The 121,896-nt window shown below is 35.3% G+C and overlaps 1 protein-coding gene and 1 long non-coding RNA gene across 8 annotated transcripts; one reads left to right on the top strand and one right to left on the bottom strand.

The window, feature by feature from the left end:
* Nucleotides 1-5,722: 5,722 nt before the first annotated feature.
* LOC105262141 (uncharacterized) lies at nt 5,723-11,369 on the bottom strand. Of its 2 annotated transcripts, XR_009344187.1 has the most exons (4): nt 11,109-11,369; nt 10,952-11,005; nt 6,150-6,236; nt 5,723-6,060 (listed from the first exon to the last, which is right to left on the bottom strand). It is a non-coding gene; the product is annotated as an uncharacterized LOC105262141 (long non-coding RNA). The 2 variants fall into 2 exon arrangements; XR_891684.3 differs by lacking the exons at nt 10,952-11,005; nt 11,109-11,369 and adding an exon at nt 8,143-8,410.
* On the top strand, nt 8,515-97,990 carry LOC101893894 (probable G-protein coupled receptor Mth-like 14). Of its 6 annotated transcripts, XM_059131548.1 has the most exons (7): nt 8,518-8,560; nt 8,693-8,813; nt 72,655-72,947; nt 95,047-95,508; nt 97,144-97,307; nt 97,457-97,646; nt 97,697-97,990. In XM_059131548.1, exons 2-7 carry the CDS (start codon nt 8,697-8,699, stop codon nt 97,938-97,940), a joined length of 1,470 nt encoding a protein of 489 aa, XP_058987531.1. In that variant the 5' UTR covers nt 8,518-8,560; nt 8,693-8,696; the 3' UTR covers nt 97,941-97,990. The 6 variants fall into 6 exon arrangements, with proteins under 6 accessions (XP_058987534.1, XP_058987532.1, XP_058987536.1 ...); XM_059131549.1 differs by having other exon boundaries at nt 8,517-8,813; nt 97,712-97,990; XM_059131547.1 differs by having other exon boundaries at nt 8,519-8,813.
* The last annotated feature ends 23,906 nt before the right edge of the window (nt 97,991-121,896 follow it).

Raw genomic sequence — 121,896 nt, 5'->3', positions numbered from 1 at the left:
TAGCCCCCCATATAACTGTACCCCCAATATTCGGTATTTTGATGATTTTAGCCACATTTTCCAACCAAATTGTCTGAAAATCCACACAAGGAGTTGTTTCTGAGCACTTTACCACCTGGAAGATTATTGTCTATATTGGAAGATTATTGTCTATATGTATGTCCCCATATAACGATACCTCTGTATATTAAGTATTTTGAGGAATTTAGCTACATTTTCAAACGAAATCCATAATTCTTTCCAAACACTTTACTCCCTGGAAGAGAAATGTCTATATAGGTACACGATATTTTATAAACCACATACATATACGATATTTTGGCGATTTTAGGGGCATTATTCACAGGAGTTGTTTCAAATTTCGTATTTAGAATTCGTAATGGGTACTGCAGCCTATGACAAAAAATTGCGCATGCAGACCCACGCCTTCGTTTAGCTCCCATATACCGGTACCTCCCAATATTCGGCATTTGGATGATTTTGGCAACATTATTCACCGGAGTTTTTTCAAATTTCGTATTTAGAGTTCGTAATAAAAACTTCAGTGTATGACTAAAAATTGTCCATGCAGGTCCAGGTCTTTGTATAGGTCCCATATAACGGTACCTCTCAATATTCAGTATTTTGCTGTTCTTAGCGACATTATTCACCGGAGTTGTTTCAAATTTCGTATTTAGAATTCGTAATGGAAACTTCAGTGTATGACAAAAAATTACGCATGCAATCCCACGTCTTCGTTTAGCCTCCATATAACGGTACCTCCCAATATTCGGTATCTTGATGATTTTATCTACAGTATTCACCGGATTGTTTTTTTTTTTTTTCAATTTTCGTATTTGAATTTTCGTTGCGTGTAGACATTTAAAATATATATATATATATATATATATATATATATATATTTAATTTATTAAAACAAGGATACGCCAAGTGGCCGGCTCATGTGCTGAATTCCAGCGTTGCCAACTATAATTTTCTGTAGATAGGGAAATACAAGTCTGCGGTAGTGTAAGAATATGTAGGTGAGCGTGAGGTGATAAACAGGAAAAATTCGGGAAAAAGAAAATAGGGAAAATCAGCCTGCTTTTGTCTCTATAAAAAGGCAGAGCAGGGAAAATGTATGTTTTATTAGCCTGTTGTTTGTTGTTTGCAAGTCATTTTTCCCATTGAGAAAAAAAGATACAGAGCAAGAGTTTTGTTTTAGAATTAATACCAAAAGCATTGTTTTTTTGCATTGTTTATTGAGTTTGGTGTGACTGGTTTATTTGATGTTAGTGTGGGACAATAACAGAAGTAAGTACGGTGTTTCACGTTAAAGGGCCTTTAATGCAATGTGTGTTTTGGATTAAGGTCTCGCCAAGGAATGCCACCAAATAAAAAAAAACTCTGGCCCCTCCACATATATACTTGTAGGCGGTCAGCAACAATTTTTCGGGAAGAACCAGAAGAGTCCGTCCGAGTGCCAAATCCAATCGGCAGGCAAGAAGCAAACGAATCTTGTGTGTATGAACCCCTGTGAAGCGTCTTGTTCCGTACTGTATGTAATGTGTCCTGTGTAAACGTTCTCAGCGCTGATCTTATTTATTCGTTGGGCGTAAAGAAAAGAAAGAAAGAGTGTGATAAGTACCGGCATAAAAGGTAAAAAAATTTAAATTATTTGCTTACTTCGCTGTGATATTTATGATTGGTTGCCTGCATTGGCCGTGAGAAATTAGCGCCAAAAAGACTTCATGACGAGCGAAAATACATTTCCTGGAATTAAAAGAAAATAAAATTTAAATAAATTCGTCGATGTTTGAAACATAGAGAGAACACACAACAAATACTAAAGAAAACCACAAACAACAAAAAAGAAAAATTTAAAGTAGTTTTTTTTTTTATGTTAAAACATTTGTGAACGTCCGTAGATAGTAGTCTAGTACGTAAGTTCTATTAATTGTTAGGATTTTTAACGCCAGGGAACCGTACGTGAGTGTAGGGTTACCCCATTGAATTAGGACTTAGTTAATTTTTTTTTTCTGGACCAAGTAGTAAAGTAATGTCCAGCAACGACCTTTAAGAGAGCTCTTTAAGGATAAATAAAAATTTGATTTAGCGGCCAGTTTTGGCGAAGTTAGTAGTCGTTGCCTGATTAATGACTTACAACATTCGGAGGTGTTAGGAATTCCAAAAAAATATATAATTTTTGTCTTGTTTAAATGTTGATGTTTAGGATTAAGCAAATAATGATAATAAAAAATATTATTGTGTCTAATGTTACGTTGGAAATAATGAAATATTAAGTGTCTAATTGTAAAAGGGGACCTTTAATGTTTATTAGGATCAAAGGGACCAAGTTCCCTTGTCATGGTTGTATGTCGTGTTTGTCGTTTTATTTCGTGTTTTATTTGTTAGTGTGTTCACTTCCTTTTTTCACTGTTAGACCCCTTGGGATGATGTTGAAAGGGTTGAAACCCCCTGACAAAATAATGTGCCCCAACTGAGCTTGCCGGAACCCCACCACAGTGTCGCAGTAAGCGGCACGCAGGAAGATGGCGTCCCATTTGGCGGTACATAACATATTGTAAACGCTTACGACAAAAGTTGCCTATGCAGGTCCACTTTTTCGTATAGACCCCAAGAAAACAAGGGAACTGAAGAGGATTGGAGAAACCTAGGTATTCCCTGCCTTACCCTCGGTAAACATTTCCATCGTTCTCCACTGATAAACAAACGTTGTTTTTATAAAAACAACAGTAAAGGGATTAAGCATGACCATTTTGCAACAACAAAATACTATGGTATCCCGAACAAATAAGCCAACACTGTTCTATTTTTGTTCAGCGTAAAGTTCAAAGACGGTTTAGCCCCGTCCGTCCGTCCGTCTGTTGCAATCACACTAGAGTCAAAACAAATAAAGATATGAAGCTACAATTTTGCACCGATCTGTATTTTGTCTGCAGGCAGGTCAGGTTCGAAGATGGGCTATATCGGTCCACGATATCGTATAGCCCCATATAACGGTACCCCCTTGTGAGTACTTTAAACCCTGAAAGAGAATTGTCTATATAGATCCACGATATCGTATAGCCCCCATACAATGGTGCCCCGCGATATTTTGATGATTTTAGCCACATTTTTCTATGTAATTGGCTTAAAATCCTCATATGGAGTTCTTTGTGAGTGCCTAACCCCCCGAAAGAGAATTGTCTATATAGGCTCACGATATCGTATAGCGCCCATGCAATGGTGGCCCCGATATTCGGTATTTTCATGATTTTTGCCACTATTTCAATAAAATAGTCTAAAAATCCACACAAAGAGTTCTTTCCGAGTACTTTAACCCCCCTCCGGAAAAGAATTGTCTATGTAAGTCTACGTTTTAGTATAGCATCCGCTACCCCGAAATATACGGGATTTCCAGGATTTTCGCGACATTTTTTACCGGAATTGCACCAAATTTCGTATTTGAATTTCGGAATCGTTACTACAGCCTACCACAAAAAATTACTTATCCAGCACCACGTCTTCGTATATCCCCCATATAAAGTTTTTCGTTTGAGCGGTTTTTTTGAGGTTTTTTTTTAATTTTTCGAGTTCCTTCCAAATGGTGGAGGATATAAAAAGTTCGGGCTGGTCGAACTTAATTGCTTCTTTACTCGTTTGATTCTACCAACGTTACCTGCGCAGACATAACAACAAGGGGATGTTTTTTTATTTTACAAGGCCCATTAAACAGGCATTGTAGAAACCAAAGGACACAAAATCTCGCATGAAGTTAGAGTTTCGGACAGCTGGTAGAATGGACTTACTTACTTACTTACTTACAGACAATATCCAAAATACACAAAAGGCTAACTGCAGGCTTATTTGAAGAAAAAGAAAGGCAACTCCTATAGATGAGTCTAAATTTGGATATACAGAGGGTCTCTTGCTTTTGGAGATGATGGCAAAATATTTCACACAATTGAATAATATTTCACACAATTGAAGCCAATCGACACGCCTGAAATGAGAGTTGAGGACAGAGAAGAATTCTACCATTTTGGATGACCATTGGATTATATTTAGCTGTAAAATGGACCACAACAACTAACGACGGAGTGGATAAATATTGGGCAAATGTCCCTGGTCAAAATGCTAAGGCAAATATCTGGACAGAGCTCCGTGACATAATTTCAAAAGTGTAATCTTCCAAAATGGATTTGGACATAAGGGGACTTCTAACATATTGTAGTGTTGTAGGGTATCACATGGTCGGCCCCGCACGGCTATAGCCTTTGCTTGCTTGTTTTCTCTATTTATATCCTCCACCATAAATAGTATGGAGTGTATATTAAGTTCATCGAAATAATACTTTTAGACGTAAAATCTTAAAACGATTTAGCCCTGTCCGTCTGTTGTAATCACGCTAGAGTCAAAACGAATAATGATAGGAAGCTAAAATTTTGATCAGATCAGTCTTTTGTCGGCAGGCAGGTTAAGTTGGAAGATCGGCTATATCGGTCCACGATATCGTATAGCCCCCCATATAACTGTACCCCCAATATTCGGTATTTTGATGATTTTAGCCACATTTTCCAACCAAATTGTCTGAAAATCCACACAAGGAGTTGTTTCTGAGCACTTTACCACCTGGAAGCTTATTGTCTATATTGGAAGATTATTGTCTATATGTATGTCCCCATATAACGATACCTCTGTATATTAAGTATTTTGAGGAATTTAGCTACATTTTCAAACGAAATCCATAATTCTTTCCAAACACTTTACTCCCTGGAAGAGAAATGTCTATATAGGTACACGATATCTTATAAACCACATACATATACGATATTTTGGCGATTTTAGGGACATTATTCACAGGAGTTGTTTCAAATTTCGTATTTAGAATTCGTAATGGGTACTGCAGCCTATGACAAAAAATTGCGCATGCAGACCCACGCCTTCGTTTAGCCCCCATATACCGGTACCTCCCAATATTCGGTATTTGGATGATTTTGGCAACATTATTCACCGGAGTTTTTTCAAATTTCGTATTTAGAGTTCGTAATAAAAACTTCAGTGTATGACTAAAAATTGTCCATGCAGGTCCAGGTCTTTGTATAGGTCCCATATAACGGTACCTCTCAATATTCAGTATTTTGCTGTTCTTAGCGACATTATTCACCGGAGTTGTTTCAAATTTCGTATTTAGAATTCGTAATGGAAACTTCAGTGTATGACAAAAAATTACGCATGCAATCCCACGTCTTCGTTTAGCCTCCATATAACGGTACCTCCCAATATTCGGTATCTTGATGATTTTATCTACAGTATTCACCGGATTGTTTTTTTTTTTTTTCAATTTTCGTATTTGAATTTTCGTTGCGTGTAGACATTTAAAATATATATATATATATATATATTTAATTTATTAAAACAAGGATACGCCAAGTGGCCGGCTCATGTGCTGAATTCCAGCGTTGCCAACTATAATTTTCTGTAGATAGGGAAATACAAGTCTGCGGTAGTGTAAGAATATGTAGGTGAGCGTGAGGTGATAAACAGGAAAAATTCGGGAAAAAGAAAATAGGGAAAATCAGCCTGCTTTTGTCTCTATAAAAAGGCAGAGCAGGGAAAATGTATGTTTTATTAGCCTGTTGTTTGTTGTTTGCAAGTCATTTTTCCCATTGAGAAAAAAAGATACAGAGCAAGAGTTTTGTTTTAGAATTAATACCAAAAGCATTGTTTTTTTGCATTGTTTATTGAGTTTGGTGTGACTGGTTTATTTGATGTTAGTGTGGGACAATAACAGAAGTAAGTACGGTGTTTCACGTTAAAGGGCCTTTAATGCAATGTATGTTTTGGATTAAGGTCTCGCCAAGGAATGCCACCAAATAAAAAAAACTCTGGCCCCTCCACATATATACTTGTAGGCGGTCAGCAACAATTTTTCGGGAAGAACCAGAAGAGTCCGTCCGAGTGCCAAATCCAATCGGCAGGCAAGAAGCAAACGAATCTTGTGTGTATGAACCCCTGTGAAGCGTCTTGTTCCGTACTGTATGTAATGTGTCCTGTGTAAACGTTCTCAGCGCTGATCTTATTTATTCGTTGGGCGTAAAGAAAAGAAAGAAAGAGTGTGATAAGTACCGGCATAAAAGGTAAAAAAAATTAAATTATTTGCTTACTTCGCTGTGATATTTATGATTGGTTGCCTGCAATGGCCGTGAGAAATTAGCGCCAAAAAGACTTCATGACGAGCGAAAATACATTTCCTGGAATTAAAAGAAAATAAAATTTAAATAAATTCGTCGATGTTTGAAACATAGAGAGAACACACAACAAATACTAAAGAAAACCACAAACAACAAAAAAGACAAATTTAAAGTAGTTTTTTTTTATGTTAAAACATTTGTGAACGTCCGTAGATAGTAGTCTAGTACGTAAGTTCTATTAATTGTTAGGATTTTTAACGCCAGGGAACCGTACGTGAGTGTAGGGTTACCCCATTGAATTAGGACTTAGTTAATTTTTTTTTTCTGGACCAAGTAGTAAAGTAATGTCCAGCAACGACCTTTAAGAGAGCTCTTTAAGGATAAATAAAAATTTGATTTAGCGGCCAGTTTTGGCGAAGTTAGTAGTCGTTGCCTGATTAATGACTTACAACATTCGGAGGTGTTAGGAATTCCAAAAAAATATATAATTTTTGTCTTGTTTAAATGTTGATGTTTAGGATTAAGCAAATAATGATAATAAAAAATATTATTGTGTCTAATGTTACGTTGGAAATAATGAAATATTAAGTGTCTAATTGTAAAAGGGGACCTTTAATGTTTATTAGGATCAAAGGGACCAAGTTCCCTTGTCATGGTTGTATGTCGTGTTTGTCGTTTTATTTCGTGTTTTATTTGTTAGTGTGTTCACTTCCTTTTTTCACTGTTAGACCCCTTGGGATGATGTTGAAAGGGTTGAAACCCTCTGACAAAATAATGTGCCCCAACTGAGCTTGCCGGAACCCCACCACAGTGTCGCAGTAAGCGGCACGCAGGAAGATGGCGTCCCATTTGGCGGTACATAACATATTGTAAACGCTTACGACAAAAGTTGCCTATGCAGGTCCACTTTTTCGTATAGACCCCAAGAAAACAAGGGAACTGAAGAGGATTGGAGAAACCTAGGTATTCCCTGCCTTACCCTCGGTAAACATTTCCATCGTTCTCCACTGATAAACAAACGTTGTTTTTATAAAAACAACAGTAAAGGGATTAAGCATGACCATTTTGCAACAACAAAATACTATGGTATCCCGAACAAATAAGCCAACACTGTTCTATTTTTGTTCAGCGTAAAGTTCAAAGACGGTTTAGCCCCGTCCGTCCGTCCGTCTGTTGCAATCACACTAGAGTCAAAACAAATAAAGATATGAAGCTACAATTTTGCACCGATCTGTATTTTGTCTGCAGGCAGGTCAGGTTCGAAGATGGGCTATATCGGTCCACGATATCGTATAGCCCCATATAACGGTACCCCCTTGTGAGTACTTTAAACCCTGAAACAGAATTGTCTATATAGATCCACGATATCGTATAGCCCCCATACAATGGTGCCCCGCGATATTTTGATGATTTTAGCCACATTTTTCTATGTAATTGGCTTAAAATCCTCATAAGGAGTTCTTTGTGAGTGCCTAACCCCCCGAAAGAGAATTGTCTATATAGGCTCACGATATCGTATAGCGCCCATGCAATGGTGGCCCCGATATTCGGTATTTTCATGATTTTTGCCACTATTTCAATAAAATAGTCTAAAAATCCACACAAAGAGTTCTTTCCGAGTACTTTAACCCCCCTCCGGAAAAGAATTGTCTATGTAAGTCTACGTTTTAGTATAGCATCCGCTACCCCGAAATATACGGGATTTCCAGGATTTTCGCGACATTTTTACCGGAATTGCACCAAATTTCGTATTTGAATTTCGGAATCGTTACTACAGCCTACCACAAAAAATTACTTATCCAGCACCACGTCTTCGTATATCCCCCATATAAAGTTTTTCGTTTGAGCGGTTTTTTTGAGGTTTTTTTTTAATTTTTCGAGTTCCTTCCAAATGGTGGAGGATATAAAAAGTTCGGGCTGGTCGAACTTAATTGCTTCTTTACTCGTTTGATTCTACCAACGTTACCTGCGCAGACATAACAACAAGGGGATGTTTTTTTATTTTACAAGGCCCATTAAACAGGCATTGTAAGAACATTGTGACTGAAAACCCCGAATACTTTTGAAATTCTATCTACGTTTTCATATGTTCATTGCGTGCATTTTTAAAACACGGATGAAATCAGCTGGTCTTATCGGATGATCTAAGAGATAGGCCATAATATTTCACTAACTTTGAACAAAATTTGAAATTGTACAAGCTACAATTGTGAATGTACGAGTACCTATATTCTTATCTAATCTTTTGCATTTTTGGCCTGATAAAGAAATTCCAGTTTTTGTTGAACATATGCTTTTTCGATAAAGAAACTGTTTAGTATTATAAAAACTGTACACAACAACAGAAATTCATTTACTAAACTTTTTAATAAAGTTTGGATAAGGTGGTGGATTTATATATTAAGTAGCGTGTAAAATATAAAAAGCTAAAAAATAAAAAAGGCAATCGATTGTATTTTTAGCTAACATAAATATTGTATATTCGTTTTCTTAATCGCATACATAACTCTACGTAGAGAAATGGCTATGAAATTTCTGCATGTTTCAACAATTTTCGCTTTGATATATCTATGTTACGGATATGTAATAGACGAAAAATCGTTGTTCTCTGAGAATATAGAATCTGAAAATGAGTACGTAAGTATGAGTGGTTTTTTTATTTATAATTATGCATAACACATTACATGCAATTTTCTGTTTTTCAATTCAGTTAAATCTTAGAAAGCTTTTAGTGAGCTAACTATAAGTATTAGAATGAAATAGTAAATTTTACTCGGAAAGGACTAAGTAAATACAGTAAATATATCTCACTTTCAACATTAATAAATAATATATGAATGTTAATCATTGCTTAACAAAACTGTCAACAATATCGTAATGTCATACTTCCCAATTAAAATAGTTCTCTTATTTATCAAAAATAATAAATTGTACGAAATTTGACGAAAAAATACATTGTTTCTTAGTATACAATTCATATTATTTTTATACTCTCCACCATACTATGGAGGGTATATTAACTTTGTCATACCGTTTGTAACTCCTCGAAATAATCATGCCAGACCCAACAAAGTATATATATTCTTGATCAGCGTAAAATTCTAATTCGATTTAGCGATGTCCGTCTGTCTGTCCGTCTGTGTGTTGTAATCACGCTATCTTTCGAATGAATTGAGATGGACGGCTAAAATTTTGCACACATGTTTAGTCTTCTAGTAGGGAGGTTAAGTCCGTAAATGGGCCATGTAGGTCCACGTTTTCATATAGCCCCCATATAACGGTACCTCCCGATATTCGGTAGTTTTTTGATTTTAGCGATACTATTCAACGAAACTGTTTCACATTTGGTATTTGAAGTTCGAAACGGATACTACAGTCTAAGACAGAAAATTTTCTGTGCAGGTCCACGTCTTCGTATAGCCCCCATATAACGATACCTCCCAATATTCGGCATTTTAATGATTTTAGCGTCATATTCACCAGAATTGTTTCAAATTACGTATTTAGAGTTCATAATGGGAACTTCAGTCTGAGACAGAAAATTGTCTATACAGGTCCAGGTCTTCGTATAGGCCCCATATATCAGTAGCTCCCTATATTCGGTATTTTGACGATTTTAGATACAATACTCACCGGATGCTACAGCCTGTGACAGAAAATTGTCTATGTTGGTTCAGGTCTTCTCACAGCTCCGATATAACGGTACCTCCCTATATACGATATTTTGATGATTTTAGCTACATTATTGACAGTTTAATTCAAGTTTCGAATTTGAATATTGTAATGGCTTATGACAAACAATGCATATGTAGGTCCACGTAGTATACGCTCCAATATAACTACTATCTTTGGTATTTTTAAAATTGTAACAGAATTTTTTAAGGATTTTATTTTTTGAAAAGTTCTAAATTCGTTCCAAATGGTGGAGGGTATTCAAAGTTCGGCCCGGCCGAACTTACTGTTGTTTAACTTGTTATCGTTCAGTCGTTTGCTCTTAAAAGTACGAATATGAATCACACGGCATTTTTTGTCATTCATCGTAGCATGACTCATTTAGCATTTCTTCTGTCTTCAAGGTAGAAATTGGATTTTGAAACATATAATATAACCTTTTATTCCCTAGTAGTACAGTACATATCATTATGAGATACATAATATAAATTTTGATTTGCATATAGACTTAGATTTGAATGCTGATTGCCTAAAATGGTACAGCTTTTCGTAAAGTAGAAATTCCGGGTCAAGATACTTGCAATAAATGAGACTTTTGGACTTTTTGGCATGGATTCATTCGAATTTGCAGAATATAAAGTGAGTTTATTGCTTTAAAAGAGAATGAAATAAGCAACAAACAAGCTAAAAATCAGTAAGTTCGACTGGGCCGAACTTTGAATATCCTGCACCAGTTCGAACGAATTTGGAAATTTAAAAAAAAAAAAATCCGTTAAAAATTCTGTTAAAATCTTAATCTTAATACCGAATATAGCCGTTATATCGGGGTCTATACGACGAATACCTGCATAGGCATTGTTTGTCATAAGCCATTACCGGTGAATAATGTCGCTAAAATCATCAAAATACCGAATATAGGGAGGTACCGTTATATGGGCTGCTGTACGAAGGTGTGGACCTGCATACAAAAATTTTCTGTTTTAGGCTGTAAGAAAAATACCAAATTTGAAACAATTCCGGTGAAAATGCTGTGAACATAGGATTCGAATATGATAGTAAAATTATTTAATGTAGAAAGCAATACTGCAACAAATATTGTTAACCTGAGATGGTGAATCCGGCTCGACAGGATCAAATGCTACTGCGCCGAAATTGCGCTTCGATAAATGGGGGAGAAAAATAGTAATAAACCACGATCGTTTTAGTTTCTTATTCAAAAAAATATATGAATTCTTTATTGATATTCAAATCAATAGGTACCTTAGTAATTACACCGAACGTGTAATGTTTTTAGTGTTGAGCACGAACACTCTCCCAATAGCAAGAAGGAATCACCAAGACAGACTGAAGTAAGGTGGTAGATTTAGCGCCAATTCGTTGAAATCTGATATATCAATGTTGCAATAAAAAGTAGTGAACAGATTTCAACGAATGCACAATGCGATATGTGGTGCAACAAACTGCACCACGATTCCATTTCAAATAAATGGATACAATTCTTACTTAAACAAATAAAATTCAGCAAAGAACTCATAGAAAATTATTATTGAATGTAATACAAGTGTCAGAGTTATATGTCCAAAAATGTAAACCAAACTATATTTTTTCAAGAAATCATTTTAATTTTTATACTCTACACCATTCTATACCCTCCTCATTTCGTTTGTAACACCTCGAAATATTTACAAGAGACCCTACAAAGTATGTGTATTCTGGATCAGCGTAAAATTCTAAGACGATCTAGCGGTGTCCGCCTGTCTGTTGTAATCACGCCATCTTCCGAACGAATTTAGATAGAAGGCTAAAATTTACATACATGCATAGTTTACCAGTAGGCATATTAAGTTCGTAAATGGGCTATGTCGGTCCACGTTTTCCTATATTCGCCATTTTCATGATTTCAACGACATTATTCACCGGAATTATTTCAAATTTCATATTTGAAGTTCGTAATGAGTGCTACAGCCTATGACAAAAATGTTTGTATGCAGGTCCACATCTTCGTATAGCCCCCATATGACGGTAACTCCCGACACTCGGAATTTTTATGATTTGTTTGTCATTATTCACCGGAATTGTAACCAATTTCGTATATAAAGTTCGTAATGGGTACTACAGCCTATGACAAAGGTTCACGTTTTCATGTATCCTCCATATAACGATACATACCGATATTCGGTATTTTGATGACTTTAGCGACATTATTCACCGGAATTGTTTCAAATTTGGTATTTGAAGTTCGTAATGGGTACTACAAATGATGGCAAAAAATTTCGTATATAGGTCCACGTCTTTTTTCCTTAATTTCCTTCTAAATAGTGGAGGGTGTTAAAAATTCGGCCTGGCTGAACTTAGCTGCTTTTTTACCTGTTCGTTTTATTATAGATGAAGGTTTAATCGGTTGATTGCTTAGTCTGGAGTATTCCCCCATTGACTTAATTTATATTACTCTCCATTACAGAGAGCAATGTTATTCAAAACGAAACTGGCAGCTTTGTATAATTTGCTGGTCGCTACCAATGTCAAGATTTCACTTGACTTTTTCAGCTTTTTCACATGATGACTTTGGTGAAAAGCAAGCTCTATAAGTGTCGATCATTCACGTGTGAATGAGAATCACACTCACTTATTTTAATTTGGAATTTGCAGAACAAATAAGTCTAAAATGCTTTTAATGTTTTCATATCCTTCCTCTTAAATTTTAGTTGTCATCCCAACACATCGAGAAATCGTTAGGAAATTATGGATGTTGCTTTGCCCTTTTCAATTGAAATGCAAATTTGGAAAATATGAAAAATACGACTAGATTATCAAGGAAAAAAACGACTAGAGGGAAGAGAAAAGGATTGAATAGTGTGTTCACTTCCGTCTTTGCTAGAGAACCATCTGCTAAATATTGTGGCTTAAACCACCAAACTATTAAATAATCGGAGGTACCGCCTTGTGAGTGATAAAAGAAATAATGAGCATATTTCAGTAGCCTGCTGTTATATGTATATAGACAATGTTTAGCCACAAGAGGTAGAACATATTATAAAATCTATGAACCGAAATACAATACAATTTCCAAATCGTTTCAGCCGTTCACAACTGGTTCAATTACTAACGACCCAAATAAGCGTTCAAATAAATACTTAGGGCTGGATGGAAAGTCAATTGTATCTCGTGTAATCCGATATCTTCATTATTTGGCAATTACGAGGATTTTACCAAAATCGAAATATGGGATGGTTGGTATTGAAAATGATCTATCGGTCCACGTTTTGGTACAGTCCCCATATAACAGTATCTCTCGAAATTCGATATTTTGATGATTTTTGCCACATTTCTCCTCGGATTTGTCTAACACATATAACGATACCTACCGATATTGGGTATGTTGATAATCCTAGTCATATTTACGCACATAATTGTTTCAAATTTGCTATCTTAGAAGGTTTGATGGATGACAATCGTTGAAGTATAAAACTGTCAACAGAGGTTCCCCTTTTGGTATGGCCCCATATAACGGCCTCATTCACTTTATTGTTTTTTGATAAGTTAACTTTGACTAAGTTAACCAAACCGTCTTTCTGGTATATGAAGTTTAAAGTGAAACACGAATTGAATTGAGATAAGATACTTTTGAATTAAGATACTTTTACATATTACGATACTTTTACATAAAAATGTTTCCTTTATCCTAAGGTGGATGATAATAATTGTTCTGCCCGGTTTTTACTTGTTTTTAAAGTAATAAGTAGTATTTGTCATTGAAATTGCGTGTTGGAGACCCCCATAGTATAATTCAAAAACGATTAAACAAATGTCCGGTTCCTTAAATCATATGATGGTTATACAAAACGTGATCATTTTTTGCAAGGATGGATTCTTCCCAAATTACCAACATTTGCCGAAATTAGTATGAAAATATGGTTAAAATGTATGATATACTTGAAATCGGATTGTATCCTTATCGGGGGGGTTATGACCAATATCATGAACTGCAAAAGCGATTTAAGGTATCGTGAAATTTTAGTAAGAATTTCTGAAAGAATAGACATTCTTTTCCCTTTTCTTTTTGCGCCCTTTATATTCGGTATTTCACTGATTTCAGTCCCAATGAATTTTGCATATTGAGTTCTCATTGGACGGATTATTGTCATGAGAAAGAAGTAGGTAGGTCCCCGTTTTGAAATGAGCCCCATAACGTTATGCCGTTTTTTTTTGTTTAAATGTGTTCGCATCTTTGAGCTGAAGCACGATGTAGATCCTGCAGTTGAAAGCTAAATTCCAATTTCAGACATGAAAGATCGATATTTAACATCGTATTGGGTACTATTTCATATTTGATATTAATTGGCATGTTTTCCCAAGATTTCATTCCTAAGTTGTATGAATTGAAAAAAACGTTCTTGAGTTATAAGCATAGCAACTAAAAAAAAATCTTCAACTTGTTCGCAGGTTTTTTACAGCGAATGTTTAAAAGTCCTTGCGAAGTTTGGTCCTTACTATTATTTCGAAATTTGATTCCATTGAAAAAAATGATCTCTATTTTTTTCCGATTTTAGAGTTTTTGCAATGCAATAGGCTCTTTTTTTAATTTTTTAGCAATTTTGAAAAAAGTAATTATCCTTTAACTTTGGTTTGACCACGTTAAATTATTTTGACATCATCTATTTAGGACGCCACTCCATATTTGTCGTCGCTTTATACTACCCAAAAAGACTACACATCATATTAGAATTCAATTAAAAAAAAAAAAAAAAAAAAAAAAAAAAACACTACAAATGTACATTCCAAAATAGTAAGTCAAAATGGAAAAAATCACGCAAAATAAAACATTAGTATTGTACACCACAAAAGTCAACATAAAAATTTTCAAATTTCACATTTTTACGTGATTTTTTTGGATTTTATCTATTTCTTCCAAGAGACAATTACGATTTTGTGTGAATCGTTAAAATTAGATCAGCGGTTCTTGAGTTAACCGCAATTAACACAACTTTATTTCATATATATAGATAGATTAGAAATTTGCGTGGTCAGTTCCTCAGTCCCCAAATAAATCCCTAGGGTTGGAGGGAAAGTCAACAGTATCTCGTGTAATAATTTTCAAACCGATATCTTCATTATCTGGCAAATATAAAGATTTTGGATAAATCAAGATTGTGGGCGTAAAAGTAGGCGCGGTCAATTCTTTAAAAACCTAACTTGGGGTATGATGAACGTTTGTACAAAATATTATGCAAATCGGTCAAGCCGTTTTCAACTGATTCCATTACCAACGAACAACAATTGATTTTTATATATATAGATATCATATATCATTTTGATCCCTTCAAAATACCTCAAATTGGGGTCACTTTTTCTTTGCATAAAAACCAAAGTCGGGGTAGATCGAACATTTAGAAAAATTATCCAATATTTTAGATAAATTGTGGACGTAAAAGTAGGCGTGGTCAATACTTTTTTTTTAAAGACCTAACTCGAACCTGACGAACCTTTGTACAAAAAACATGTAAATCGGGTACCCGTTTTCAACTGATTCCATTACCAACGAACAACAATTCATTTATATATATCTACTAGCTGGCCCGGTCCACGTTGCCGGCCCGTAATTTTAGTCTTTAATGCTTATTATATTGTCCACCTTGGAAAGGAGGGTATATAAACTTTTTCATTCCATTTGTAACATCCATAAATAAATGTTCGTCATAGACCCCATAGAACATACATATGTATATTCATAATCAGCACAAACTTCTAAGTCAATTTGCCTGTCTGTATGTCTGTTTGTTTAAATTACGATACAGCCTACATTATTTGACGCAGAGCATCAAAATTTAGCAGAACGATTTGTATTGTGTATAGGATGGTTGGTATTGAAAATGATCTATCGGTCCACGTTTTGGTATACTCCCCATATAACGGTCTCTCGAAATTCGGTATTTTGATGATTTTTGCCACATTTCTCCTCGGATTTGTCTAACACATATAACGATACCTACCGATATTGAGTATGTTGATAATCCTAGTCACATTTACGCACATAATTATTTCAAATTTGTTATCTTAGAAGGTTTGATAGATGACAATCCTTGAAGTATAAAACTGTCAACAGAGGTTCCCCTTTTGGTATGGCCCCATATAACGGCCTCATTCACTTTATGGTTTTTTGATAAGTTAACTTTGACTAAGTTAACCAAACCATCTTTCTGGTATATGAAATTTAAAGTGAAACACGCTTGAATTCAGATACTTTCATATAAAAATTTTTCCTTTATCCTAAGGTGGATGATAATAATAGTTCTGCCCGGTCGAACTTAATTTTTTTTACTTGTTTTTAAAGTAATAAGTAGTATTTGTCATTGAAATTGCTCGTTGGAGACCCCATAATGTCCATATCTTTTATCATAGTATAATTCAAAGACGATTAAACAAATGTCCGGTTCCTTAAATCATATGATGGTTATACAAAACGTGATCATTTTTTGCAAGGATAGTTTCTTTCCAAATTACCAACATTTGCCGAAATTAGTATGAAAATATGGTTAAAATGTTATATATGATATACTAGAAATCGGATTGTATCCTTATCCGGGGGTTATGACCAATATCATGAACTGCAAAAGCGATTTAAGGTATCGTGAAAGTTTAGGAAGAATTTCTAAAAGAATAGAAATCCTTTTCCCTCTTCTTTTTGCACCCTTTATATTCGGTATTTCACTGATTTCAGTCCCAATGAATTTTGCATATTGAGTTCTCATTGGACGGATTATTGTCATGTGAAAGAAGTAGGTAGGTCCCCGTTTTGAAATGAGCCCCATAACGTTCTGCCTTTTTTTTAAAGTGTTCGCATCTTCGAGCTGAAGCACGATGTAGATCCTGGAGTTGAAAGCTAAATTCCAATTTCAGACATGAAAGATCGCTATTTAACATCGTATTTTTGATATTATTCATTCAGAATTCAAAACAATAAAAAATGTACACTTCTATATAGTTTTTAAATTGAAAAAAATTCACGCCAAAAGGATTTTTTCTTTTATATTTTTATTGGCATGTTTTCCCAAGATTTCATTCCGAAGTTGTATGAATTGTGAAAATCCGTCGTCAAAACGTTCTTGAGTTATAAGCATAGTAACTAATAAACAAATTGAAAAAAATCTCCAACTTGTTCGCAGGTTTTTTTACAGCGAATGTTTAAAGGTCCTTACGAAGTTGGTCCTTACTATTAATTTAAAATTTGATTCCATTGAAAAAATGTTCTCTATTTTTTTCCTGATTTTAGAGTTTTTGCAATGCTATAGGCTCTTTTTTTGATTTTTTAGCAATTTTGTGTAAAGTAATTATCCTCTAACTTTGGTTTGACCACGTTAAATTATTTTGACATCATCTATTTAGGTCTACCATTCCATATTTGTCGTCGCTTTATACTACCCAAAAGACTACACATCATATTAGTATTCAATCCAAAAAAAAAAAAAAAAAAAAAAAAAGCACTACAAATGTACATTCCAAAATAGTAAGTTAAAATGGGAAAAATCATGCAAAATAAAACATTACTATTGTACACCACAAAAGTCGAAATGAAAATTTTCAAATTTCAAATTTTTACGCGATTTTTGTGTGAATCGTTAATTAACACAACTTTATTTGAAATATATAGATAGATCAGAAGTTTGCGTGATCAGTTCCTTAGCCCCCAAATAAATCCCTAGGGTTGGAGGGAAAGTCAACAGTATCTCGTGTAATAATTTTCAAACCGATATCTTCATTATCTGGCGATATAAAGATTTTAGATAAATCAAGATTGTGGGCGTAAAAGTAGGCGCGGTCAATATTTTTTTCTTTAATGAACGTTTGTATGATGAACGGGGTATGATGAACGTTTGTACCAAAAATTATGCAAATCGGTCCAGCCGTTTTCAACTGATTCCATTACCAACGAACAACAATTGATTTTTATATATATAGATATCTATAAAAGAGGAAAATGTTTGTACGTTTGTTTGTAATTTATGGACTCGAAAACCGCTGAACAGATTTTCTTGAAAAATTCCAAGTATACTACAACATCGCCTGAAAGTAACATAGGCTATATACATTTTTGAAATTCCACTTGGAACTGGAGATATAGTATCAGAAACGAAGGTACCTCCCAAAAATTTAGATTTTATATGCTCATATCTATTGATCGATTGCTGAAAGAGTCTCCAAATTTCGAATGCGTGACGTAATTTGGAACAAAAATAAATTTGTCAAATTATATTGGAATCGGTGAAAAAATATATATTTTATTTATTTTATGCATCCAACGCTATATGTGCGTCCTATTCCAATGAAATTCGAACCGAGAGACGAAAAAGAAAAATTGCCAAAATTATATTGAGGTTTGGGTATAGCTCCCATATATATTTCGGCCGATTTCATATACGTTATGCACCAAATGCGATTCCAATGAAATTCAGAATGTGTGGCGGAATTTGGTTACAATAAAAATTTGATAAATTAATTTGAAAGCGGTTAAGATTTGGATATAGCTCCCATATACACATTCACGGCCGATTTCACTAATTTGACGCATCAATTTCAATGAAATATAGAAGGTGTGACGGAAATTGGGTTAAGAGTAAATTTTGTCAAATTATATTGAAATCGTATCAGATTGGGATATGATTTTATTAAGTACCATTAGCCCACAACGCCTTTAAAATGGTATTAGGATAACCGTAAAAAACTACACAACAATTTAATTGAGATACGCTAATTACGGGGAAGTATGTTGTTACATCCCATTTACTAATTGCATGTCATGTTCCTGATTTTCTCATGGTTTTGTTTACTTTCCTATTAAGGTAGTGCAATAATTTTATTTTAAATTTGTTGTTTTTTATAACCAACATAAAATCGTATATAAAATTTCTGGTGAATACCAAAAATAGGAGATGCCATTATACGAGGGATATACCAAAACGTGGACCTACATGGCCCATTTACGAACTTAACCTGCCTACTGGCAAAATAAACATGTGTGCAAAATTTTAGCTTTCTATCTCAATTCGTTCGCAGAAACTGTGATCAAAATAATCAAAATATCAAATACCGGGAGATACTGTCATATGGGGGATATACAAAAAAGTGGACCGGCATGGTCCATTTATGAACTTAAAAAGTCTACTTACAAAAATAACATGTGTGTAAAATTTAGGTCTTCTATCTCAATTTATTCCAATGAAAGTCTTTGAAATGCTGTAACATCGATGGAACCGGTTTCCTGCTAAAAAAAATTCGATAAATTATCAAAATACAAACTAGCCTTATGAGCAATAAAAGGGAATAATGAGCCTATTCCAGCAGTCATTACAAACTCTACATTACCAATTTTAAACGATATCTCTTCAAAAATGTGGTAAAAATCATTAGAAAGCCAAATATATGAAAGCAAAATATGAATCTATACAGGCTATGATCTGCCACAGGAGGTACAATCTGTCACCCATTAAGTACCGAATTTCGGGTGGAGGTACAGTTATATGGGGCTATAAGAAAGACTTGAACCTCTATAGATTGTGGCAGAGGATTGCCCATGTAGATCAACGTTTTCGTGTAGGCCCCACGGTATCTCCCGATATTCGGTAGTTGGAAGAATAAAGACACTTTATCAAACGGAATTTTTTAACATTCGGTATTTGGAGTTTGCAACAGATTCCAACCCCTGCGGCTGAACATTGTCCATATAGGTTCTTATAGTCCCCATGTGACTGTATTTCGGTGTTTTGACGATGTATATATATACTAGCTGGCCCGGTCCGCGTTGCCGGCCCGTAGTTTTTGTCTATTATGCATATTTGTCAAAGCATTATTATTCAAAGATATGAATGATATAAGTGTTCGCGTACTGGTCGATTAAAAGGCTTTTTAAATACCTGTACCCATATTTAAGCCGTGGGCTTCAATATTTAAACCGTGGACTTCAAAGGTGTGGATGTGCTATACAAATCTATTAAAATGTATATATCAATCTTATCCCCATGTAAGGGATCAAATTAATTTTTAGTATGGTAAAAATCGTAGCATAATTTTCCATTCAAATGAGCAGTAATTTGGAATTTACTGTATTTTGTACACCTCATAATTGAGGGTTGAATGAATTAAGAATAGCCAAAGTAAATTACTTTTTTAAACCCATTAGCACCTCAGATTGTCCATTAGAGTTCTTATAAGTCCCTCTAACCATGTCGGTCTGTTTGTCCGCCAAAAAGTGGACTTGAGGGGGTACTATTATATGGAAAAAAAATCCTAAAATTTGTAGATATGTTCAAATTTTTGTGTAAGATTTTCACCCCCAAATACACATTTTTAGCCAAATCTTTTGAAATATGGTAAAATCAGGAGGTACTTTTATATGGGCACTACTCCGAGACATCGACCTATATTGAAAACATTCTTCTAGCCCTTATAATCCAATATGAAAAATAGAGACCAAATCAAAAATATAGCAGAACAACAACAACTGAAAAAATTTCGCGTGATTTAAATGAGTAAAAATAGTTTTATCCTCCATATTTTTCATCATAGTATAATTCAATGACGATTCAACAAATATTCGGTCCCGTGCTAATTTCATATATTTGTAATTTGTTCATGTTTCCACAATTTATTTCATATAGATGTATATCCCAAATATACGTTTCCAACCAATATTGTCTTGGGGGTTACAAATCCAATAGAATACAAAATTTTATTTTCTGACCACACATTATATGTGAAAGTGGACTTGGGTATACTCCAATGTGGGGACTTTACTTAAATAAATTCCTATGTGGCAATTATCTGTATGATGGTTCCCTAACCCCTTAGAGACAATGATGCCAAATATGGGCCAAGCAATGAAAAAAGTGGCCAAGACCCCAAAAATAGCTTAAATCATATGATGGTTATATAAATATGAAATCGGGATGTACCCTTATCGTGAGTTATGATCGATATCATGACCTGCAAAAGTGGTTTAAGGTATCTTGAATGTTTGTGAAGAATTTCTGGAAGGATAGAAATCCTTTTCTTACTAAGAGTCTCATTCGCTCTACTATTTTCCACCCTTTATATTTGGTATTTTACTGATTGTACTCCCAAAGAATTTTGCATTGGACGGATTATTGTCACATGAAAGAAGTAGGTCCACGCTTTGAAATGAGCCTCATAAGGCCTTTTCGGTCACTTTTGTTTGTTTAAATGTGTTCGCATCTTCCATCTGAACCACGATGTCGGCCCTGTAATCGAAAATTAGATGTCAGTTAACATCGTATTTCGCACTTATTTCATTTTTTTTTTTTTTTTTTGGTGAAAAATTGTATATAGTGAAAAATTATTTTTTATTTTGTTCATAAAAAATCCATTGAATTCAATATGATAATACAAATTGAAAAAAAATGACAAAAGAAGAATAACAAATTGAAAAAATCTTCAACCTGTTCGCTGATTTATTACAGCAAATGTTTAAAGACCCTTACTATCATTTTAAAATTCGATTCCACTGAAAATTTTTTCGATTTTTTCCCGATTTGAGAATTTTTGCAATGAGATCTCTTTTCCGTGATTTTTTTTAGCGATTTTGACAAAGTAATTATTTTTTAATTAATAATTATCTTTCTTTTGGTGTGACCGCGTTAAATTATTTCGATATCATCTATTCCGTTTCGCCACCATATAATTCGGTACTACGCTTCCATGTAACCCGCCATCAAATAAAATATAAAAAACACTACAAATGTACATTAGAAAAAAGTAAGTCAAAATGGAAAAAAATCATACAAAATAAAACATTACTATTGTACATTTGAAAGTCAAAATGAAAATGTTAATATATCACATTTTTACGCGATTTTTCTGGATATTATCCTTTTCGGAGAGGAGACAACTCCGAATTTGTGTGAATCGTTAAAATCAGTCCAGCTGTTCTTAAGTTATAAGCGTAGTAACTAACACAACTTACATTTATATATATATATATATATATATATATATATATATATATATATATATATATATATATATATATATATATATATATATATATATATATATATATATATATATATATGTATATATATATATATATATATATATATATGTATATATATATATATATATATATATATATATATATATATATATATACTAGCTGGCCCGGTCCGCGTTGCCGGCCCGTAGTTTTTGTCTATTATGCATATTTTCCCAAGCATAATTATTCACTGATATCACTGATATAAGTGTTCACGTACTGGTCGATTAAAAGTGTTTTGAAATACCTGTGCCTATATTTAAGCCGTGGGCTTTCATATTTAAACCGAGGGCTTCAAATGTGTGGATGTACAAATCTATTAAAAAGTATATATTAATCGTATCCCCATGTAAGGGATTAAATTAATTTTTAGTATGGTAAAATCGTAGCAAAATTTTCCAGTCAAATGAGCAATAATTTGGAATTTACTATATTTTCTACACCTCATAACTGAGGGCCGAATGATTTAAGAATAGCCAAAGTTAATTACTTTTTTAAACCCAGTAACACCTTACATTGTGCATTAGAGTCCTCATAAGTCCCACTAACCATGTCTGTCTGTTTGTCCACCAAAAGGTGAACTTGAGGGGGTACTATTACATGGAGAAAATTCTAAAATTTTGTAGATATCTTGAAATGTTTGTGTAAGATTTTCACCCCGCAAATACACATTTTTAGCCAAATCCTTAGAAATATGGTAAAATCAGGAGGTACCTTTATATGGGCACTACTCCGACCTACATTGAAAACTTTCTTCTACCTCTTATAATCCAAGATGACAAATAGAGGCCAAATTAAAAATATAGCGGAACAGCATAGCATGTCAAACTGAAAAATTCGAGTGATTTAAATAAGTAAAAATAGTTTTATCCACCTCATAAATGAGGACAGAATGATTTCAGAATAGTCACATATAATTACTATTTTACACCCATTACCGTAAGATGGGAATTAATTTTATTTGCCATTTAAATTGTAAGTTGGAGACCCCATAAAGACCATATTTTTCATCATAGTATAATTCAGTGACGACTCAACAAATATTTGGTCCCGTGCTACTTTCTTATATTTGTAATTTGTTCATGTTTTCACAAATTATTTCATATAGATCTACATCCCAAATATACGTTCCTAACCAATATTCTCCTGGGGGTCACAAATTCAATAGAATACAATATTTTCTTTTCTGACCACACATTAGATGTGAAAGTGGACTTGGGGATACTCCAATATGGGGACTTTACTTAAATAAATTCCTATGTGGCACTCTGTATGATGGTTCCCCACCCCAGGGTAGCATAAATACAATTTTTTAGCCAAATCAATTGATGAATGTGGTCAAGACAAATATTGACCTTATTCTGAAAATTTCAAATTTTATGCGAAGAGGTTCTCTACCCCTTAGAAACAAAGATGTCAAATAAGGGCCAAACAAAGAAAAAAGTGGCCAAGACCGCAAAAATATCTTAAATCATACGGAGGTTATATAAATATGGGTTAAATAGGGTTGTACCCTTATCCGAGAATTATGATCGATATCATGACCTGCAAAAGCGATTTAAGGTATCTTGAATGTTTGGAAAGGATAGAAATCCTTTTCTTACTAAAAGTCCCATTCGCTCTACTATTTTGCACCCTTTATATTTGGTATTTTACTGATTGCACTCCCAAAGAATTTTGCATTTTGAGCTCTCATTGGACGGATTATTGTCACATGAAAGAAATAGGCCCAGGCTTTGAAATGAGCCCCATTAGGTTTTTTTCGGTCATTTTTGTTTGTTTAAATGTGTTCGCATCTTCCAGCTGAAAAACGGTGTAGGCCCTGGAGTTGAAAGGTAGATGTCAGTTTACATAGTATTTCGCACTTATTTAATTTTTTGGTAAAAATTATATAGATTGAAAAATTATTCTTTATTTTGTTCACAAAAAATTCCATTGAATTCAATAAGATAATACAAATTGAAAAAATCTTCAACTTGTTCGCTGATTTTTTACAGCAAATGTTTAAAGATCCTTGTAAAGATTGTCAATAGAATGTACTATTATTTTTAAATTCGATTCCAATGATTTTTTTTAGAATTTTTTCCGATTTGAGAATTTTTGCAATGAGATCTCTTTTTTGTGATTTTTTAGCGATTTTGAAAAAGTAATTATCTTTAACTTTGGTGTGACCGCGTTCAATTATTTCGATATTCCATTTCGCCACCACATAATTCGGCACTATACTTCCATGTAACTCGCCATCAATATCAGTTCTCAAGAAATCAAGTCAATTAATTCAAAATAAAAATTCAAAAATAAAATATAAAAAACACTACAAATGTAGATTAGAAAAAAGTAAGTCAAAATGGAAAAAAATCATGCAAAATAAAACATTACTATTGTACATTTCAAAAGTCAAAATGAAAATGTTAATATATCACATTTTTACGTGATTTTTTTGGATATTATCCTTTTCGGAGAGGAGACAATTCCGAATTTGTGTGAATCGTTAAAATCAGTCCAGCGATTCTTAAGTTATAAGCGTAGTAACTAACACAACTTTCTTTTATATATATATATATATATGTATATATATATATATATATATTCGCCGGTCCACTTTTTTCACACATTTTTCAAAGAAATCGGTATTTTGATTATTTTAGCAACATTTTTCTATGGATGTCTAAAAATCCATACAAGAGGTTCTTTCCAAGCACTTTACTCCCTGCAAGAGAAATTTCTATATAGGTCCACGATATCGTATATCCCACATACAACGGTACCCCCCGATATTCAATATTTCGCGATTTGGGGGACGTTATCCACGGGAGTTGTTTCAAATATCGTACCTTGAATTCGTAATAGGTACTATAGTCTATGACAAAAAATTGCTTATGCAGGTCCACGTCTTCGTATAGCCCCATATAACGGTACCTCCCAATATTCGGTATTTTGATGATTTTAGCCACACTTTTCACCGGAATTGTTTCAAATTTGGTATTTGAAGTTCGTAATGGGAACTACAGTCTATTACAGAAAATTGTCTATGCAGGTCCAGGCCTTCGTACAGGCCCCATATATCAGTACCTCTCTATATTCGGTATTTTGATGATTTTAGCTATATTATTCACCGGATTTTTTCATGTTTCGTATTTCAATATTGTAATGGCTTGTGGCAAAAGTTGCCTGTGCAAGTCCACGTCTTCGTAAAGACACCAATATAAAGTCATTACCGGCGAAAACCAAGATAATCCTTTACAAAACTAGCATTAGGCCTGTACTGGTGTACGCACTACCTATATGGTTCCCAATCTCTCCAACGGTAATGAAAGAGTTTAAGATATTCGAAAGAAAAATACTTCGTCTCTGCGTTGGAAAAAATTTTAAGTACCATAACAAGCGTTTCTCAAATCGGTATATGCTATGCGTTTAATTAAAAACTACGCTAATAGGGCTTTTATGCATTCAAACTTGCTTATTCAGGAATGTGTTAATAAGGAATCTAATTTCACTTGGGAAAATACTAATTACGTCTCACCGTTAGGTATTAACTTGTACATGTCTCTGGAAGATATTCAGAGTCCAGAATTTTACGTTAGCACCTCTCGTGGAATTCACAGGGGCTAGTTAACAACTTAGGTGAACAATCTTTCGTTTGATCATCTCTGTTGTTTAAGTGTAGTTTAGGTTTAGGTTAAGTTAGTTTTAAGGTAAATAAAATGAGACATGCTCTCAAACATTGTAGTACCGGGAGCAAGCACGTTTAGTAAACACTAATTAACAAATTTTAGTAAATCCAGACGCTGAAAATATGCTTTAGTCATTAAAACAAAACATTATAGTTTTAAGTATTTCTTTCTTTACATTAAAATTGTAAACTTTCGCGTTAAAAAAAGAATCAATAAATTTGAATTGAATTGAATGGAATTGACACCAATATAACGAATATATTCGGTATTTTTAAGAATTTAACAGAATTTTTAACGGATTTTATTTTTTTGAAAATTTCCAAATTCGTTCCAAATGGTGGAGGATATTCAAAGTTCGGGCCGGCCGAACTTACTGCTTTTTTACTTGTTTTAGATCTTTTGATACCCTTCACTATGGAAAGAAGGGAACATTAAATTTGTCATTCCGTTTGTAACACATCTAAATATTTCTTGTAGACCCCATGATGTATATATATTTAAGATTAACATAAAGTACATACAGCTCACATTATTTTACGTAGAGCTTTGAAAATTGGCGCAATATATTGTATTGTGTCTAAGATGGTTGGTATTGAAAATTAGTTATATCGATTCACGTTTTCATATAGCCGCCATATAAACGTACCTTCTGATATTAGGTATTTAGATGGTTTCAGTCACATTTTTCAACGGTTTTGGTTGGTGTTTGTAATTCGTAATGAGTTCTAGCTGCGGTGGCGGAGTATTGTATACATTGGTATACGTATTCGTATAGCCCCCATATAACGGTATCTTCCGATTTTCGGTATTTTTATGGTTTTAGTCACATTTTCCACGGGAGGGTTCCAAATTTGTTATTTAGAGTTTATAACGGGAATATTAGCTGGTCCACGCTGGTAGGTCCACGTTTACTATAGAGTCCATATAACAGTACCTTCCGATGTTCGTTATTTTGGACATATTTTTCCTCTAAAAATTAGTATTTGTATTTTGTAATAGCTTGCAGGGCATTGTATATGTAGGTCTACGTTTTCCTATAATACACAATATAACTTTCTTAAATAGTAAATCTTTTCTAAACACGAGCTTTCATTCCAATTATAAAATTACATTGTCATCTTATATTTCGTAACATTTAATTTAATAAACAATTTCCAAGAATTCGATCACCAGACCTAAAGTTCTTTGGAATAATTGATAAAAGCTTAGCATTAATTTTAATACTAGAATCATATAAAAGACAAGATCGTAAATTTATAAGCTCAGTTATAGTTCCTGTTTTTTTCTTTTTTTAATAAAAGTACATTATTCAACAACATTAAAATTGTGTGTTTCCATTTGTAACATCCCTAAATATTCGTCCTAGACAGAATATAATTCTAAGTCGATTTAACGATGTCCGTCTGTCTGTCCCTCCGTCTATCTGTTGATATCACGATACAGCCCACATTATTTAACGTAGAGCATCAAAATTTAGCAGAACAATTTGTATACTGTGTAGGATGAAAATGAGATATATCGGTCTACATTCTGGTATAGCCTCCATATAACTGTACCTCCGGATATTCGGTATGTTGATGATTTTTACAAATTTTTCACGGATTTGTCTAAAAATTGGCATTTGTAGGGTATAGTGGGTTTTAGCTCGTATGACGAAACATTGTATATGTAGGTTCACGTTTTGGTATAGCCCCTTATAACGGTACCTCCCAATATTCGATATTTTGATGATTTGACGAATTTGTCTAAAAACTGGTATTTGTGTCTCATAATGGGTTCTAGCTCGTGTGACGAAATATTGTATGTATAGGTCCACGTTTTGGTATAGCCCCCATATAACGGTACCTACCGATATGTGATATTTTGATGATTTTTGCCACATTTTCCCACGAATTTGTCTAGAAATTGGTATTTGTAGTTGAATAAAAGTTCGGCCCGATGTTTTATACCCTCCACCATACATAGTATGGAGGGTATATTAAGTTCGTCATTCCGTTTGTAACTCATCGAAATAATCATTTAAGACCCAACAAAGTATATACATTCTTGATCAGCGTAAAATTCTAAGACGATGGTCCACGATATCGTATAGCCCCCATATAACGGTACCCCCGATATTCGGTATTTTGATGATTTTACCCACATTTTTCAATGGAATTGTCTAAAATTCCACACGAGGAGTTCATTGTAAGTACCTTATCCCTTGGAAGAGAATTATCTATATAGGTCTACGATATCGTTAGCCTCCCATATAACGGTACCCCTGATATTCGGTATTTTGATGATTTTTGTTACATTTTTCAATGGAATTGTCTGAAATTCTACCCAAGGAGTTAATTTTGAGCACTTTACCCCCTGAAAGAGAATAGTCCATATAGGTTCACGATATCGTATATCCCCCATATCACGGTACCCCCCGATATTCGGTATTTTGATGATTTTAGCCACATTTTTCAACGGAATTGTCTGAATTCCACACAAGGAGTTTGTTTTGGGTACTTTACCCCCCTGAAAGAGAATTGTCTATATATAGGTCCACGATAATGTATGGCCCCAATATAACGGTAACTCTTCGATATTAGGTATTTTGACGATTTTAGCCACTTTTTTCAGCGGAATTGTCTGAAAATCTACAAAAGAGTTCTTTGTGAGTACTTTACCCCCAGACATAGATTTGATCGTAGGGTAAGTGTACCAGTACTCGGCACTTTTAGGATTTTCGCGTTTTTAATCGCTCACCATTCAGAGTGGAACTTTTCAATTATTACAAAGTTAATTTATTCAGATTCGAAATTTTGTATAGTGTTTGCAATAATAAATAAAGTTTTAATAACTTTTTATTAAATTTCATAAATTTGTAGTTTTATTAAAACAATGCTTTTTTGCCAGTAGTCGGCACCACTTGCCAATTGTCGGTATGGCATGTTCCAACAGTCGGCATATTATTTTTTTTGTAACAATAATTAATAATAATAATAAATTAATTCATTAAAATATAATATTTTTGTTTAGTTAAACTGATTCGACGTCTTTATTGTACTTTTCTTAAGAATATATATTGTTGAGGACCTTCACAGACAAAAATTTATTTTTTTTTATTAGAATAAACCATCTTTTCTTTGCGAAATTGTACACAAAGATAGCTGACAATATATTTGAAGTAAATAAAATACATTTAGTTATAAAAGTTTCATTTATTTGGGCTTAAAAATAAAAAGTGTCGACTACTGGGACATGCCGAACTTAGGCACACTTACCCTATTTATTTTTATTTTTTTGAAAATTTTCTAATTCGTTTCAAATGGTGGAGGGTATTCAAAGTTCGGCACGGCCGAACTTACTGCTTTTTCACTTGTTTTTACTTGTTTTATAATAAAAAAACTCAAACCTAAAAGTTTCGCAGTCGGTAGGATAGGGGAATACATATAAAAGGGCACGTATAAAGTCTTAACATCTTATCACGGAACCGTTTATTAAAAAAAGGATAAAATCCTTTCGCGAGTAAATTCCTCGACTAAAACAACAAGGATCTGGGAAAATCTTTTCCATCTATATATATAAAAAAAATCAATTGTTGTTCGTTGGTAATGGAATCAGTTGAAAACGGCTGGACCGATTTGCATAATTTTTTGTACAAACGTTCATCATACCCCGAGTTAGGTTTTTAAAGAAAAAAATATTGACCGCGCCTACTTTTACGCCCACAATCTTGATTTATCTAAAATCTTTATATCGCCAGATAATGAAGATATCGGTTTGAAAATTATTACACGAGATACTGTTGACTTTCTCTCCAACCCTAGGGATTTATTTGGGGGCTAAGGAACTGACCACGCAAACTTCTAATCTATCTATATATATGAAATAAAGTTGTGTTAATTGCTACGCTTATAACTCAAGAACCGATGATCTGATTTTAATGATTCACACAAAATCGGAATTGTCTCTTGGAAGAAATAGATAAAATCCAAAAAAATCGGGTAAAAATGTGAAGTTTTGAAAATTTTCATTTTGACTTTTGTGGTGTACAATAAGAATGTTTTATTTTGCATGATTTTTATTATTTTGACTTACTATTTTGGAATGTACATGTGTGGTTTTTTTTTTTTGAATTGAATTCTAATATGATGTGTAGTCTTTTTGGGTAGTATAAAGCGACGAAAAATATGGAGTGGTGGACCTAAATAGATGATGTCAAAATAATTTAACGTGGTCAAACCAAAGTTAGAGGATAATAACTTTTTTCAAAATTGCTAAAAAATCAAAAAAAAGAGCCTATAGCATTGCAGAAACTCTAAAATCGGGAAAAAATAGAGAACATTTTTTTAATGGAATCAAATTTTAAAATAATAGTAAGGACCAAACTTCGTAAGGACCTTTAAACATTCGCTGTAAAAGAACTGCGAACAAGTTGAAGATTTTTTTCAATTTGTTTATTAGTTACTATGCTTATAACTCAAGAACGTTTTGACGGATTTGCACAATTCATACAACTTCGGTTTATGACTTAAGGAACCGGACATTTGTTTAATCGTCTTTGAATTATACTATGATAAAAGATATGGACATTATGGGGTCTCCAACGAGCAATTTCAATGACAAATACTACTTATTACTTTAAAAACAAGTAAAAAAATTAAGTTCGACCGGGCAGAACTATTATTATCATCCACCTTAGGATAAATTAAACATTTTTATATAAAAGTATCTGAATTCAAGCGTGTTTCTCTTTAAACTTCATATACCAGAAAGATGGTTTGGTTAACTTAGTCTAAGTTAACTTATCAAAAAATCATAAATTGAATGTGGCCGTTATATGTTGACAGTTTTATACTTCAAGGATTGTCATTGTGCGTAAATGTGACTAGGATTATCAACATACTCAATATCGGTAGGTATCGTTATATGTGTTAGACAAATCCGAGGAGAAATGTGGCAAAAATCGTCAAAATACCGAATTTCGAGAGATACCGTTATATGGGGACTATACCAAAACGTGGACCGATAGATCATTTTCAATACTAACCATCCTATACACAATACAAATCGTTCTGCTAAATTTTGATGCTCTACGTCAAATAATGTAGGCTGTATCATAATTTAAACAAACAGACATACAGACGGACAAATCGACTTAGAATTTTGTGCTGATTATGAATATACATATGTATATTCTATGGGGTCTATGACGAACATTTATGGATGTTACAAATGGAATGAAAAAGTTTATAAGCATTAAAGACTAAAATTACGGGCCGGCAACGTGGACCGGGCCAGCTAGTCTGTATATATAAAAGAAAGTTGAGTTAGTTACTACGCTTATAAGTCAAGAACCGCTGAACTGATTTTAACGAATCAGACAAATTCGGAATTGTCTCTTGGTAGAAAAGGATAAAATCAAAAAAAAAAAATCGCGTAAAAATGTGAAATTTTAAAATTTTCATTTTGACTTTTGAAATTTACAATCGTAATGTTTTATTTCGAATGTACATTTGTAGTGTCTTTTTATACCCTCCACCAAAAAAGTATGGAGGGTATATTAAGTTCGTCATTCCGTGTGTAACTCATCGAAATAATCATTTTGGACCCAACAAAGTATATATATTCTTGATCAGCGTAAAATTCTAAGACGATTGAGCACAGTCCGTCCGTCTGTCCGTCTGTTGTAATCACGCTACAGTCTAAACGTATTAAGATAGGAAGCTAAAATTTTGCACAGGTCTGTCTTTTGTCTGCAGGCAGGTCAAGTTCGAAGATGGGCTATATCGGTATTCGGTACTTTTAATGATTTTAGCCACATTTTTCAATGGAATTGTCTGAAAATCCACACAAGTAGTTCCTTCTGGGTACTTTATACCTCGGCAGAGAATTATCTATATAGGTCCACAATATCGTATAGCCCCCATATAACGGTACCCCCACGGTATTCGGTATTTTGATGATTTTAGCCACATTTTTCAATGGAATTGTCTGAAATTCCACAAAAGGAGTCCCTTGTGCACATTTTACCCCCCCAAAAAGAATTATCTATATAGGTCCACGATATCGTATATCCCCCATATAACGGTACCCCCCGATATTCGGTATTTTGACGATTTTACCCACATTTTCCATCGGAATTGTCCACACAAGGAATTCCTTGTGGGTACTTTATACCTCGGCAGAGAATTATCTATATAGGTCCCCGATATCGTATAGCTCCCATATAACGATACCCCGCGATATTCAGTATTTTGAAAATCCACACAAGGAGTTCCTTGTGAGTACTTTACACGCAGACATAGATATGTCTTTATAGGTCCACAATATCATATATCCCCCCATATTGGCACCTTCCTATATTAGATATTTTAAAGATTTTAAAAGAATTTTAAATGAATTTTATTTTTTTTTTTTTTGAAAATTTTCTAATTCGTCCCAAATGGTGGAGGGTATTCAAAGTTCGGCCCGGCCGAACTTACTGCTTTTTTACTTGTTAATTCTAATATGAGTAATGATTGGGGAGTATAAAACGACAACGGGAATATAAAAAATCGTAAAAAAGAGACCTCTTTCCTTTTGCAATTTGTTTTTCTATTTTTGTCAATTTTATATAATATACGACTTTTTATACCCTCCACCATACATAGTATGGAGGGCATATTAAGTTCCTCATTCCGTTTGTAACTCATCGACATAATCATTTTAGACCCAACAAAGTATATACATTCTTGATCAGCGTAAAATTCTAAGACGATTTAGCCATGTCCGTCCGTCTGTTGTAATCACGCTACAGTCTAAACGAATTAAGATAGGAAGCTAAAATTTTGCACAGATCCCTCTTTTGTCTGCAGGCAGGTTAAGTTCGAAGATGGGCTATATCGGTCCACGATATCGTATAGCCCGCATATAACGGTAACCCGATATTCGGTATTTTGATGATTTTATCCAACTTTTTCAACGGAATTGTCTGAAAATCCACACAAGGAGTTCCTTGTAGGTACTTTATCCCTTGGAAGAGAATAGTCCATATAGGTTCACGATATCGTATAGCCCCCATATAACGGTAGCCCCGATATTCGGTATTTTGATTATTTTACCCACATTTTTCAACGGAATTGTCTGAACATCCACACAAGGAGCACCTTGTGGGTACTTTGTACCTCGGAAGAGAATTATTTATATAGGCCCTAGATATCGTATAGCTCCCATATAACGGTACCCCCGATATTCGGTATACTGATGATTTAAGCCACATTTTTCAATGAAATTGTCTAATTTTATTGTGAGTACTTTATCCCTTGGAAGAGAATTATCTATATAGGTCTACGATATCGTTAGCCCCCCACATAACGGTACCACCGATATTCGGTATTCTGATGATCTTAGTTACATTTATCAATGGAGTTGTCTGAAATTGTACACAAGAGGTTCTTTGTGAGCAGTTTACCCCCTGACAGAGAATTCTCTATATAGATTAACGATATCGTTTATCCCCCATATATCGGGGGTATTCGGTATTTTGATGATTTTAGCCACATTTTCCAATGGTATTGTCTGAAATTCTACCCAAGGAGTTAATTTTGAGCACTTTACCCCTGAAAAAGAATAGCCCATATAGGTACACGATATCGTATATCCCCCATATTTTTCAACGGAATTGTCTGAATTCCACACAAGGAGTTTGTTTTGGGTACCTCACCCTCCGGAAGAGAATTGTCTATATATAGGTCCACGATAATGTATAGCCCCAATATAACGGTAACTCTTCGATATTAGGTATTTTGACGATTTTAGCCGCATTTTTCAGCGGAATTTTCTAAAAAACTACAAAAGAGTTCTTTGTGAGCACTTTACCCCCAGACATAGATTTGATCGTATATCCCCCATATATCGGCACCTTCCGATATTAAGTATTTTAAAGATTTTAATTGAATTTTTAATGGATTTTATTTTTTTGAAAATTTTCTAATTCGTGGAGGGTATTCAAAGTTCGGCCCGGCCGAACTTACTGCTTTTTTACTTTTTTTTAATTTGCCTTATCATACTGAATTCAATTGGTTTTTGTGAACAAATAAATAATTATTTTCACCATATAAAAGAAAGTTATGTTAGTTACTACGCTTATAACCCAAGAACGATTTTGGAATGGTATCTTGGTAAAAAAACGCGTGAAAGTATGTCAATAAAAATGTGAATTTGACATACTTTATTGATGTGTACATTTTTATTGTTTTGAATTCTTAATGAATAATATTAAAAATGAAATGAGTGCACAGTACGATGTTAAATGGCGATATTTCATGTATAAAATTGGCATTTAGATTTCAACTCCAGGACCAACATCGCGTTTCAGCTGGAAGATGCGAACACATATAAACAAACGAAAATGACCCCCAAAGCGTTACGGGGCTCATTTCAAAACGTGGACGTACACCTTTCATATGACAATCAGTCCAACGAGAACTCAAAATTGCTATCAGTGAAATACTGAATATAAATGGCGCAAAAATGTAGAGCGAATTGGACATTCGTAAGAAAATGATTTCTATCCTTTTAGAAATTCTTCCTATACTTTCAAGATACCCCCGGATAAGGATACAACCTGATTTTAAGTATATTTTACATTTTGACCATATTTTTCATACTAATTTTGACTAATGTTGGTAATTTGAGAAGCAACTGTCCTTGCAAAAAATGATCACGTTTTGGTACAATCATCATATGATTAAATCTATTTTCGGGGTCTTGAACACTTTTTTAATTGTTTGGCCCTTATTTGGTATCATGGTTTCTAAGGGGTTAAAAACCTCTTCGCATAAAATGTTCAATTTTCGGAATAGGACATTCATCAATTGATTTGACTAAAAAAATTTATTTTGGCTACCCTGGGGTAGGGATTCATCTTACAGATAATTGTCCACATAGGCATTTATTTAATTATAATCCCCACATTAGTGTACCCGCGAGTCCGCTTTCCCAACTAATGTGTGGTCAGAAAAGACAAATTTGACTTCTATTGAATTTGTAGCCCCAAAGAGAATATTGGTTGGGAACGTAGATTTGGGATACGTCTATATGAAATAAACTCCAAAATTTCAAAATGGGACTCATTCAGTTCAGGAAATTGTTTCAGAAACATGAAAAAGTATAATTGAATTATACTCTCACCAAAAATATGACCTTCATGGGGTCTCCAACGCTCAATTTAAATATATAGGTGAACATCTATTATAGTTTTTGTCATGAATATTTATTTGTATTTAGAAATTACTATGGAGTCATTACTTACAATAAAAATAGGCGTTAAAGACTTAAAGTACGGGTCGAAAACGCGGACCGGGTCAGCTAGTAATTGAATAAAGGAGATAGTCTTCCACTAAAATAACAAGAATCTTGGGAACGTAGATTTGGGATGAAATAAACTCCGAAATTTCAAAATGGGACTCATTCAGTTCAGGAAATTGTTTCAGAAACATGAAAAAGTATAATTGAATTATACTCTCACCAAAAATATGACCTTCATGGGGTCTCCAACGCTCAATTTAAATGACGAAAAAATTAATTCCCATCTTATGCTAATGATTTAAAAGAGTTATTATCTTTGACTATTCTGAAATAATTTTGCTCTCAATTATAAAGTGGACAAAACTAAATACCACGCACTACGGTATTCTAAATTTCCAAATTACAGCTCATTTGAATGGAAAATGTTGCTAATGAGCTGAGTTTTCACATGGGGCTATTATAGATGTTGTATATCACATAACCTATTTTACACTATTCAAAATATATAGGTGAACATCTATTATATTTTTTGTCATGAATATTTATTTGTATTTAGAAATTACTATGGAGTCATTACTTACAATAAAAATAGGCATTAAAGACTTAAAGTACGGGTCGAAAACGCGGACCGGGTCAGCTAGTAATTGAATAAAGGAGATAATCTTCCACTAAAATAACAAGAATCTGGGAAAATAAGTTCCATAAATAGGTTAATTTCTCGAACTGACTTTACAACCTCCAAGGATTTGCAAAAGAAGGTTAAAAATCACTATTATATGAAGGATAAACAGGAAAAAAGGAAGACATAAACGAAAGCAACACGCAACAATCAAAACATGTCATCAAGGGAGCAACAATCAACGATTAAAAACAAAACATAAAGATCACATCAACGATAACAAAAATCTACAATCAAAAACAAGAAGAAATCTGCAGAAATAGTAAGCGTATTATTTTTACTTTATTTATAATATAATTTTATAATATTATAAAACCTAGTTTTCTATTTTTCGCAAAAACCTTGTACACTATTGACATATTAAAAATGATATAATAATTTCTTGCAAAAACATTTTTTTGTTATGAATGACTCCGAAGATTCAAAATACCCTTCCGACCTGGAGTACCAACCGGAATTTCAGGTAGGTTATTATACAGATTCTGTTACAATTTTAAAAATACCGAAGATAGTAGTTATATTGGAGTGTATACTACGTGGACCTACATATGCATTGTTTGTCATAAGCCATTACAATATTCAAATTTGAAACTTGAATTAAACGGTCAATAATGTAGCTAAAATCATCAAAATATCGTATATAGGGAGGTACCGTTATATCGGAGCTGTGAGAAGACCTGAACCAACATAGACAATTTTCTGTCACAGGCTGTAGCATCCATTACGAACTTCAAATACGACATCTCAAACAATTTGTACCTAAAATCGTCAAAATACCGAATATAGGGAGCTACTGATATATGGGGCCTATACGAAGACCTGGACCTGTATAGACAATTTTCTGTCACAGACTGAAATTCCCATTATGAACTCTAAATACGTGATTTGAAACAATTCTGGATAACAATGACGCTAAAATCATGAAAATACCGAATATTGGGAGGTACCGTTATCTGGGGGCTATATGGAGACGTGGACCTGCACAGACAATTTTCTGTCATAGGCTGTAGTATCCATTACGAACTTCAAATACCAAATTTGAAACAGTTTCGTTGAATAGTATCGCTAAAATCATCAAAATACCGAATATCGGGAGGTACCGTTATATGGGGGCTATATGTAAACGTGGACCTACATGGCCCATTTACGAACTTAACCTGCCTACTGGAAAACTAAACAAGTGTGCCTTCTATCTTAATTCGTTCGAATCTTAATTCGTTGATTACAACAGGCAAACAGACAGACGGACAGACGGACATAGAATATAAGAATATATATACTTTGTTGGGTCTGACATGATTATTTCGAGGAGTTACAAACGGAATGACAAAGTTAATATACCCTCCATAGTATGGTGGAGGGTATAAAAACGAAAATGGCTACTACTTCAAACAATCCTCAACTATCAATAAATATAGACCCACTTAAATACTTAGGAAACCTCCCAGAATTCCACGGTAACTATAGGGATATGCAAACATTCCTAAATGTAATTGATAGTGTCTACCCACTTTTATGAGTCTATGACGAACCGTGACAATATGTATTCTCTGATATTATTAAAAGAAAACTAAAAGGTAAAGCCAGAGAGATTATTGAAATTAATTACCAAGCCCAAAGATGAGATTCCATTAAACAAGTACTAACTAACAGTTTCGGAGGAAGATCCAGCCTTTAAGAACTTACGACAATTTAAGAAGTACGACATTCAAGACTAATAGTGTCAAATTCTATAATGACATAAAAATACGATTAATGAATCTCAAGAAATAAACGAGTGAATTATTAGGTACAGGTTTTGCCTACACTGCCCTAAAAAATGGGCTATTTTCTACTAACATAGATATATTGAAACGAAGACTAGGAACAAACGGGTATAGAAACAAAACGAAAAAATACCAAAACAACAATAAACAACGTAATTTGCAGAACAACGAACAAACAATCATTATTCTTACAAAAATAAAAATTATCCAAAATACAATCATTTCCAAACAAATCACTCAACCAAATAGTCATTACTACCCTCAACATAAATATCAAAACAATATCCAGTACCAAAGTAACAGACAATGAACATCACCCAATAATAATTTAAATCCACAAAAAAACCTATGCAAATAATAACAATTATCAGGGAAATAATAATCCAGAACCAAGGGATTTTAACATAATGCATAAAACACCAATCTATGACAATAATTTGTAAGCCCAAGAACTTCCAAATCACCAAACACCATCCACAAGCTCTCAACAAAATAAAACAAAATTTGCATACACAAGTCTCGCAGGACAATTACCTCATATAATAGTAAAGAATTATCTAAAGTTTATTATAGACCAGTGTTGGCTTGTTAGTTCGGGATACCATAGTATTTTGTTGTTTGCAAAATGTTCAGGCTTAAGCCCTTTGCTGTTGTTTTTATAAAAACAACGTTTGTTTATTAGTGGAGAACGATGGTAGTGTTTACCAGGGGGCAAGGCAGGAAATACCTAGGTTTCGGAAACAGCCATCAAACCCCATCAGTTCCTTTGTTTTTTGTCTCGGATATTCTCCCCAGATGTTATTTAAAATGACTTCTATGACAAAAAAAACTTTTTTTTACCCAAGTGACGAGATCATAAGCTCAATAGAAGAAGTTTTAAATAAAACTAAAATTCTTTTGGAAAATCTTCTAAGTCTTACAACTGCACTTATAAACATTTTCATCTTTCTCCACTTGTTATGCTTTCGTTTTACACGAATGAAATAGCATAACCATGTAAGTTGGTTTTGTCTGTTACAATAAAAACCCCTTGTCTATTAATAGAACAGTGTTGGCTTGTTTGTTCGGGATACCATAGTATTTTGTTGTTGCTAAATGGTCAGGCTTAATAGTAATTAGTAATTAATGATAAAGAATTCGCCATGTTATACGCAAAAACAAATACAGTACAATATATTGTACCCGAAGATAAAGGATTAATTTATTTTAAGGAACAAAGGAAAGAAGAAAGATTTCAAATTGGAAACACATACCCCTTTGGAAAGTTTCCTGAACTCCAATGAAATAACTTCATAATTCCAAAAATTCCAACAGAAAGAGAGAAAATGGAGACTAACTGTTTATTATAAGAAAAAGAAGCCACCATGAACGGCCGATACCCAATTCCCAATATTGACGAAATATTAGACAAACGAAAAAGTATATAATTTACAACACTACATTTAGCAAAAGAATTTTACCAAACTGAAGTTGATGAAAGCGATGTTCATAAAACTGCCTACAGCGTAGAAGTGGGACATTACGAATTTTTAAGAATGCCATTTGGACTAAAAACAAGTTCTAATGAATACAGTACTTAAAGACTATATGAATAGAATATGCCTCGTTTTTTGACTATATATTAATAATATTTTATACTTCCCTACAAGAATACATAAATTCATTAAAACTAATCCTTATATCTCTAAATATTTGCAAAACGCAAATCTAAGAGTTCAACTCGATAAATCAGAATTTTGAATAAACGCGAAATTATGTATAGTAATATAGAAAAAGAATTATTTGCAATAGTATGGGCAACAAAATATTTTTGTCCCTACCTTTTGGAAGAAAATTTATCATCGAATCTGACCACAAACCCTTAACATGGCTATTTTTTATAAAACAACCCAATTCATAACTTATACTTTGAAAACTAAAACTATTAGAATTTAAAAAGGAAATGTATATGCACTATCAAGAATAATCCCTGAGATAAAATAAATCTATAAATCCCATAAATTTCTATAAAAATCAGTCATAATCAAAAAGGTTTCATCAGACTCAACAAAAATTAAAGCAAGAAAAAATATTCGAAAGAACAAGGAAAATATTTTATTTTAAGGACTTAGTGAGATCCTCTACGATAACATTACTCAAAACTGATTTTCATCCTACTCAAACCAACGTAATCATAATTGACGACTCTTTCTTTAATATTTTTGTTACAACAGCCTTCTTATGACAGCCATAGACAAAATCTCTAAATTTGCAATGGCTTACGCAATTAACGGCAGCACCTGGACAGAATTTATATCAAAACTATTACGAATGATTAATACGCTAGGAAAAATAGATAAAATTATGTTTGACAATGAAATAGGATTCCAAACTTTACCAATGCAACAATTTTTAAAAGACGAAACAATCGATATACTTGGAAAAGAAATAACAAATAAAACTTGTAACTGGTCGAAGATGATATAGGCCAAATAATATTTTCAAGAAAGTTAGGAATTATCCCTGCTTATATCTAGACGAAAAATAAAATTCCTTTATATATGACTTACACTAATATAAAAATCGGAGTAACTCATACTAATGAAAACTCAATAATAACAAGTAAAAAAAAACATTAAGTTCGGCCGGCGAACTTTTAACAACCTCCACCTTAGGGTAAAAGAAACATTTTTAATTAAAGGATTCCGAATGCAAGCGTGTTTCACTTTAAACTTCATATACTAGTAAGACCTTTTGAATATTGCAGTTAAACTTATCAAAAAACCGTAAAGTGAGTGAGGTAGTTAAATGGGGCCATACCAAAACGGAACCATATATCAAATCTTCTAAAATATCAAAATACTGAATATCGGTGGGTATCGTTATATGGGCGCTATAGGAAAATGTATAACTAAATAGTTAATGTTCTGCCACCGGGCTAGAACCCATTATGAACTAAAATACCAACTTTTATTAAAATATCGAATGTCGGCAGGTACCGTTATATGGAGCTATACAAAAAAGTGGATCTACACATACAATGTTTCGCAACACAAGCTACAACCCATAACGAGCTACAAAAACTAATTTCTGGACAAATTCGTGGGAAAATGTGGCAAAAATCATTCAAATACCGAATATCGAGAGGTACTGATATAGGGGGCTATACCAAAACATGGGCCTATACATGCAATGTTTCGGCACCGGAGCTAAAACCCATTATGACCAACAAATACCAATTTTTAGAGCATTCCGTGGAAAAATGTGGCAAAAATCAACAAAATATTGAGTATCAAAAGGTACCCTTATATGGGGGCTATTTCAAAACGTGGACCGATATATCTCATTTTCTATACCAACTATCCTAGACACAATACAAATTGTTCGTAAGTGGCTTTGCGATGTTTGTATATATTTTTATGAATCTTCGGTAGTATCCTGAAAGACCAAGAAAGGATCGAAGTTCCTTTACATTATTAAATGGCTTTCAAAAATGGCTCCTAGATCCTGTAACTGTAAAATAACTGTGAAACATTTATTTCCTGTAAAATAAACTGTAAAATATTTATTTCCTCCCAAATGGGAAAGAACGTCATTTATCTCGGGAATTGGATACCTATCTGCTTAGATATTTATTCGCCAAGAATACACCTTAGAGTCATTGGATAGGGGTAATTTTTTGAATAAACGGGGGTTTTAGTTGTTGTTCTTATCTCGCCTACGACCCTAGTCGTGTACGTAAGGCTTTCGTTAGGGTCTGCAAATAGACTCCTATGTCGATTGACGATGTTGTAACTTCTTCTTATATTCCGAACGATGGTTTGTCCTAATTTCGATATTGTTTGCGTTCTGTGAGAATTAAGGGTTTAATTGGGTCTTTTCTACCTCCCTTAACGGTAAAATAATCCATGAATCATAGCTGAGAATTCTTTTAAACTATCGTTTCCTAAGAAAAAAATTTATGGGAGTATTATTTTATAAATTTATGCAATTTTATAAATGTAGGCTGTGTAATGAGGAACGGTTTAATCTAAAAAATTGACAGCAAGCTGGACATCATCAGTTTCTTCTTCTTCTTTTTCGAGCGTTGCTACTTCCTCAGGAACTTGTTGAAAGTAATCATCATCGTATTCAAAATCCACGTTATTGTTATGGTGGCTCAAATAACCATCTTCCGGCCGATAGTAATCATAAAAGGTTTCCTTCGGCATACAATCAGTATTTATATGGCAATTCCGCTGAACTTACTCGTTGGAGATTGAAAAGATTTTGCTTGTCTTTTTACTGATAAATTGTTGGGTGATCTGTTCATGTAATCGATCTGGCGGGTTTGGATTGAATTATCTATATCCATGGCTTCTGGTCGACGATTTTGAAGACTATTCGGGAAAACTGAATACTTTCTAAAGTTTTGAGGAAATTTACGGTTGTGATTGAAACTAATGTTACTATTGATATTTGGCTTAAAGTTAGAGTGAAAGTTTGGGTTGTGGTTTAAATTTTGATTGTATATACTATAAGTCACATCAAAATTTGAATAATTTTTTGGGTTACGGTTAAAGTTTGGGATGATATTGCGTCTAGGTGGAGGTGGTCTCAAGGACGGTGTTCCACTAACGAAGGCAAATTCGGGATAAAATACTTTTTCATTTGTTATACTTCTACAGGTATTAGTATGCTAAATTGGAAGCTGCTTCTATGAAGAAATCGAAAAGACTATTACTGTAGTCCGCGGGAAGATTAGTGAAGAAATCGATAAGACTATTACTGTAGTCCGCGGGATGATTAGATATAACTGTAGATATAACTGTAGATAGATATAACTGTATCTAAACTAATCTTAACTACCTACTCAATTAATTCACGGATATAACTGTATCCTCAAGCCCACAAAATAACACACATCTATATCATAAAAAAATATCAATAATTAAAGCATGAAAAAATATGGGGTGATTGTATTGACAACCTCCTTATAAAAAAATATTAGTATATAAGATAGAAACCTTATTGTTATTTTCATTAAATATTCAATCAATTAAACAATAAAAAAATTGTAAAAGTCGCCGTACCGTACCTATCCTACATGTATGTACATTATTTCTGATGGATTGTCCATGGGCATAATTTCTCCTAAATGTCATATTGTCCAACTTTAGACAAATATGTAATGCTTATGGCAAGGATGTTGGTTCGCGCATGCTTAATAATTTCGGCAAATCTCCATTCAAACCCCTTACAAACGTTTCTAATGCTTTTTTCCTGTAGGTATTAATCATGGCGTGAGGGCTACTTTCTTCCAGATCTAGGGTAGAGACTTTGTCAAGTAATAGAGAAAGGTGCTGGTAAATAGCTTGATAAAATTCTGTTATACTCCTATTACCTTAACATCATCTGGTATTCTAGCGTTCCAATGTCCTGTTTGTTCGAATAATACATTGATAGTGTCCGATACGACTCTAATTGTGAAGAATTGCGTAGTATCTTCGAGTTCCCTTTACCGAGTCATAGAGCTTCAAGACTCTTTCTACTGACTTTCGCCAAGAATTAAACTCTCGCGGCTTACCAGAAAACAATCTCAAAGAACTAACTAATGTCTAATTCTTCTTTTGCTGTGACTGTCCCTATGGGGTGATCAGCTCCCTCGTCAGCCAGAAGATTAAACGATATCTACAAAGCCTCTCTTATCATATAAATGGATATCAGTTCCATTCGTAATGTGGTAAAACCCGTTGATGATCCTGTTGTTTGTACCGTTGTTGGGTCATTGTTAGTGTTCTATTTAGTCTGTCCGTAAGTTGATCCATCGTTTCGTCAGGCATTGTAATAAAAGGACAAATCAGTTTTAAGGAATAAGTTGTATGAAGCAAAACAATGAATATTTAAGTGTAGCAAACAACTTTGTGTGATAAAAAATATATAATCTTAATTCTTTCTATTTCTTTAAATTTAAGCAAAATAATTAATAATATATTATTATGATCTGATGTTCTTATGATTCCGATGTTGTTCTCCCTTTCTTTTTGTTGATTGTTTACCTATTTTTGCTTCTCAGTGATTCCGATATTGTTCTCCTCTTCTCTTATTTTTTTGTTAGTTGTTTGTTTATTATTTTCTTCTTTAAGTTCTTTATATTTTGTTTTATCATTAACAGCTATTAAACTTTTTCGTGTTTTGTGTTTTTTTATTTATTTTTCTTTAGCTATTTTGTTAATATAAATGTTCGTTGTGTTTTTCTCTTTTCTTTATATTTTTTCACCTAAGTTTTTTTGTTTGAATTTTCCTTATCTGTTTTTTATATTATTAATCGTTCACTATTCACTGCGATCCGCGATCTATTTATTGTTTACCGGAAAACCCTTTTTCGAGGTTTTTTTTTTAGAAATAAGGACCTTTTTAAGGGTCCCTACTCGGGCGCCAATAAAGATTTTAAAAATTTTAAAATATAAAAAAAATATTTTTTATTAACTTATGGTTAACAACACAACCTTTATTTATTATTATTTATTTGGTTTAAGCCTAGCACAATTAGAATGAAATTCTTATGAATTAGTGCCAGTGGTATATAGCAGTATAACAGCAGTAGATGGGAATGAGGAAACATTGCATTTTAACAAAGATTCAGTATTATTAATCATTTGTAGTAAGAAACATTTTTAGATCATTTTTTAAAATGCAGGTGGTTGCTTAAAGTCTGAATATTTGGTGGAAGACAATTCCAAAGACGTATTGTTGGTATTAAGTATTGCTTTTCTGATTTTGAGCTCTTAAATTTTAGCTGTATGATTCTTCTGCCTCGATTTGACTGAGCGAATTTTATTCGTTTTATTAGATAAGATGATTCGTTGTTTGTAATAACTATATGTAACAATATAAGACTTCTGTACTTGAGGTAATTTTCAAAGGTCATGTTAAAAATCTTATATGCCAAATCTGAAATTCGATCATTGCGTTTTTTGTTCAATATATATCTTGCAATGTTGTTGAGTGCAACTTTCAATTCAAATTTACATACTCAAGACTGATCCTTGGGGAACGCCACAGTTCACTGATAATTGCGTCGAAAATTTATTGTTATAAAAACGGTTTGTGTTCAGTTTGTCAAGTAGGATTTGATAAGGCGGCAGGCAGGCGCAGAAAAGCTAAAAAGTTTTTCAAGTTGTAGAAAAAGAATCGAATGATTTACTGTGTCAAATGCTTTGCTGTGGTCCAAAAGAATAAGAAATTAATGTAATTTGTTATCCATATTACTTATATTTTCTGTTTACAGCAGTGGAGAATTGATTTTTGTAGTGTGTAGCTTTAGCCTTTTGTATTTTGCTAGTAGTTTTTCATCTTAATGATTTGAAATGTTCGTAGAGATCAGGCGTTTTGAATTTTTTCCATCGTTTATAGCTGACATCTCGGTCGTTTATTAACTGTTTAATTTGATTATTAAACCAGGGTTTCGTGTTATTTTTCTGTGTGATTATTTTCAGTGGTACATAGTCGTTCAAATGACATTACATTTGTCTTGAAAATATAAAACTTGGTCGTTTTTATGCTGAGTAAGTGGTAATCTAACATATTGTAGATAATCCTTTAAAGTCGCGATATGTAATGCATTCTTCTATACAGCTAACGTTGACATCATAAATCATGTAAAGTAGATCGTGCTTCGAAAACATTGGGGCTTAAAGTTGATCGTAAAGTAGGAGTTTTGATAACTGATTCAAAAAAAATAATGTTGATTACATGAGTAGGGCAAGTGGAGTTTATGGGGTATAAAGCAATTTTTCGAATTCATCAGTTAACGATTTTTCCACTAAAATATTGCTGTTGAAATCCTCACAAATTATTGCATCTTCATATGACATTGAAATATTGCAATTGAGAAATCAATTCAGTAACGTCAGTTTGTTTATTTGGTCTATAAACACAACCAACTAGACATTTTTGACTCCTTCTTAAAATTAACTCCAAGAAAATGTATTCAGTAGGATTGCAGTTGTCGGACTTCAGCTTAACTTTACATTTAATACCACTTCTCACATATATACATAAGCCGCCCGCAAATGTTTTACGATCAGCACGAATCAATGTGTAGCGTGGAATATTAAAAATGCCATCTTGCACATTAAAATGAAACCATGTTTCAGACACACAGATCAAATCAACATTCGAAGAATCGAATAGTTGTTCAAACTCATCTAACTTATTATTTAGACTTTGGACATTAATGTGCACCAACTTAAGACCATTCCAATGTTTGGCAAGAATTCTTATCATGTTATAAAGTCCGTCTTTGGAATTATATTCAGGATCAGGGAACACATAAAACAGTAGTGTAAGCAACATTAACCTGCATCATAAGAATTACAATTGAGTTTGAAAGCAGCTGATATTTGTTTTTATAATTGACGTTTAAATTGAATTTTATAATTGCCGTTTGTGAGATCCTCATTTATGAAAAAGGGGACATCAGTGTCAAAGCCAATAAGACATAGGGGCAATGGTGTTTTGTTTTCCCTTTTAAAATCTTTTGATTATGTGATGAGATGGGAGTATCTTCCATGTTCAGCAGCGTTGGAACGAGGTAAGATTTTGCTAGTAACATGCGTATTTCAATGGGGGTAGCCGATTGGACGGTCCACAAATTACGTAACATTCCATGTACTTTTCTAGCTGCCTTATTTACGTGACTTGACCAAGAAAGCTTTTCATTAAAAATAATACCAAGATTAGAAGCGCAGCTTACATATTCGATTGTGGTTCCATTTATTTTTAAGGAGTCGACATCAATTTGTTGGTTGCCTCGCAGAATCGCAATGCATTTTGACTTTGAAGGGTTTATTGTTAATTTGTTACTTCCAGCCTGTAAACTGGGATCAATTAAAAGACCAAACGTCTTTTCCGTTTGAGCGTTTGTAAGACACTGAATTTATTTATTAAAAACATTTCTTAAGAACTAGTTATGATAATATGACTTAACCTAAATTATCATTAAGTGTAAATAAGATATATATATATATATATATATATATATATATATATATATATATATATATATATATATATATATATATATATATATATATATATATATATATATATGCCACCATAAACCTTAGGAGGAGGTCATGAACACGCATAGCTATCTCACATGTGGCAAGCAAACATGCTGCACTTGCTTATAAGTCTGAGTAAAGATTACATCCCATAATCTAACTCCACCATAACACATGCAGCAATTGTCCATTTTATATAGCTATATATATAGCCATACACAAAGGGCCGCAAATAATTGCCCTATTTTCCACAAAAGTTACGATAAATTTGAAGTAGTACTAGGGGTTACATGAGGAATCACTTGTACAAAATATGTATCAGGTTGGTCTACATTGTGATATAGCCCCCCTCAAATGATATAGCCCCTTTCAAATTCCTCAAATGTTGGAAATTTGGGCTTTTAAAAAGAAAAACCAATTCTTTCATATAATTATATGTATAGGACCCAGAGCACGAAGCCGATCGGCTCGCAGTCGGCGCACAGCCGCCGACTTTTTTAAGTCATCTGAGCCGCCGCCGATGGATGCGCTCAACGGCGAAAGCTCAACAAGCAACTGTCGAGCAAATATGCAAAGTCGCAGGATGTTCCTTAGAGGCTGGGAAGAGAATCGGGTCCCCTGAGGTACAGTACACTGCGGAGCCATCGAAAAAGAGCTTCCCACATATAGATGCTCCGGGCAAACTCAAGGACCTCGCAAAGGAGACTTTCACAAGAATGCTTTGACCGAGGAGGACAACGTTAGCCCCAACACTGGAAAGGTTTGCCCGGCCGTGAAAACGACTGCTAAGCAGGGTTTTCCTAGAAGAAAACCCTCGCCTAACAGAAGAGGGAACGGACCGAGGAAACGGGTGAGAAGCCATCTTATGCTGAAACTGCCAAGAAACATTATAGGGACGAAATGCACTACCCATTGATCGATACCAATAAAGGTTCAGGCAACCTACCAAAAGACCACCAGGAAACAATAGAGGAAATGGTCAATAACAAAATTTTGGATCACATCATGGAAGGCGGTGATCCAATACCCATCATGAGCAGCGGCATTAAGAACAATAAAATGTTGTTTGAGCTTGCTGCACATGCAAACGCTGCCGCTCTAAAGGGGATTATCGATAAGATAAAAGCCCCTTGGGAAAACGGCAGCCTCAAGTTAGTGAGGAGGAGCGAAATTCCTCGCCTAACAAAAATGACGGTATACGTCAGAGGATTCGGCAGCGAGTTCGAGACGAAACGCATGCTCGAAGTCTTTGGAAGACAAAACAAGACTTTGGACGTGAAGAGATGGGAAGTCTTCCACACGGAGGAGAAGGAGAATGGCACTCTCCTTGTGATTGGAAGAGCACCCAAGCAACACAAAACAGGGAGTCGATGCAGAAATCACCGACTCTCAAGAAGACCGTCTACTGGAGGACCAATGATCGTGGTCATCCAGATCAACCTTCATCGGAGGGAGACGGAGAAATACAAGAAAGATTCACATTGGATTAATCCAGGAACCTTGGACTGTTCAGAACACGGTCTCTGGACTAAACCATATTAACTACCAACTGTTCTATGCCAATACAGGGTCTTGACCGAGAACTTGTATAATATGTCACAAAAATGTATGTTTTCGTTTATCCCCAGAGTTGGATCTGGGAGTTGTCCCAGAGTTGAACTGCAGCGGCTGGTGAGCAAAGCAAAACAAACAGGTAATGAAGTACTAATAGGTAGCGATGCTAACTCTCACCAAATTGCGTGGGGTAGTACTAAAACTAATAAGAGGGGCCCAGGCCCTACTAGATTATACAAACACTAAAACCTAATAATTCTAAACATTGGGAATAAAACGATCTTTGCACACAAAATTAGGCATACGTTTTTAGATATTAGTTTTTGTTTAGGAAATCTCATAAACGAGATTCAGAATCGGAGGGTATAGGAATAATACTCTTTATCGAATCACCGGTATATAAGATTTGAATTTACACGGCCGGCGCCAAAACCAATACGTTTCCGGAACAAATCTAAGACTGACTTAATGAAGTATGAGAGACTAGTAAAAGGAAGACTAGGGCAGGTAAACATTGAATGCCTAAGCATAGATGACATAGACAGAGATGTGGGTTAACGGAGACCTTAGTAAAATCATTCGGCAAAACGCAACTCCTGGAAACTTTTCTGCGAACAGGGAGGGATATTATCACCCCTCCTGTGTGTTACTACCATAAACAGTATTTTAAGGACTTTAAACAACGAAGTATTTGTATGCAGACGACGTTATAATACTTCTGAGGGGAAAGAACCCTAACTTGCATACAACTGGACCAGACCGAGAGGTCTTAACGTTAACCCGAAAAAAAACTGAGATATGTCTTTGGACTAGAAAAAAAACTGGGGCACTTCGATGAGTCGGTCCTCCTGAACAAGACAATCAACATTTCCAATGAGGTTAAATACCTGGTGTGATTCTAGATAGGAAACTTAATTGGAGAGATCACATCCAAGAAGGAGCAAACAAAGTGCGTAGATGTTGGGCATTATGGGGCATCATCAAATCTGAACTGGCTTAACGCTAACACGAGGCCGGCTACCATAAACGTCCTAACGGACAGTAAGATCGCTATAAAAGCTAAAACATACGAAACAGTAACTTCAAAAACTGCATTGGAATGTATGAATTCAACCAACAAATGCTCTCAACACGGCTCAATACGCATTACATGGGTACTAGGTCATGCGGGAGTTAGAGGTAACGAGATAGCGAACTCTCTCGCAAAAACAGACAGGGAATTAGCAACAATAAACTTTGATTATCCAGTGCAGTTGAATGCGTCTCGTCTTGTGTTAAAGACATGGGCAAAAAACGCCCACATATTCCTAGGGAACAATGTGGGCGTAGTCTAGAGCGCAAAATAGGCCTATACTGGCTTAAGTGTATACCCATTAGACCATGCGGCGATTTGTGTCGCCCCTATTTTAAATTTAACCTAACATTTTTAATTATTAAAAAAAACTATAATTCTGGCCTCTACAAAAAAGTTTTTACGAAATCAAAACAAAAATTCTGAAAGATCATTCTGGAAAACCTTAAAAATAATTAGAATCTCTAAAAGTAAAGTAAATTAAATTAAATGAATAAATCACCTTAGTATAAATTATACAAATTGTCGCCCTAAAGCATCTGTCTTTTGGAATTATACGAATGGAAATGTTTCCTTGAATTTTAGTACTGAAGATAAACGATCACAATTTCTCAGGCGGATGTGCCACAGCATACTATTTCACCCTGCCACCAGCGCCACAATGGCCGGGGGTATCTAATTTAAACTTCCATAATTTACATTGCTGGAATATAAAACGATGTAAGATCTTGCAGGCAATTCCACGTTTACGACTGGTTTTCTTTTTGTAACATTTTGTGGAATTTGAGGTAGTGATTTTGCAATACGAACCTGTGCTATATAAATAAGTATTATTTCTGCATGTTCCTCATACGTTTGAGAATCACAGACATTCTGACTAATTATTGCACGACATGTACTATCTTGTAATAATTGTAACATGAGTATAACTCTTACACGGTAACGGCAAGTGTTGACATTTTTTTGAAAGTAATAGAAGTGTCAAATTCTATGTTTGGGACATTCCATTGCAGTTTCGATCACTTCTTCGCCACTTTTAGAGAATGTTAATGTTTCCCTTTCAACTTGATTTGAGCTTTATTGGATAATCGGCCTCTACTATGGAATAACTACTAAATTCCTCATACAAAATTTCCAGTGCGAACGATGATAAAGTATGTCTCATCAATAACAAATGAGTGAAATCATTGAAAAATATGACATTTCAAAATAAATAATTTAAAAAAAAATATTAAAAAACTTAATAAAAATATGATGATTCACTATTATTCATTGAACCGAAAGAAATATTTTCTTTCTCTTAAATGCAAACGCCAGTGATTTGTTGTGATTAGTCTTCGAAATACGTTTACTTGGGGTCTACCGTTATATGGGAATTTGGTCTACAAATAAATTTGTCAAATCATATTGAAATCGGTTCAGATCTGAATATAGCTCTTATATAAATTTAAGGTCGATTTCGTACATTTTCATGCAGCACTAAGAAAAAATCGTCAATTAGTATATTACTCCAAAAATGCAAAATCATTATTTGGGATAAGTGACAGTACGCCATAAAAAGTCTTTGGAAGCTTTAGGTCGTACCTTGCAAGATTTGAGAAACAACTCGACACTCTTTGAAGAAGCAAGTCGATAAATGCTGCCTGTTATTTCTAGATCAACACCAGCAGATATATTAGAAGAATGCATTAAATAATCTTTTTTGTATAACTTCAATCTAGGGAATCATCCAAACATTTTTTAAAACAAGTTGGCCCAGCCACGAAATATTTTAACATTTTCATCATGCACATCCATTCTGCAGATTAACAAAATATATCGAATAACTAGTAGATTGCGTGTTTCTCAGTATTAAAAACAGTATCAATAATAGTCAGTGGTTATGTGAATACACATTAATTGCTCCAAAAACATTGATGTTGACTCGATTAACAGTAGCATTCTAAATAGAATTACAGGAAATGCAAGAATATATAAATCTATTGATACTGTGGCAATTGAATTATTATATTCTTTCCATCCATCACATTATTTAGTACTCAAAATTGGTGTTTCTATTGTTCTGTTAAGAAACATTTACAATGGTAGTAGTACAGTAAAAAAATACACAACAATTTAATTGAGGCTACAATTATTACGGGGAAATATGTAGGATCAGATGTATTGCTAATACGAATTCTAGCCTTTTTCCTGGTCAGCTGTACGTGTCATGTTCATGTGTTAGAAAACCGAGCGACCGCGCAAGTGATCGAGTTCTTTGGAATTGTTTTCAAAATTAAACCAAGTTTATTACGAAAAATATGCCGAAAATGATTTATTAAATCTTACGAAATATTGATGACAATGTTATTTTAAAATTGGAATGGAAGCTCGTGTTCAGTAATTCTTTATTATTTAAGGAAGTTATATTGAAGAAGAGTAAGAAAAAATAAATAATAGGGTGGCACGCTAATATATATGTTTAGCTATATAAGGATTACAGCGTATATTTATATATTTTGGAAAAAAAAACTTTGTAAGTGAAAGAGAGTGGTCGTGTGTTCAATTGTCTCCGTATTTATTTAAAATATCGTATTTCAAATAGTCATTTTGGACAGAACAATTTTCACAATCATCTGTTATCAATATCGTGAACTCACATTATAAGTATATTTAAAAAAAAAACATTAATAGAATCATCAATCGAATAAAATTAATAACATTGGACGAATTTTCTCAACACCTAAACCAAAAACAACAAACATGAAAGATACTCCCATCTCATCACATAACAAATCTTCCAAAATACTGCAACTCATAGAAGCTAAGTTCTCTAAACAAAACGAAATAATGAGAGCCACTATAATTGAATGTGACAAAACAAGCGTAGATGAGGCAGTAAAACTAAAATCTCAATATTATCTGAAAATATTATCAAAAACAACAAATTGTTCAAAATATGCAAAGTGAACTTAAAATTAAAAAAAAAACAATTGTCTCTGCAAGGAAATCTAAAAGTTTCATACAATTTTAGGCTTTGTGGAGTGCCGTTCCTTAAAAATGCACATTTGCCCACAATTTTACAAAAGTTATGTACTTCGCTAAATGTCATGGCTCTTAATTTTTAATCAATTCAGCGCCTAAAACAAAATAAAAGAATCCTGCGACAACAAATGATGGTGTTATTCTCGTGAAGCTATTCTCTACTCAGGAGAGAAATAACATACTAAAAGCTGCAAATGTGTTTAAAAGGGAAAACAAAACACCATTGCCCCTACGTCTTATTGGCTTTGACACTGATGTCCCCTTCTTCATAAATGAGGATCTCACAAACTGCAATTATAAAATTCAATTTAAACGTCAATTATAAAAACAAATATCAGCTGCTTTCAAACTCAATTGTAATTCTTATGATGCAGGTTAATGTTGCTTACACTACTGTTTTATATGTTCCCTGATCCTGAATATAAATCTAAAGACGGGCTTTATAACATTATAAGAATTCTTGCCAAACATTGGAATGGTCTTAAGTTAGTGCACATTATGAGATTGAACAACTATTCGATTCTTCGAATGTTGATTTGATCTGTGTGTCTGGAACATGGTTTCATTTTAATGTGCAAGATGGCATTTTTAATATTCCACGCTACACATTGATTCGTGCTGATCTTAAAACATTTGCGGGCGGGTTATGTATATATGTGAGAAGTGGTATTAAATGTAAAGTTAAGCTGAAGTCCGACAACTGCAAACCTAATGAATACATTTTCTTGGAGTTAATTTTAAGAAGGAGTCAAAAAATGTCTAGTTGGTTGTGTTTATAGACCAAATAAACAAACTGACGTTACTGAATTGATTTCTCAATTGCAATATTTCAATGTCATATGAAGATGCAATAATTTGTGAGGATTTCAACAGCAATATTTTAGTGGAAAAATCGTTAACTGATGAATTCGAAAAATTTCTTTATACCCCATAAACTCCACGTGCCTTACTCATTTCCATTTAACCTCAAGCAGTCTAATCGACATTATTTTTTTGAATCAGTTATCAAAACTCCTACTTTACGATCAACTTTAAGCCCCAATGTTTTCGAAGCACGATCTACTTTACATGATTTATGATGTCAACGTTAGCTGTATAGAAGAATGCATTACATATCGCGACTTTAAAGGATTAACTACAATATGTTAGATTACCACTTACTCAGCATAAATTGGAATGAAGTATGCACCTTGGCTGACGTAAACGACCAAGTTTTATTTCTTCAAGACAAATGTAATGTCATTTGAACGACAGTGTACCACTGAAAACAATCACACCGAAAAATAACACGAAACCCTGGTTTAATAATCAAATTAAACAGTTAATAAACGACAGAGATGCCAACTATAAACGGTGGAAAAAATTCAAAACGCCTGATCTCTACGAACATTTCAAATCATTAAGATGAAAAACTACTAGCAAAATACAAAAGGCTAAAGCTACACACTACAAAAATCAATTCTCCACTGCTGTAAACAGCAAATGCAAGTGGAAGATAATACGCGAGATTGGCATAGGGCAGGCATCTAGATCCTCCTCGCATGAAGACATCGATATTGACGCCTTGAACATGAAATTTACCGGAAATAACTCTGTCAACATATCTGCAAATGTCTACTCCAATCTGAATGTAGTACGAAATGACAATGAATTTTCTTTCAGATGTGTTGAGCAAGATGATGTCTTCTCCGCGTTTAGGGAAATATCGTCGAATACTAAAGGTATGGATGGTATCAACCCCAAGCTTCTCAGACTAATTTTGCCAAAAATTCTTCCCTACGTGACATATATATTGAACACCATTCTCGTTAAGTCTGTGTTCCCGGTGACATGGAAACTAGCAAAAATTGTGCCGTTTCCAAAGTCTAACAATGATTTTCATCCTATAGCACTACTACCATTAATATCTAAAGTCATGGAAAGTTTGATGTACAAGCAAATAAATAATTATCTCTTTTTAAACAATTTGCTCAGCATCAATCGGTGTTTAGGAAATACAGAAGCTGCATAACCGCTCTTATAAATGTTGTTGAAGACCTCAGATGTAATATAGATAACAAATTACATTCATTTCTTATTCTTTTGCACCACAGCAAAGCATTTGACTGTCGCCTTATCAAATCCTACTTGACAAACCGAACACAAACCGTTTTTTATAACAATAAATTTTCGACGCAATTATCAGTGAACAGTCGCGTTCCCCAAGAATCAGTAATGGACCCTCTCCTATTTTGCATATACATAAATGATCTGCCTGATATATTACGACATTGTAAGTTACATAAAATTATATTTGGGATCGAATATAAGTGAACTACCTACAACCTTGGACAAAATTAATGACGATTTAGATAGAATAGCTATATGGGCTGTGTTCACGGATAAGTGAACATGTTTTTATAATAGAAGAGAATAGCGGGGCTACCTAGGGTAGATGAGAGGGATTTGTTAAACTGGGATCTTCTTAATACAGCCCACATTAAATAAGATAAGAAAATGTGGTGAGCAGACCTTCGAGTTAGAAATAAATAATGCAGAATTTTCAATTGCTGCATGTGTTATGGTGGAGTTAGATTATGGGATGTAATCTTTACTCAGACTTATAAGCAAGTGCAGCATGTTTGCTTGCCACATGTGAGATAGCTATACGTGTTTATGACCTCCTCCTAAGGTTTATATCTTATTTACACTTAATGATAATTTAGGTTGAGTCATATTATCATAACTAGTTCTTAAGAAATGTTTTTAATAAATAAATTCAGTGTCTTACAAACGCTCAAAGGGAAAAGACGTTTGGTCTTTTAATTGATCCCAGTTTACATTGGTCCAACGAGCCGGATCCGTAGAGGATAAATGTTGAAGAATTTGCCTTAACATCGAGGAAATTCTGTCAGGCTAAAATTGGTCTTCAAGAGTGGAAAATTACCGAGCTAAAACTACAGCTGGAATTGTTCCCATACAGAAGAAATTTGTAAGCCAAATAAAAGGATGCTGAGTCAGAAGGAGACTTCAGCACAGAAGACGGTGGCGGCGGTGCACACCGAGGGGGCTTCATATTTGAAGTCTTCAGACAGAAGGGGTGAGGCATATCCCCAAGAGGACGAATCGGTGAAATGGCCGCCAATGATGAATATAAAAGAAGAGGCTGCCACTCTTCTCGAAATGATGGGTACGATCATGGAAATAATGAGTACATTAAAGACGGAAGAAGCCATAGAAGGCGTATTTGATTTCGCCGAAGAAAAACTTATGGACGCGGCAAGAGACGTAATATTGTATCCAGGCGTTCATAGGCGGTTTTTAGAGATGCTTCTAAAGAAGTCCAAACTAGCCGCTGCTATCAGAGCAAGTCAGACGAATGCGACAGCGAGGCTGTATTCGGAAGATGTTAAGGTCATCCTTAAAGTCACGCAGGCTCTCAATGTGGAGACCAAAGAGAAAGTCCTTGGCTTGAAGAAACAAGTGGCCTACATAACATCCGAATTGGCCAACGAGCAAAGGGGCGCGAAGCAGCGGTAGCCGTAATGAGAAAAATGGAAGGTGATATTAAGGAAATGGAGGTTGCCTTGATTTCACAGAAAAATGAAAAGGAAGATGCCCTCAAATTTGTCTCGATTTTGAAGGAGGAATGAAAATGCTGTGTGTGTAGCCGAGGATACTAAGGACAAATTACGAGCGGCTAACCTGGAGGCAGAACGCGAGGGCAAGGCGTTGAAGGCGATAATAAGACAACTTAGTGATGAGTTGTCTTGTGCAAAAAGAGAACGACTTGCAGCTGCAACCGAACGTGACGGGTTGGCTGCAAATCTAGAAGCTGGTGAAGAAAAAGATAGAAGGATATTTCTGCTGGAGGGTGATATATTGCAACTTAAAGAAGATTGGCTCATATCGCAGAAAGCATCCAAAATCGAGGTTGATGAATTGGCTGCAAAATTAGTGATCAATATCAACAAAGATCTGATGGTTGAAGAGGTTTATATGGAAGACCCAATTGCCGAAAAAGAATCAACTTTGGAAGTGGTAGATGAACAGCTCCCTGGAAAACTGGACACAGGGAGATTAGAAGAAGTCGAAGATAAGCTGTTTGCCAGCGAGATGAAGACGAAGAAGAAAGTCTATCTTCGTCATTGGAATAATAAGATTCTGGAAGACGGTCCAGTTGTGATGAAGATGTCTAGTGGAAGTGGTGCAGCGAATAAAATACAAGCCGGAATGACAGAAAATTTTGAACACAGGAACGATAAACTGGGCAAAGTCGGTAAGATGGCGCTGCCAGAGAAGGATGAGAACTTTGGTCACAGAAAGAAAACAACACATAAAATGGATTCAGCCTGGAAATTGAAGCCGGCAGATAAAGGAGGTGGGATGTTCAAGAGAGACAGGCTGGAAAGATGGAGGAGATACTTGGGTGCTATAACTTAAATTCTTTTCTCTTAAAATGTCAATTCTATTAGATCTATTTTATTGTTTATATTTGTAATTTTTATATTTTATATGTATTTTTGCCCCTGTTCACGGATAAGTGAACATGTTTTTATAATAAAAGAGAATAGCAGGGCTACCTAGTGTAGATGAGAGGGATTTGTTAAACTGGGATCTTCTTAATACAGTCCACATTAAATAAGATAAGAAAATGTGGTGAGCAAACCTTCGAGTTAGAAATAAATAATACAGAATTTTCAATTGCTGCATGTGTGATGGTGGAGTTAGATTATGGGATGTAATCATTACTCAGATTTATAAGCAAGTGCAGCATGTTTGCTTGCCACATGTGAGATAGCAATGCGTGTTTATGACCTCCTCCTAAGGTTTATGGTGGCATGGTGCATATGCATGTGTACAGTTGGTATATATATATATATGAATGAACTGATTTTTGAACCGTTTTGGTAAGAGTCTAATAGATAGATGGCGCCATGTGTTTTTAACAAATTTGATTGATTGCAATAAATTGCAGCTGTGTTAATGTGGCTACATGTATTAATCTTCTCATTACTCTTATTTATTTACTGCTTCTACTTCGTTGTTATGAAAATTGAACTTTTCCTACTTTTGAAAACCTCACAATACCCCCTGACCCCTTCTGAATTTCATTTATATTTGTAAGAATTTTTAGCCATTACAAATTAACTATATTTTTGAAGCCTAATTTCCGTTCTGCGAAAATTGGTTTGCTCTGCAAAAACTAATTTAGAAAACATGGTTGTGACGACGAAAGTCATTTCATTTGTTTTCGTCCCCACTTTGTTGTTGAATTTTAAAATTTATTTGTGTAAAGAAAGAGTTGTTATATAAATATGAATTTCCAAAAAAATCACCGTCCTTTTATTTCCAAAACGTAACCAACCCCCCTCATAGTTATTTACATCAACTTCTTGTTTGGCATTGATTTTAACACTGGACAGTTAGGTTCAATGACCATCATAGTCAAGGCCACGCAGTAGCAGCAAGAAATATTGTTAGATCACACAACTGCAATGCCAATGCATTAAACCAATGCATAGGCAGCCAACAACAAGCAAGCATCACAACGATCGATTCAACCAAAGCATTGCGCCAATGCATAAACACACAACAACAAGCAAGCATGGCACAATGCATAAACGCACAACAACAAACAAGACACACTGGGTATTGATGTTAATGCATGGTAGTGGAGACCGGGCAACGCAGGCATAGCATAACAACAAAGACCATGCATGACAGTGAACCATCGTTCGATGATGGCAAAGCGAAGGCATCAAAGACAAAATTTATAACTGTTTCGTGTGACAACAAAAAGGCTTTGGCATAGAAGGTCTAAGATCACGTGACATGCTGCGAGGCTATAAAAAGGAAAAATCCTATTAGAAGTTCTTTCAGTTTGTGAAGTGAACTACAGCGAAGAAGACAGGTGAGTCAGAGTGGTGAAAAGATAGGAAAACTGTAAGAGGTGTTCATAAGCCCTTCGGTAACTCGCGTTCTCGAGCTAGAGTTTAACCCTTGAGGTGTCATAAAGCCCTTGGGTTCTTCGGGTATTAACCCCTTGAGGTGTCGTAAAGCCCTTGGGTTCTTCGGGTTTCTTCGTATTTCATCCCCTTGAGGTGTCATAAAGCCCTTGGGTTCTTCGGGTATTAACCCCTTGAGGTGTCGTAAAGCCCTTGGGTTCTTCGGGTTTCTTCGTATTTCATCCCCTTGAGGTGTCATAAAGCCCTTGGGTTCTTCGGGTATTGACCTCTTGAGGTGTCGTAAAGCCCTTGGGTCTTCGGGTCTATTCGCTTCTAAACCCTTGAGGTGTCGTAAAAGCCCTTGGGTCCTTCGTATTTCATTCTCTTCGGGTATTAATCCCTTGAGGTGTCGTCAAGCCCTTGGGTTCGTCGTTATTAACCACTTGAGGTGTTTAAGCCCTTGGGTTCTTCGTATTTCATTCCCTTGAGGTGTCGTAAAGCCCTTGGGTTCTTCGGGTATTAACCCCTTGAGGTGTCGTCAAGCCCTTGGGTTCGTCGTTATTAACCACTTGAGGTGTTTAAGCCCTTGGGTTCTTCGTATTTCATCCCCTTGAGGTGTCGTAAAGCCCTTCGGTTCTTCGGGTATTAGCCCCTTGAGGTGTCGTCAAGCCCTTGGGTTCTTTGGTATTAACCCCTTGAGGTGTTAAAGCCCTTGGGTTCTTCGGGTTTCTTCGTTATTAACCCCTTGAGGTGATAAAGCCCTTGGGTTTTCTTCGTTTTTTCATCCCCTTGAGGTGTTTGAAGCCCTTGGGCTCATCCATATCAACCCCTTGAGGTGTTCCAGCCCTTCGGATTTTATCGTTCATTTTAACCCCTTGAGGTGTTAGAGCCCTCGGGTTCTTCGTTATTAACCCCTTGAGGTGATAAAGCCCTTGGGTTTCTTCGTTTTTCATTCCCTTGATGTGTTTTGGAGCCCTTGGGTTCATCCATGTCAACCCCTTGAGGTGTTTCCAGCCCATCGGGTTTTTATCCTTTTAACCACCAGCACCAAGAGAGCACGAACGTCCTAGGTACCGCTGAACTTGCCGCTTTATATATATATTCTTACCCCAACTGTTAAATATAAGTAAACCCCAATCAATTCTGAATAAAATAAACGTATTTGCTTAAAAAACAAACCACTTGCGTTTTTTACTCTCTCGGTCACTTTATAAATTTCTGTGGCAGACCCTCGACCCCGCGAGCATACCTCAGCAAGAAGAAGGGAATTTGGGTCGTTACAGTGGCGCCCGAGCAGGGACCTGAGAGAGTTTAAACGTTAAAAAAGAATTGATGGGAAGGATACGAGAATGCCGGCATCTTTGCGTGTCTCCTACGCCTACGCCCTGAGAAGGGAAGACTTGTTGGCCTATTTAGAGGAGTTCGGTTGTCCAACATCTGGTACCGTCGAAGAGCTTCGTAGACGGTTCGCCCTCTTATTATCTGAGGACCACTCCCCGGAACGATTCTCTCGAGTCATAGAATTGCAGGAGAAATATGAGAAGTCAGCTACCAGCCAGGAATTAAAGTTTCTTACCCCGCAGAAAACACCCAGTATAACGGTCACCGCGTCAACTACTCCATCAGGTGAAATCAGTCAACCCACAGACGAAAAGCAAAGGAAACAGGGACTGGCCGTGGCTGCTTCTTCAAATATACCCCCCGTACGGCCTAGTACCGATATTAACACAGACAAGGCGGCTTGGGATCCCCGGGCCCTAGCAGACCAGGTCCGAAAATGGAACATCAGTTATGATGGTAGCCGAGGTCCCCTAGAATTTATCGAAAGATTGGAAGAACTGGCCGTCATGTATGAGGTTAACCTGGAATATTTGCCCCGGATGATGCCTGAAGTATTGAAGGAAAATGCCTTGGTATGGTATCGGAACAACAATCAGCAATGGACAACCTGGAGGCAACTTCGAGAAGACTTCCTCCGTTTCTTTCTGCCGTCTAGGTATTTCGAACAATTGGAGGACGAAATACGGAAAAGAAAACAACGGCCACGGGAACCATTTAAATCATATACATTGAGCATGCAAAATTTGATGCGCCACAGCACATACACGGAAGGCCAGAAGCTTGAGAGAATTTTTCGAAATGCCCTCCCGGAATACCTCTGGTACATAAGACGTCGGGATTTTCATACGCTCAGCGACCTGCTCGAAATGGCAGACGATTTGGAGAGTTTACCTCCCGGCTCCGGTCCCATACGCGAGCAACATCGACAAATAGATCCGACCGACGGGGGGAGCAAACAGGACCGGGTCGATCCAATTACTGCCTGTAGACGCTGTGCTCGACCTGGACATTTTGCATCTGGGTGTAGGAATTCTCAGGTGTTGTTTTGCTGGGATTGTGGTCGTACAGGTGTTCGCACTATTGATTGCTGCCGTGTTATGTCGGGAAACGGCGATCGGATCCGAAAGAACAGAGGGGCAACGGATCCGCGGAAAATGGCCAGTCCTCTCAACTAAGAACTTCGCTTCGCGTAGAAGCAACTAAACTGGTGGCTACTATAATAGTGGCGAGTCAGCCTCTAGCTGCAACGGTGGATACTGGGGCAACCAGTAATTTCATCAGTGAAAAACTACGTGAAACCATTGACTCGGTACTTTTAAGCACCCCACACACTGCCCATGTTACCTTAGCCGACGGTTCCCAACGGCAAATACGAGAAGCGGTTCATACCCAGGTCATATTTGGAAACCGGCGATTGTCAGTCAGATTTCTAGTTATGCCTGATGCCACAGAAGACCTACTACTAGGACTCGACTTTTTGGTTAAAAGCGAGGCCCGTATCAGCTGCGCCGGTCTCACCTGCGACTTCGGTGTACAGCCGGAAGCACATCGACTCGGAACAATCATAACCACGTCAGCAGTGGAAGAAGAAGGAGCCAAAGCGGTCGGCCATAAAACGGTAAGTGAGCTTGAAAGAAAGGACCAAGCAAGGATACAATCCTTCTTAGAGGTCGAACTCGGACAATTTGACGAAATTAAAGGCCCGTCTACTGCGGCGATCCATCGAATTAAAATGAAGGACGTCCGGCCCTTTAAGGCCAGATATGCACCCCGAAATCCGGCTATGCAGGCCATCATTGATGAAAAAATAAACGAACTTTTAACATTAGGATACATAGAGCCCTCACATAGCCCGTACAGTTCCCCAATTACGTTGGCCCAAAAAAGAAACGGGACGTGGAGACTATGTATAGACTTCAGGCAACTCAACAGTCGATCTGAACCAGACGCTTATCCACTTCCCAGAATTGATACCATCTTGAATCGACTACGAGAAGCCAGATACGTGAGCAGTCTCGATTTAAAGGACGGCTACTGGCAAATCCCTCTGGAGGAGGACAGTAGAAAATATACTGCATTCACTGTAGCTGGACGAGGGCTATATCAATGGAAAGTCATGCCGTTTGGTCTTCACTCGGCACCCGCAACATTTCAACGCGCATTGGATAGCGTAATCGGACCAGAAATGGAGCCACATGCGTTTGCCTATTTAGACGATATTGTTGTCATCGGAAGAACGTTGGACGAACATTTAGCAAATCTGCGAAAGGTGTTCCAGCGGTTGCGTGAAGCCCGATTACGAATCAACCCCGACAAATGCGAGTTCTTCAAACGGGAGACTAAATATTTGGGCCACGTAATCAGCGGACAAGGCATTCACACTGACCCCGACAAGGTTGCAGCAATTCAGGGGATAGAGCCACCCAAAACACTTAAGGAGTTACGGCGTTTTTTGGGGGTAGTTTCTTGGTACCGGAGATTTGCACCCGACTTTGCCACTATTGCTCAACCCCTAACGTCACTTCTTAAGAAAGGCAAACATTGGAAATGGACGGAAAACCAACAGACAGTGTTTGAAGTGCTCAAAGCCAGACTCACCCAGGCCCCAGTACTCGCCTGCCCTGACTTTTCACGGAGATTTGTCCTTCAGACAGACGCTAGCGATCATGGACTTGGAGCGGTTCTAACCCAGGCTTTCGACGAAGGTGAACGAGTTATAGCATATGCCAGCAGAACGTTGAACGGGGCAGAAAACAACTACTCGGCCACAGAAAAGGAGTCTCTAGCGATAGTATGGGGCATTCGGAAAATGCGCCAATACCTCGAAGGCTACAATTTCCTGGTCATAACGGATCACATGGCGCTAAAATGGCTCAACTCCATTGAGAAACCCACTGGAAGACTAGCTCGCTGGGCGTTGGAGTTGCAACAATACACGTTTACCATAGAATACCGGAGCGGAAGCTTAAACGTAGTAGCGGATGCCTTGTCCAGACAGCCGGTGGAACCACTGATGAGAGCTGTGGAGGAATCCGTTACTCAGTGTCCCTGGATTAAAGAAAAATTGCAAGCGATCGAGAAGAACCCGGAGAAGTTTCCAGATTACGCCATAGTAGGCTCAAACTTGTACAGGCATATTCAAAGGACCAAGGATGACGAGGACGACACGCCATGGAAGTTATGCGTTCCTTCCAAACTGCGTGAGCGAGTTCTCCGGGAAAATCATAGCCAACCGGCAGCCGGACATCTAGGTATCCGGAAGACCATCAACAGAACGTGTGGACGCTATTATTGGCCTGGTATGACTCGTGATGTGACGCGCTTTGTGAAGAAATGTGAGTCGTGTCAAAGATACAAGCCAAGTCAGACAGCCCCGGCGGGAGAAATGTTAACTTCGGTACCGGAGGAACCCTGGGCAGTAGTGTGCGCTGACTTCGTGGGCCCAATGCCACGCACCAAGCACGGAAATAGCATGCTCTTAGTATTTCTGGACCGGTTCACGAAGTGGGTTGAGTTAGTCGCGATGCGGAAAGCCACGGCAGAGGGGGTGATAAAAGCAAGGAAAGGATACTATCTCGATTTGGCGCACCGAAGTTATTCGTTACCGATAACGGAAGCCAGTTCACCAGTAAGGTACTGAACGTTTTCCTGGAAGAAACTGGAGTACGCCGACAATTTACTGCGCCATATTGTCCACAGGAAAACCCCACGGAGCGAGCCAACCGAACGATAAAGACAGTAATCGCTCAGCTAGCAGGCAATCAGCACAACAAATGGGACGACTTTCTGCCGGAAATTACATTGGCAGTTAATTCAAGTGTTTCTGAGTCAACGGGGTACAGCCCGGCTTTTCTTGTGCAGGGTCGAGAACCAAGGCTTCCAGGTGCTCTATTCGATGAGATAACCATCGGTTCGGGTGCTCCAGTTGTAGAGCCTTCGAAGAGGGCGGTCGAACTACGTGAGATTTTCCAAATAGTAAAGAAGAATTTGGCTCAAGCTGGAGAAAATCAGAAAAGACGGTATAATCTCAGACGTCGTAAGTGGACTCCAGTTGTCGGAGACCTGGTTTGGGTAAAACAGCACCCACTGTCAAAAGCTACAGACAATTTCGCGGCGAAATTGGCACCTAAATACGATGGGCCCTTCGAAATTATTAGTTTCCCTTCTCCGGTGATCGCGAGGGTTCGGAAAGTTAACGGGAAACACGAAAGGAACGCTCACCTCGGGGATATGAAACCTTACGTTTTACCGTCTGAACATCTAAATTGTGTAGGTACTAACATAGATACTGTTTCTTCTACCTCAACAGATTCCCAAAAATTAATAATGGACCAACCTACCCAACCATTACGTACAAAGGCTTTTTACAAGCATCAATACCAGCTTGTGGAATCCCTTAAACCCTGCTCCGTTGTGCTCACGAGGTTGGAAGAGAAGGAAACGCATGCACTGCGGAACAAGAACGCAGGGTCCAGTCCTACCCCTAAGCCATCTAAAAGGGCCAACACCACCAAGCCCAAAAAGAGTAGGCTCCCCAGCCAAAAGAAGATGCGGCGTGATGTACCATCCTCATCACCGGTAGTAGTCGAGACTATCGTCATCTCATCTGACGATGAGTTACCATCCACCCCTCCTCGAAGGCCACCTGTGGTACACGACTACCCGGTCACCCCCCTCCTACAGTGTCACCCATGGCAGCCGGAGACACCATACCCGACTTACCACCGACGCCAGGTCGCACACTTTTTATGACCATGGGATTTCCACCGGCGACCGTACGCAACGTAGGTTTGGATCTGTCCCCTCGGTATGCACCGGACTCGGATTCGGAGACCGAATGCTACCAACCACATATTAATCGCCGGTTGGAGCAGGTGAGAAGCCCGAAACCCCCGACAGTATCCAGTGTGGTGGTCGTACCGGTAACCTCGGAAAAATCTGTTGAGGACATCCAATTTGAATGCTGGGAAATGCTACCAGAGGAAATTAGGAGCGAATTACAGCCGTGTCTACGAGATGCTCTTCGCCGCTGGATACCTCACCACCAACACAAGCGGGTTTTTACCATTGGCGGGAAAAAGCTCCGGGTCCACGTCAATCGACAAGGGAAAATTTTTGTGCGGATGTTGTGAAGGCAGCCGGCTCGTTTAGAGAGGGGAGGCAGTGTGACGACGAAAGTCATTTCATTTGTTTTCGTCCCCACTTTGTTGTTGAATTTTAAAATTTATTTGTGTAAAGAAAGAGTTGTTATATAAATATGAATTTCCAAAAAAATCACCGTCCTTTTATTTCCAAAACGTAACCAACCCCCCTCATAGTTATTTACATCAACTTCTTGTTTGGCATTGATTTTAACACTGGACAGTTAGGTTCAATGACCATCATAGTCAAGGCCACGCAGTAGCAGCAAGAAATATTGTTAGATCACACAACTGCAATGCCAATGCATTAAACCAATGCATAGGCAGCCAACAACAAGCAAGCATCACAACGATCGATTCAACCAAAGCATTGCGCCAATGCATAAACACACAACAACAAGCAAGCATGGCACAATGCATAAACGCACAACAACAAACAAGACACACTGGGTATTGATGTTAATGCATGGTAGTGGAGACCGGGCAACGCAGGCATAGCATAACAACAAAGACCATGCATGACAGTGAACCATCGTTCGATGATGGCAAAGCGAAGGCATCAAAGACAAAATTTATAACTGTTTCGTGTGACAACAAAAAGGCTTTGGCATAGAAGGTCTAAGATCACGTGACATGCTGCGAGGCTATAAAAAGGAAAAATCCTATTAGAAGTTCTTTCAGTTTGTGAAGTGAACTACAGCGAAGAAGACAGGTGAGTCAGAGTGGTGAAAAGATAGGAAAACTGTAAGAGGTGTTCATAAGCCCTTCGGTAACTCGCGTTCTCGAGCTAGAGTTTAACCCTTGAGGTGTCATAAAGCCCTTGGGTTCTTCGGGTATTAACCCCTTGAGGTGTCGTAAAGCCCTTGGGTTCTTCGGGTTTCTTCGTATTTCATCCCCTTGAGGTGTCATAAAGCCCTTGGGTTCTTCGGGTATTAACCCCTTGAGGTGTCGTAAAGCCCTTGGGTTCTTCGGGTTTCTTCGTATTTCATCCCCTTGAGGTGTCATAAAGCCCTTGGGTTCTTCGGGTATTGACCTCTTGAGGTGTCGTAAAGCCCTTGGGTCTTCGGGTCTATTCGCTTCTAAACCCTTGAGGTGTCGTAAAAGCCCTTGGGTCCTTCGTATTTCATTCTCTTCGGGTATTAATCCCTTGAGGTGTCGTCAAGCCCTTGGGTTCGTCGTTATTAACCACTTGAGGTGTTTAAGCCCTTGGGTTCTTCGTATTTCATTCCCTTGAGGTGTCGTAAAGCCCTTGGGTTCTTCGGGTATTAACCCCTTGAGGTGTCGTCAAGCCCTTGGGTTCGTCGTTATTAACCACTTGAGGTGTTTAAGCCCTTGGGTTCTTCGTATTTCATCCCCTTGAGGTGTCGTAAAGCCCTTGGGTTCTTCGGGTATTAGCCCCTTGAGGTGTCGTCAAGCCCTTGGGTTCTTTGGTATTAACCCCTTGAGGTGTTAAAGCCCTTGGGTTCTTCGGGTTTCTTCGTTATTAACCCCTTGAGGTGATAAAGCCCTTGGGTTTTCTTCGTTTTTTCATCCCCTTGAGGTGTTTGAAGCCCTTGGGCTCATCCATATCAACCCCTTGAGGTGTTCCAGCCCTTCGGATTTTATCGTTCATTTTAACCCCTTGAGGTGTTAGAGCCCTCGGGTTCTTCGTTATTAACCCCTTGAGGTGATAAAGCCCTTGGGTTTCTTCGTTTTTCATTCCCTTGAGGTGTTTTGGAGCCCTTGGGTTCATCCATGTCAACCCCTTGAGGTGTTTCCAGCCCATCGGGTTTTTATCCTTTTAACCACCAGCACCAAGAGAGCACGAACGTCCTAGGTACCGCTGAACTTGCCGCTTTATATATATATTCTTACCCCAACTGTTAAATATAAGTAAACCCCAATCAATTCTGAATAAAATAAACGTATTTGCTTAAAAAACAAACCACTTGCGTTTTTTACTCTCTCGGTCACTTTATAAATTTCTGTGGCAGACCCTCGACCCCGCGAGCATACCTCAGCAAGAAGAAGGGAATTTGGGTCGTATGCCAAAATACTCGAAATAGTTTCCACTTTTATTTGGCAGTCACAGTTTTTGGACATTTTTGTATGGAGCCACCAGAGCCTATCTCCTATCCTGACCACAAGTTGAAAATCTGAAACTGATCAACTTTGTTCTACCAAAAACACATTTTGAACTAAGTATTTACACAATAATGTTCGTGAAGACTCCCTCTTTAATTCTAATTGTTCATTTTGTGTAGGTAGGCGTCTAGAGCCGATCTTTTGTCCTGACCTCCAGTTGAAAATCTAAAATTTCCAATTTTGTTCTACCAAAAGCTGATTTTGAAGTAAGTATTTAGACTAAAATGTTCGTGAAGACCCCCTCTTTAATTCTAATACTTCAATTTGGACGAGGTTTGTATAGGGAGGTCTCCAGAGGCTATTTTCTGTCCTGACCACCGGTCAAATCTAGCTGGAAAAGTATACTTTTTGACTTGGTTTGATAGCGGTCTTTGGCATGAAACCCTTGATATTTACTATTCCTATTAAATTTTTAATTCATAATTTCATTAAATAATTATTTTATCTGTTTTCATTATTTTTCATCAGCAACGTGGGAAAATATACTAAATGTGAAATTGGGGTATTCTGTGTCACCCTGTGAATTTCGATAACTCGTTGTAATCTAAAATAAGCGTCGTTGCTAACTTCACGCAGTTTTTTATATGATTAAGTAATCGGTTATCTTCGGCCCGAAGTGAAGCGCCGGTCATTGGCTTTTAGGCCTGAAATTAAGTGGTGACTTGATGGGGTTATTTAAAGCCGTTCGGAAGATATACTCAAATTATCGATTTCTACACCCGGATTTTTTATAAAGCCCCCCAAAAAAAAAAAAAACGAATGGGCCCCTGCATTTTGGGGGTCAACAAAATTGATGTCAAATTATAGCTGACACTTTTACCTTTCCAAAAATGCTACAAGTTGTGCTAATACCATTTCTGGATCCAGAGATATTCTTTTCTACTACTAAACTAAAGTTTTGTAAATTTAACAGTTTTTGAAAGTAGTCATTGTTGGATAGGATAGATAGATATTTTTTCTATTGGCCACAGCGTTGAGGTTTTTATCCCTCGGATTTTATTAGACCAGTGTCGGAGATGACTTCAATATTTAATATTTCCAAAATGATTTGCTTTTGTTATGTTCATGGTCATGGTTATAAACATTTTTTTTTTTTTTTGAGGCGACAGAAATTCTCTAAAATCGACTTCACTTCGAAAATCAATCAATGTTATCGACAAAAAACGACGACCCTAATACCGATTTTGTCGCCTTGACTTCATTTTGCGACGACGACAACCGTAATAGGGCTGATTAAGTTTGTCATACTATAGAGTAATGAAAATATAGGCGAATAAATGCTCTCATAGTTTATTTTCAAGAAAATTCGAGTCAGTAGAAGTTATATATATCGTTTCTGGGGTTTGAGTGAGAATATTGAAGTCACTCAATTTTAAAATGTTAAAAATATCGTAAACTGCAGGATATTTGCTAGTGGAAATTGGTTCTATATTAAAAAATAAGTGAAAACTACGTGGTAACATCGAAAAATACGGAAATAATCAAGTAAAATTATTGAAAAACGATGAAATGTTTCTTCGAAATCGAATGGGTCTACTGCGTAAATCAGCATGTTGACTACGCAAAAGCGTGCTGAGAGTCACGTGCATAAAAAACAAAACGTAATGTTCCTTGCTTATACTTTCATTACCCGCTAGCAACGTGGACTAGTACGGCATCGGAAACTCCTCGATACTCAGAGTTTTATTAACTAGTTCCACTTAAGAACTAGTAGTGCAAACTACTGTAAATTTTAACATGGAAATGTTTTACGAGGTAACCAATTGACTTCCTTTGCATTATCTGCAGATGGCACTATACTAGTTCCAGATTCAAAGTGTCAATTGGTTCTCTTCGCATTACTTAGGGATACATTTTGTACTAGTACGGCTTATAATTAGTGCAGGACTGACGAAATCATAACATCATAATCATCGCTATCTCATTAGTGACTCGCGCGAAATAATGCGACTTTTGAAAAAATAAATGAAATAAATAAAATCAAGCGTTTTTCAACATAGACATTCTTTCATTGTACCGTTCATGGTATAGTAATTAAAAGGTAGAAGCATAACTTCAACAAATACAGTGCAACAACAACCATATAAGAATTTGTTATTGTTATTAATTATATTAGTTATGCGTTCAAAATGTAAACAAAGCGATAAATGTTTAATAAATAGTTCTCAATTTGTAAGTTTCCTATATTTCCTTCAATGTATCGTTGTCCGTCACAGATACGCCTTGAAATACTTCGCTAGGGAATAGTAGAAAATGCTACATACCTTTCACACATACATGAAGTATACTTTATTTTAAGTAAAAAATACGACTGTAAATTATTGGTCTCTTCCAGAACTGCAAGAAGTAAAAGTAGATTGTAAGATTCTTGCCAGTACTGGACAAAGGATTCATATCCTCGAAAATGCTTTCGAAACCTTCAAAATACCTCAATCGACAGTTTATATGGAGGGATCCAGTATTATAGGACTAGATTTACCTATACCGAAAACATAAAGCCATATAGCATGTAACCAGGACTTTTGAAACACTGAGAAAAGGCCGTTACGTAAATCTACATTTTTGCAGTCAGTGTTTACTTCAATTTAGAAATTACTATCGAAAATATATATACAAGTGTATATTCAAAATTTCCTTCACTTATTATAAATATTGTACCCTTAGATAAATGGGTTAAAAAGAATACAACAATAACCCACAAAACAAGGAAAACAGCAATAAACAAATTTGTAGATTGGCTGCAGTTGTATATTCCTTCAAATATGCACTAAGCATTAAATCTATGGTCCGGGTCAGTCAATGAAGATATTGGTTTGGAACTGAGTATGTATAAAATACTTTGTACATACTTTTAAGTGCTGGTGAGGCGGGGAAATTCTAACAACTAAAGATAAATATCTGAAAATTATCAGTCTTCCAGCTACGATACAATATCACATGTGTAGAAAACAGTGATCTTGATTACCGAGGCAATGTATTCTTTTAAACCCATGGTAGAAAAATACAGGTAGAAGCATCAACGCTTTGCAACATTGATATGTCAAAATATTTTAAATGTCTTTTCAAATATAAGTAGATTTTTATATGTTTTCTCATACGACGTCATTCGGAGGTTATTATAATACACGTTTTTCAACAATTTTTACAAATTGAAATAATTTTTCATTCAACATTTTCAATTCCAAAATTGGTTTGACAGTTCATTGTCCTAGCAGCTGAGTCGATGCATCTACCTATATTCTTCTACCATGTTTAAATCTAATACTATATATATATATATATATATATATATATATATATATATATATAGTGTCCATTTTTTTCTCCATACACAAAGGGCCTCAAATGTTTTGCTCTATACTCCGCAAAAGTTACGATAGAATTTTAAATTTGATACAATCCTAGGGGTTACATTAAGAATCATTTGTACAAAATATGTATCAGGTTGGTCTGCATTGTGATATAGGCCCACTTTAAAATTCTATTCAAATTCTTCAAATGTTGGTAATTTGAGATTTTAGAAAGAACAACACATTTTTTAGAATGATTATAAGTATAGGACCATGCTTTGATATAATCCTTATATGAAGGTATACTCTGATTACAGCTATTTCCAGGATCTTGGTCACATTTTTCAATTGATTCTACCTTTATTTAGCATCGTAGCTTCTAAAGGGGTAGAAAACCTCTTCGCTGAAATTTTTCAATGTCGATGTTTCGGAGAAGCGCCCACAAAAAAGTATCTCCTGATTTTACCTATTTCGAGGGTTTTGGTTATATTTTCGAATCGATTTGGCTTAAAATGTGTGTAAAGGATAATATGGGGGTAGGGAACCATCTTACATGGGCTATTATAAACAGTTGATGTATATTTTTTAAAAATGTGACTTATTATTTAGGTTTTTGACTCTCAAATAAAAACCCTGCCTGAAAAATAGGATCAGGTTTTTGAAACACTATAAATTGCCCGTTACGTGAACCTGTATTGACATTTTTGCGATGGGTATTTTTTTCTAGTTAGTCGAGACATTATTTATACTAAAAATTGTGCCACTTATGTGAGCCAGATCTGTGAATTATGATACTTTAAAAACAATGCATTAAAGACTATAACTACGGGCCGGCAACGCGGAACGGCCCAACTAGTTCTAATTAAAAATATAAACGAGTTTTGTTATTTCAAAAACAAATTTATTGCATTTATAAAAAACGTGTCAACCCTCATTTTCCAAAGAGTATGATTCAGGAAAACAATTCACTTCCTAAGTCAAGTGAACCTTACTTACTTTTTTAACTCTTCCATATTTGTACAAATCTAAATATGTATTTGTCCCTTATATTTCTTTTTGTACACTATTTTTCACAACGTTAGTTTTAATATCAATTTTTACTTCTTAAACATTTTTTGAAATATTATTAAAATTTCAGTAACGTTTACAATAAATAGTAAATAGATTTAAATTCATTACAAGAGTTTACTTCTAATGATAATTTAACTTTCAACTATAGAAGAAATATCATCAAATTTTAGAATAAGTTTAGATTTGAATGAATGAATGGTCACCTTTGGCACGAATTATGGCCTTCAAAGGGCCAAAATCTGTGGCCAAAATGTTTGAGTGCTCAAGGCTTTTCTACACCCTCCAGAATATTTTCGCGATAATATTCGGCATTTATTCTGATGGTACGGTCGATTAATACGAGCGGAGAGCGACCATCGGCTGTTATGGCGGCCCACACACACATTTCTGGTGGCCCACCGAAGGCGCACATTTTCAGCTGACCTCTTTGACAAGTAAATACTGTTCATTATTGTAGACTTGAAACATTTTAGCAAGGTTTTTTCTATTTCTTCTGAACGCAGTTCTTTAACTAGAAAATATAGCATAGCCTTAGCGTTTAGAATAGTATTCCACAAATAATTTAAGTTTGATTCTTTCCCCTGAAGGTTTAAATTTTGCATTCAGAAAAGCAGGTATATTTGATAAAAAAAACATCATCAGGCAGGACTAGCTGATGTATAATGTAATGAAGATTGCTACATTGTAGTCCGTTTAATAGTCCGTAAACCATATTTTGTTCATACATAATGTTTGCACCATCTTTGCAAACGCCAATTAATTTATTGGGATCGAAAATAGACAGTAGTTATTCACAATATAAAAAAGACCTGTCTAGTAACATTTAAATGTATTGAAACAAGTGTAAACATTGAATAGAAGACGTCGTACTCTTTGTCCACACATCTAATGCAAATAGCGAATTCATAAATGTCATTAATGTCAGCGTTTTCATTTATTGTTATTGATTAACACATACAATTTGTTAATTTATTTAATAAAATGGATTCTATAATGCCTACTAAAATAATGCTATTGCAACTAGCACTTACGCGAGCACTTTTATCAAGACTTACTGTATTTGCTATCTTCTGCTCTAAATCCACGATAACTACAACCTTAATAAGGTAGTGTGGAAGTATGACTGAACAAATATGGAAATATTTTTTTTTTGAAAATTTGAAAGAGTTGAAGTCGGCTGGTAGCCTTATTATAACTTTTTATTGTCCATGGAGTATGGCATTCTTTTGTAAGAAAAAATTTTCCTCAAATTTTAAACCAGTACATTTTTACGATTTTTTTTAATAAATTAATTTTGTCTAACGTCCTCAAAACCTTAATCACAAAAGCAAAATTATTTGGCAATTAATACGCGAGCTTAATTATCTGTATGTATTATGCATGGTAGAAGAATATAGGTAGATGCATCAACGCTTGGGAACATTAATACGTCAACATTTTTAAGTGCTTTTTCAAAAATAAGTCGATTTTTATATGTTTTATTATACGACGTAAATCGAGGTTGTACTGATATGTATTTTTCAACAATTTTTACAAATTTCAATAATTTTTCATTCACGATTTTCAATATCAAAATCGGTTTGACTGTTCATTGTCCCAGCAGCTGTGCGACTACCTGTATTCTTCTACCATGTATTTATGTGGTAGTACACACCATTTACATTTATGTCAATTCGTTTTAAACACCATCTAAAACTGAATTGACGTTTTTCTGTTTGCATACAACCAACTATTTTGTATAAGTACAATTTTAGTATTCATGGGAATGTGTATAAACAATTTTTTTAATATTTTTTTATGCGTTTAGGTTGTAACTACACTGCCTTCCTTTGTACACGACGGTCATTTTCCCCATAACTGTTCACAAAGAGAAAGAAGAAAGGCACAACCAATATACAGTCGGCACTCACGTTTAAAGAAGTGCTGCCCCCTGGGTGAGAGCTTGAGCCTGACTGAAGAGGAAGACAACAGAGCATTGTGTGTATCGACAAATAGAAATATTCAATATAGGGTTTTGAATGTGACTCTCTATGACAGCTGCATTGAAGATATGGAAACTGATTTAAATCTTCCAGTCGAAATCGGGAACCCCTGCAATACGTAAGTGTACTTTATTTAATCGACTAATATTAAAATTAAATTCACTGCATTTCGCGGCTAACCCTTTTCTTATTTCTTATTTTGTTGTATAAAAGTAAAACAAGATATATATATATATATATATATATATATTATATATATATATATATATATATATATATATATATATATATATATATATATATATATATATATATATATATATATATATATATATATATATATATATATATATATGATCCATTATCAGGAATATTAAAATTTTCCGCCACGGCTGCAAATGCAGTGAATGCGGGTTTCGCTGCTTTAATGCACATAATTTCTTCACCAGATTATTTCCAAAACCGTTCGTAATCCATAAGATTTGTACTTAGAAAAGACTTTGAAAAAATACAGTGTTGCATACAGTAGAAAAACTAATTCAGCAATGATAACTCGTAAGTCCTTGTTGTAAACATATTCATTTCTGTGTGAAGCGAGTTTTTAAATTTATATTCAAAACTTGCTTTAGGTAACGCATTTGCACATAGTTTCTAGGAGTAAAAAAACAACTCCACCATTAGAGAAAGAATTTTTTTTTATAAGAATATCTGAATTCAAACTCTTTCCACTTTAAGCTACATCAAATTGTTGGAGGTACATAGCGTGTTTGGTGGTGTTCATAATTATAATTTGGAATTGTTACAATTTAATAAAAAAAAAAAAAAAAAAAAAAAAAATATATATATATATATATATATATATATATATATATATATATATATATAGATATATATAAAGAGCTAAACAATTTTCTGGGACCAAAATGATGTTCTGGAATTTTTGCAGAAATATTTTCCTGGTATTTTCTACTTTTGCGTCTTGAAACATTTCAACACTTTTTATACCCTCCACCATAGTATGGAGGGTATATATTATAGCCCCCATATCACGGTACCTCCCTATATTCGGTATTTTGATGATTTTAGCGACATTATTTACCTGAATTGTTTCAAATTTTGTATTTGAAGTTCGTAATGGATACTACAGCCTATGCCAGAAAATTGTCTGTGCAGCTCCACGTTTTATAACCCCCATGGTACCTCCCTATATTTTGAAGATTTTAACTACATTATAAACAGATTTTGTTTACGTTTCGCATTAGAATATTGTAATAGCTTATGACAAAGTTGCTTATGCAGGTCCACGTCGTTGTATGGACCTAATATACGACTACATTTGGTGTTTTTAAGATTTTAACAGAATTTTAACGGATTTTAGTTTTTTGAAAATTGCCAAATTTTTACCAAATGGTGGAGGGTATTCAAAGTTCGGCCCGGCCGAACTTACAGCTTTTTTACTTTTTCTGAATTTGTTGACGTTTTTTGGTCATAAATATGTGGATTCTGACCCAAATGATTTTCTTTTGAAATACTTTGCTGGGACAATATAACTCCTTGAAACTTGGAAATATTTCTGCTGAAATATTTGTAATTTCTCCTATTGCAATTCTCGTCTTCACTCTTTTTTTTTTTTTAAACATTTGGATTATTTCTCGATTTGCAAAAGTAAAATCCTCCTGTAAGTGGACTTTAAGAGATTTTGTTTTCTTTTTTGCTCATTTTGACCCCTTATGGTAACCCAAAAAATATGTTTAATCAAATCAGTCCGGCGTCAAATACAAATTAAATCTTGGATAAGTTTCAAATATTTTGAAACTTTTGGAAAGAAACGCATTATAATTTAACTCAAACCAACAAGATAAGAACGTTCTCGTCGACAACAATTGGAGAAAGAAACTCATCCTCATTTTAAAAATAAAAATTTGGATAAAAGTTTAAATTTATACCAAATTAGTCCTTTTCATTGGGCAACTTTTCTTTTTTGTAACACAAGAAAATTTTGTAAAGGTTAACGCCCCGCTTTCAAAATGGATAAAACTTAAATTCACAAATTGTGATCTTCTGGACTATATTTCATTTTTTTCAATACCCAACCCGATGACACGGAACATACATTGGAAACAACAAGAATGGATTTGGACTCTGCATAGGACCAGGTTAAAAGAACATACCTAGACTGCCGGGACTATGTTCCAGAAGTGGAAGGAAAGCCTATCGATAAAAAATAAACTGAGCAAGCAATATATGGATACCATGGGATCATACAAAAAGGCGATGAGTTCAATAATGGAAAAATTCAAAATCTTTTGGATGAAAAGACACAGGAAAAAAATGAAAAGAGAGTCAGAGATGTCACAACAAGGAAGGTAAGTGGATTTCACAAATATATCGCGGCTACGTCCATGCGATAAAGGCTTTAAATGTGTGGGTGGTTATAGAGAACGACAGAAATCTTTTTTCAGCTATTTACATAAACAACTCAAAATTAAGCAATGAGCAGGGAAAGCTAGAGAAATTATTTCGCATGTCCCACTAACAAATGATGGATTTACGCTAGCATGGAAAAATTTCACGAATCGGATAAAAGAATGTAAATTTATGAACACTATTCAAAAACTACAGCGCACGGTAAATAGCTGCATTCAGACACTGGGGATGCTTGATGTAGATGTTAAAGGATGGGATCCGATTTTAATATATTTTAGAAGAACTCGATAACTTATTAAGCGATTGTAAACAAATCCCTAAGTGGGAACAATTTGACGGTTTCTTAAGAAACTTTGGAGTCACTTGGTAATAGAAAGCTCTCTATATCAAAATTTGCTCAACAAAATCCAACTAACAATCACACACCTAGATTTTTGAAAACATTTCAAACAAATGTCTCAAAAAATACAAACAAATTCAAGGAAGTCTTACAAATATAACATTACCTCACAAAAAAATAATAATAATAAGCCGAAAAATACTCAAATATGTCACCGCTGCAAATCAAATAACTTCATCAGAGATTGCAGCGAATTTTTGACAAAGAGTGTGATTGACAGAATTCTCATCGTGAAACTATCACATTTATGTTATAATTGCTTGTCATAATATAACGGAGTAAAGTATTGCAAAAGTCGATTTGGCTGCAGTATTTGTACTATGAGACACAATATTTTGTTACACAAGGGAACGGAAACAACAAATACATACCTAGCTCGAGTGGAAGCACAACCTAGTACTAGTACTGCTGCTCTTACAAATCAAATACAGTCAAACCTAGAACCAACTACTACTGTAGTAAAAACTTAGAAAATCACAACACCGAGATGTAACAGCATTAAAACTGGCTGACCCGAAATTTTACGTCAGTCAACCAATCGATTTACTTATTGGAATGGCATAGGACCCTTAATATTCAATGGAAACAAATATCACTTCTAAACACAACTTCAATATAGAAAGTTTTTGGGAGGTCGAAGAAACCCCTAACAAAGTTTTACGGTCAGAAAAAGACCAAATTTGTGAACAAAACTACACTGAAAAAACAATACGGAACAAGGTTGGAAGAAATGTAGTGACTATCCCATTCAAAAAATGCGAAGAATTGGGGAATTCCCGAAACATCGCACTAGCTCAATTCTACAGAATGGAGAAAAAAATTTATGAGAACACCCTAGATAAAAGAACAATATGAGGTCATATGTGGAAAATCAATCCGAATGAAATAGATAAAAAGCCAAATTATTATCTGCCACATCACTCTGTGATAAATCCTGAACGACTCACGACGAAGTTACGAGTCGTATTAAAAGCTTCATGTACTTCATCAAACAAAGCAAATATCTTAGGCGTTTATTTTCCTTCATACCATCTTCAATGACAAATAACAATGTATCCTCAAATCGAGGAGTTTTCTCAGCAATATTCTAATTATTTGACCATGTGTATGGCTGGCACCTTTGGTCGTCGTAGCTAAGCCAAAAATGCAACAAATCTGGCTAAACAAAATTGACTTGGATGATCAATTGAAGCCAATAACTCATATGAACTGGAAAATTTTTGTTAAAAAAAATAGTAATATTGAATATCTCAGAGTTCCTCGATGGAATAAATACACCCCAGATGGTTCTGTAAAGACTCATGTATTTTGTGATGCGTCGGAAAGCGCGTAGGGAGCCACTCTATATATTCGTGGGGAAAATACTGATCATGAAACACATACATTCTTATTATCAGCAAAGACTTGTTTCGCTCTTATTAAAAAACTATCAACTCGACTCGAGTTATGCGGGGTAGTATTATTATAAAATCTAGCAAAATCCGTAGTAAATAGTCTAAATATATCCAAATATTCGACACAATTTTGGACAGACTCCACCATCGTCTTAGCATGGCTAAAAAAGCCTCCTTGTCATTGGAGCACATTTGTTGGAAATAGAGTCTTGGAAATTGCTTATAATGGAAAACAATCCAGTTGATATTGCGAGCCGTGAATGTTCACCCACAGAGCTAAAGACCAATGAACTTTGGTGGCAGGGAACTCAGTGGCTCAGAAAGCCAAAAGACCGTTGGCCAACACAAGATATCCCAAAAGATATAAATTTAGAAGCCAAAACGGCAAAAGACATGACTCTTTTTGCGGAAAGAGATGACCCTTTCTCCCCTTTAGCTTAAGTTTGTCGATCATATACGCCCTAAGACTCTGGAAAAATACTGAAGCAAACATGCAACATCTTCGCACCTCATCAAAAGACCTTACATGAGGCGAAATCCAAGATGGAAAACGATCTTGCATAATTCGTACCCAGATATTCGGATATGGAGACGAATATAATTCACTAATGAAAAAGACCCAAATTTCTCTTTCAAATCCTCTATTGACACTCAACCTGTTTCTAGACTCAAAGGGTATTATTAGAGCAAATGGACGATTGGTACAATTGCCAGTCCTTACATATAGCGAACATCATCAAATTATACTACCAAAGGGTACAAAACGTAGCAAATTGCTAGTCGAATTCACTCATAAGGTAATCAGTTAATGACCCGAGTGTTAAGATCCGAATTCTGAATATTTGGACTAAAGCCTCTAGTCAAACAAACCATACGCAAATGTCGAGTTTGTTTAATTCATAAAAAACAATCCAAAACTCAAGTAATGGCTTCGCTACCGCCCGAACGTTGATCGGCATAATGTTCTATGTCGATTTAGCGATGTCAGTCCGTCTGTGAAAACCACCCCAACTTCCGAACGAATTGAAGTAGATTGAAAAAATTTACTCAAATGTATGTTATGGTATTGGTATTGAAAATGGGCTATGTAGGTGCACGTTTTGGTATAGCCCCCATATAACGGTACCTCCCGATATTCGGTATTAGGATGATTTTAGCCACATTATTCACCGGAATTGTTTCCTATTTCGTATTTGAAGTTCGAACTTACAGCTTTTTTACTTGTTCTTTCTCGACCCAAACACAGGGGTAGTTTTTGCAGGACCCTTTAACATTAAAAGTTATTCAGGAAGAGCCTGATTGTGCCTGTTTGTTTCGCCACTAAGGCTATGTAGGAGCGGTTCATGAAGAATATCCAGAAAATAGCACAATTCAGGAAAACTACACTCAAAGTCTTACTTGGAAATTAATTCCGCCTGGCGATCCGCACGGCTTGTGGGAAGCTGGTGTTAAATCATTAAATATATTCATTTGCTAAAAAGTATCCCAAAAATGAATTCCACTTTTGACGATTTTACAACTATTTTGGCAAGAATTGAAGGCTGACGCAACCCTTAAGTCCTGCTATTGAAGACTCAAATGACCTTTCCCCTTTGACTTTGACAGATACAGATCTAGGCGTTGGAAAAGACTCAAAGTTATTTACAATATTGTTGTAGCGTATGGGAGTTAGAATATCTCCACGAACTTCACAGAAGATGGTACGCATAACGGTCGAGGGCATGGAGGGCTTTAGTATGCTGCGATCCAGAATTAGCCAATCTGCGACGATGTCAAAGAGTTCATATGCCGAGTTCCGTCGCTTGGGTATACAGTCGCGCATTTACAAAGGCGAGCGATTTGCCACCTTCACCGTTTCGCCCCTCCGCACAATCAGTAATTTTACTCTGAAGAAAAATGCCTTAATAATTGAAAATCTCCCCAGATGCATTTACTCAGACCCGATTCTAGAAGACCCTACAAGATGCTTCACAAATTACGCCCTAGCTGCCCTGATCCCCGTGGAAATAGTACACTCGATGTGGAACTGGGAGCGGACACCTACTCCGCCATAAGGAAGGATGTGGGCACAACAGAAGGAATCGGCGATGTCCTGGCCTGCAATACTCAATTGGGGTACGTGTTTGCTGGACCCATCAACAAATAAATACTTACACTTATCCTTCTGGAGACTGAAAATGTTTATAAAATTGCTATAATTTGGCCCAACACTGTTTGTTGGAAATTTAACAGCGGCCGCACAACTTATGTCTAAACAAACTGGTGTAAATAATATAAACCCATATATAAACACATACATACATACATTTATGCATCCACCGGTAAATTCCAATAAATAAACCAAAACTGGTTTGATGTGACGATGCAAAGTGAACATTAATTAGTTCTGTTTTAATTGCAGTCAGGAAGACAAGTTAAATCCACCAAACGATACCAGCACAGAAAATTTTCTGTCATAGGCAGAAAAGAACATCAACTACTAAATTGGAAACAATTCCTGTGAATAATGTACCTAAAATCATCAACATATCCTATATCGGGAGGTACCGTTATATGGGGGCTATACGAAAACGTGGTCCTGCACAGACAATTTTCTGTCATAGGCTGTAGTGAAGAATGTCGCTAAAATCATCAAAAGGCCGAATATCGGGAGGTATCACTATATGGGGGCTATACCAAAACGTGGACCTATCTGGCCCATTTTCAATACCAAAAGTCCTGCAGACAAAATATGTATTTGAATAAAATTTTCGTTCGGAAGCTAGAGTGATTTCCACAGACGGGCGCACGTCGTTAAATCGATATGGAATTTTATGCTGATCAAGAATATATATACTTTGTGGGGTATAAAATGTATATTTCGAGGTGTTACAAAAGGAATGACAAATTTAATATACCCTCCATGCTATCGTAGAGGGTATTAAAACTGTGAACATACAACAGAATTACCAAAAATACATAAAAATAAATAAATTTCACAAAAAGAAAACTAAATAAAGAAACAGATTTACAAGTGAAAACACATACATTTTTATAACTCAACAAGTAAAGAAGCAGCTAAGATCAGCCGGGCCAAATTTTTAATACCCTCCACCATTTCGAAGGAATTTAAAAAATTTCAAAAAAAATCCGAAAACTACCACTTAAATGAAAACCGTTATATACGAAGACGTGGACATGTATACGAAATTTTTTGACATAGGCTGTAGTGCCCGTTACGAACTTGAAATACGAAATTGGTTTCAATTACGGTGAATAATGTTACAAAAATCATGAAAATACGAAGTATCGGGAGGTTTCGTCATATGGAGTCTATACGAAGACATGGACATGCATACGATTTTTTTGCCATAAGTTTTAGTACCCATTAAGATCTTTCAATACGAAATTTGGGGGCTATACGATAACGTGGACCGACATGGCCCATTTACGAACTTAAGCTGCCTGCTGGTAAACTATGCATGTATGCAAAATTTTAGCCTTCTTTCTCAATTTGTTCTAACGATATCGTGATTACAACAGACAGACGGACATCGCTAGATCGTCTTAGAATTTTACGCTAATCCAGATTATATATATTTTGTAGGGTCTATTATGAATATATCGAGGAGTTACAATTGGAATAAAAAGTTAATATACCCTCCATAGAGTTATGAAGGGTATAAAAAGGCTCAAAAGGAAAAAAGATAAACCTAAAAACAGGTACATCAAATACACCAAATCGGCAGAAAGTATATATGGGAGTTATATCTAACTCTGGACCGATTTCAATATAACTTGTAAAATTTATTCCCTCAGACTTTATTCCCTCAGACTTTGCAAGTTTTATTGAAATTGGAGATACATAGAGTATTTGGTGCATCAAATAAATAAAATCGGACGAACATGTATATGGGAGCTATATCCAAATCTTAACCGATTTCAATATAATTTTGCAATTCTTTTTTGTACCAAATTCCATTCCATATTTCATTTTAAAATTTGAGGATTGCATCTATAATCGATCAATAGGTTAGGTTGAAAAGAGGGGCGAAACAATTCGCCGCATGCCCTGTTGGGCGCACTAGGCCTGTTGTGCGCACTAGTCTAATGGTTTTTTCGAAGAAGACGGCAGTTACAGTCTGTTGTGTTTGAAATTCAGTGTCCGTTATGAAATTCCTTAATTGTTTTATATCTTTCACCATGATCTGATTAAGGTCTGGTATGGAGTCGTTCCCTAAGAATTGAGATCAGATATTTGCAAACGGTGGGCATTGGCAGAGAAAATGTTCCAAATGTTCGTCGTCTTCCCCGCATGCGCTGCATATGCTGTTATCTGCACTTTCTATCTTGTACACATGAGCGTGTAGGCCCAGGTGCCCGTAAGAATGCCTGTTACATCACTAATCTCCTTTTTACATAGTAACAAAAGGTTCTTCGTTTTTATCCCAATGGGGTCGCCCCATAGGATTTTTGTGGTTTTACTGGGTGTTGTATGTATTTAACACTAGACGTGACGCATTAAGTTGCATTGGATTGTCTATGTCTATGGACTTTCTGTAGTACTTTGGCATTACATTTTTTATCCATAGCTGTCCACCAGACTATGTTGCGTATTTTAGATCAGATCTAATTGCACTTTTGAATAGCCAGTGTCATATTGGATTGAAACCCCATTTAGAGCCTATAGCCCTTTTACACGTTGCCCAACATCGATGAGCTTTGTTTGCTCCTTCTTGTATGTGGTCCCTCCAATTAAAATTCCTATCTAGAATCGCACCCAGATATATAACCTTATTGTAAATATTGATTTTCCTGTTCAGGAAGATCGGTTCATCGAATTGCCCCAGTTTTCTTTTCCTAGTGAATAGACATATCTCAGTTTTTCCGTGTTAACGTTAAGATTTCTCGGTCTGGCCCAGTTGTATGTAAGTTTCAGAGCCAGTAGGCTCTTCTGAACAGTAAGTTAGGGTTCTTTCCCCTCAAAAGTGTTATAACGTCGTCTGCCTAACAGACTGGTTCAAAACCTTCGTTGGTTAAAGTCCTTAGAAGACTGTTTATAGTGGTAACCCACAGGAGGGTTGATAATACTCCTCCCTGTGGAGTTCCTTGACCAACTTTGTACCTTATGTTAACGTCATATAACATATGTTTTATCCAGTCCCTTAGGGCTCAGTCGACCTGGAAATTATCTAAGGATTGGATAAGTGTATCTGTGCTGACGTTGGTGAACGCGCCTTCGGTTTCAATGCATACTGGTAGTGTATACATCTTTTTATCGAAGGTGCTCTCGATGTGGTGTACAACATCATGTAATGCGGTTTCAACTGAACGTCCTTTAACGTATGCATGCTGTTTATATTTAAGCATATCGTTTGCAATCCTGCTCTTAATCATTGTATCGATTGTGCGTTCCATGGTTTTGAGTATGAACGATGTTAGACTTATCGCTCGACAAGTCCTGGGTATTGCGTAGCTTGCCTTTCCAGGTTTGGGTACAAACTATCCTCGATTCCTGCCAGGCTTTTGGGGTATACGCAAACTTTAAGCACGCGTTGAAAATTCCGGTTAAGTTGGACGAAATAAAGGCTACTTCCTTTTTGGAGAAGAGCGGGGAAGACCATATCTGGTCCCGATGCCTTGGACGATATGAAACTTTTGATGGCTTCCTTTACCGTCGATTCATCAATTTTTCTTCCTTCCTCAGTCACATTCCTTCTATCTCCCCGTAGCTAATCACGTGTGTCGTGATGCTCGGTGAGAAGTGTGTATTCATCAGAAGCCCTAAGGTCTCTTCTATTGTTTCCATCTTGTTACCCATGTCATCCATCATTGTCTCGGCTTGTGTATTGGTTTTTGAAATAAACTTTTTTTAAACATCATTCACACTGTCAACCTGTTCACAGAAAAGCTCTCAGGAGTTTCGTTATTTTCGTTAGAAATGGAAAGCATTCCTCGAACGACTTTACTAGGGTCTCCATTCACCTATTGTCATCTCCGTCTATGTCATGTCATCATGTTTCTCTGCTCTAGCCTTTCTTTTACTAGTCTCCCTTACTTACTTCCAGTCAATCTTGGATTTGTTTCGGAAACGTATTAGTTTCTGCAGCGGCAGTATTAGTTCAAATCTTATATACCTATGATCCGAGAAAAGCGTTCTTCCTAAGCCCTCCAATTCTGAATATCGTTTATAAGATTTTCTGAACAAAAAGTAATGTCTACAACCTCCTCCCTAATTTTGTGAACAAAAGTCGCTTTATTCCCAATGTTAAGAATTATTAGGTCGTTATTAATTAGATAATTTTGTAGGGACTGTCCCCTTTTTTAGTTAGTACTTCCCCACGCAATGTGATGAGAGTTAGCATCGCTACCTACTATTACTTTGTCATCTGTTTGTTTTGTTTTGCTCACCAGCCGCTGCAGTTCCGACGTAGGTGGTAATGTCGGGGCGTCGAACGGTAGGTATATTGACGCTAGGTATATGTTGCCATTCCCCTGCCTCACTACTGTTGCGTCCGATGGTGACAACTCTGGGGAGAAAAGTAAATATAAGTTTTTGTGACATATTATACAAGTTCTCCGTCAGTTGGAAATTAATATGGTTTAGTCCAGAGACCTTGTTCTGATCTGTCCAAGGTTCCTGAATTAAACCAATGTGTATCTTACCTGTATTTATTAGTTTCATCAGAGCTATAGTTGCCGTCTCGCTCCGATGAAGGTTGATTTGGATGACCTCAATCATTGGTCCTCCAGTAGACGGGTTTCTTGAGAGTCGGTAATTTTGCAATCGACTCCCTGTTTTTTGTTGCTTGGGGGGTCTCTTTTATACCCTCCACCATACTATGGAGGGTATATTAACTTTGTCATTCCGTTTATAACTCCTCGAAATAATCATGTCAGACCCATAAAGTATATATATTCTTCATCAGCGTAAAATTCTAATTCGATTTAGCTATGTCCGTCTGTCTGTCTGCTGTAATCACGCTATCTTTCGAACGAATTGAGACAGAAGGCTAAAATTTTGCACACATGTTTAGTTTTCTAGTAGGCAGGTTAAGTTCGTAAATGGATCATGTAGGTCCACGTTTTCATATAGCCCCATATATTCGCCCCCGATATTCGGTATTTTGATGATTTTAGCGATACTATTCAACGAAACTGTTTCAAATTTGGTATTTGAAGTTCGAAACGGATACTACAGTCTAAGACAGAAAATTTTTTGTGCAGGTCCACGTCTTCGTATAGCCCCCATATAACGGTACCTCCCTATTTTCGATATTTTGATGATTTTACCGACATTATTCACCGGAATTGTTTTTATTTTGACGATTTTAGGTACAATACTAACAGAAATTGTTTGATATGTCGTATTTGAAGTTCGTAATGGATGCTACAGCCTGTGACAGAAAATTGTCTATGTTGGTTCAGGTCTTCTCACAGCTCCGATATAACGGTACCTCCCTATATACGATATTTTGATGATTTTAGCTACATTATTGACCGTTTAATTCAAGTTCCGAATTTGGATATTGTAACAGAATTTTTTAAGGATTTTATTTTTTGAAAATTTCTAAATTCGTTCCAAATGGTGGAGGGTATTCAAAGTTCGGCCCGGCCGAACTTGCTGTTGTTTAACTTCTTTCCTCCTCGCTTTCACTCTTGGTTTCCTCGTCTCCGATTCTCACCTTATTGTTCTTGAATCTGACAGCGTTTGAGACATAGAACGCCATGCCCTTAGTCTTTGTCAGTGCTATGAAGAGATCGTCAACTCCAATCAGAAGGAGAGTGCCATCCTCCTTCTTCTCCCAGTGGAAGACTTCCTATTTCTTCGCGTCCAAAGTCTTGTTTTGCCTTGCAAAGACTTCGAGCATATGTTCCCTCTCGAATTTGCTGCCAAATCCTCTGACGTATATCGTCGTTTTATTTAGGCGAGGAATTTCGTTTCTCCTCACCAACTTGAGGCTGCCGTTTTGCCAAGGGGGGTTTATCTTATCGATAATCCCCTTTAGGGCGGCAGTGTTTGCATGTGCAGCAAGCTTAAAGAACATTTTATTATTCTTATTGCCGCTGCTCATGATGGAAATTGAATCTCCACCCTTCATGATTTGATCCAAAATTTTATTGTTGACCATTTCCTCTATCGTTTCTAGATGGTCGTTTGGTAATTTGCCCGAACCTTTACTCGCAAGACGGTAGTATTGTTGCTGCTGCTGCTGCTGTCGGACTCGGAATTTGACTTGTCGTTGAAGGCTGGATCGAGTGTACGATTCCCCTGAGTTCCTCAGACTCTCTGTCTATCTTGTTGCCAGAGGGCTGTGTGCTTGTAGCAATACCTTCGACCACAGATGCCAAGGTACCCACATCTGCGGCAGAGTTTTGCTCACGATCGTTGGATGACGCCAGGGTGTGATTCGTGGCTAGATCACAAACATCCGCCGGTACTGAGTTATTTAGGCCCTGCACTGTAACTTTTTATACCCTCCACCATAGCATGGGGGGTATATTATGTTTGTCATTCCGTTTGTAACACCTCGAAATATACATTTTAGCCCCCACAAAGTATATATATATTCTTGATCAGCATAAAATTCTATGTCGATTTAACAATGTCCGTCCGTCTGTGGAAATCACTCTATGCGCCTACAAAATTTAGCACCTGCCACCTAGGCACCTTCAATTCTGATGCTATACATCTAGTTCGAAACGGAATTTGAAAAATTTATACAGGCAATGTTATAAGATAACTCCAAAATTCTCAAGAAAATCTGTTTACCGGGTTTTGAGTTTATAAATTACAAACAAACAACCAAACGTACAAACATTTTCCACTTTTATAGATATAGAAGACTTTAACATAGCACTATTTAGTTCACTAGATCATTACGCACTTGAATATCCAGTGTTTTACATAACGATTTAAACATCCTATTTGTTGACGAACATGTATGAGCCTGATTGATTGGGATCTTCCATTTAAGTTTCCTATTTAGAATTACTCTCAGGATTTCACCCGATTGACTTTTTTCTCACACCCGATTGACAAAGTCTCACAAATTACTTGATCTATAACCATCTAATAATCTATACATAACATATTAGTCCTCGAGCCATAGTATTTTACTGTTTCAAACTTCTAATAGAAAATTATTTGTTTTCATTTTTAATATTTGGAACAATGTATTATTTTTTAATTTTTTAAAGTGGTAGTATTCATTCATACTTAAATTGATGATACAACAAAAAGGTAAGGTAGAGCTACCAGTTGATTACAATATTTTACTCAAGGTTAGAGTATATAAAAGTTTTTTGGACTGGCTTAACTCATTGACAGGCTTCGTAGAGGAACAACGAAGTTTTATGTTGACTTAGCTCGACTTTGGCTCTACGCTCCTTTGTTCTTTTAACAAGAAGGCAGCCGATTATTTAACCGTTTTATGTATTCCTTATATACCTTAACAGTGAGAGTACACTTTTTTGACAGGCTTAACTCATCGGCTGGCTTCTTTGTAAAACAACAAAGGAGCTGAGGGTGAACAAGTATAAATTATGGACCGAAATTGAACTAAGCCAATCGATCGAATCGAACTAACCCAATTTATGACTTAAGTCGGTTTCAATAGTGCAACACTTCAGATGGTTTAGCCATTTTTTCGCTTGTGACTCTGGAATCAGTAAGATTGGAACGCCGATCTGATTAAGCTCACTGTTTCTGCTGCGAATTCATTTATTAGATATTCCATCAGCAGGTCAATAGCTGATGGCTGCAGCTTTGATGATGTCTCGAAAATCCTTTCTGCTACCCCAACATCTGAAAGGTTGGACATATGTCACTGAAACTAAAGTTTTTTAGCTTCAAATCTACCAATTATAAATCCCACTTTGATATCAACAAAATGTAAGTTGATTTCATTGATAATTTCAGTTCGTGTTTGAGAGATTTCATTGTATTTTTATTCAATTAAATTCAAATGTTCGTGTTTGAGAGATTTCATTGTATTTTTATTCAATTAAATTCAAATGTAAAATTAGTATTTGTATGGGTTGTGGGTTATTAAATGAACATCTTATTGGTTTGTTACAGAACATAGACTAATATCGTCTCAGAGATATGAGTGAAAAAATTGAAGTCACCCAATTTTAAAATGTTAAAAATAACAACAACAGCAGGATAGTTAGACAGGACAGTTAAAACTATTCCATAATAAGATCTAAATGTAATGCAAAAGCGTGCTGAGAGTCATCTAAATAAAAAGACAAAACTAACTTTTCATTTTCTATGTCCAGAACTGGAAGAATGTGAACGTTTTCAATATGATAACCGCTTTTCTCTTTATGACATCGAAAAAAATGCAAAGCCAGTATATTCTTGAATGTTTTGGAACAGAGCATATTTTTACAGGACAATTTCTGGATACATGGTGGGATATAGGAGGGAGGTGGTAACAACATCAACTCCTGGCGACAGCAGTTCTGGATTGTTAGCCATCATCTCCACGTCTACACTCCGATTGGACATTGTAGCTTTAATTCTTGCCGGGATGCCATTTCTAACATAAAGATCAAAAACGACGCAAGACGCTGAATAAACTTCTTTGATGCGCACCAAGCCCATTGAGACGCAAGACAACAAACTTGTCTACAAAATTATTTTGCGATAAAATGGAACTAGTAGAGGGCAAAATTCGTTTATCCATGAGATGCTAATACACCTCTGCATAGTTCACTTTTTATGTTAGTGTTTTCAGTACTTGAAATACCCTTGATTTTCGGTTAAAAATTGAGAACGGTACCTTGGATGAGCTTTGTGGAGAAAACTTATAGCAACGTAAGCAACAAAACATGAATTTCACGATCATCGTTTTTATACCCTAAACCACAAGGTGGTCAGAATATTATGTCTTTGTGCATTTGTTTGTAACAGGCAAAAGGAAACGAGATAGACCCATAGTTCCTTTTGATGATCTGCATAGAATCACATTCTGAGTCGATTTATGCATGTCCGTCCGTCCGTCCGTCTGTCCATGTATTTTTGTAAACAAAGTACACTTCGCATTTATTGCCCGATCCAGATGAAATTTTGCACAAATCATTTGTTTGGTCCAAGGACGAACCCTATTGAAATTGGAGATAATCGGTCAAAATGTAGATATAGCTCCCATCCGATTTGCCTTTTATTGTGCACCAAACGTGTAATATCAGTCCGAATAGTATGGAATTTTGCGCATGGAATTTTTGGCCTAAAAATAAGTATGCCAGATTTGGTCGAAATCGGTTCAGATATAGCTATAGCTCCCATATATATTGTTCATCCGATTTGGTATTATTGTCCTCCGCAGCCGTAATATGCACTCTGTAACAACAATATTTGGGGAAATATATCAAATACAGCTCGGAAATACATTTGCTAAATTTTATCGAGATCGTTTCAGATTTGGATATGGCTTCCATATATATTTTTGTCCGATTTTCATTTTATTGTGCACCAAACGTGTAATATCAGCCCGAATAGTATGAAATTTTGCACATACAACCAAATTAGGCCTGAAAATAAGTATTCCAAATTTGATCGAAATCGGTTCAGATATAGCTATAGCTCCTATATATATTGTTCATCCCATTTGTTGTATTTGTTACCCACAGCCGTAATATGCACTCCGTAACAACGATATGCTGGGAAATATATCAAATACAGATCAGATATATCTTTGCCAAATTTGATCGAGATCGGTTCAGATTTGGATATAGCTCTCATATATATTTATCTGATTTCAAATTAATTTTGACACCAAATGGACAATATAAGTCCGAATTTAAAAAATACAAATGCTTCGACATATATAGTCCTTTGAACTTTAGATTATAATTATAACCATAGCGTGTATGATTGAATTCTCCCATAAAAGCTTTTAATTGTTATGCGGAGCTCTACTAAATTAGCAAAATGGTGTAGGGGATCATAGAGTCGGCCCTGCCCGATCTTAGGGCTTTCTTTACTGGTTCGTTTTGTGTTATTTAAACATTCATCAAAATGGAAGATGAATTAAAAAGTATAGAATTCCATCTGCGACAATAGCTCACAGACAATTTAATGTTACCAGCTTTCCATAAATATAATAAAGAACAACAAAAATAGGACTCATATTTACAACAAGCATTTGGAACAGCATTTCGTCGCATATTCAGTAGCATCAAGAGACAAACACAAATAATTTTTTCTTTAGGTTTGACAGAGAAGTTAACGCAACATTTTACAGTTAGCCAGCGCGTTAAATATTTTTCAAAAATCAAAAAAAAGCACACAGTCATACGAAAAAGGTATTGCCGAACTTCGCAGATCATGCTGGTTTGTTTGTAACTCCGACGCTTGGTTGAACAATTAAATCGACTACATGATTCACATTGTGAACACACCACACGACTTAGTTCACTTAGCCGCGTTCCATAAACAAAAACCAAACCGTCATGATGTTTTGCTAGTTGCAGAATTCTTTGAAACAACAACAAGAACAGTGGCCGCAATAAAAGAAACACCCAACAAAAAACCAATTGAAGTAAATGTTATGAAAAAAATAGAAGTTCATTCGAAAAAATAACAACAAACATTAATTTTCGTGAAAAAGTGTAATTTTAGGAGTGCAATTTGTCATAAGTGCGGGAGAAAAGGGGACATAGGACCAGTTTGTATGTCAAAGGCAGTGAATGAGAATAAGTAAATGAATAATAAACGAAATAGAAAAAAAAACAATACTGATCTTTTTGAGTCAGTTTTCGTATGAATGTTTAAACAAACCAAAAATAACAAAGACAACCAGAATTTCATACGTGTTTGACAGAAAAGTTATCCAAGTGCTAGGTGAACTACACACAAAAGGAAATGTGGAAAAATTGAAAATATATAATTTTGATGGTGGCTAATACTAACTTTGGTGACAATTCTTTTGGGCACTAACTATTTAAAACGTTTTGCTTTTGAAATGAAACAAATAAATCCTATTTTAGCTGAAGACAATAAGAGAGTTTTAAAAATTAGTGATTGGGCATCCCCAATAGTGCTAGCCAAAAAGCCAAACAACTCAATTCGCGATTGTGGTGTTTTCAAAAATGCTGTAAATTCGCAAATTGTCAATGAACAGCATCCTCTATCTACACGGGAAAGTTTATTTCACACGATTCGTTTATTTCACACTTCAGATTGAGTTGGACGAACGATATTATGATAATTAATACACCACTTGGACTCTTACCATACGAAATCGCCAGTACACCAGCTATTTTTCAAAAAACATTGAACAACTACTTCACGGCGTAGAAGTTTGTGCAAACTATTTGGATGTTATTATCATATCAGCACCAATTATAGAACAACATATCCAGCGTCTTGAAAAGGTATTCAAAAATGTATTAGCCAATGGTGTATATTGTAAGAAGGAGGAATGCAATATTTCGAAAAGTAAGATAACATATTTATTACCAATAGTATATTGGAAGATGAATTAAGCCGTTTAACATTTAAAACTTCTTAAAAATATAAAGTAACTAGAGGCATTTATGGGCAAGATAAATTACTGCCTTCATTTTGCACAAAATTTTTGGAAAATTTGCAGCACCAATCAATGTAATGCGGATGAAGAATGTTAAATTCATATGGGCTAAAACTGACGAAATAAAAGCTCACATAGTGAATGCTACACAGATCGCACATGTTCAAAATAATTTGTAATGCTAAAACTGAGCTAAAACTGACGAAATAAAAGCTCACATAGTGAATGCTACACAGATCGCGCATGTTCAAAATAATTTACTATTGTTTTGGTAACCAATGCTTCGTATAGGATCTGTTATTTCTCATATTTACCCAGATGGATCACAAAGACCTATTGCATTTGCTTCAAAAACATTAGACAGACATCAGGAAAATTACAGTCAGATTAAAAAATAAAGTTTGGCAATAGCTTTCCGGGTCAAACGATTTCATCAAGTTTTGTATGGTCAAAATTTAAATTTGCTAACTGACATAAACACCTAATTGGACATAAACCAATGATAGCTCAACGGGGCAATAACGTTCATGGCTTATCAATTCTAGATTCGATATCGTAAAACAGTTGACCATGGCAATGCAAATGAAAATTTCATATCAATGATCCTACACTTTACAACTCTTCATTACTACCTTATCATACAACTCTGTAAATATTAGACATTTGAAATAAAGTTACAACCAAGGTAGATGTACTAGGTAATCGCATCAGCCCAGCTGACGGCACCATTAAATGTCAAAACAATTTGTTGTAATGAAGAATTCGTCCTAAATGAATGCAACAACAAATTTGTTTATGTTGTCTTCCCTAATAGTACCTTTTTATAATATTTCAAATAATTTAAGAGCAAGTTTAGAGTGAATGGAGTGCAGCTTTAAGAATTAAGTTAGCCTCAACATCTAAGATTCCCAAAGCACATCACGGGAGGTAGTGCAAGAATTCGACTCTTGCCATTTGCAGTTCCGGAGAACTTTCGGTTTAAACCAGTAAAATATAGTCATTATAAGTTTCTTGGTTTAAAAAATATCGCAATACTACAATTAATACTTATTTTAATCTTATTTGTTTTACAATAAAAACTTTTATTGCGACGTTCGTTTACGACGAGAGGCACACAAAATAAAATGTAAACAAACACCTTGTTTCTGATTGGTTGAAACAAATTTGCCGCTACCTTTAAATGTCATGGCGAATCTATGTTTTTATCAATTCCGGTAAATAATGCCGTGATTATTTGATGGCTTGAATGATGTTGATGACAAGATAATGCGTACTGATAAGAGGGATCTTGATCTTGATAATTCTTCGTTTTGAAATAGGAAAAAACAAGTATTAGAAAAACTGCAACAACTTTGGAAAATGATCCTGCTCAAATGGATCAAAATGTTGGAGCAAGAAATAAAGTCGAAAAGAAATAAAATCAAGGATATGTAATTTTGTGTAATGGTATATTCAATGGTTTATTGGTAAAGTGTTTGAGTTTCTAAGAGACGTGACTAACTTTGCTTGTGATCACACCGAAAGCCATAGAATAAGTCAAGTGACTAACAAAGACGACCAGAGTATTGGAAAGTGAAAGAAAGTTAATGAACTCAGCACTGTCATTGACAAAACCAAAAAATTATCAGAAAATAAGAATATATTTAAGTTTATGTGTATGAGATCGGTATATTTTCGACAAATATGTTGATAGGAGAAGGAAATCCCCTTTTGGCAGCAATGTAGTTTTATGATGAAAGGTAATTGTATTAATAACAAATAAAGAAGTTAAGTTCGGCCGAAACTTTAATAGAGTTATAGGTAAACGTGAACCCAAGCAAACCCATGTCTTTCTCTTACGGAATTTTTTAATTATGGCAGTCTTTGAGTGAATGAACGATATAGACTATATCTCCAACAGAGAGGTTGACCTAGTTAAATCGAAATATAAATTTATACTGATGACGAATATCATGACGTCTTCAAGGTATATTTGGAAGTGTTACAAACGGAATGACATATTTACTATACTCTCTTCTCCATACCTTACTTTTGTCGTTGAAATCGTCAGCCACTATTTAGAAAAAATAACACTATTATTAAAATAAAATAATACTATTATCATTCATCGTGCCTTATTTACAATTTAAAAAATACCAACAATTTCATCCCATTTCCGACTCTCACTGTTTGATCGATTTCGTTAATTTATTTTTCGTTTATTGCCAACAACAATAATACCCAAAAAATCCAATCGCCTTTTCTCACTGCGTTTATTAATATTCAATAAGCAATTCAAATCAAAGCAACCATTTATTTCTCTTACCCATCTATCACTGTTAGGTGGTCGACGTTGGTTGCGCTCTCTAACATACGTTGATCGCTCTGCCGACGCCGCTTGTGTTTTTTGCGGTTGCTGTCACTTTAACAGTGGGCCAGATAGTAAAATAGGGGAAATTTATTTTAATAATAATTAGTTCAAAATTGTTTTCTTTTTCTTTTTGTTGTTAAATATTCATTTATAAAGTTAATTTTACTTTATTTTCTTTAATAATTTGTATTCACCCGTTTTTATACCCTCCACCATACTATGGAGGGTATATTAACTTTGTCATTCCGTTTGTAACTCCTCGAAATACTCATGTTAGACCCAACAAAGTATATATATTCTTGATCAGCGTAAAATTCTAAGTCGATTTAGCCATGTCCGTCTGTCTGTCTGTCTGTCTGTCCGTCTGTCTGTCCGTCTGTCTGTCTGTCTGTTGTAATCACGCTATCTTTCGAACGAATTGAGATAGAAGGCTAAAATTTTGCACACCTGTTTATTTTTCCAGTAGGCAGGTTAAGTTCGTAAATGGGCCATGTAGGTCCACGTTTTCATATAGCCCCCATATAACGGTACCTCCCGATATTCCGTATTTTAATGATTTTAGCGACATTATTCACCGGAATTGTTTCAATTTTGGTATTTGAAGTTCGATATGGATACTACAGCCTATGACAGAAAATTGTCTGTGCAGGTCCACGTCTTCGTATAGCTCCCATATAACGGTACCTCCCAAAATTCGGTATTTTGATGATTTCAACGCCATTATTCACCGGAATTGTTTCAAATTACGTATTTAGAGTTCGTAATGGGAACTACAGTCTGTGACAAAAAAATGTCTATGCAGGTCCAGGTCTTCGTATAGCCCCCACATAACGGTACCTCCCAAAATTCGGTATTTTGATGATTTTAGCGCCATTATTCACCGGAAGTGTTTCAAATTACGTATTTAGAGTTCGTAATAGGAACTACAGTCTGTGACAGAAAAATGTCTATGCAGTTCCAGGTCTTCGTATAGGCCCCATATATCAGTACCTCCCTATATTCGGTATTTTGACGAGTTTAGGTACAATACCCACTGAAATTGTTTGAGATATTGTATTTGACGTAAGTAATGGATGCTATAGCCAGTGACAGAAAATTGTCTATGCTGGTCCAGGTCTTCGCACAGCTCCGATATAATGGTACCTCCCTATATACGATATTTTGATGATTTTAGCCACATTATTCACCGTTTATTTCAAGTTTCGAATTTGAATATGGTAATGGCTTATGGCAAACAATGCCTATGTAGGCCCCTGTCGTATAGACCCCAATATAACGGCAATATTCGGTGTATTTATAATTTAATAGAATTTTTTAAGGATTACATTTTTTTTAAATTTCCAAATTCGTTCCAAATGGTGGAGGGTATTCAAAGTTCGGCCCGGCCGAACTTACTGCTTTTTAACTTGTTTACCCTACTGTCGGTAATATACGAATTTTGTATAATTTTGTCAGTTATTTGTTATTTTTCTGGAAGTTCCACGAAAATAGTTTTGAATAGTTATATTATTTTTTGAATTTTTGTTTTCTCCGCTTAAATAACGGTCGCTCCCATAACCCAATTTGTTCTTGCTTCGGACAATGCTGTCAAATTTGTTGTCGGATTTTCAGCGTTAAAATATTTTTGCCTCCATAATATCCAAATACGCCAAGTACATATCTTAAAATCCATCAAATAATAAAGTTGTAAAAATTGATCATTTATGGAATTCACAACATTATATAATTGATAATTACAAACATTCACATTTATTAGATTATTCATTCCTATTTTCAAAATACAAAAAGCAAATTGTTCAACTGGCAATGTTGAATATGTTCAAATTTAAAATCTCGTACGCAAGCCTTATATCTGTGAAATTCATATAGTACGTTGAGTTTTGGGTAACGCTGTTAAGCTTATTAAAACTGGAAATCATACAGTTTCAATCTTAAAAATTGAAGCACACAATGCCAATTGATTGACTAGATCCAGGAAGCTGAAGGCCAACTTATTCATTCGGCTTATAGGAAAACTGATTTTAACATAAAGAAAGGAAAAAGAAGCTTAACTAAATTTTATGTGAAAATCGATATGCCTTAAGTTTTTAATATACTAAAAGTTTTTTCTTGTACTACTTTCACAGGTCCTTTTTATACAACAGCGGAGATGATTTATTTTATGTTGTACAAGACGGTTCCCTACTTGTTATGGACACTTATGCAAATGAAACGTACACCATGGAGAATAAGTACTGCATTGATATAGAAAATTCATCGGGGACCACATATGCTATTGTATGCATCACTGCAGTGGATGAGCATATCAACCGAAGTCAAATTCTAATTGTTGGTATTTTAATGCTGATTTCTATACCATGTCTTTTATTGGTATCTTATGTCCACTTTCGAATAAGAGAATTGAGAACACTGCATGGAATGACACTAAGCATCATGTCCGTCTGCTTGGCGACAGGGTATCTTCTATATTCTTTGGTGCATCTATTCAAATTGGATGATCATAACTTTGGATATTCTGTTCAATTTTTCATGCTGTCGTATTACTTTTGGTTCTTCTGTCTTTGCTGTAATGTGTGCTGTAATATCTGGTAAGCGAAATATATTCAAACAACGCCATGCTGTAACTTGCAATGTTCAGAAGATCGTTCTGCTTGGTATTTATTTTTTTCCACCTCATAATTGAGGGCAGAATGATTTCAGTATCGTGAAAGCTAATTACTCTTCTACCCATTACCACAACACCTATATTTTTGATCATAGTAAAATTCAATGACGATTAAAGAACATCCGTTTGTTTGTCCACCACTCGGCTAAAATCACTATAGATCGGTGGTCCTGGGAGGTACTGTTTTAGGGGGCTATAATAAATACCACCCCTGTTGAAATTTTTCTTTACGACGGTTCTCTACCCCCAAAGTAGCCTTAATATACATTTTAGGTCAAATCGACTCGAAATAGATAAAATCAGAAGATACCTTTATATGGGCGCTACTCCAAAACATTGACCTACATTGGACATTTTCTGCGAATAGGTTTTCTAACCCTTTGGAAGCCAAGATGCCAAAAGGGGCCTAATCAATCGAAAAATGTGGTCAATACCCCGGAAATAGCTGAAATCAAGGGATAATTTCATATGATTCCTTTTGGTACAACAAAACTGTGTAAAACGCCTCTATCAAATTTATGGGATTTAAGTATCTTGAAGATTTTGTAAGAATTTTCGGAGGATACGAATCCTTTTCATACTAAATTTTCCATTCGCTCTACCATTTTGTATAGTCCGTATGATACAGTGCCTCTTTATATCGGTATTTCACTAATAGATGTCCCAATGAATTATGCTTTTTGAATCCTCATTTGACAGATTATTGCACTACATCCCCATATGGCTGTATCGGCCATTTTTGTTTGTTTGAATGTGTTGCTATCTTCCAGCCGAAGCACGAGGTCTAGGGGAAAGATAAAAATTCAGAAAGATAATTATTTATCATCGTTGTGCACTAAAATCATTTTCTTTTTGTATTCAAAACGATAATCCGATTTTTAGGTTCAGCCGCTCTTATGTCATAATACGCATTCTCTCGCACACATTTCAATACTATATTTATATTTGTTACGGACAGAACTCCTTAATATGCATAGTGGTGCAGTGTATAATTTAGTCGACCCTACCTGTTTTGTCCATTGCTTACCAGCATATGCTAATTTATACATAAGAAAAACCTTAAGCCAAAATAAAGTTAATAAGAATTAATACACAACAGGTCAACAATAGAAAACAATAACGAAAAACAACTAAGGAAAGGGTATATTGGAATAGAGTCAACTTTGCTCCTGGATATCAGATGTTAATAAAAGATTGTAAATTGAACATTTAAAATACTATTGAAGAAAATTCTTTTCATAAGTTTGGGATTAGAGCCAGTCCTATTGCTAAGCCAAATGTTGTATATACACATATTGTTTCTGAGAAACAATTGCAATCCATGTAAAATCGAAAATTTAGGAATTTTGAAGGATACCGAGATATCGATATAGTGGACTGGTAAAGTAGCGTCGATATATCTATATTATTGTTCACATTCAATTTTGAAATGCAGTGAACAGGTAGGTCAGTCAAATTATTTTATTTACTTTTAATATTATTAAATGTTAAGTGATCAAGCTGAAATAATAATTAAACTATCTTATAATAATCTTAAATAATTGTGTTTTTATTCAAGGCTTCACATTTCACTTAACAAAGGAAAAACGTACAATGTGCGACTATTGTATATGACAATTTATTGTGTTTTCTCCTTTACTGGATCTTTAATATTGGTTATACTCACTAAGCAAAAGGGCCTCCCCGGAATGCCTTCGTACTTTATACAAGGTTACACAGAATGTGAGTAGAATTTAATATTATATAACACTCTGATTTTGCATTTGTTAACCATTACCAAATGATTACCACAATAGTACAATATTTGTGAGCCGTTAATCAAATACTCCGTAATACGCACTTTTACTGAATTATTTCTTTTCCCTCTTTAGCCATTAGGGAGTCGCAACGATACTTCATTCCTCCTGTATCCACGCTACTACTTTTCTCTTTCTTTGTGATGGCTGCAACATTCTTCGGGTTTCAGAAATTTAAAAGTCGTGGTATTTCCTTAGCAACAAGTCCGATTTCTGATGTGGCCTCCCCTAAGGATTTAAAAATTTACGAAGAAGTTAAAAAAGAGTATGTATGGTCTTAATTGATTTCTGTATTTAAAAAAAAATGTATTACAGCGCAAAATGTATTAGTTTGCTCGGTTTAATACTTATATGCACTTGGTTGCTGGAAATTGTTACATTCTATTCTCCTGGGCCACAGATATATTTGATACTGATGGACATGATAAATGGCCTGCAAGGAGTATTCGTGCTTCTTATATTCCTCGTGATTCGAAGAAGAAGAACAATAATATTCCAATGGTGGAATGACCGAGGATCATACGTTGTAGAAAAGGTTGAATTAGATATCTTAAATTGAATGTATTTAGGGAAAATTTAAAATAAAAATATGATCAAATTTAAAAAAAAGTGTTTTAATTAATTAAGCCAATAGATAAATTCAACATTTTAATGTTCCAAGTCTACGAATTGTGACGAAATGGAAGTGTGAAAGCGAGGGAGGTATTAAGAAGAGTTTACCAAACAATTTAGAGACCCTGTGCTCGTAGATATTGCATTCTCTCTAAATAATTTGTCGTCGGTGAAATTCACTAATGTTACGATAAGTTATCAATTTATTTTTGAGAACAAGGGAAACGGTGGTAATAGTAAACCGTTTCTCAAAACCAGATGACGAAGGCGAAGCGTCGACCACAGGAGCTTTGGCTCACTGTTCAACAAGAGTCTCTGCTCGCTTTTTCACAAACAATTTGTTTTGATGTTCCACAGGAGTAGTGACATAGAGGTAATCGTTGCCCACAACACAACTCAAACAACACGCGTAAACCGCCACATCGCTGAAACGAGTTTCCGATTCGACCCGAAAACCTGCGTACCAAACGCCGATACACCTGTTTTCTATCGGTCGGACACCCAACGCCCATTCATCAGCGTTCCCGATTATCTTGAAATATCCGACTACCGAACACCCGACGTCCATTCATCAAATATTCTGACTATATATGGAAACTTGGTTTCGATCACCTTCAAATCGTCTTTATCCCCGATTGCTTACACTTCTTCGTTATCCGGCATCACAATACTTAGCTCACAGCTCTTTAGCTAGTATAGTATACAACTTTTATATGGGAAAAAACAATAGGATAACAAATCTACGAGTAACATTCGTAACATTGCCTCCCGCTTAAACATGTTCGTTCTAAATAGACACAGTTAACGCTCCGTGGGTTGGACACTAACAACATGGCCTCCACTTATGGATATTCGACCTGTCTAGGCGCAGTCCTGGTTCCCAGTGTTGGTTACCGATTTAGATGAACTTCTCTTATCTTTGACATTAATCTCTCGCTCTTCGAATGGTATACCTGGATTCGCTTTCCCTCCAAACGACGCACAGTGTTACTTTGCGTTGTTATTTATTAATTTATTGTAATTTTTAAGTATAAATTCTATCTTTTTTGTCCAATGATCAATTCTTAGCACAGTAATGGGAATGGAGGTAAATAACGACTTACATCAACAAAGACATTTTGTGCTCATAAAATGGTATATGAAAGAATAGATTCTACAATTTATATCTCACAAGCTGGCCGGGTCCGCGTTGCCGGTCCGTAGTGCTATTCTTCAATTACTTTTAATGATCTGGCTCATATTAGTGGACCTGGGAGGTAAAGTTATATGGAAACTATACCAAAATTTATACCTATGTTGAAATTATTCTGTAGTTTTTAAATTATTCGGTGTTTCAAATTTTTAGCCAAATCGATTGGAAATTTGTTAGCAATAGTTGAAATCAAGAGGTACATTTGTATGTGCGCTACTCCGTAACATTGGCCTACATTAACAATTTTCTTCGAAGTGGTTTTCTATCTCCGTAGAAACTAAATAATTGCAAAATCAATTGAAAAATGTGGCCAAGACCCCGGAAATAGTTAAAATCAGGGAACACCTTCATATGAAGGCTATATCAAAACGTGGACCTATATCGATTTTTTGCAAGGATGTTATTTTCTTACTAAGAACTCAAATCACTATAATTTGCCGACATTAATATGAAAAATTTGGCTAACATATAAAAAATACTTGAAATCGGGATATACCCTTAAGTGGGTGCTATACCAAAACAATTACCGATACGATCCATATTTTGTACAAATAGTTCTACATATATCCCATAAGCCTGTATCAAATTTAAAAGCTCTACTTAATTTTTTGTTTTTTTGTTTTTTTTTTTGTTTTTCGAACGTTCCCACGCCTCACATTCCCACCCCTGCCGACCGAGGGGGCGACCTCCCTTTACGGAGGCATCGCGTACACATCATGATCCGCATCATAATGGGAATTCAGTAGGAAATTGAAAACCAGCTACAGAATCTAATTCATCAGCTAGTTTGTCAAATAATAAAACATGTATGTTAATTGTTTAAAAATAAAATTATTCTAGATTTAATAACTTCTAAACTCATACAAAAATCTACATTACAATACACAGAATTAAAGTCAACACACATTTTATTAAGAGGTTCGCCCATTGAATAATTCGTGCGGTGAAAATCAGTATATAATAATTGGTAGAATCTACTAGATCTAAAAGGAACATTAATTCTAATAGATGAGATTAGGAAATCTGAAGGTATATAACCATTTAATATTTTTAGTACAAACATGGAGTTCAACATAATACGTCTGCTTTTAAGTGTAGGCAATCTAATTAATTTTAGCCTGCTAGCATAAGAAGGCAAAACAAAATCACTATTCCAATGTAAACCTCGTAAGGCAAATAGCAGAAATTGTTTTTGCACGGATTCTATTTTATCTGAATATATTGCATATTGAGGATCCCATACAACAGAACCATATTCCAATATAGGTCTAACAAGAGACGTAAATAACTGTTTTGTTATATATGGATCAGAAAATTCTTTGGCCCACCGTTTAACAAAACCTAAAACACCATTTGCTTTATTTACCATTGTTATTACATGGCTATTAAAATTTAATTTTGGATCCATCAAGAGGCCTAGATCGACAAATGAATCTACAGTTGATAATGAATGACCGTCAATATTATATTGTAATATCAGAGAAGAAGATCTAGAGAAGCACATATGTTTACATTTGCTTAAATTTAACTCCATACAATTAAACTTGCACCATTTAAAAAGGCTATCTAAATCGTTTTGAAGTAAACTGGCTCGTTTATCACAATTATGGGAAATGAATAATTTAACATCATCTGCGTACATTAACAATTTCGAGTAATTTATGGAATTAGGTTTTTTTTATTACTGTTGACGTAAATTGTATAAGATTTGTTGTAGTTGAAAGACCACTACGAAAACCATGCTGATATGGACTCAATATAGATTGAATTTTCTGTGAAATTACTGCAGTAATTAATTTTTCAAACAATTTTGGTATGGCACTTAATTTTGCAATTCCTCTATAATTTGACACATTAGTAAGACTATCAGAATCTGGCTTCAGAATCTGGCATTGGAAGCCACCTAATGGAGGGCATATTAAAATCACCAAGGATCAGAATGCGATCGGAATCTTTCATTTTTTCCGCGATTAAATTTATTGCTGATAAATGCTGATTATAAATGTCAAGTGAAGATGAAGGGGGAATATAAGAGCAAGTTACAAACAATTTAGATATGCCCAATTCAATGGAAACACCAACAAATTCTATATCAAGAAAATCATTTAGATCAATTAAATTAGTGGTATATTTGGTATCAACTGCAATAAGGACGCCACCACCTTTTTTACAAACACGATCTTTTCTAAATATTTGATATTTTGAACATAAAATTTCACTATTTAATATAGATGTTTTTAACCAATGTTGCGAAATATAGAGCAACATATTTGAGGCCCCTTCTTATTGGGAAATTCATTGACATCCGTCCCAAAGAATTTTACATTTTCGTCCTCATTAGACGGATTATTACTGTATGAAAGAAAAATAATTAGGAGTTCGGGTCTTACAGCAGAAGCGCGATGTAGGTCCTGAGATGTTAATTCTTGTCAGGAAAGAACAGTATTTAACGTCGTATTGTGCTCTAATTTCTTTTCCAATATCTTTCATTCAGAATTAAAAAAATAACAATTTTTTACGTGATTACATCCCTTTTTGCCAAGAGACCATTCCCAAGTAGCTATCATATTGAAATTCTATTCCATTGAACAAATTTTCTCGATTTTTTTTCCCAATTTTAGAATTTTGTTCCAATTTTCTCTTTTCTATCGCAAATTTTGCGAAGTTTAGAGAAAAATAGTTAAGTTCCTTGTGTATGGTTTGGGCTATATAACGGGCCTTAAAAAGTTTGGCCTGGGAACCATAAACCCTTTCAGGATTTTGATCTACTAACCGAATAATATTCACTCAGAATTTTCCAAAGCCCATATTGTGCATTTCACAATGCCATTACTCGCTATTGCGCATACACTCCTGTTTAATGGTACCTAAGATTTAAGTAACTTTAAATTTTTCGGAGTATATAATTTATTTTCTTTCGATTCGTTGTACCATTTTGTATAGTCCGCATAACGAATTCGTCTTTTTATTCGGCATTTTACTGATTGCAATTGAATTTCGAGTTCTCATTGGGCGTATTAATACCAAATTAAAAATTAAGTCCATGGTTTGATATGACCCCTATATAAATTTATCGGTCATTCTTTGTTTGTTTGGGAAGATTGCCATTTAACATCGTATTGTGCACTAATCTCTTTTTTTACCTTACATTCAGAATTCAAACAAAAAATTTAAACTTCAAATTGAAAAAAAAAATCACGCAATATTTAAAATTATGAAAAATTAAAAAAATATATACATCTCAAAAAATTTTTAACTCACATTTTATTGGCGTATTTTTAAGCTACATTTTGGATTTTATCCTTTTCAGGCCAAGAGACCATTCCGAAATAGTGTGAATTGTCAAAATCAGGCCATCCGTTCTTAAGTTAAAGGCGTAGTAACCATCATTTAATTTGTTCACATTGAAAACACGTACATGATTCTTGAACTTGTTCGCGGATTTGTTACAACAAATGTTTAAGGTCCTTACGAAGTTAGCCAATAGACTGGGCTATCATTCGATTCCATTGGCAATTTTGCCTGGTTATTTTCGTTATTTCTTACCGATTTTAAAATATTAATTATTCTTTCACTTAGGTGTGACCGCGTTAAATTATTTCAACATCATCTATTCAGTTTTCCTCTAGAAAATAAGGTACTACAATTCAATGTAACCTCAATTTCCATTCTCAAAAATCGTCAATAAAGTTAATCAATTTGAAAAAAAAACCGTTTGGACACGCTATTATTTTTTTTCATATCTTATCCTCTTCTGAATAACACAATGCATAAAATCTATAAACAACAGTTTTGTCCGTTGTCGCTTTGTAGAATTAAAAAAGAAAGAAAAAAAAAACACTACAAAAAGTAAGAGTACCCAATACTGTGTTAAATAGCGATCTTTCATGTCTGAAATTGGAATTTAGCTTTCAACTCCAGGATCTACATCGTGCTTCAGCTCGAATATGCGATCACACTTAAACAAAAAAAAAAGGCAGAACGTTATGGGGCTCATTTCAAAACGGGGACCTACCTACTTCTTTCACATGACAATAATCCGTCCAATGAGAACTCAAATTCATTGGGACTGAAATCAGTGAAATACCGAAAATTCAAAATTCATTGGGACTGAAATCAGTGAAATACCGAATATAAAGGGCGCAAAAAGAAGAGGGAAAAGGATTTCTATTCTTTCAGAAATTCTTCCTAAACTTTCACGATACCTTAAATCGCTTTTGCAGTTCATGATATTGGTCATACATTTTAACCACATTTGGGAAGAAACTATCCTTGCAAAAAATTATCACGTTTTGTATAACCATCATATGATTTAAGGAACCGGACATTTGCTTAATCGTCTTTGAATTATACTATGATAAAAGATATGGACAACCAACGCGCAATTTCAATGACAAATACTACTAATTACTTTAAAAACAAGTAAAAAAATTAAGTTCGACCGGGCAGAACTATTATTATCACCAACCTTAGGATAAATTAAACATTTTTATATAAAAGTATCTGAATTCAAGCGCGTTTCACTTTAAACTTCATATACCAGAAAGATGGTTTGGTTTACTTAGTCAAAGTTAACTTATCAAAAAACCATAAAGTGAATGAGGCCGTTATATGGGGCCATACCAAAAGGGGAACCTCTGTTGGCAGTTTTATACTTCAAGGATTGTCATCTATCAAACCTTCTAAGATACCAAATTTGAAACAATTATGTGCGTAAATGTGACTAGGATTATCAACATACCCAATATCGGTAGGTATCGTTATATGTGTTAGACAAATCCGAGGAGAAATGTGGCAAAAATCATCAAAATACCGAATTTCGAGAGATACCGTTATATGGGGACTATACCAAAACGTGGACCGATGGATCATTTCCAACACCAACCATCCTATACACAATATAAATTGTTCTGCTAAATGTTGATGCTCTACGTCAAATAATGTAGGCTGTATCGTAATTTAAACAAATAGACATACAGACGGACAAATCGACTTAGAATTTTGTGCTGATTATGAATATACATATGTATATTCTATGGGGTCTATGACGAACATTTATGGATGTTACAAATGGAATGAAAAAGTTTATATTTTCCAATGTGGAGGATATAATAAGCATTAAAGACTAAAATTACGGGCCGGCAACGCGGGTCGGGAAAGCTAGTTTGATATATATCTTCATTATCTGGCGAATATAAAGATTTTAGATAAATGAAGATTGTGGGCGTAAAAGTAGGCGCGGTCAATATTTTTTCTTTAAAAACCTAACTCGGGGTATGATGAACGTTTGTACAAAAAATTATGCAAATCGGTCCAGCCGTTTTCAACTGATTCCATTACAAACGAACAACAATTGATTTATATATATATATATATATAGACTAGCTGGCCCGGTCCGCGTTGCCGGCCCGTACTTTTAGTCTTTAAAGCATAATAAATCACAGATCTGACTTATGTAGGCGGCACAATTTTGATTATAAGTAATGACGCCATTATAATTACTCCAATTTTGATTATAAGTAATGACTTTATTATGAGTAATGACTCCATGACTAAATATAAATTAATATTCATGGCAAAAATTATAATTACCGTCGGTTTTAAATATTTTGAATAGCCTGATCTTATTTTTCAGCTATAGGCTTTAATTTGAGTGTTAAATACCTATATGATAAAGAACATCTTTAATAGCCCCGTCTGTCCGTCCGTCCGTCTGTCCGTCCGTCCGTCCGTCTGTCCATGTATTTTTGTAAACAAAGTATAGGTCGCATTTATTGCCCGATCCAGATGAAATTTTGCACAGATCATTTGTTTGGCCCAAGGACGAATCCTATTGAAATAATCGGTCAAAATTTAGATATAGGTCCCATATATATCTTCGTCCGATTTGCCTTTTATTGCGCACCAAACATGTAATATCGGCTTGAATTGTATGGAATTTTGCATATACACCCAAATTAGGCCTGAAAATATGTATGCCGAATTTGATCGAAATCGGTTCAGATATAGCTATAGCTCCCATATATATTGTTCATCCGATTTTTATTTTTGTCCACCGCCGCCGTAATGTGCACTCCGTAACAACGATATTTAGGGAAATATATCAAATACAGCTCAGAAATATCTTTGCCAAATTTTATCGAGATCGGTTCAGATTTGGATATAGCTCCCATATATATCTTTATCCAAATGGGCAATACAATTCCGAATTTTAAAGATACAAATGCTTTGGCATATTTAGTCCTTTGAACTTTAAGTTATAATTATAATCATAGCGTGTATGATTGAATTCTCCTATAAAAACTTTTAATTGTTACGTGTAGCTCTACTAAATTATCAAGGTGGTGTAGGGTATCATAAAGTCGGCCCCGCCCGACTTTAAGACTTTCTTTACTGGTTGATATTGTAAAAAGCATTCAAATGAGCTATAATTCGAAATTTGTATTTCCAACGTTTAAAATCCCGTACTGCGTGGTATTCAGTTTTGTCCACCTCATACTTGAAGGCAGAATGTTGTCAGAATAGCCAAAAAAAAAATACTCTTTTGCTCCGATTACCGTAAGATGGGCATTAATTGTTTGTCATTTAAATTGTGCGGCGGAGATCCAATAAAGTTACTTTATAATTTCGTATTTTTTTCATGTTTCTGCCACAATTTCCGACTGAATGAGTCCCAGATTGACATTTCGGTGTTTATTTCATATAGACGTACATCCCAAATCTACGTTCCCAACCAATATTCTCTTGGGGGTTACAAATTCAATAGAATACCACATTTTCTTTTCTGACCACACATTGGTTGGGAAAGTGGACTTGGGGGTACACTAATGTGGGGACTATACTTAAATAATGAGAATAATTATCTGTAAGATGATTTTCTACCCCAGGGTTTTTTACCCCAGGTAGCCTCAAGACTAAGATGCACACTTTTCCGAAAAATAAAAATTATAAGAAGAGGTTTTCTTCCCCCTTAGAAACAAAGATGTCAAATAAGGGCCAAAAAATGAAAAAAATGGCCAAGACCCCGAAAATACCTTAAATCATATGATGGTGATACCAAAACGTAATAATTTTTTGCAAAGATGGTTTCTTCTTAAATTATCAACATAAGCTAAAATTAGTACGAAAAATATGGTTAAAATGTAGAATATACTTAAAATCGGATTGTTCCGTTATGATCCATATCATGACCTGCCAAAGCGATTAAAGGTATCTTGAATGTTTAGGTAGAATTTCTATTTTGCGTTCTTTATAGTCGGTATTTGACTGATTGCAGTCCCAATGTATTTTGCATTTTGTGTTCTCATTTGACAATTTATTGTCATATGAAAGAAGCAGGTCCACTTTTTGAAATTAACCCCATAACGCTTCTTCGGTCATTTTTGTTTGTTTAAATGTGTTCGCATCTTCCAGCTGAAGCACGATATAGGTCCTGAAGTAGAAAGCATTTAACATCGTATTGTGCCCTCATTTCATTTTTAATATTATTCATTCAGAATTCAAACCAATAAAAAAATGTACACTTCAATATAGAAAGAAAAAGAATCTTCAACTGGTTCGCTGATTTTTATGCGGCATATTTTCAAAGGTGATTACGAAGTTTGTCGATAGAATGTACTATTATTTTGAAATTCGATTCCATTGAAAAATTGTCGATTTTCCCGATTCTAGAATTTTCATATAAAGCGACAATGGATAAAATTGTTTTTTATAGATTTTATGTATTTATTGGGTATTACGAATACCCAAAAAACCTACACATCATATTAGAATTCAAAAAAAAAAAAAAAAAAAAAAAAAACACTACAAATGTACATTCGAAAATAGTAAGCCAAAATGGAAAAAATATGCAATATAAAACATTACTATTGTACATTTTAAAAGTCAAAATGAAAATGTTCAAATTTCACATTTTAACGCGATTTTTTTGGATTTTATTCTTTTCTGTCAAGAGGCAATTTCGAATTTGTCTAAATCGTTAAAATCAGACCGGCGGTCTTTATGTTATAAGAGTAGTAACTAACACAACTTTCTTTTACATATAGAGAGATAGATTTAAAAGTAGGCGCGTTCCTCAGCCCCTAAATATGTACTTAGGGTTGGATGGGAAGCCAACAGCATCTCGTGTAATAATTCTCAAACCGATATCTTCACTATTTTGGCAAATATAAAGATTTTAGATAAACCGTAATAGTGGGCGTAAAAGGAGGCGTGGTCTTTAAAAACCTAACTCGGGGTATGACGAACGTTTTTTACAAAAAATTGTGCAAATCAGTCCAGCCGTTTTCAACTGATTCCATTACCAACAAACAACAATTGATTTTTATATATATAGATTTAAATTAAAATAGCGCAATATTGCTGGTAAAACATTCCATAAATTAGAATGATTATTTGAACATACTTTAATAAAAAACCAAAACGAAACATTTAAACCGCTGACTTTAACTATAACTAATTTTTCTCTACAGTCAAATATCTACACCTGTCAAAAATCGCTGTAAAGATTAAAAGTTGTGATTGAATTGTAGGAAATGTATAATTTTACATTGGTAACAAATTGGCAATCATAAGTTTTATTATTGTCAACAAGTTTTCGAAATATAATGACTTAGGGACTTATCTTACTTTTCATTACTGTCGGTACTACCGAACAATCTATATCCATTGTCCCACCGAACAATCCAGTATAGCTTTGATTTTATCCGGTTCACATCATGCTTTATTTGATGGATTTGTGGTCATAAGCAGCTTATCTCTTGCTAGATACAAAATTTGAGCTTATTTTGTTGTGATGTGAAGCCTTTGGGGATATGTAGTATTACGGCTGTTGTAACATTTCAATCGGTTCTTGAGCAGCCCAAATACAGACTTTACACTCGGTTTTCGCGTAAAATATGAAAAGATAATTTAAGTTAATCTAAACAATTAAAAAAGCATGCACGGCGATATGAAAAAGTGGACTTATGTGACTAATTGATGCCATGTAAAGGTAGTTTTCTGTCATAAATAGCCATTTCGTACACCAAATACCAAATTTGCAAAATTGTCGAAAAATTGACATGAGTCATCAAACCCGCTAGGTACAGTTATATGGGGGGCAATACAAAATTTTCTATCACAAAAACATACCTATTGTAAACATCAAATACCAACATTAAATTAATTCCGTTAAATAATGTCGCATAAATCATTGAAAAGCCGAATATTACCACATATAACGGATGTGGACTTTTATGTCCCTAGTTCAGTTCGTTCGGAAGCTAAAGTGATTTCCCCCCCATAGTAGGTAGAATGTAAAAATAATTTTCCATTGTCATTGACAAAGGGACCAGCTTTATCGACTTCAAGGAGCGATTATAATTAGTGTAGTTTCAACGGAATTTTCCATGCCTATATCAGCAATGATATTCGAATATGTATATCTCTTGTCACGCACAACGGACCAAGTTAGATCTACTAGGTAGTCGTATCGTCCCAGCCGATGACAACATTAAATGTTAAAGCAAATTGTTGTAATGCTGAATTCGCCCTAAATGAGTGCTAGGGTGAAAGAATACAGGCAGATCCATCAGCAATTGCTAACATAAATATATCAAAAGATTCTGCAGAAACTAGTTCATTTTTATCATTTGATAAGTGCTTTTCAACTATTTAAACAATTTTTCATTCTAACATTTGCCCTACAAATTGTTTTGATTGTTCATTTTACAACCAAGTGCGTTGATACGACTTCGTGTATTATGCAACACTAAACTTTTTTGTCTCCATGTCACAATTATATTTCGTTTAATTTTAATTTGCTCGGTGTTCTTTTAAAATATTAAAGATTTGTAATTCTTTTTATATTCTCCGCATGAATGAGTATGTTCGACAAACATCGTGTGTTTGTAACTATATTTTTGCCATTCGTTCGCAAATTTGTCGAGTGAAAAAAATATTTGAGTTTTTGAATCAAATGCTTTTTATGTCAGTGACATACAGACGAAAGCTTTTACTTTCCATTGTATTTTTGGGTTTTTGTAACAAAAAAATACGAAAGAGAACATCAGAAAAAACGATAGGAAGGACCTATCGTTTTGAATAAAAAGTGGCCGTTTGTTATAGAATAACACCAAAATTGTATATGCATGTTAGGGAATTAACATATGAACAGATTTAGGACAATAACATTTCGCTGGCGCATCTTGCAGAACAATATTTTCAAAGGTTTTCTCATGGTTTAATTACAAAGATAAAGTCTCCATAAGTTTCCTTGAAATTTTTCAATTTTATTTTAGTCTTTTGCCAGACAAGAAAATTTTCATTGAAATTGTTTTTCCAATTTTCATCGACGTCTACACACAAATTTTTTTCATATAAAAATTGTTGATATTTTTTTGTTGTTTGTTGTATGTTGAAAATGAATCAAAGAAATGACGTGCAGCCATCTTGATTTGAGAGTTACGAATTTAAGCACAAAGAATATTTTCAGATTACAGAAGGTTGTGTACATAGTTTCACCCCTCTTGCTTATAAACTCATTTTCACATTAATGAAAATTTTCATAGTCTGGCATAAAACTTACAATTTTTCGCTAGGTTTGAATTTATTGGGAATGCCATAAGCAGTACAACTCATAATGAAATTCAATCAAAAACTAAACAAAATAATGGTTGCGAAAACACTGACATATCAACGCTTTTCGGCAATAGACGTGATCATTCAAAATTTATATAAAAACTCATATAAAAATGAATATATTTAAATACGAACGCAACTTTTTGACAAAAACAGGCTGTAAGACGAGGTTTGGTTGAATCAAATTTGCCACAAATCAAAGCGAATCAATTTTTTCGACTTGGGTACCAATTTTGACCTTTAATGGCACCACAAAAGTGTTTTTCAGCGCTATTCACATTTAATAGCCAAAGACTTAACTAGTGAGAGTAAAGTGTTACCATAAGAAGATATTTTACACCATCCAAGACAGATGACGAAGCGTTATCCAATATGGAAAATTTTCTAGATACATGCAAATATTACGAATTGGATAAAGACATTAAGATATGACATTTTCAAACAGGACAGATTTTTCCAACATCAGAGAAGATTAAAGTTGTAGCTAACGTCCGCCACTGAAAGGCCCCAAAAAGTTTAAAAAAGCTCTTACTGACTTGAAAAAGAAAAATTTTTTGTTTGGATTCGACGCTGATCAGATTACAGCTTTTAACAGACTTAAACAGATTTGATGATGTTCCTGTTTTGATAACATTCGATCCAAATTATGAAACTAAAACTCATACGGTCGAGTCACAAAAATATATACGCCAGAAAACTTTCTCCATCAAATCTATTATATTAGTTTAAACACCAGCGAATCCGAAAGGAAATACAACCGCAACGAACTTGGAGTGATATTAATCATACAAGCCTTGATAAATTAGACTACCAAATCGAAATGCATTTTAAAATATCCGCTGATTGCAATGCCTTTATAAAGATATTCGACAAAAACCATATTTGTACCAAAGATGCTCCTTGAGTATTAGTACAATAATACGAATACTTTATAGATTATAGTCAATAAACACAAATGGGACCCGACGATGCTTTTAGCAGACACACGATTAGGATAACACCGTGCCAAAAATAGTTACAGAATATGAAATAAAATACAATAAATATTGTCCCCTCTAAACGGAATCGTAGAAAGGATGGTACAATTTCGAGGTAAACAAGTTTTAAAAACTACTCGAATAGAGCCCTGAGGATATGCCCGCTTCCTCTCTGACATTTTCATAATTAGATGCAAGAAGTTAATCTCAATTATTTGATATTTTTAATAGTTTTTAAAATAAGTTAAATAGCTTAAAAGATAAAATACCTGGATTTTCTTTGCAAAATATTATCTAAATTGTTAAATATTCCAACTTCATGACAAAACTGGGTAATATCTTTAACGCGAGCCAAGTATTGTACGTTTTGCTCAATTTAATTGTTTTTGTTTTTTAAAAACAATGAATACAAATTTGTACCATGGTAGCAAGTCCAAATATTCCACAAAATTATTTGTCATAAAATGTTACTACAGCTCCTAGAATACATCATAACACACATCATCACAGTCTCTCATAACCCAATTTAACTTAAATTTTCTTGTGTGTGATTACAATGGGAAAGTTTTTACGTTTGAGAAAAGGCCACAAAAAACAAGAAACTGGTAATTGGTATATAATTATGTCTTATGGTATATAATTATGCGTGGAACTGTTCCGAAATGGCTTTTAGAATAGAAACAATAAAAATTCTTAGTAGAATTTTCGAAGAATGATACATTTTGCATATTCCCGCTTGATTTGACTCTGACCGAAGTAGGTTGCAAAATTCGTTCAGAAACTTTGCAAATTTCGGATAATTGTAAAATTGTGCTTAAAGAAGTTCATAAGACAAATATTTGATGGTTCTGTGCTTAAACATTGCCATATTCTCATATAATGCTATATACTTTGCCCTTAGGTGCGAGAAATTAGACATTTTACTTTTTTCATTGTTATTTTATATTAAGTATTTGTAAGAATTTCCTGAGGGTATTTGCATAGACAAATGAAAATATAGACAACGAAATGCTCTCACCGTTTATCTTCGAAAAAAATCTGATCAGCAGATGTCGTCCATATCGTTTCAGGGGCTTGAGTGGGAATTTTGAGGTCACTCAATTCAAAAATGTTAAAAATAACAAAAACTGTAGGATATTTGTCAGCTGAAAATTATTACATAATAAAAGAAATGTGAAAAGTACATGATGACATTGAAAAATATGGGAATATTCCAGTGAAATTCTTGAAAAACGATAAAATGTGTTTTCGAAGTCGAGTGGCTTGAACGCGTAAATCAGCATGTTGACTGTGCAAAACATGATGAGAGCCATCTGGAAAAAAAGACAAAACTAACTTTTCGTTGTCTATATCTTCATTTGTCTATGGTATTTGTCAGTTCTCCTACCAGGCGAGCCCCGTACTGTATGTTTTATTCAATGATTTATTCCCCAAATTATTTGTTTTTATTTTTCAAAACAATGAATACAAATTTGACAAAAGTCAAACACACTCAGAAATATATTTTATTCCATTGACAACTCTACCAAATGTTTTTATTGTACCATGGTAGCTAGTCCAAATATTCCACAAAATTATTTGTCATTAAATGTCACTGTAGGTCCTAGAATACATAATCAAACACACCATCACAATCTCTTACAAACGGATTTAACTTAAATTTCCTCCGGAAATGGAAACGTTTTTACGTTTGAGAAAAGCCCACAAAAATCAAGAAATTGGTAATTGAATATTGTTTTCTTACACATAATTTTGTGTGGAATTGTTCCGGAATAGCTTTTAGAATAGAAAAATAAACATTTTTAGTAGAAAACTATGAAATTTCGGAGAATGGTAAATTTTGATCGATGTATGTTGGAAAATTCGTTCTGAAATTTTACAAATTTCGGATAATTGTAAAACGGTGCTAAAAGAAGTTTAAGGAAGTTTAAACAATGCAGCATCCTCATATATTGCTCTATACGTTGGATTTAGGTGCGAGAAATTTTTCCGAACTGGCGCATCCCCACCGGCGGATACGAACTAGGGCGTCTTAGTTACGAACAGTTTGAATCGGAATAGTGTGATCATCCGTATCTGAAGATTTCCTGTAGACAAAAAACTGACTATAGGACTGTTCCCTTAAAACAAAAGAAAAGATGGAAGAAGAAAATAAGAAGGAAAAAGTTTCGTTGCAGGGCCCATAGTACAACAAGGAGGTAGAAGAGCTTTGTAAAAGTACAGAAATACAGCCCTGCGGCTATGCCCGCTTCCTGTCAGGATTATTCAAAATTATAGGCAATAAGTGGTTTTCATTTATTTGATATTTTTGACGCATTTCTAAAATTAGCCAAATAGCGCGAAAGATTAATGAAATGCCTGGATGTTCTCTCAAGAATATGTTCCTAAGTGTTCAATCTTTCAATTCCATGGCAAATATGGTTAATATTATTAATGCGCGCCCCGCAATTTAAGTTTCTTCCAATCATTGATTTCGAAAATATTTTGTTTTTATTTTTCAAAACAATAAATACATACACAAAATTGGCACACTTAGAAAAAAATTGTAATCACCATGACAGGGCCTATATAACCCAGTACCGGCGGGTGCTTGTGATCCAGCCACGAGTCACACCCAATGGTCGTGAGCAAATTTCAAAACCAAGTCAAGGCCCTCATAAAGGAGGCTGTAATAAGAATCCCTTGTCAGATGCGGACTAAGTTAGCCCCAGCACTGAAAAGGTGTGCCTGGCCGCGAAATCGACTGCTAAGCCGGGTGTTTCTGAGAAGAAATCCCTCCTTCAAACAGAAGAGGAAGTGGACCGAGGAAACGGGTAGGAAGAACCCATATTATGTCAAAATAGCCAAGAAATATTACAGGGACAAAATGCACTACGCATTGATCGACACCAATAAAGGATCAGACAATTTACCAAAAGACCACCTGCAAACAAAATCTTTTATCACGTAATGAAAAGCGGTGATCCAATTCCCATCATGAGCAGCGGCATAATAAATCTTAAACACTGACACCCTAAAGGAGATTATTGGCCAGATCAAACCCCCTTGAGAAAACGGTCGCCTCAACTTGGGAAAGAATGGCTACATTCCTAGCCTCACTAAATCTTCGGTATGCGTCACAGGATTTGGCAGCATATTCGAGACAAAACAAGACTTTGGACGTGAAGAGATGGGAAGTCTTCCACAGGGAGGAGAAGGAGGTTGGCACTCTCCTTGTGATTGGAGTTGCCAATGTCTCCATGGCCAGTCTGACAAAGACTAAGGGCATTGTTTTCCATGTCTCGAACGCGGTCAGATTAAAAAATAATAAGTTGAGAATCGACCTAAGCTAGGAAGCCAAAAATGACAGGGAGGGAAAGAAAGAGTAGCCTCCAAGTAAAAGAAAACAGGGAGTAGAATCAGAAATCAGCAACTCTCAAGAAACCCGTCTGCTGTAGCACCAATGATCAAGGTCATCCAGATCAAGTTTTATCAGAGCGAGACGGCAACTATAGCTTTGATGGAAGTAATTAATACAGGTAAGATAGACATTGGATTAATTCAGGAACTTTGGACTTTTAAGAACAATGTCTCTGTACTAAACCATTTTTACTACCAATTGTTCTATGCCAATACAGGGTCTCGACCGGGAACTTGTATAATATTTCAAAAATGTATGTTTTCTTTTCTCTCCAGAGTTGTCAACATTGGACGCAACAGTACTTAAGCAGGGGAATGGCAGCAAATACCTAGCGTCAGCGCAATATAACTCGACAATATAACTCGACGTAAAAAAACTAACAGTATTCTGTTATTGTTACGACAATAAACTTAAATAATACAACAAAGTAGTGAGAACAGGCAAACGTTCTATGTTTAAACAATACGCATCCTCATATATTGCTCTATACGATGGCTTTAGGTGCGAGAAACTTGACATGTTTCCTTTTTCATTGTCAATTTATATTAAGTATTTGTAAGAATTTCCTGAGGGTGTTTGTCAGTTTTCCGAACAGGCTCATCCCCACCGGTGGATGCGAACTAGGGCGTCTTAGTTACGAACAGTTTGAATCGGAATAGTGTGATCATCCGTATCTGGAGATTTCCCGTGGACAAAAAACGGAATATTAGAGTGTTTCCTTAAAACAAAAGCAAAGATGGAAGAAAAAAATAAGAAGGAAAAAGTTTCGTTGCAGGGCCTATATAACGCAGTACCGGCGGGTGCTTGTGATGTCTTAAGGTATATAATTATGCGTGGAACTGTTCCGAAATGGCTTTTAGAATAGAAACAATAAAAATTCTTAGTAGAATTTTCGAAGAATGATACATTTTGCATATTCCCGCTTGATTTGACTCTGACCGAAGTAGGTTGCAAAATTCGTTCAGAAACTTTGCAAATTTCGGATAATTGTAAAATTGTGCTTAAAGAAGTTCATAAGACAAATATTTGATGGTTCTGTGCTTAAACATTGCCATATTCTCATATAATGCTATATACTTTGCCCTTAGGTGCGAGAAATTAGACATTTTACTTTTTTCATTGTTATTTTATATTAAGTATTTGTAAGAATTTCCTGAGGGTATTTGCATAGACAAATGAAAATATAGACAACGAAATGCTCTCACCGTTTATCTTCGAAAAAAATCTGATCAGCAGATGTCGTCCATATCGTTTCAGGGGCTTGAGTGGGAATTTTGAAGTCACTCAATTCAAAAATGTTAAAAATAACAAAAACTGTAGGATATTTGTCAGCTGAAAATTATTACATAATAAAAGAAATGTGAAAAGTACATGATGACATTGAAAAATATGGGAATATTCCAGTGAAATTCTTGAAAAACGATAAAATGTGTTTTCGAAGTCGAGTGGCTTGAACGCGTAAATCAGCATGTTGACTGTGCAAAACATGATGAGAGCCATCTGGAAAAAAAGACAAAACTAACTTTTCGTTGTCTATATCCTCATTTGTCTATGGTATTTGTCAGTTCTCCTACCAGGCGAGCCCCGTACTGTATGTTTTATTCAATGATTTATTCCCCAAATTATTTGTTTTTATTTTTCAAAACAATGAATACAAATTTGACAAAAGTCAAACACACTCAGAAATATATTTTATTCCATTGACAACTCTACCAAATGTTTTTATTATACCATGGTAGCTAGTCCAAATATTCCACAAAATTATTTGTCATTAAATGTCACTGTAGGTCCTAGAATACATAATCAAACACACCATCACAATCTCTTACAAACGGATTTAACTTAAATTTCCTCCGGAAATGGAAACGTTTTTACGTTTGAGAAAAGCCCACAAAAATCAAGAAATTGGTAATTGAATATTGTTTTCTTACACATAATTTTGTGTGGAATTGTTCCGGAATAGCTTTTAGAATAGAAAAATAAACATTTTTAGTAGAAAACTATGAAATTTCGGAGAATGGTAAATTTTGATCGATGTATGTTGGAAAATTCGTTCTGAAATTTTACAAATTTCGGATAATTGTAAAACGGTGCTAAAAGAAGTTTAAGGAAGTTTAAACAATGCAGCATCCTCATATATTGCTCTATACGTTGGATTTAGGTGCGAGAAATTTTTCCGAACTGGCGCATCCCCACCGGCGGATACGAACTAGGGCGTCTTAGTTACGAACAGTTTGAATCGGAATAGTGTGATCATCCGTATCTGAAGATTTCCTGTAGACAAAAAACTGACTATAGGACTGTTCCCTTAAAACAAAAGAAAAGATGGAAGAAGAAAATAAGAAGGAAAAAGTTTCGTTGCAGGGCCCATAGTACAATAAGGAGGTAGAAGAGCTTTGTAAAAGTACAGAAATACAGCCCTGCGGCTATGCCCGCTTCCTGTCAGGATTATTCAAAATTATAGGCAATAAGTGGTTTTCATTTATTTGATATTTTTGACGCATTTCTAAAATTAGCCAAATAGCGCGAAAGATTAATGAAATGCCTGGATGTTCTCTCAAGAATATGTTCCTAAGTGTTCAATCTTTCAATTCCATGGCAAATATGGTTAATATTATTAATGCGCGCCCCGCAATTTAAGTTTCTTCCAATCATTGATTTCGAAAATATTTTGTTTTTATTTTTCAAAACAATAAATACATACACAAAATTGGCACACTTAGAAAAAAATTGTAATCACCATGACAGGGCCTATATAACCCAGTACCGGCGGGTGCTTGTGATCCAGCCACGAGTCACACCCAATGGTCGTGAGCAAATTTCAAAACCAAGTCAAGGCCCTCATAAAGGAGGCTGTAATAAGAATCCCTTGTCAGATGCGGACTAAGTTAGCCCCAGCACTGAAAAGGTGTGCCTGGCCGCGAAATCGACTGCTAAGCCGGGTGTTTCTGAGAAGAAATCCCTCCTTCAAACAGAAGAGGAAGTGGACCGAGGAAACGGGTAGGAAGAACCCATATTATGTCAAAATAGCCAAGAAATATTACAGGGACAAAATGCACTACGCATTGATCGACACCAATAAAGGATCAGACAATTTACCAAAAGACCACCTGCAAACAAAATCTTTTATCACGTAATGAAAAGCGGTGATCCAATTCCCATCATGAGCAGCGGCATAATAAATCTTAAACACTGACACCCTAAAGGAGATTATTGGCCAGATCAAACCCCCTTGAGAAAACGGTCGCCTCAACTTGGGAAAGAATGGCTACATTCCTAGCCTCACTAAATCTTCGGTATGCGTCACAGGATTTGGCAGCATATTCGAGACAAAACAAGACTTTGGACGTGAAGAGATGGGAAGTCTTCCACAGGGAGGAGAAGGAGGTTGGCACTCTCCTTGTGATTGGAGTTGCCAATGTCTCCATGGCCAGTCTGACAAAGACTAAGGGCATTGTTTTCCATGTCTCGAACGCGGTCAGATTAAAAAATAATAAGTTGAGAATCGACCTAAGCTAGGAAGCCAAAAATGACAGGGAGGGAAAGAAAGAGTAGCCTCCAAGTAAAAGAAAACAGGGAGTAGAATCAGAAATCAGCAACTCTCAAGAAACCCGTCTGCTGTAGCACCAATGATCAAGGTCATCCAGATCAACTTTTATCAGAGCGAGACGGCAACTATAGCTTTGATGGAAGTAATTAATACAGGTAAGATAGACATTGGATTAATTCAGGAACTTTGGACTTTTAAGAACAATGTCTCTGTACTAAACCATTTTTACTACCAATTGTTCTATGCCAATACAGGGTCTCGACCGGGAACTTGTATAATATTTCAAAAATGTATGTTTTCTTTTCTCTCCAGAGTTGTCAACATTGGACGCAACAGTACTTAAGCAGGGGAATGGCAGCAAATACCTAGCGTCAGCGCAATATAACACGACAATATAACTCGACGTAAAAAAACTAACAGTATTCTGTTATTGTTACGACAATAAACTTAAATAATACAACAAAGTAGTGAGAACAGGCAAACGTTCTATGTTTAAACAATACGCATCCTCATATATTGCTCTATACGATGGCTTTAGGTGCGAGAAACTTGACATGTTTCTTTTTTCATTGTCAATTTATATTAAGTATTTGTAAGAATTTCCTGAGGGTGTTTGTCAGTTTTCCGAACAGGCTCATCCCCACCGGTGGATGCGAACTAGGGCGTCTTAGTTACGAACAGTTTGAATCGGAATAGTGTGATCATCCGTATCTGGAGATTTCCCGTGGACAAAAAACGGAATATTAGAGTGTTTCCTTAAAACAAAAGCAAAGATGGAAGAAAAAAATAAGAAGGAAAAAGTTTCGTTGCAGGTCCTATATAACGCAGTACCGGCGGGTGCTTGTGATCCAGCCACGAGTCACACCCAATAAAGGACGAGACGCACAAAACGATCGAGGAAATTAGCGACAGCTTGGCGAGGCTCACAACCAAAACGTTGTCTTGGGCTCAATGGGTAATAAGATTGGAACAAGAGGAGAGACACTAGGACTTTTGATGGATACTAAAGGCCTGCACAAGACGAATTGTATGAATTATGCTTTTTTTGACACACTGACTTTGTCTATTCAATCATAAGCTATGTATTTGATGGACAATGACAACCAACAGCATCCCCCATTTTGATTCATGTGTGCCATTGTCTAAGGTTCGATCGTGGCATGGCTGACTCGAATATTTGCATGGTGTTCTCCATAAATGCAGGGTGTCAACGTAACATCGAACCGTTTCATCGTCACATTGTGTGTCATTTGTGTACGTGTGCTTAAATTGAGAGAGAGTGTGTGTGTTAATTTCGACGGTTAGGGTGTGTTTTTGTGTGTGCTGTAATTTTGAAGTAACAAACACCACGTAAATATTAAATTGACTTCAATAACAAAATGTACATAGACATCAACAAATGAATAGAAAAAATGAAATATATACTGAACAATCCAAATTTATTGGTGATTATCATAAAATGTTGTTCATTCTCATTTACACATTTATGAAATTACAATCAAAATAAGAAATTTTTTCAGGGGATTATTGCTTTTTAATAAGGATTAACATTTTAGATTGTTTCGTTCATAACCACGAAATGTGAAAATTTTGTGTGGACCAATTAGAAGTACCTTTAATATATTAGTATTCGCAAAGAAATTCTTTATTACAAAAAAAATATTTTTTCACATATCGGAAAACCAGGTAGCGATTGCGCTTTGCCTTCATCACGTGTGTGTCTTTTTTGTTGGCAATTGTTTCATAATTGTTGTTTTTTTTTTTTTGATAGAACATTTTTGTATGACACACTATTCAACATTCCCTTTTATTGGTCATTGCATGTTATGACGATGGGTTGGAGTGTGACCGACATGACGAGATATCGAGCATTTGGTTGGATGTCACGTACTGTTATGCGTTTGATCAAACAGGGCACAGCATGACGAGCGTTTTTTCTCCATGGCATAAATAGAGAAAATTGTAACATTTGCAGCCCTGCCCATTAACACACACTTCCCGCCGAGCCTCACGACACGCGTAGGTATATCAAATGCTAGAGGGAATGGGACTAATGAAGCACCAAAAACTAATGAATCGATAGTAATGGATGTCATCAAAAGCTTCAAATCATGTAAGGCACCGGAACCAGATATTGTCCGCTGCTCCCCTTCAAAAGAAATTGGACTATATTTCTTTCAATTTAGCCGGAATTTTCAACGCGTGCCTAAAGGGCTGGATAACCCATATGCTATGGAATAGATGGATAAGTTGAGGGCTATATGGGGTATACGTTACCTTAAGGGACAAAGTCGGTAAAGGAATGGCGGAGGGATTATCACCTCTCCTGTAGGTTACTACCGTACACAATACGATGTTATAATATTTCTGAGGGAAAAGAAGCCTAACTTGTTATGTCTCATGTGAAACATTAATTCCTATAAACTCAATTAACAGTTATTCTCAACACGGCCCTCTTTTCAACCTAACCAATTTCTAAATAATTTCGTGCTGTAATAGTCATGTATCGCGTATGACATTACAATCATAGGATATTAAAAATTCATAATTTTTTAAGAAAATTAATTTCCGTGTAAAAATAGAGATTATACACTTCGGAATCGAAGCTGCGCCAGTGTCAGCTTTTTTTAATATGGAAATTCATTTGCGTTGATTCGATTCATAACAACAAGAATATAAGCAACACAAAAACCTTTAAAATTAAAAGTGAATAAACCAATAGTTTGACATTATCTATAGAAAAGTGGCGATTTGTAGTCATGGAAAAATAGTTACAAGATAGGGCAGAATGATTAAATTTCAAAAACACAACACTGAAGCTAGAATTTTGTAACTCCAAATTTACCAATAACAAGTGTAACAAATTGGTTTTTATTTGACACATACAAAAACTGTATACATTTTACGACATTACAAGACTACCAAAAGTAAAAAATGTATTCACGAGATTGCTATGCTCACATTGTCTTCATTGTACTATGGTTGTAATATTTAAAAGAATTGCCAATATAATTTCTGCTTTTGGTCGATCTATTGAACTTTCGATCCTGACTTGCACAAAAAACTTTTTGTCATAGGAGTCAGCTTTAAATAACTCTTGCGGAGAATATCTCCAGACAAAAATCAAGGAACTGATAAGGATTAGTAGGCCCTTTCCGAAACCATAGTAATCCTTGCCTTATACCCTTGTAAATACTACCACTTTCTTTACTAATAAATAAAGGTTGTTTTTTTTTAATCAAAATACAACAATAATGGTAATAACCCCATGTATTTTGCAACAACAACATGAATGTTTAATATTTATATATCAAATAACATTTTTGCATTCAACAAACAACAACTGTTCACACACGAATTGCTAAGTCAGCTCGCGGGTTGCAGACAGAACGTCAGCGAAGCGGCGAAGCAGCACATACTTATAGTCAGGCGAGCAACCACGTAATGTTTAAGTAGTCTCTTATCAACTCCCCTTAAAAAAATAAGAATAACATTGTAAAAGGAAAACAATGTAACATATCAAAAATGTACATGTATTACGGATCAATGGAACATCAAACTTAGAAGAATCAGCAACGGCAACAATAGGAACAAGAACCAAAAATAATAAAATAATCAACAACAAACTCCGAATATGAAGGCCCTCAAACTGAAGAAAAATCAAAAACAAAGAAGTCAATAACAAAGAATTATAGAAGTGGACATGTTATTCTTTTCGATAGTTCCCAATGCCATGCTTACCCGTCCCTGCCGACTGAGGGGCCACCATTATCCGGATTATGGCGGGTTAGTAATTTTAGGGTCCGCCAGCTACAGTTGTGATTTACATATATAGGTTCTGACAAAGAGATACGATTTTACAGGTTGTTATATACTTCGCAAAACGATCCGAGCGGATTACTTAGTTTATAATTCGGCACATTCAAATTTATTTCACTGATAAAATATTTGAGTGAATAGAATCACGTCAGTTTTATTATACCTGAGCATTAAACATTTCCGTTCTAAATTCGGGAGATCAATAAGTTTTAAGCGATGCTCATAGAGGGTTGGAGGGAACAAGCAGAGGAGTTGTGTTTGGACATAATCAATTTTTTTTTTTCGTTCGTTCCCACGCCTCTCACACCCACCCCTGCCGACCGAGGGGGCCACCTCCCTATACGT

Source organism: Musca domestica, unplaced genomic scaffold (genome assembly GCF_030504385.1).
Source record: "Musca domestica strain aabys unplaced genomic scaffold, Musca_domestica.polishedcontigs.V.1.1 9, whole genome shotgun sequence".
Taxonomy (NCBI): Eukaryota; Metazoa; Arthropoda; class Insecta; order Diptera; family Muscidae; genus Musca; species Musca domestica.
Note: the sequence above shows the minus strand (reverse complement) of the source record. Positions and strands in the feature narration are given on the sequence as shown.

Bases quoted from the DNA above. Each gene is read 5' to 3' on its own strand.
- LOC101893894 (XM_059131548.1), top strand. From the start codon at position 8,697: ATGGCTATGAAATTTCTGCATGTTTCAACAATTTTCGCTTTGATATAT. The intron at 72,948-95,046 runs GTAAGTGTACTT...CTACTTTCACAG, and splicing joins ATCGGGAACCCCTGCAATAC to GTCCTTTTTATACAACAGCG. The intron at 95,509-97,143 runs GTAAGCGAAATA...TTTTTATTCAAG, and splicing joins AATGTGTGCTGTAATATCTG to GCTTCACATTTCACTTAACA.